This window comes from Pipistrellus kuhlii, unplaced genomic scaffold, assembly GCF_014108245.1.
Source record: "Pipistrellus kuhlii isolate mPipKuh1 unplaced genomic scaffold, mPipKuh1.p scaffold_m20_p_67, whole genome shotgun sequence".
In the NCBI taxonomy this organism is placed as follows: domain Eukaryota; kingdom Metazoa; phylum Chordata; class Mammalia; order Chiroptera; family Vespertilionidae; genus Pipistrellus; species Pipistrellus kuhlii.
The window spans coordinates 647,717-791,895 of record NW_023425570.1 but is presented as its reverse complement, the minus strand read 5'-3'; the positions used below and the strand labels follow the sequence as shown (position 1 = coordinate 791,895).

General features: G+C 42.7%; 1 protein-coding gene, 1 long non-coding RNA gene and 1 other non-coding gene across 10 annotated transcripts; all 3 read left to right on the top strand.

Moving 5' to 3' along the window:
• Positions 1-16,223: 16,223 nt before the first annotated feature.
• On the top strand, positions 16,224-16,386 carry LOC118708860. Its single transcript, XR_004984751.1, has one exon. It is a non-coding gene; the product is annotated as a U1 spliceosomal RNA (small nuclear RNA).
• A 6,696-nt stretch (positions 16,387-23,082) lies between these two features.
• On the top strand, positions 23,083-138,158 carry QKI (QKI, KH domain containing RNA binding). Of its 8 annotated transcripts, none has more exons than XR_006740426.1 (8): positions 23,083-23,565; positions 62,199-62,341; positions 75,045-75,161; positions 113,121-113,264; positions 126,904-126,991; positions 128,353-128,652; positions 130,569-131,417; positions 135,265-138,158. XR_006740426.1 is itself a non-coding variant. In XM_036420373.2 (8 exons), exons 1-8 carry the CDS (start codon positions 23,424-23,426, stop codon positions 135,279-135,281), a joined length of 1,026 nt encoding a protein of 341 aa, XP_036276266.1. In that variant the 5' UTR covers positions 23,083-23,423; the 3' UTR covers positions 135,282-138,158. The 8 variants fall into 8 exon arrangements, 7 of the variants coding, with proteins under 7 accessions (XP_036276266.1, XP_036276267.1, XP_036276265.1 ...); XM_036420373.2 differs by having other exon boundaries at positions 131,343-131,417; XM_036420369.2 differs by having other exon boundaries at positions 23,302-23,565; positions 128,377-128,652; positions 131,343-131,417.
• Positions 30,371-31,403, top strand: LOC123651606. Its single transcript, XR_006740427.1, has 2 exons — positions 30,371-30,911; positions 31,158-31,403. It is a non-coding gene; the product is annotated as an uncharacterized LOC123651606 (long non-coding RNA).
• Positions 138,159-144,179: the final 6,021 nt, after the last annotated feature.

The following is a 144,179-nucleotide window of genomic DNA, read 5'->3' as shown; positions in this document are numbered from 1 at the left end:
ACTCCCGGGGGGGGGGGGGGGGGGGGGCAGGCCGGGTGTCTAGAGGGTACGTGCAACCCGGGCTAAAGGGCAGGACGGACACCTGCACCCAGGGAGGCAGCACCCACCGAGCCTGTGCAGAGGGGTCCAGGGCCGCCAACGTGACTGAAGTCTGGGGTGCAGGCCGCCATCACCCAGAACCAGGGCCCCTCACGGGCAGGAGCCCTCCCAGGAAATGGTTCCAGCCTGGACCGGCTCTGCAGAGACCCCACAGGAAGGGGTGGGACGTGGAAACCGGGGCGTCCTCTCAGCATCCATGCTGGTGGTTTCTGCATGGGACCCTCTCAGACAGAGCCGACTGTGTGTACGCTATAAATGATGCAGTCTGGAATGTGCGTTTTTCTAATTGAAAAAAAAAAAAAATGTCCACAAGGTCCCAAGTCCATCGCATGCATGATCGAACAGGAGGAGAATAAAGTTTTCACTGCGGGAAATGCCTCTGAAATAACGCGGGTTCCTAGCGAGGCAGGCGAGAGCGTGCTGTAACCCTGGCTCTGTGCTCGGATGCAATCGCATGGAGGAGGCGGCCTCCATGCGGACAGAGACGTGGAGTAACCGGGCCCACCTCTCGTGGCGGCTCCTTAAACGGAGGCACCTCCACACGAACACAGTGGTTTGTCCTCACGCCCACCCCGGAGCAGGAGGGGTGGTTTGTCCACGTCACGGAGGTCCGGGAGGGGGGAGAGGCAGGAAGGCCGCGGCTGGGCCGCCCCCTCCGCCTCCACGTGAGTGTCTATCGCCCGCCCCGCCTCGCACCCTCCCGTGTCCGGGGACACCGCCTCTCTTCTCGGGAAAAGCTGCTTCTCTCCCACTCCCACCGTCCGGTGTGAGGGGGTCTGCCTGAGACACGCCACCAGGACCCTGGCCCCCCCGAGACTGCCGGACCCTTTCCCGGACCCTTTCCCGGGACTGGAGCCGCCTCAGACTGGGTGAGGGGGGGACGACGTCAGTCAGGTTTTCCCTTCTTATAGCAAAACCATGAGATGTGCTGCCGGGGTGTGTCCAGCCAGGCCGGGAAGCCTGAGGAAACAACAGCCCTCTGCAGAGCGAGGAGAGAAGTCTCCTTGGCATTCCACGCTCTGGCTCCAGTGTTTGAGGCTCAGCTGCTGTTTTGCCATGGTTACTGGAGACTCTCAAGAAACACTATTTTTTTTTTCTTAAACTATTTCCAGTTGAGTTTATGTTCCTTAAAAAAAAAAAAAAAAAAAAAAAAGGAGCCTAGCTATTATCTTCCCTCAATGTCCCACTCCCACCCCCGTGAACCCATGACGGCCACTCTCGCGTTGGAAGACAGGCTCAGGAACGTCGGAGAGTTGCCCCAAATCCTCTGCTGAGTTATAGGTGTTGTGACGCCACCACCAGCCCACGCTCTTAGGATACCACCTGGTTCATTAATAACGTCCCACATCCTCTACCTCCTCTGCTGGCTGGGACACGCCTTCGCAGCACACCGAACCAGCAGCGTGAGCCCTCACTTCTGACAAAACGGGGGTTCAGGTACGACAGGTGACTCCCTCCTGTCGGACAAGCAGCGAGGGGTGGGGTGGGCCTGGAGAGCATCTCAGTGAGAACCGAATTCAGCAACATGCCTGTTGTCTCAGGGTTGGTTGGTTGTAAGCAGGATTTTCAGGTCTTGCTGCCCATGTTGGTCTGTGTTTTGTTTCCTGCCGGAACACTGGTTCTCTGCAGATCCAATGGTGATAAAATATTTCCCATTGTCCTGAGGACCGATAAAATACCAATGAGCTCATAGGTTGTCTCTCTCGGTTTTGCTACCCCAGGAAACGGGAAAAGCGAGATGACACATGAAAGAAAAGCCGATCGCCAAGACAGGTTCCTCGGGGAAGCTCCCCGTTAGATCGAGGGGTTCGTTCACACTTTAGAAGCCTTCGGTGGAGTCAGATTCACGCAAAGTCCGTCCACGCAGCTTCGGAGGACCGGCAGGCTTTATCGGCGAGCTGTGTACTTAAAACGGAGGATTCCGTCGGCCTCCTTCCTCCTGTCCTCTCCGATGCCGCTGGCTTTCTGACAAAAAGCAGGCCTGGAGCGGGCCCACACCGCTCCCTGAGCCGTCCACGGCGGACGCCGAGCTGGTGCGCGATGGCGGCCACCAGCCGCTCTTTGGAAAGGTCACACACACTCCCCGCGGGCACGTGGCCAGGCCGTGGCCTCCACGTTTGATCTGCCGTGGCTTTCGCATCTTTGTGTAACTCTGTACAGGGGTGAAGTCGGTCAGAGGCTAGGCTGGATCCCTGGCTCTTAGGTCCTATTTTTATTGCTGTTGTTTCTGGACATTCAACACTCAAGACAGTCAAAGGTGAAGCTGCCGGCCTGGCGGGGTCGGGGCAGGACACGGAGGCCCGGGGCTCTCAGGCCGCCTCTGGCTGAGGCATGCTCTTGGCGTGGTTCCCATCGGCACACGTCTGACTGCATTTTAGCGGCCTTCCCCCTGGGCTGAGACAGGTCACAGCCAGAGGGTCATAACTTAGAAAACACTGCCCTGACGAAACAGGTTTGGCTCAGTGGATAGAGCGTCAGTCTGGGGACTGAAGGGTCCTGGGTTCGATTCCAGTCGGGGGCATGTACCTTGGTTGGGGGCACATCTCCAGCGGGAGGTGTGCAGGAAGCAGCTGATCCATGATTCTCTCTCATCAATGTTTCTAACTCTCTATCCCTCTCTTGTTATCTCTGTAAAAAAATCAATAAAATATAGTTTTTTAAAAAGAATTTGAAAAAGGAAAAGAAAAAACTGCCCCCTGGGAATGTCCCTGCATGGTGGAAACGCCGGCTGAAGGGTCAGTTACGTAGGAAACTCCACAGCTAACGAATACGCAAGAAAAACGCAGGCAGCTGAGTCCACTCCTCACGTATTGAAAAGAAAATGTTTGCTCTTTTTTCCGTCGGATTGACGGGCCGTGTGATTACACAGACAAAGCGGGACGGCTCTTTCTCTGTGCGAACACGTCCCCGTGGCTACTCCAGACGAGCGGGCACAGCCTGTCGGACTGGGGAAGACTGTTCAGGAGCGCTGGCTTCGGCGCGGAGCCGGGAACTTCTCCGTTCCCTGTGGACTCGGGTGTTGCCGGTGGGACGGTGGAAGTGTCCCGTTGGAGAAATACCCGAGCCGTGCCCGGGCCCGCGTTGCCGGGGCAGGCTGGCCGGCCCGCCGAGGGGAGCGGGTGTGAGAGGCGGGCAGACGCTGTGGCGGCCGCATTCTCCAGCTGCTGCGCTGGGTGAGGGGTCAGGACCAAATATTTGAGGATGTTTGAGAAACACAAATCAGACCCGGCTAAGCCTGCAGGAAAGAGGAGACGGCGCACAAGGCTGTTGTTTTCAACGTGTCGGTTCTGAGTTAGCACTCCGTACAGACGGTTTCATTTCTTCCTTGCCGTTGCAGTGCACATCCCGGGCAGCGCTGGTGTGGGAAAAGATGGGTCCTGCCACGCTGCCTCTGGGCCCGGAGCTGAGCGGGAGGGAAGCTGCCCGGGAGAAGCCGAGCTCGGAGGAGAGGGCATCTCCAGGGTGCAGGGAGTGGGAATGCCAGCCGGGGCCTGTGTGTCATGTGCATTTGGTGGCATTTTAAGAAGCAGATGAGAAGGTGTGAGCCGCCTTCAGAAATACCTGCATGGAGTTAATTCAGTGTTCCACAGTTTGTCCACATTTCTCCAAACATGCCCACGTCACCGGCGGTTTGCGCGTCTGTCTTGCCATCCAGAGAGGCCGCGGGTGGGCATCCGCAGGGGCGCCCCTGAGGCTGCAGCTGAGCAGCACTCCCACCCGGAGCAGCTCCCGTCCAGGAGGGCCTCTCGGTCAACAGCCACAACGGGTGCGCTGACCACAACCCAACCTGCTTCTGAACAAATCTTACTGCTGATTTCATATTGCATCATTAATTTTAGTATAGAAAACATAGCTCGGCAATCATAATAATAAAATTGACATGTCTTCCAAACTAGAAATAATAATATTGCTATGTCTTTGCAAATGTTATTATTTATGCAAAATAAATGTTCAGAATGAAAATTATAGCCCAAAGGCACACACCTTTCTAAATCTTTTGTTATGCATCGCCAAATGTGTAGTATTATCATCAGAGAATGAGGATGTGTGTTTTCTCCATTTAAAAGTGGATTATGTCATGAAGACATATTTTTCAATTTTGTAGATAAAAAAATAGTTTTTATATTTGGAAGCAAACTTCTACAGTCCTCAGCTTTCTTGACCCTTCTAGAGGCCTCCTGTATATCCAGACAGCTGCCAAAGCGTGTCCCAGGTTCCCAGGGTGCCCTGTTCTAGTGCATTCTAGTGCATTCTCGTATGTTCCTCTCTTGTTCCAAAGACCTGAGCTTTTCCTCCTTTAGTGTATTCTGTGTCTTAAAATTTTATCAAAGCCATGCAACATTCATCTAAAAACATTTATGGGGGGGAGCAGGCGGGAGGTCATGGGGGAAAAAGAAGACATGTGCTACTATTTGTAATGCTTTAAATAATAATAGAAAAAACATTTTATTGGTAGCAAAATGCCCTTCTGAAAAACCTTCCAAGATTTTATATATAATTTTATATATAATTATATATAATTTCCATTCTGAACATATATTTATATATAATATTTTTTTTCCTTTTTTTCTGGGAGAATTTGAGACAACTGCGTGAACCCTTCACTACATTTTTCTTTCAACACTTAGAGACAGTTTCTTTCCACTTCAGTCTGGACAAGTGCCCATTCACCCAGGCGAGGAAGTAGAAAACGGCCGCGGAATAGTGCTGAGCTCAGACAGTGCTTTGTCAGCGTGGCTGGCGAGAGACTTAAGAATGTCCGTGTGCACCCTGTGTCTGCTTTGCACTGGTGACACTGATTCGTAGACACCCTGTGTGTAAGCTGAGCATATGGAGCGTTTAGATTAGATTTTAACCACAGCTACACGGTCAGGCTCCAGTCCGTTATTAGCGGGACTTTCAATGACTGAGAATCCAGAGAGCAGATTTTATTGGGGGGCGGGAGGGGGGGGGGAAGGTAGGAGAGAGGGTCTGTAGTTTGCTCTGATGTGAAAAAACAAATCATGGTAACGACCAACAACTCATGGTCAGCGTGTCGCCCAGCCGTGTCGGGAGGCCTCGCTGTGTTCACAGGGATGTTGGAGGCTCCTCCTCTCGGCGGAAGGGGCCACAGACCGAGCATGTCAAGCCCGGGAGGCCCGCATGGGGGCCTCACAGACTCAGAGGCCGAAGGTGACCACACGGGGCAGGCTGACCCAAACATTCCTCCCGGGAGGGGGTCCCGGCAGGGGGTCATGTCCGAGGCCCGCAGCCTCCTTGGTGAGGGTCAGCTCGGACCCTGCGTGGGCCTGCCTGCCGGGGGTCCCTGCGCCCCTCAGAGAACACGCCCTCCCCCGGAGCACAGACCGCAGAGCCCCTCCTAGGATCTTTAAACACACACACACATTATTACTGATTTCAGAGAGGAAGGGAGAGGGGGAGAGAGAGAGAGGGGAACATCAGTGCTGAGAGAGAATCATGGATCGGCTGCCTCCTGCACACCCTACCCCGGGGATGGAGCCCACAACCCAGGCGTGTGCCCTGACTGGGAATGGAGCCATGACCTCCTGGTTCAGAGGTCGATGCTCAACCCCGGAGCCACGCCGGGTGGGCCCCCAATGCCATCTGCATGTGCTGTAATGTTCACCGTCAGCCACCGGACCCCGCCTTGTCAGAGCAGTGTGCGTCTCCCCCTTCACCCTGGATCCAACCTCAGAGGTTTCCCCACTCGGCTGCCTCCGCCTCCCTAATCCTCACCAATGGCCTCCTGTACCCTCCCTCCTTCCGTCCCCCGGGGCTAATGGATAAATAAGCTGACCGGCGGCCATTCTCAAACCCTCGAGGGTGTTGCTTCTTGGCAAACTGCTGTCAGTTTGGCTCAGGTGAACTCACAGAAACTCTCCCCGGTGTGCACGCTCCTTCCGCGGACGTGCTCTCCCGCCGTGAGGGCCGGAGGCAGGCCCCTCCGTCCTGGTGGCGCCCTGTGGGCACAGGGCAGGCGCGCAGGCCTCCGGGGTTCTTGCATCTGGCAAGAATCCGCCAGGATGACACGCACAGCCCTGATCTCTTTGTAAATTACTACCTGCCAATGAGCACTGCCCACCCTGCCATCCTGCCACACGGACAGACAGACAGACAGACAGACAGAATGGTCACTGCAGAGCCCGCCTCCTCGCGCTGTGTAAGGGCATCGAGGGACACGGTGGGGGCTGGAAAGGGGACTCCCGGTGGCGTGATATGCAGGCCGTGACCATGTCTGCACTTCCCGGGTAGGGTGCGAATATGGTACTCTGTCTGTTAAAATGCCCCAAAGACGGCCTAAATAACGATGATGGGCAGCCCCAGCCATAACCAGGTGTAACTTCAGGCAACACATTTAGGGTAAACTCACTCCTTAGCCCCCCTGACTGCACGCGGGACACACAAGGCCCGGAAAAGACGGGAAGGCAGGAGGGCAATCGGACCCGTGGATTCGGACCTGGACACGCTCTGCGGCAGGAGCATGTGTGCGGCGCTGTGGGGAGGACGGCTGCTCTTTGTGTCCTGAAGGCTGACTCCCCGCCCTGGGAGAGCCGGGCGGCCAGGCCCCGCGGCCAGCCCCCATGTCTCCTCTCCCATTTGTGCCCCTGGAACAAGGCCGCCGTTGCCACTCCAGAAGCCAAAGATGCAACTTTGTTCCCGCTTTTGTGCGGGGCTGTACAATTTCTTCCCTCCTGGCAACAGACTTTCACTTCCTCCCCCTCCCTTTCTTCCTTCCCCTGGGAACGGTGTGGGGGAGCCCACAGAGCGCGGGGCGTGCCCCTGCAGGAGCGCATTCATCAGCGCCATCCTCCACCTCCGAGGCGCGGCAGCCCCGAGAGAAAGCCTCATCCGCCCTCCCCTCCACAGGGAGAACCCAGGGTCTGCAGCTGAGCGGCTCCGGCTCATCTGCGTGTGAATCGGGGCAGGACAAAGGGGATGGGAACTGGAACACAAACCCGGGGGCTCCGGGGGCCCTCCATCTCCTCCCCTCGGTGCCAGGCGGCCTGGCTGGCCTCTGCGCATGGGCACACGGCTTTCCCAGAGGCCGCTGGCAGGGGCTGGGAGCGCTTTGTCCCGGCGCGTTTGGTGCTAAAGGAACAAAATTGCTTTGCACTTGGCGTTGGATGGGCTCCCTCGTTCTCCTCTGTTGCTGCTCTCCCTGGACGGGGCATGTGCATCAGGGATGTGCACACACCGGACAGGGAGCGGGCGCGCGCCCCGGCTCACCATGGTGACCAGTTCTAAGGGGACAATTCAGGGGGGTTCACGCCATCCACCGGGTTGGGTAACCCTCACCACATCCCATCTCTAGAACCTTCTCGTGGTCCCAAACAGAAGTCCTGCAGAGGGGAAACGGTACCCCCCCTCCCCTCCCCCAGCACCCACTGGACTTGGTAAACTTCCATTCCTACAGACTCCCCATGCAGCCCACTCCCCACACTGGGTTTTGGAGGGGTGGGGGGTGCAGAGCAAGTCCCAGCGCCCAGGGGCAGAGAGAGAAGTGAGGCAGGGCCATCTGGCCCCCGAGCGCGGCCGCCCCGGGCTCACGGCTCAGAGCCGGAGAGAACGTGGGCAAGGAACCCCCATGCCAATCAGTTCTGAGCATTTAAAAAAAATTGTCCATTCCCGTGAGAGTTTTAAAATAAAGTTCCAAGATGCAGCTTTGCGATGCTGGTGTTAGCTGAGACAGAACAAGTGGGTACCGTTTTATGGAACATTTCCACCAAGGCCTCAGGGGATCGCCTCCGTGGCCAGAGGCCGGGGGGACCGGCGGAGGGCGGGGGCGAGCCGTGCACCTGTGAGCAGCCGGCTACAGGGTTACCTCCCAAGGGCAAACCTCTGGGGTTGCCCCCCTGTTGCTTTAAATGAAGGAGTCCCATCACGCAGCAGCAGGAGACGGAGCAAGGGTGCAACCCCAACCCCCACGCTCCCCGTGACCTTCAGAGGCCCGTAAGGAGACACGCACAGCGCGTGGGGGCTGGGGAGGCGGCCCTCTGGCCCCCGGAGTGCTGGCCGGCCCAGCCTCTAGGCAACACGCCGCCAGTTCAGTAGAGCTGCAATACGTGTGCATGGGGAATTCGCCTGGAAAATTCCAAAGCCAGTGAGGCAACAGGCGTCTGACGTTGTGGGCAGAGAAAAAAGGGGACAGGGCCTTAGATTTCGGAAGTGAGAAGGGTCGGTGTACTGGCGGTTGTAGAGGAGGGGGTACACCTGGCAGGCCACCCAGGGGGGCAGCTCAGAAACCATGGGCCCAGGCACCCGGGATGCCTGGGGGGGTGCGAGAGGTGCCTGTGCAGAGCCCCCCCCCCCCCCCAAGCAGGTCTTTCCATGGAAACGCTAAGGAGTGGGAGGGGAGCCTGTCCCTGAGTCTGCAGGGCTCCCCCGGGTTCCAGTTTGAAATACCTCGCAGGCCAGGCCGGCGCCTTCGGGGGACGCTCTCCGCCAGCCCCGCAGGTGGGCATTCTCCGGAGCGTGTGCCCACGGACCTCGATTGTGGCCCATGCTGCCAGGCCCCTGCCTGCAGGAGGCCATTATCAGTGGAGACCGCGCCTGGTGGCTCAGACCCGCTCCCTCCATGGATGGCATGCCTGTTACTGTCCCTGGTTGTTCAGGAAATGGTAAGCCCCGGCCGGCTTGGCTCAGCGGAGAGAGCATTGGCCCTTGGACGGAAGGTCCCTGGTTAGAATCGGGCCCAGGGCATGTACCTCAGTTGCAGCTCCATCCCAGGCTCTGGTGATTGGTGTGCGTGCCGGAGGCGACCAATTACGGTGTCTCCCTCACATCGATGTCTCTCTCTCTCTCTCTCTCTCTCTCTCTCTCTCTCTCTCTCTCTCTCTCTCTCTCTCTCTCTCTGTCTCTCCCCGTCCCTTCCACTGTCTCCAAAAATCAGTGGAAAAATATCCTCAGGTGAGCATGAACAAAACAAAACAAAGAGACCTGTAAACAGTTTAAATCGTGGGAAGATGGGATTACGGCCTCTGGGGCAGGTGCTGGCGGAGGAGGAAGAGGAGGGGGAGGAGGAGGAGGGAGAAGCCAGAGGCCCCGAGGAACTGGGGCAAGGGGTGCAGCTGGGAACCAGGCAGCTTGCTGTCCCAAATAAAGGGAAAGCGGCTCTAAGCAGCCTCACCAGAAAGGAGGCTCGCTGGCCAAGGCGGTTTCGAAACAGGAATCAGACGTTAGCAAACAGCCTTCCAACGACATCCCACGTCCATGCCTGCCGCCTGAGAAGCCCTTCCACCGTGACGCTGCTCTCCCGGTGCTGGTTCTCCGGCGTCGTCATTGCCCGCCCAGGTGTCCTCAGCACAGCTCTGTGCTCTCACACCAGCCGCTCATAAAAGAGGGAGAGAGCCTATGAGCCAGGAGGTCACAGTTTGGTTCCCAATCAGGGCACAGGCCTGGGTTGTGGGCTCGATCCCCAGTGTGGGGCGTGCAGGAGGCAGCCGACCAATGAGTCTCTGTCATCATCGATGTTTCCATCTCTTTCTCCCTCTCCCTTCCTCTCTCAGATCAATAAAAATATATGGGGGGGGGGCACTGTTTTGCTGGGTGTCAGTGGAGTGGAAGCAGGATGGTCGGGTGGCGTCGAGGAGGGCCCTTAGCCGGCTCCCTGCCTGCAGGTGAGGCGCAGGCGTTGGCCGCACCAGGTCACGCAGATTTCACACCGAACAGGAGAGGGTCAAGCAGAGGGGGAGGAGGGGGGAGGCTCTGGGTGGGCCGCTGTAGCTCGCACAGTTCACCAGGGAATGGATCCTTCCCAGAGCTCCTGCACATGAGCGGCAGGGGTGAGGGCGGCCAGTCAGCTAGCCGAGTGCAGACGAGCCCAAACGCAATGGAAGCTGCTGCTTCGTTAGTGGGAGCGGTCAGCAGTGACCTCCGCCCCGCCAGGCCTTGAGGGACCCGCTCCTCAGCAAGGCCCGTTCCCTGGGCCTCCGGGCAGGCTGGCGGGGGACCGGAGGCTTTTCGGGGCGGCCTGGAGGGGGTGTGTCCCTCTCTCATGTTCCGAGGACGGGATCCAGCCACATGGCCAAGCCCGGCTTCCGAGAGGGGACGTGAAGGTCGCTGATGGCGGGAAGAGGAGGAAGTGCCTTCTGGGAGCCGCTGGCAGGCCTTGCTCCTCCGCCTTCTGCAGCCGGGGAGGCCCAGGCTCCGGGGGGCATAACCCCAGCAGAGACTGCGTCCCAGGTCCGGGGCCTGTCCCAGGGCGTTGGTGTGCCAGCTCACAGCTCCTCTCACTGCCCGTGGTGGTGGGGGGGAAGGGGGGAGAGGGCAGGGAGAGGTCACTGCGCTTGCCCACAGCTGCAGAGCCAGCCATCGCTGGAGTCAGGCTTCGGTATGAGGCCCGGGCTCTCAGGGCTGTGAGGGAGCACCGGAGACGCTTGTCAGGCGGACGGTGCGGCCTTCGGGGTGGGGGGGTGTCATCCCCTGTTCCGCAGGGAAGCTGAGTCCCGGGAAGCTTCTTTCGGGCCCGGCTGGAGACTGAGGGGTGCGGGGTGTGTGTGGGGGGGGTCCCCACAGAGGCAGCCTCCGGGACGCTCCTTCACTGGAGGCCGCTGGGGAGCCGGGAGCGGGGAGCCGGGAGCGGGGAGCGGGGAGCCGGGAGCAGGGAGCGGGGAGCCGGGAGCGGGGAGTGGGGAGCCGGGAGCGGGGAGCGGGGAGCCGGGAGCCGGGAGCCGGGGAGCCGGGAGCCGGGAGCCGGGAGCCGGGAGCCGCTCACACCGCAGGAGAGCGGGTGCTGAAGGCGGTCGTGCTCGGGCAGGACAGCCGCATGCCGCACGCACCCCGCAGGTGCTCCCTCCGCGAGTAGGAGCACGTCCCGCCCGGAGACACCCTGCCCTGCGCCCGCCCGCATTCCACAGCGACGGGACATGCCGTGCCGTCAGAGGCCTCCCCTGCCTGTCCTCTGGGGCGGCTGGCCTTCTCTGCCAGAGACGGTGACTCACTGTGTATTCCTGGGCCCCACCGTGTGCCCGGCGCACAGTAGGCCGTCTCCGAGCGGCACAGGGAGGCCGGGACCCACGCCAGTGCTGGCTGAGCGGGTGGCCACCACATTCCGGGGAGTCCGGCTTCCTCCGCGGTGCCGGTGCCGGCAGCCCTCTGCCGCGGGATACGGAGCAGCCCCGTCCTGCAGCGGGAGCGCTGAGGGCTGCTGGGATCGAGCTGTCTGCCCGATGTCACGGCAGAGCCAGAGCCGCTCGTCGTCCGCTCACCTGGCTGGGCTGGCCGCTCTGCCACCCGGAGGCCCCACCCACCCCGTGCCAGGGGCATGGGCGCCTCCAGCTTTACAGAGAAGCACCTGCACGGTGAGTGCCGGGTGGCCTGGTGGGGCCGTGTCTGGCGTGAGAGGAGGGGCAGTGAGGTTCCATCCCCGAGCCCTCAGCCGGGCGCTGCCCCACGAGGGGCCACAGCGGCAAACCGAAGGTCAGAGCAAGAAGCCTGGGCCCCAGGGAGAGGCCGTGGAGGGGGCGGGAGGGGCTCCTTGGTCGAAGGTCAGAGGTTGGGCCTGGACGCCCCTCCTGAGCGAGGGCAGCACACCCCGGACAGAGAAGGTGCACCGGGACCTCGCATGACAATGTCGTCAGACCTGTGGGCAGTCTCTGAATGGCTGGCCGCCTTCACCGACATGTCAAAGAGGCCCCCCCTTGCGCCCTCCTGCCATTCCTTCTCCCCCCCCACCCCCCACCCCCACCCTGCGCTGGGTTTCTCAGTGGCTCCGCAGCCCGGCAATTCACCTGATGCTTGCCGTGTCAGAGACTGGCCTTGCGGACACAGCGGTCCATGGGGGCGGGGGAGGAGCGGGGAGGAGGCCGAGGAAGCTGTGTGCCCGCCGTGGGCCCTGGGCGGAGGGCGTGGGGCGAGGGAGACCTGGGCATCCCGGGAAGGGAGGTGTGGGCCGGGCGGAGTGCGGGCCCGGGGTGCAGGGGTGGAGAGCTTGACGCGGTTGGTTCTGGGGTGATTCTGGGACTTGACCCTCGGTGCCAGCCTTCGCGGGAGCCGGGCACCGCCCACCTCTTCGATACCAGAGCGGCTGGAAGAGAAGTAGGAGGGAAGGTGCGGCCTCGCAGATCCCTCTACAGGAATCTGGGGATCAGAGGCGGCTGGCGGCTGAGAGCACTGGGGCTCCGGAGCGGCGCGGGAGCCGCTGGGCCGTGGAAGCCCTGGCTGCTCGCAGGCCGGGCCCAGATGGAGCACACGGGGAGCTTAATTAGCAGGCAGGCTTCCTCCCGGATCGGAGGCTCCTTCCCACTGAGGAGGGAAATCAGGAGTGGATGACAGCGTTCTCTAGTTTTGTGAAGCTGACCACCAATTTAGTTCAATTCTAATAAAAAATAAATAAACGCCAAGTCCTAGGACTGTTTTTTTCTCCTCTGACAGGCTTTCTGATGCTTTCCTACAGTTACCATCTTACAGAAAGCAGGCTCTAGGCTGCAACGATGCAGATCTGATCTTGCGAACCATTTCAAGGAGGGCGCAGAGCCCTCCGGCTCCTCCGGGCCCGGGGCCACCTGAACCTCAGGACGTGGAGGAGGACGGAGCCACGGGGCACGGGGGCCCGGGCCAGGGCTGGGAGGCTGGGCCTGAGCCGCTGCCAGGAGTGTGCGTTCTGTGTTCGGGGACCTGAGAGAGAAAACGGCTTTTCTGCTCCCTTCCCAGGAGCGCAGCCCTGGGGGTGTGTTCCTGCTGTTCTTTCCCTCCCCTGTGTTCCCCTACACCAGTGGTCGGCAAACTGCGGCGAGCCACATGTGGCTCTTCGGCCCCTTGATCGTGGCTCTTCCACAACCTTTCACGGTCTATGTTGAAGAAGTGGCGTTAGAAGAAGTTTAAGTTTAAAAAATGTGGCTCTCCTAAGAAATGTCAGTCGTTGTCTTGTTGGTATTTGGCTCTGCTGGCTAATGAGTTTGCGGACCACTGCCCTAGACTTCCTCTGCAGAGGGCTGAGGGGAGGAATGGTGCACAAGCAGTCAGGATACAGCATCGAGGAAGGATCGATCGGTCCTCGGTAAATCTTGGGACGAGTCGTTTTTATAACGCTTTATTAGAACGCCAGCAAGGTGGGCCCCAGGACGGGGGTGATGGCCATCGGGACCCAGGCTGAGGAGGAGACTGTCATGGAGCCGGCGTGCCTGCGTGACGCTATGAAGAGACAGTGCTGTCACATCCCACCAGCCGGCGTCCAGGTCGCAATGGCTCCAGCGCAGGGGCTGCGGGGCTGCTGGGCCGGGACCCTGGGCCAGGATGACCGAGGAAAGGGGAATTGGCAGAGGCAGAGGAGAGCTGTTGAACTTGAGACCCGTGGGGGGAGGGGACCCCCAGAGGGAGGGCCGGGCCCTGAGCTCATGCTTGGGTCACTCACGTGACCACTGGGTGACATGACCGAGACGTTGCCTGGGGGAAACCTGGCCTAACAACAGGTGCTGTGTTGGGCTGTGACCTCTGCCGTGACCAGCATCCTGCGTCATCGTTGCAGGTGTGTTCGATAAGCCACTTTGATGGAAATAGATATCGAGAAGAAGATCCTTTCCAGGCCCTTACAACGTCAGGGGCTCAGACTGATGCACCCCCCGGTATCCGTGGTAACGAGCCCTGTTTGCGCAAGAAAACACGATGCCAGCAGAAATTGTGACCGGGTGTGAGGGTCACTATGAGGACATGCCCAGTGATAAACTGTTTATGACAGAGATCCTCTTCCCGTTCGCTGCCTCAGTTTCCCCGAGTGTTCCAGACTCGCTTTGACACGGGCTGGGAAGTGACCTGGAGCCCCGAGAGCCACCGAGACAGCATGGGCTCCGAGGTAGGTTTTCGGTGGCTGTGTGTGGCCTGGTGAGACGAGCCGGGGCACGCACAGCCTGTGGGACCGGGGAAGACGGCCGGGATTCGCTGGCTTAGGTGTGGAGCCAGGAAACTTTTCCGTTCCCTGTGGATTCAGGCTGCACTGGGCACAGGGTTGCGGCTGCCGCGGCGGGTAGCAGACGTCGGGGACACAGGGGGCTCGCCTCGCTGGAGGGCTCGGCTCTGGGGGCTCGGCCGGCTGCAGGGAACGGGGCTGTCGGTCTTCTGTTTGCTTCGTGTGGGATCCAGCGGAGCCGAACGGCAGAGGCCACCGTGCGGATGTGAGCGTGGTCCCCTCCCAGCCACTCTCCAACTCCCCATGCCTCACGGCAGACATGTTTCCTACGAGGCCACTGATCTAAAGGGGGAGGGGCTCTGCCCGTGGCCGCTGTCTGAAGAAAGCTCAGCGGTGTGTGTGGGGGGGCAGGTCCCTCACCTGTAGCTGCCTGTGCCAGGCGCTGGCATGATGCTGGGACATCCATCACACGGACAGTCCCTGCCGGTCAGAGTTGGAACACAAGGCTCCGTGCAGGTGGCCTGGCCACCCCGGTCCTGGTCCTCTCGGGAGGTGTGCTCCCCCAGGACCCCTCGCTCACCGCCAGCTAGGGTGTTTACGGGGCAGCGTGAGGAGGGCAGTCTCTCCTTCTCCCCCCTGCCACAGCTCTGAGCTGTCCTATTGTGCACAGCTGACTGCGGGCTCCCGAGGGAAGAGCCCGGCCAGCTGCTCGTCACCAGGCTGCCTGTCCTTCACTTCCCCGTGTCAGCAGTCCTGGGAACAGGAAATGGTTTGTGCAACAGGAAGTGGGGGAAACTGATGACTGGCTGCTTTTGAGCCTGTGGACACATTTCAGCCGGAGCGGAGACAGGCACACATCCCCACGCGCACACACGCACGCGCGCGCGCGCACTGGGAGTGTGCGCTGCTCCAGGCCTCGCTCTCTTGTTTTGAAAACAGTGGTGGGCCCTGGACCTGGGCTGTGTGGCAGGGCTGTCGCCAAGCACCTGGCGCCCACTCATGCCCGGGTCCTGCCCGCAGCCTTGGGTTGCTTGCCACCTTTCCCAGGTGAGAAGAGAGGCAGGAAGGTTTCATGGCGGGACTGGATCACACCCAGGACTTCTGAGCTGCCTCCCCAGAGCCTGTGCTCAGAGCCTCCCAGGACCAGCCAACCTTCAGGTGCACGTGTTAGGGTGTTGTTTCACCCCGTGGGGTTTAAGACAGTCTGTCCACAGCGTCGGTAAGAACAGCATTCTTCGGCCTGAGGAGTCACCCCTCCATCTTCTCCCGGCAGAAGGGAGCACGGAGACCAGGGGTCTGAGGCTCCTGCCCCCCAGGCTCGGGGCTCAGTGCCCGGACCCCAGACAGCGGGCAGTCCCACGGAGTAGACGCTCCTGCGCGGCGACAGGGCCTGGTGGCCGGGAGGCAGTGGGTGCGGGAGGGCACTGGGTGACGGCTGGCCTGCCCGCTGATGGGACAGTTCAGGGGCCTGTCTTTGATCTCTGTGACCCCAAATCTGTTTTCCTTCATTTCACAATTCAGCCCTGGACTGTGTCTGCTTCCCGGCTCTCGGTCTCGCTGCTTCTGTGAGCTTACCCGGACAGGGCCATCTCGCCGTCTGTCCCAGCGCGGGGTGCGGTGCCCCAGGCCTGCGCTATCAATAGAACTGCGAAACAGAAGCGTTACTCCCACCCACCCCGGGCGCGCTGACAGACATTTCATTCCCGTCTAAACAAGCGGTGCTTGCCCACAGTGGTCACCGAGGAGAACGGTGTGATTAGGGCCAGGGAGCCACGTCGGTGGCCCCGGGAGATCTGTGCAACGTGAGTCACCTCCTTGCCACGGGGCTGGGACGGAGGATGGGGAACAGGAGGTGCTGGCTCAGCAGTGTTGCTTCAGCAGAGGCAGAGGAGCGGGATGGTGTGCACGGGGGAGGAGCGGGCCTGGACTTATTTGGTGAGAGAGAAAGCGTTTCCTCAGGGGGAGGAGGAACCGTGCGCAGCTCTGGCAGCCACCGAGGAAAACTTTATTAAAATATAAAAGAGGCCAAAGCCGGTTTGGCTCAGTGGATAGAGCATCGGTCTGGGGACTAAAAGGTCCCAGGTTCGATTACAGTCAAGGGCATGTACATTGGTTGCGGGCACATCCCTCCCTGGTAGGGGGTGTGCAAGAGGCAGCTGGTCGATGTTTCTCTCTCATCGACATTTCTAGCTCTCTCTCTCTCTCCCTTCCTCTCTGTAAAAAAATCAATAAAATATATATTAAAAAAGTAAATAAATAAAATAAAATATAAAAGAGTGTAATACTTCCCTGGCAGGGGGGACACCATGGTCAGAAGGTGGCTTTCCCAGGGCGAGGCGTATCCATGGCACTCCGGATGTGCTGACCCCTGCGATTTTCCCAAATGTGGGAAACGCAACCGCATAATTTGTGGTAGTGGGGGACTGCGTTCAGGCTCTCCCTTTAAATATAGATAGATAGATAGATAGATAGATAGTGAAGCCGGGGAGTTGGCATTTTGCTGTAACCGGGTAAGCATGATTGGCAGAAATCTTTCTGAACTGGGTTACATGCTCAAAGAACCTGTGCCTATTTTAGACAAAATAACAGTAACAATAATAATAACCATGCTATAGTTGCCATCAGAAAGCACCAGTGCATTCAGGTTAACAGACATGAAGACCTGGAATAAACAGCTTCCTGAACGTGTGCCTGAGCTGCAGGCGCAGGGCACAGGCGGGTGGCTTCAGCTGGCGGCGGGGACTCGCAACCCACAGGGGCCGAGGCCCGGGGGGGCAGGCACGCACGCTGGTGCTGGGTCAGGCTCTATGTAGGGGTGTCGAACTCAATCAGAGAAGGGGCCAAAATCTAAAATCCAGCCTAAATCGCGGGCCGAATGGTTTACTGAACAGTCATAAACTGTCATTGTGATGGAAATGCAGCGGAGTGCAGTGATGACAGTGTGGTGCGGGCCACATTGCAAGGCCTGGCGGGACGGATTTGGCCCGCGGGCCTTGTGTTTGACACATGTGCTAGAGGTTGGAGGGAAGGGCTGGGCGTGTGGCTAAGGTGGTCACTGCACCGGGCGACCATTAAGCTAATGAGGCAGTGCCAGCTGAGCGCCAGGGCGGCCAGGAGTGCCTCTCCCTCTCAGGCCGAGGGGGTGCAGCCAGGGCGGGGGATCCACACTGCTGCTGGGGCAGTCCCTCGCTGTGAGCACAGAGCTCTGGCTTTCAGACCACTTCCACTTGGGAGGCCGGGTGCTCTGGGCCTGCTGCCCCGCACGGCGCGTCTCCCATGGATGGAGACCCATCTGGCATTCCAAGCATTTCTCAGGAATCACCGAATGGCCCTGCAGGCGGTTCCCAGGGACACCGGAGGCCCAGCCCACCCTCCTCCCCGCCCCCTCCTGCTCTGTCGCTGCCGGAGGCCAGGGTTCCAGAGGCCCTGTTTACCCAGCTCGGTGTCCGCCGGGAGCCGCTTGCACAGCTGCCGGCCCATCCTATGGCCCGGTGTGTCCATGGCTCCTCTCCTGGCTTCTGTCGCTCCTGCAAACATGGCATTATTGGAAGCCGTTGTTGACAAGGCCCCTGCGAAGCGTTTGAAAGTGAGAGCGGAGGGAGGGCCTGGGTGCTCCTCCAGGGATGTCTGCTCTCTGGTGGGAGGCTCCCCCAGAGGCCCTGTGAGTGCTCCACTTTTTATTAAGCTGCACTAGGGCGTGTGTTTTTAAGGATTTGGTTTAATCCTTTTGAAATTATAAAAATGCAACATCTTTCAGTCAACTTTATTTTTCAAGGGAAACAAAAGTGCATGAATAAATGTTTTATTTTAATAAGGAGTACAAAGTTGAACACCGACAATTTTCTAATACAGTTCTTATTGCCATTACATTGCCATATGTACACAGGGTTATCCTAGACACAGAAATTAAATCACAGCCAAGCCTACCTGCCGATATGAGAACATCTCACTCGAGTCACAGAACTGGGAACGGCTCCTGAGATCACCGGGTTATACCCTCAGAGACACCGAGCTGTGCGGCTCACCAGGGCAGGACTCTCTTAGCACAGGGGTCCGCAAACTCATTCGGCAAACTCCGTAGTCAACAGAGCCAGATACCAACAGGACAGCGACTGAAATTTCCTTTGAGAGCCAAATTTTTAAAACTTAAATTTCTTCTAACGCTACTGCTTCAACATAGACTGGCCCAGGCCATGATATGTTGTGGAAGAGCCACACTCAAGGGGCCAAAGAGCCGCATGTGGCTCTCGAGCTGCGGTTTGCTGACCACGGGGTTAGAGCCTGAAGGAGGAGGGACTCAGGGACCAGCTCATCGGGGCACAAAGGTCACTCACAGGAGGGCCAGCACTGTGCCATCATCACTGGGGGCTCGGACGGTCTGGTGTCCATCCGGTCCCCGGCATTTACTAGCTGTGTCACACGTCACGTCGCTTAGTTACCTCCCTGGACTGGTTACCGCTAAGTGGGGGTAATCATTAACTCAGAGCTGCTGTGCACGCGGTGGGGTAATTAATAACCGAAGTGCCTGCCGTTTGCAGGGACTCCAAAATGTCAGCCCTTTTCTGTCTCCCTGGCCCCACTCGGAAGGCTGTTAGGAAGCGAGACTATACAGAGATTCCTGGGAAAATGTAACATTCGGGCATACATTAAATTTCAGTGAGGGATAAAGGCACTTGATTAAACATCTAGGACATGAGTAGACAATTCCTTTGCTCCCAAAATGTTTCCCCACCTTACTTGTTTAAAACGAACACACAGACCATGAGCCAAGAGGTTTCTCTTTAGTCTGTGAAAAAAAATTGCAGCACAGATGCGCCCCGAAGGAGCCGGCCCCATCGGGGGAGCACGGGACACGGGCTGGCACTCACAGGACTGTGGTCACCTGCAAGGGGCTCAAAGCCAAACGCACTCTCAGTCCGCTCAGATCCCTACAGCGACAGGCCCTCATGCCCTGGCTAATGCTCCTGTGTGAGACGGGATGAGGCTGATCACCTGGCGCAGGGCCGGCCTGGCCGGGAAGCGTTTGCCTCTAACGTTTCATTTAGGGTCAAACGCGGGGAAACCCGAGCCGTGCAGTTAGCATGTAACTGCGGTGTGCGGTGTGAGCTCCGTGTCTTCCCAAGGCAGCACCGCTGGCATCCTGTGGCGGGGTTCTATCTGCACTTTCCGGCCTCAGTGTGCTCGCTCACGGCGCCCATCTGACTGATCTATTGGTTAATTTCCTTGTATCAAAGTGTTCTGTCTTCTCTCGATGATCTTTAGCTTGGCCTTCGAGGCCGAACAGACTCTGGCATCTACTACTCCGAGGAGACTCCTGCCCGAGCCCCACTTTCCTCTCCCCGCACTCTGCCACCCCGCCCGGGTCTCTGCCACTCTCCCTAGGCCCCTGTCACCCTCCCTGGGGACTTGGACTGTTTCTGGGCCTGAGATGGACCATGTCCAGGCGGTCCGGCCTTGGCTACCAGGCCTGGAATGCAGTGTTCATTTCCATTCCTACAGCATTTTGTCTTTGTCTTTTACCGTTACTAGGTAACTTTTTAAAAATGTACGTTTATATTATTGATGTTACAGATATCTCCCACTTGCCCCCTCCCCTCACTCCGTCCCCTAACTAGTTAACTTTTCATCTGTGTGGGACATTAATGCCCAAGTGCTGTGGGGTTAGTGACAGGCACTTAAATATCTCTTGAAGATATTCACACTTAAAATGTGACATTTCAGCTTTTTAAACGGGCCTCTGAGCCACATCGTAACTTGAAAGAAGCCTTCAGAAATCTAATAAGATAATAAACAAAGATTTACTTTACAAAGAGATTGGGAATGCCTTATTCCCTTTTAGAAAAAGCTAAGGATTGTGATTTTTTGAAAGAACATTTGAGACAAAAAGCCCTCAAACGTGGATTCTTAAGTCCAAGGAACACTGGAGTGCCTGTAAGACTGCACTGTCTGGGAGGACTGTCATGCCATGTTTTCAGTGACAAGAACAGCAATGAGCAGACAGAATCCGATGGCAGAGGACTGTGGTGGATTACTGACGTGAGGTATGGAGCCATTTTCAGGGTCAGCATATTAGATGACATCCTTCTTCACAAAAAACGTTGTAATAAGGATCTTCAACCGGAAGTTCACCCGTAGACATGTTCTGTGTACATTGTAACGTGTCAATATCATGATGATATTTGTACAATGTCATTCATCTTTCCACATGAATTTTTAGATTTTTGAGCTTTCTGAAGGCAAGTGTCGTATCCCAAAGTTTGTGAGTTCTCACTGCACGGACCCGTTGGGTGCCGAGAGGTGTGCTGTGAACCCTCAATGCCTGGGGCAGGAGGGGGGCAGGAAAGGGGGGGCTCTGGTGGTGCCCGGTCTCCAAGGCCAGGCCCATGTGTGCAGCACCGACGGGGAGAAGTGATGTGGGGAGGGTTCTGCGTGGCTCCTGGAGCACCACCAGTGCCCGATATCGTTTGGAGCATATTTCTACTGGTCCCTCCATGTGCCACACGCTGTCCTAGACACTGGGAACTCCAGATAGAACAAAATTAAGTCCTGACTCTCAGGGGGCTTACAGTGTGTGTGTGTGGTGGGGGGGGGGAGGGAGGGGGTTGACAGACACAATCACGCGTAGACAGAATGTGTCAGGAGGAAATGAATGTCATGAAAGGAATTAGGAGGACGTGTGTTCACTCCTGTGTGGCTCATTCTGGTTGTCAGACTCCCGGAGCGGGCTGCAGGCCTGTGGGCGAGTCTGCCAGGAGAGGAAGCACCAGTCAGAGCCCAGCTGACTCAGGGTGCTTACTTCCCCTTCTCCGGGAGGGTCGGGCAGAAAGCTGCTTTGGACGGGAAGCTTGGCATAGCTTGTGCACTGGCCATCCCGAGTCCCACTGCTCGGCCTGTTTACGGATGGGGGAGGGGGCGCCAGGGGCTTGCTGAGGTCACTGAGAGGGGGAACCAGAGAGCAGAGAGGTGAGGGGACCCCTCTGAATTTGAAAAGGGAACACACAATAACTCCTCAAACGCTATATCCGTCAGAGCTTTAATACACTGGAGGCGAATACCGCAGAACATGTCCTTTTACCTCTGATGGGTTCGCTTAGTAAACAGCGGGTGAGCTCCATGCTGTCCCAGTTTCCATGGGACACAAATGGTCCAACATCGTCAACAGTTCAATGTGACTTATTAGGCAGGGCGAGTAGAAGGGCGAAGAATGAGGGCTCTGAGTACAATATAAGTGGGTTTGAATCCCAGATCCAGGACTCATGAGCCTTCATTAATAGCCAGTTATTAACCTCCTTCTCCGGGGTCTCCTGTGGTATAAAACGGGGAGACAGCGTAACCCAAGCCACAAGGCTGAACTGGAGGTTAGATGAGTTATGCGTGTAAAGCATTTACACTAGCAGATCAAATCAACAGCTTACCACCTGCACCCTTAAAACTACTTACCATGCTGCTAGTTACTGAAGGAGCATGCTGACGCTAGAGACAACAGCTTCTAGATCAAATTATTATTTCTCACATCTACACAACCCGTCCTTCAAACAGGTAATTAGTGCGCGAGTGTTCTGTGGCTCTTAGCGACCGACAGATGTTGGACAACTTAAAATAGTTTGTCTTCAGTTTGTCTGCCAAGGCAATTCCATTTCCTCTATCAACCGGCCTAATTTAGAAACGGGCTCACCGAGTTTTCCAGACGAACAGGCCAGAAGTTACTGGCCTCTGCGAGCGGCTCAATGCAACTCAATCTGAAAAGTGCTCCTGAGAATGTGTTTGCAGCGAGCTCACGGCTAAACCCAGTGGCTATGGCTACGATGAACAGAGTCTCCGGGAGTTGTACCTCCCAGAGGGCCGCGTGATAGTAAATAATTTTGTCTGAGTTATTAATTGCACACGCCACACAGGGCTTGCGGAGAATGCGCTTCAGCAGCTGAAGGCATTCCAGCGCGATCTGGCTGGCTGCAGCTCGGAGTCTTTCCCAGACCAGCCTAGCAGTGGACACCCTCCCTCCTGCGCACCGGCGTGCAGAGGGAGCGGGGACTTTCGCTTTTCACACCGGGCACGGCCCTGCTCGCTTCCCCTCGCTGCGGCTGCACGTTAGTCACTGTGGCTCCGCGGCCGGCGCCATGCGGGGCGCTCAGGGCTTCGCGCTCGCGGATAACGGGCCGCGGGCACCGCGCACCCCGGGCCCCGCGCGCCCGCCGCCCGGCCGGGCCTGCACGCGCCCGCGACGCCGTCGGGGCAACCGGGCGCGCCCACGTGGGACCCGCCGCCGCTCAGGCTCCCTCCCGCCGCGCCGCCCGGGAACCGGAGGACGGGGAGGGGGGAAGGGGCCGTCGTGCGCTCCCACCCGCGACCGCGACCGCGGCCGCCCGCGCCCCCGGCCAGCGGAGGGACCAGGGCCGCAGACACGTCCCCGCCGCGAGCGGCCCGGGAGCGAGGACCCCGCCGCCTTCCGGCCCCAGTCCCGCCCCTCGGGGTCCCCCCGCCGCCCCTCCCGGCTCCGCACCCCCCGTTCCCCTCCCGGCGCCCCCTCCGGCCGCGGTCCGGCCCCTCCCGGCCCCACGCAGGCGCGCCAGCCCCTCCCCTCCCCCACCGCGCGGGCCGGCGGGGGCGGGGCGACCCTCGGAAGGGGCGTGGCCTCGGGCCCCGACGCGCGCACGCGCTCTCGCCCCTCACGGCTACGTGTCGGGCCACGTGACGACCACCCCTCAGGCCCCCCGCGAAGCAACAGGACGTTAGAAGCACAGCTTTCCTGGCGGGGCGGGCGGGGGCGGCGGGGCGGCCTCTCCTCAGGGCCGCGGGCCGAGCATGCGGCCGGGCGGCGGCGCCCGGGGGCGCGTCCTGCGGGGAGTCCCCGGCCGCTAGCGCCCGCCCGCGCCCTCCCTCCCTCCCGCCCGCCGCGGCGACCCCGGCGCGGCCCCAGGCCCACCCACCCGCGGGCGGAGCGGCCGGCGGGGCGGGGCGGGGCGGGGCGGGGCGGGGGGCGGAGCCAGCCGCCGGCCCCTAACGGCCGCCTCCTGCGCGGCCCCGCCCCGCCGCCCCCGCGCCTCCCCCCGCCGCGGGCAGCGCCGCCTGAACTGAGGCGAACTCCGCCGCCAAGTGAGTGAGGAGGCGGCGCGGAGGGCGCGGAGCGGCGCAGTCGGAGCGGCGGCGGCGGCAGCGGCGGCGGCGCCCGGAGAGACCCCGACCCGCGGCGCAGGCGGCGGCCGAGCGGGCGCGACCGGCCAGCGAGCGGCGGCGGCGGCGGCCGGGCTCTTCCTCGTCCGGCGCCCGCGGCCCGCGGAGACCCGCCTCCGCCGCTGAGGAGCCGCGCCGGGCGGGCGGCGGCGGGCGGGCGGCCCGGGCCGGCGGAGAGCGCTGCGGGCGGGGCGCGCGGCCGGCCGCCCGGCGCGGGAGCCGCGGAGCGGGACGCCGAGCGCCGAGCGGCGGCGGCGGGGCCCGCGCCCCTCCCTCCCTCCTCGCGGGCGGCGGCGGCGGAGCCTGGAACATGGTCGGGGAAATGGAAGCGAAGGAGAAGCCCAAGCCCACGCCGGATTACCTGATGCAGCTCATGAACGACAAGAAGCTCATGAGCAGCCTGCCCAACTTCTGCGGCCTCTTCAACCACCTGGAGCGGCTGCTGGACGAGGGTGAGCGCGGGGTGGCGCCGGGGCCGGCGGGCGGCGGGGCGCCCGGAGCCCGGCCCGGACCCGCGCCCCGCGGGCGCCCCGGCGAGCTCGGGGCCCGGAGGGGCGGCCCGCGCCCCGGGCGCCTGAAGGACACGGCGGGCTCCGGGCGGCGGCGCGCGGCGGGAGTTGAGCCGCTCGAGGGGCCGCGCGGGCGGGCGGAGGGGGCGGCGGGCGCGGCGCCGGCCGCAGTTGGGGCCTTTGTTTGGGCGGCGGCCCCGCGGGAGCCTCCCCGCCCGGCCGCGCGGCTCCCGAGTTTCGGGCAACTTCGCGGGGCCGCTCGGGACGCGCCGGGGCCGCGGGACGGGAGCCGGCGGCGCGGGGGGAGGGCCGGGCGGCCCGGAGCGGGGCGGGGAGCGGGGCAGCCCGCCCGGCCCGCCCGGCCCGGCCACGAGCCCCCGCAGCCGCGCCGCGGGCCGGGCTCGGGCGCCGTGCGCTGGGGCTCGGGCGGCCGGGCGGCCGGGGCTCCTCCGCCCGGGCTCCCGGCGGCCCCGGAGAGCGGGGCTGTTTGGGGGGAAACGGTGGTGTTAGGCTCCCCCGGTCTCGGGGTGGCTCCAGCGGGGCCGGGCGGGGAACGCGGACCGCAGGGCCGGGCAGCCCAGAACAAAAGGCGGAAACGCCGCGGTAACAGGCTGGACGGGCCGGGGGCCGGGGCCGGCACCGCTGCCGAGTGCGAACAGGTCCCGGGGCGCCCGCCAGGGCCCGGCGGCGGCCGCGTCCGCTCGGGCTTCCCGGGCCCGGCCGCCTCCCTCCCGCCGCCCCGGAAAGCCTCGCTGGCCCTTTAAGGGGGCTCTGCCGCTCCTGCTCGCCCTGGCATTTGAAAGATTGTGGAGGCAGAAAACTTTCTGGAATGTCAAAAAAAAAAAAAAAAAAAAAAAACCCACAAAAAAAGCTGGAACTCGCCAGCTGGCGGTTCCCGACGTGAGCGCTAAGGGGCGCCAGTTAGTGCGTTTTAACCGGAGGAACGTTCCCAGCGAAATGGAAACAGCCTGACCTGTGTTACATGTCCCTGGAGCCTGAATCCCAGCGGGCCACTTCCTCTGTCACTGCGTGTTTGTACATTATTCACGCACACTGGACACACTCTCTCCAAACTGCAACAATTCTATCGCACAGACATAACCTGCTGTTTTTCTACTGGCATGTTCTGGTGACGTTAGAGTTTTAGTAGGGTTAGTAAAATTTTCTGTTAAGGCTTTTTTCTTCCGTAGAACAGTTGTTTAGAAGGGATCCTTTATGGACGATCAAATGAAAACAGGCCTTGGCGATATTTAGGATTAAAGTTAAATTGCACTCGGAATTAAAACCTTGAATTCAATCAAATGGCATGAGCTTATTTTTTAAACACTAGGAAATATTTTCACCTTATGCATATTATATTAAAAAGTAAGTAACGTGAGTTTCTCTGGTTAGTTCTAAAATGCTTCCATGTTAACTTACGTTGATCTAAAACGTCCGATAATTTGGGGTATGTTCTCTGTTAGAAAGTTTCTAACCTTTGACTTTGATAATTTGAATCTCCTAAATCTAAAATTCCAACTATGTCGTCATCTCTAACAAATGTTTGTTCATTTCTCTGTGGCTGGAAATAGTAACCATTTGAGTTCTAAATGCCGGACAAGTCGTTGAGGGTGATACGTTGTAAACAGTCTGTTTTGCTTTGTTTGTTTTTAATGTGGTTAACTCCATTAGCCCGGCCTGCGAGGGCCTTTTCAGCTCCGCAGCAGAAAGATGGCCTCTGTACAGTAGCGAGGATCTATAAAATGGACAGCATAACCTGAGAAGGAAGTTTTGCTTTTTATCAGTACAAACATGCAGGAAAAGGGGCTATTCTTCAGTGTGGGATAAGCTGCTTCCTGCGATTGTTAGCCTTATTATAAACCTAATTTGACCGAAGAAAAACACTGGTTTCTGAAGTGCATCACTTTTGTTTTCGTGCCGATTATTTAGTTCTGAAATTTGGCAAGTTGTGTTTTATTCCTTTGTGGCCTGTCATTGTCCAAAAGAAAATGAATCATGACTTCCATTTGTGATTGGGGATTACATTTTCCTTTGGCCCATAGGATTGGCTGAAAAATTCTTCCTAAATTTAGATACAACTCTGAATTTTACTTTAGTGATTATTTTAATCACGATATTATACTTAGTTGCAGTAGGTGTATTTTTTGATAATTAGACATTTAGAGTATTTTGTATATTTGAAGTTACATTTTAAAACATTTTCCAAAACTAAGCTTTAAATTTTTTGCTTGTCTGTTTGAGAATTTTTATTTGGTAGTTACAAATTTGAGATTGAGGTGTTCTGGGTTTTCTTAGTTGATTCGTACTTGAATGCTTTTGAATGCTTTAGACGAGTATTTTAATTCCAGCCGACCGAGTTCACCTTTGGCTGCCTGTGGACTGTCTTTCGGGGAGGTGTGGGGTTGTCAGACTTTCCTCTCCTCCTCCCCAGTCTCTTCATCATGGTTGCTTTTTAAAGTTGTGAGTACACTCTTAAGTTGGAACCGTCATATAAATGTCACATAAATATAAAGAATATAACTTTAGTTGATAATTCTAGTACTTAAGAATCTTTTATTGAAGATAGAGATGATTGCAGATAAAACCCAGGTCTTAAAATCTAAACTACTCCCTCTTTTGGGAGTTTCAACTGAACTTTGGGACTAGCCATGGGAAAGAGCAGTTATTATGAGGTGGGTTTTTTTATTTTTTGTTTTTTTAAACCTTTGTCATGAAAATGAAACTTAAGCAGCAACAGTATTTGAATGAAAATTTGGTTTTTATAAACTGTTGCAATTTAGAATTGTGAAGAATTTTATTGAAAAATTAAATTGATTTCACTTAAAATTTGCAAATAGGGAAAATGGAGAGCTAGGGATTTTAAAATCAGATCTTGAGTTTTATTTTTTAGGCAGAGGGAATGTTAAAGCTGTTGGTAATGAAAATTAACATGCATGATATGGTTTATAAGGAAGGCCAACCTAAATTTTTTTACTGTGAATATCTGAAAAATTAGTGTGTGGCTTAGAAAAAGAGCAAGTGTGTTAGATTAGATTCTGCCATTACTGGTTTGAAAAATGCATTTTCATTTTCTCAATGCTCTTTTTTTGGTGGGGGGTTTGCAAAATATTTTAAATTAAAACCTGCTTTGCTAGTTAATATTTTTCAATGGTGTTTATTTCCACGTATTATGCATTCATTGTGGAGTGTATCAAACCCTTAGTTTTCTAACAGTTAAGGTTTGTTTTTTTTTGTTTGTTTTTTAAATCTTGTTTGTCTATAAAAATTTTAGTTTAAAATTTAAGTGGCTAATTGTTAGCATTGGGAGGCCTCTCGCTATATGCATTTACTACAGTTTTAGGGTTTTCTTTCCAGACGGATTGTTGACAGTAATCAATATCTGTGACAGATTTTACTTAAAGTAATTAACGTATATTCTTTAATCAGTCTGTTTTTTAGGAGCAAAGCCTGTGTGTTTGGACTCAGTCCTTCAAACTGGTAGTAATAAGAAGGAAGCCAATATTTATAATCAGACCTTCCAGTATCCCTTTTTCTCCTCACCCAGGAGATGTCACCAAATGTATAAAATAATGGAGTAATTTCTACCATAGACCATTTATTCCACGTTCATTCTGTATTTCACTCCCCCTCAGGCAGAATATGTATTCAAATACAGTGAGGCAGAAGGTGACTCCTTTTTAAAACTTCATCCAGCTTACATGTTTTGTAGCAAAAGCTAGACTCCCAAGGATATCATGTGATGGAGTACATAGAAATAGGTCTCTTTGCTAATTGCATTTGCAAGTATGTTTGGTATGAGCACTTTGCTAAAATGGTTTTGGGAGTATCAGTGAAAGCAAGTTGACTTTTTAAATATTTTTCTCACGTATTTCTGTTATTAGCTCCTCACTAAATCATGGTCCTGAAGCTGATTGAAGTGCATCATTTTTCCATAAGGACAAACGGTTTTGATTTGCTTCTTAAGGGAAGAAAGATTGCTGCAACAAAAGACACGAGTATAATAACCCAGCCCTATGCTATGACCTTGCCTTCATTGAGGCACTATACTCCTTTTTTGAGGCCAGTGTGCTTACGTCTGTAAGGTTTTTGTTTTGCTTTTTTGTTGGTTTTATTTTTGAGAATTACACCACTTTGATCATAGGGACAGTTTTTAATAATCTGGAATGGAACTACATTTTAATTTACTTGAGAAGTTCCATGTAGTTAATATAATTTGTTTAATTTATGGTGTACTTACAAGTAAAACTTGTTTTTCTCTGTGGGAGATGGAAAATGCTGTGTGCCATTGTTGGCTATATTTGTTGATAACATAAAAACAGCCCACTGAGCAACTTTCTGTTGCTGGTATGCCAACTATTATAAAGATATCCAAGGCCTAGTTTATGGCCAACAGGTAGGGTTAGTGCCTGTGCCTGTGTAAGAAGTAAAAAATGGAATTATATGTCAATTTTTTGTTTTCATGGTGACAGGACTTAATTATTCTTGGACCCCTCTATTTTTTTTTACATTGAGACAGTTCATTGTGAATTTTAAGTGCAATAAGTTATTTTCCCCTTAATGAGAACTTTTAGAGCTCATTCTTTTAATGAGAATGCTTACACACTTTTTAAAAATTGACATTTCAGTTTTGGGGCCCAAAATAGCTACATTGTTTGATGTCCAAGTAAGATTTTTATAGCTTTATTTTCATTTGTCAGCAAAAATAGCATCATACTTTACAGTGTGAGTACTGCTTGTTAATTTTATGAAAGCTGACTGGGGCGGTGCTAAATATATTAATACTTTTCCTGTCACGTTCTAAGTTCTAGCTGGGCAAATCAAGCTAAGAGGCATTACTAGGAGACAATCAGATTTTAAATACACGTGTATGGGGAATTCACAGGAGCATGAACATTCCAGAGACGGGAGGCAGCACTGGGTACATATTTGGACATGGGGAGACATTCTGGACAAAGAAAAGGGGAAGACGGGGTGTTAGGTTTCACAGTGAGAACGGCCATGTAGAGGGAGTGGAGGGAGAGCTGAGCACATGCAGGGGAATTCTTGCAGGCGCCTCGGAAACCATGGCACCAGGGCCTGCCCAGCTAACGGTTCCTGCCTGGAGCCCCTCCATGGTCCGCACCTGACTTAAAGGAGGCTCAGGCTGCACCCTACGATTCCCTCCCTGGAGCAGGTTTTTATATCGGAGTCTCGTGGGCAGGCAGGAAGGGAGGGCAAAGGTCCTTTCTGAGTCTGGTTTCTTAATAACCAGCTTCAAATCAATATCCCCAAAGGCAGCTGCGGGGGGCAAAACGTTGGTTCCTTTCAGCTATAGATACAACCCAAGCCTGTGTTGAGTATTACTCTCTATGTGGTTATCATGCTGAACATTGTGATCTTACCTTTCTTTGTCTACCCTATTAAAATTAGTTTCTTGAGGGTGCTCACCTCAGCCTGTGACATGTACACTCTCAGATGTTTGTTGAATTAATAAATTAGGTTGACAATATATATATATATATATATATATATATATTTCTAGTTTTTCTAAAAATATGGGACTAAGCAAATTCTATAACAATTGGTGATGATTTTGGCAATTAGAAAAAATGACTTTTTTTCCCTTAGAAATGACATATTTTAGAAATCTTAATACTTTCAGTACTTGACCTCAAGGAACTTAATCTTCATTTTACTTTGCTACCATTGGTGTGAATGAGAGTTGGAAAGATAAAATCACTTAAGTAGTAGTTTCTAGCCAGTCCTTATATAAAATATGTCTAAGTGCCCATTTCACTTCTTGAAAGTTTTGTCATTTATGGAATTATATAGATAAGTGTTTTCCCTAAACAGTTGCCTACAAATGTCAACGTTCATCCGATATGTAAGTCTTATATCTGTGCAAAGCACAATAAATAGGAAAGGTGCCCGTCTGTAAGTGCTGCTTTGATGTATTCAGGATAAAAAAGGACTATCTGGTTTTAGTTAGAAGAAAGCTGAGTTTAAACTCATGTGGCAGTTACAGTAATTAAGCACAATAGCAATTTTTTAAAGCATAGGTGTTCCAAGCTAATTTGAAACAGTGCTATTAGAAAATAAATTGAAAATTTTAGTTAACTGAAACTTAACCCTTTTAAAAGGAGTATATTTTTCTGCTTTAGACTTAACAGTGTTTTAAATAAATATCACAAGTGTTTAACAATATTGTACTAGTTAAGTGATTTGTGCAGAATTCTTATAATTAACAACTTAATGTTTTCACCATTTCTTTAGTTTCCTGAAGCAGAAAGTCTAATTTGAAAATCTATCCATCCTGTCAAGTCTAACAAAATAAAATTTTATGTTTGTAATGCTGCTTCATATGGTGATTCTAAACTAGTTTTATTTAACTAAATTTGGTGAGTTGAATCAACTTGCTGTACCATTTCTATTACTTTATTTATGATAAAGCAGAATTTGTCAGTTTGGATGCTATTCAAGGGTATTGAAGTGTCAGGAAACTGTTATATGGCAGTGGTAATAAAGAAGGAAGGGTGTGTGCAAGCGAACATGTGTGCAATGGGGAACGCGCAGTGGGTGTGCACTCACACTGGCCTTGAAATCTTTGGGAGTGGGTGCTGAAAATGGCCAAGTGTCAAAACAAGGTAGGCTTTGGAAGTTATGAATTATCTGCATGGCCCCAGGATTGAGATGATTATACACTGAGAGGCCAGATTATTATGATCTCTGAACACATAGTAACCTGGGCCACTCAACACACACTCATGAATTCATGCATGGGTGGGGTCCGGCCAGCCTGGCCAGGGGGAGGGGATATGGACGGTTGGCTGGCCTTCCTGTTGGTCAAAGGGACAATTTGCATATTAGCCTTTTATTATATAGGATATACACTGAGTGGCAAGATTACTGTGCATTCAGAGATCATCGTAATCTGGCCACTCAGTGAATATCAACAGTGAAAAGGGGAATGGGTCTTAAGTAAACAACTTGCGTTTTGCTTTAGTGCAGGACAAGTTGTTATAAGGGCATGATCCCTGGTCAGTTACAAATTATTGGGGGAGCCCTTGACTTTTGAGCTAAATTAACAGATTAAAATATATTGGAAAGTTGAATGTAAAAATATGTAAGTTATAAATATATTTATACTGCATTTAAGAGAAGTGGGGAAATGCATGGTAAGAGCAAACTCATCTTTTTATTTGTAACCTTTCATTACCTCTTAATGTCATAATATTTTATGTGTCCTCAACAGATTTATAAAGAGTATATGAAGAGATGTATATTTGAAAAACTGAAAAGTAATAGGAAAGGTAACTTATTTTTTTTATTTTTATTTTTTTAAAATATATTTTATTGATTTTGTACAGAGAGAAAGGGAGAGAGTGAGTTAGAAACATCGATGAGAGAGAGTCATCGATCAGCTGCCTCTTGCACACCCCCTACTGGGGATATGCCCGCAACCAAGGATATGCCCTTGACTGGAATCTAACCCGGGACCCTTCAGTCCCCAAGCTGACACTCTATTCATTGAGCCAAACTGGTTTTGGCTAGGAAAGATAACTTTTTAAAGGAAAATTAAAATCATGGAAGATCATGGAATTTCAGAACTGCAAGGAACCTGAGCATCCTGGGATGCTATTCTCATTTCACAGGTGCAGGACCGAGGTCTAAAGAGGTTGTGACTTGTGCAGGTCACAAGGCCAGGTAGTCAGAGCTGGAGCTCGATGCTCATGCTGCCTTCTGCTCTGTTTGTGAGTGTGCCTGGTGAAACGAGAAGAAACACCCGGAGGAGTTCCCTGTGCGAACACTGCTGAGGCCTCAGGTTGTGAACACGAAGAAATGGCAAAGGGGGTTTTTCTTAATTCTGTGATCTGTGGGACTTGAGCAAATGCTGATCAGATTCTTGGATTAGAATGCAGGTTTTTTTAATGGTAAATTTTTTATTGTTAAGAGGCTAAAAGTGAAAGTAAAGGCATTTTTAGAGAGTTAAACTCATTCACTTAAAAGTTCTTGGTAACCAAAGGATAGAGGTTTAGCTCTTTAAATAATATGGTACAAATAAATTTAGTATTGTCGCTGTTGTTACTACTACAATAACTACTTAATTAACTATGTGAGGGGAAATTTAACTTTCTAACTGGAAGATCTAATGTAGAGATTTAACATTGCTAGGTGATTTAAGTCATAAGGTGTTATACTTGCATCAGGTTAGATTATGTGGGGTGGAAATAGCCCAGTGACTTATCAGGCAGCAGCTTGGAAGAGTGACCGCTAGGAGGTGGATGGTGCTGAATTGAGTAGAAATGGGAGCTGCCCTAAGTAGCCACTGCATCCATTCCTGATGCCTGCGTCTGAAGCATGGACCTTTCTTTCAAGTGTGTTCAAAACAAATATAAAGTACAGTTCTTTGCATGCAATGACTCACTCAGTCCTTGTATCCCTCTGATATAGTCGATGCTATGTAGTGGCAGATGAATAAAATTTTTAAGAAGAAATAAAAATGTCAAATCAAGGCCAAATACAGTTGCTCTGTAATAAACTATACCTAATCCTCTTATTGCTGTTGCAACTACAATTATTGCAGTTACGCTCCCATTGTGATGACAGGCATTCAGGTGTCAATTCTGTCGATGTGTACATAAGTGAGCCAGCAGATAGATGAAAATGATTTGTGTTTGCTTACATGTAGCAAAGTGGTAAGAGGTTGTTTTTTTGTTTTGTTTTTTTGTTTGTTTTTTGTGACTAGCAAACCTGGGTTCTAATCATGACTTCGCAGTTTGCTAATTAGTTGGTGACCTTAGACAAGATATCTAACCTCAGTTGCCCTGCTAACCTCAAAGTACTCAGAGGCTATAGAGCACATGTGTCAAACACAAGGCCCGCGGGCCAAATCCATCCTGCCAGGCCTTGCAATGTGGCCCGCCCCGCGCTGTCATCACTGCACTCCGCTGCGTTTCCATCACAATGACAGTTTATGACTGTTCAGTAAACCATTCGGCCCGCGATTTAGGCTGGATTTTAGATTTTGGCCCCTTCTCTGATTGAGTTCGACACCCCTACTATAGAGTATCATATGCATAAGAGTTTCTAACTATAAGGTAGCATGTTTTTGATAGGACTGATAATCAGATAAAGGAATTTGTAGGGAATAAGAAGAAAAAAGAGAGGTTAGTTTTCCATATGTGCAGGAGACTCACTCACTACAGACATTCACATAGTCCAGAAGTCACTTTGAGCTAAAGTTTCTATTTCTAGTAAGGTTTTTGAGAAGTGGAACCTGAGTTGGTATTAACACGTGGTAGGATTTAATGAGTGAATGGGAGGGTGGAAGGAAAAAGTGCAGTAGTGTCAAACATGGTAATGGAATGGCAAATGCACATGGAAAAGTAGAGCCAAAAGACGTGGTGAGAGCTATATTGTAGTGGACCTTGAGTGCCAGGATGAATAGTGTACATTTTATTCTGAGTTTGGAAAGGAACTAACGAAGGCTGAGATTATATGGCTCTGGGGCAAACTAACCACAGTGGAGAGAGTAGCTCCCGAGGTGGCTCTCTCATCCCATACAATGAAAGGTCACAGGTTTGATTTCCAATCAGGGCAGCTACTACCCAGGTTGCAGGTTCAATCCCTGTTCTGTGCCTATGGGAGGCAACCGATCGAAGTTTCCCTCTCACATTGATGTTCTTTGCTCTCTCCCTCTCCCATTTTCTAAAATTAATAAAAGCATGTCCTTTGTGAGGATTTTGAAATAAAAAGTTACTTAGAAAAAAAGAGTGTAGAATATATGGTTTCAGGGAAGTAGAAATTGGACACTGAAGAGCTAAGATAAAATGTTAATAAAAATATTTATATTTTAGGTTTAAACTCAATAGGTTTTTAAGAGATGTACTTTAAGTAAAAATAAACACACACACATTGTTTCTTATCCACAGATTCTGTATTCATACTTCAGTATTAAGGATGTGGGGCTCCTTTAGCTGCCAGCTCAATTTTTGATGACGTAGATTTGAGCTTTCATTTCTCTGAATTAAAGAGAATTGATGAAATTCTTGGTTTGAGGGGATTTTAGGAATTCGTAAATTAGTTTGACTTGAAGAAAATTTTGTCCCACCTCACTTACCTATTGTGAAATCTGTTATTAAGTACAATGTAGACTTTCTGAGAACTTTATACTTCACTCACCCATTTTACTTTAATCATATTTATCTTTTTAATTTATTTTTTAGCACTTAAAAATGACTTAATTGTATTTCTACTGAAATGTAAGGGGTTTGAAGGACCTTTGCTCCCCTGCTGCAGTAGATCCAGTCTTGCCAGACCTGGATCCATCTGTAAAAGTGCTTAATTCCTGAGTATAACATCTCTTTCAATGTGGCAGCTAATACCATTCCCTGAGTTAGGAATAAAGCAAGCCCCCCCAAATCAGGGGTCCTTGTAGAACACAAAACATCAAACATTTTAACTTCTATGCAGGAGGGTGCGCACACATGGTCTGAAAGCGCGTACACACCGACTTTTGCCCTTGGTCCTGGGCAACCTGCAGTGACACACAGTTGCTGCCGGCTAGCATGGCAAGGCATCTTCACCGTCTTTTATTTCTGGACGGTTTCTCCCCGGTTCTTGGGGGCCACTGCTTTTTCCGTGGCTGGAGCAGTGCTGTCAAATTCCTCTCTGGGATCTGTTGTTGCAGGAATTCACAGGGATTTGGAGATTTCTGAAAATAAACAAACATAGTCTCCACCAAAGATTAATAAAGGAATCTTCCTGTAAATTAGACTTGGGATCCTTTTGCTTTTTGTCCAAACGATTTTTCATTGGCTTATTTTGACACCGTAAGTCAGCATTATAAATGAAAAATAACTTTTAAAGTAAAAAATTTTAAAGCAAAGGCTTGATGTAATTTCCTTACAGGATATTTCTTACAGGATATTCTACAAACCCTCTTTTTTATTTTATGAGGCTTTTGTAAAATTTTTTAATGCAGTCTTGATAACTTTTTCTTTTTGCACAGAAATATGACTGCTTTGGATTCGTTGCATGTTAAGCAATTTTACTATGAGATGAACTATCAGTAAAAGATTTTAGTTAATACTTCAGGAATAGTTTTTGTCCAGTGCAATTAAGTTTTTATTTTTGAGTATTAATTTATTTCAGTTGCCCAATTTAAATTAATCTGGAATAAAGCTTATTTTTTAACTTCACTTGTCCTAGATTATGAACAATAAATGATATTAATCAAACTCCTGCAACTAGTCTTTAACTTAACATAAGCTTTGTCAGGCAGGCAAAAACACAAATTTTTTACTTCAGTTTATGAGGCCAAATATATTTACTTTTCATTACAGTCCTTAAGATGTTTGAAGGAAAACTTTTTATTTCATTCCAAAATAATTTTCAGGCAAAAGAGACATTTATTTAAAAATCTTTTTTTTTTTTTTTTTTTACATCAAACTATCTCTAGCACTGTTGCTTAATGCAGAGTGAGCCATATGGCTGAATAGCCTTATCACAAGAAATCTCATTACAGTAAGGTTGACTTCTGTTTTACTATCAAATTTAATATTTTAACAGTCTTAGTTTACACTGTAAATGTTAGTGGAGGAGATTTCAAAATTTTCAAATTTCTCCTTTTTATTAAATTTAGAATTTTATTTTTAAAGAGTATCCCCCTTACGCTTATTCCTATACAGAAGGATCATGGGAGGTCTCAGTAACTTTCTTAGAAGGCTTAAATTGCTTACAAAGACATTGGCTTATTCAAAGGAAGGGGTTGGCCTTTGCTGTTTCAAGATGGCAGCCCTCATGGGAGCAGCAAACCATGAGGCCAACATGGCCACTGCCAAGTCAGATAGTCATGGTGGCTTCTGAACTGTTCTTTCAAAGAAAAGATAGTTTGCTTCTTCTCAATAAACAAGGGAAAAGCAAACCAAAATCACTAAAAGATACTGTTAAAATTATATCACAAATTTTATTAGCTGTTGCTGGTGGCTTTATTAGAATTTAATTGTTTATAAAAATATTGGCTTATTATATAACAATTTATATGAGACCTTGATTTTATTTTAAAAAGCTAATTTATAATTTTAGCCGAAACCGGTTTGGCTCAGCGAATAGAGCGTCTGTCTGCGGACCGAAAGGTCCCAGGTTCGATTCTGGTCAAGGGCATGTACCTTGGTTGCGGGTGCATCCCAGTAGGAGGTGTGCAGGAGGCAGCTGGTCGATGTATCTCTCTCATCCATGTTTCTAGCTCTCTATCTCTCTCCCTTCCTCTCTGTGAAAAATCAATAAAATATATTCAAAAAAATAAAATCTTAAAAAAAAGTAATTTTAGTAGGTGTTTATATTAAAAAAACAAAGCAAGCAAATTTAGTAAACTTATAGGTCTGATTCACAAAGCACAAACGCTGCCCCACCACCAGCCCATTCAAAACACAGGCTGCTTGTCTTTCTTGAAATTCTGCTGTTGAAAAATTTGGCTGTATTTAAGAAATATATTGTTACTTTATTTTGCCCTTTTTAGAGGCCAAAGCCTTCATAACATTTAATATATTTATGTAAGTAAAATACAATTATCAATTTTTATTTGATAAAGCTTTCCATGCAATTTCAAGTATCAATTGGTTTAATTAAAAATATTTGAGAACGGACTTGAGAAATGTTTCATCAACAAAACTTAAGAAATCAAGAATCTGACTATGCTTAACAGAGCATCCTTGAGCTTTGAGAGTAGTTTTAAGCATTTGAGAGTAGAGATACACTGAGTTACCCATGTTTTACACCCAGTTAATACAATTTGCAACAGTCTGCTCCTTACCTTACTCCTTTTAATCTGTGACTGGTACACTTCTTGAAGTGATCCCCTTGCCTAATTTGAAGTTGCCTCTGTAATCGGCCTGACCACATTGGGCACCAGATATGATGGGGTCTCTCTTTTCTGAGTCCAGCGCGGAAAGGGAGATGATCGGTTCTTTGAGTGGAGGGGCTGGGGATTGAGAAAAGAAAGAGACAAGACACAGATAGAAAAAAACTGGGGCCTGGTGGACCGCTGCCCTCTTCTGATGGAGAGACAGTGACCCAGAGCCCATGCAACATGTTTATTTTATCCCCCAAATACCTGGAAGTCTCACCAAAAGTCAAGACAAAGGAGATTATTTGCATTCTTGAGTAGGCCCAAGTCCTATTCGTTCCTGGCGCTTGACTGGATTTATACATCAAAACCCACCCCCCACACCTGGGCAAAGAAAAGTCAGTGCTGAGAACACCCTTGGCAAAGCGTGTTCCCAGGGGCATGGCTTTGCCAATGCCACTGGGTTCAGCTGACAGTGATTAGAGAACGCGCTGTGCCTTCCGGGCGCGCTCCACAGGTCATCATTAGGGGCTCATAGACTTCCGATGCTCAGGTCAACCACAGTTACTCTTTTTGATGTTAATTGTCAGAACTTTGGCCAGCTGTAATCTAACTGGGTCCTGTGTCTTTTGAAATCTTACTTTGTGCAACAGCTTGATATGCCAACCTCATTTGTACCTTCCCTGCCCGCAGCTAGAATTGGCCATTTTTCCACGGTTCTTTTTATCGGGAATGTTGTTAGAGATGGGAGTGTAAGCACTAAACATCTCCCTTGCTGTCAGGGGAGGTTTACTTTTAGGCTATTTTCTGTGGGTGGAGCTAGACAGTATTGATTTTAAAATTCATGTTTATATTTTCAATTCAATTTTAGCATTTTATTTTGTAATCCTATCTTTTTTCTACCACCATAACAACATGATTTCTGACAGTGACAGTATTACTTAATAAGCTTTACCATACAATATGAGGAAAGTACTTTCAAAATAATATTAATAGCCCAGCAGCTGTGGCTCAGTGGTTGTGTTGACCCATGAACCAGGAGGTCATGGTTTAATTACTGGTCAGGACACTTGCTTGGATTTTGGACTCCATTCCCAGTATGGGGCATACAGGAGGCAGCCAATCAGTGATTCTCTTTCATATTCTCTCTCTCTCTCTCTCTCTCTCTCTCTCTCTCTCTCTCTCTCTCTCTCTCTCTCATAAAATGTATTTTAAAGTAATAACAATAACAGTAAAATACTGAATATTTAAACTTTTAAAATACTGTTTAGACATGTTACAAATTATAGATACAGTCAGTGACTTCTTGTTCTTCTCATTTGGTGACAGTTTCCTTTTTTTGGCCTTACTCTGTAGTAAGTGTTTATTTTTTATCAAAAAATATTTTTACCTTGTGATGTCACTTATTGGCAGAGCTCTTTTGTTGTACTGATTGTTTTTACCCATGCCCAGCAGAAATTAGAGGAAATATGTACATATATTTTAAAATCGGGAGTTTGTGTGTGTTTTTAATGGAGATAAAAAAGTTTTGTGTAGACTAGTACTTTGTATCTTAAGCATGAGAATTGGGGAAAAAAGAATATAATAGGCAAATTGTTTCAATTTGGTGAATTCTTCTGCAGAATATTGGTTAAAAAAAAAAGTATAGCTATATACGCTTTTAAGTCTGATAAGTTAAGAGAAAATCCCTAGGTAGAAATTTAGTATTAACATTTTATTTCTAAGTAGTTGCAAAATTTCTACTCCAAAGTTTTTATCCTTATGTATAGTAAGGAAGTTATGTTCCAGCAGATGGTGATATTAGTACACAAAAGACAGTGTTTAGTGATTAAAATGTATTCAGAAATAGCCCTTTGGCTATAATAGGATTGTTTTTCTCCTTTGAACTGTAAGGAGAAGAGTTGACTAGGAATATCACTATATTCCTAATAATAATAACTGATAGCTATTACTGAATTTAGTATTTGGGTTGATATTTCCCTAAAGAACTTGTCTTTTTAAGAGACCATATGTGAGTACATTGACTTTATAAAATATAACTGGTTTAGGATATCAAGTTGATTACAGCATTTTTTTTTTAAATACTCTTGTCTTTACAGCTTTGGAGGGTGTGTGTTTGTTTTGGCAGGGGACTGAGCCTAAAGGTATTCTATTTGTATATTATCTTTGCAGTTTTAAAGTCTTCAATAGATGATTGATTCCTGTTTAATAATAAAAGTCAGGAAATAATGTGTGCCATAGTTTACTATTATATGTTATTTGAAGAGTTATCTCTTTGGGGGATTATAGTTTTATTGTAGTAATAAAAATTATCAACAGTGTAGAGGTTATCTTATCTCACTTTATTATAGTTTACCGCGTTCCTTGTCAGTTGTTTTAGTTAGGTAAATATTATATATTTTGCTTTAAAGTATGCTTTAACAATTGTTGAAGAAATTGCTTACTCAAGTTTCTTCTTAAGATTTAGAAGTATGTGTTTTTGTTAATAACATTTAAGTTATATTTTTAAGTTTTTGAGCTTTTTTAAAAATTGCCAAGTCAGTTGTTAAATGCCCCCCTTTCCCTCAGTTACGTGGAATTGAATTCAGGCATGGGAGAATGTATATGTATGTCCTCTTCGTTCATATGTCGAGGACCAGGGGTGAAGAGGTTCCTTGGGTCCCTTTGTAGGACCACTGCCCCCCCCCCCCCCCCCCCACACACACACACACAGTTCTTTTTCTCTTTAATTATTACTAAAATGTGAAGAATTGGAGATGCAGACATTTTCAGTTGACTTTTGGCAGTAACATGATTTGTGGTCTCCGAATTCTGGGAAATATGGTGAAAGTAGAGAGGTATATTGTCTTTGAACCTTTAATTTTTTTTAAAGGCTAAGTTCTATTTTGTGTATACATTTTTAAGTTTGTTTTTCAAAGTCTTTAGAGTTTATAAGAAGTTTAATTACTCAGAGTAATCATTAAAAAATGTGTTGTAATAAAGAGCCACACACATTTGTTTTATTGTTATCCTTAAGTATTCTTAATGGGAAAACTGTAAGATTTATTATTAAAAATGAAAGTCACCCCATAATTCACTGATCACACTTAACATTGTGATGGAATTTTTCTAGTTGCTTTCCCCCCCTCTACTTGGGTATATAATAAAATTTGGATTCTATTGTACTACTATCTTTGTATTTCAGTGGTGCCTCACACAACGAACTTAATTCGTTCCAGGAGCAAGTTTGTTATGCGAAAAGTTCGTTCTGTGAAACGCGTTTTCCCATAACAATGCATGTTAAAAAAAATAATTCGTTCTGTAGCATAAAATATGCTAAGATGACATAAAAAAGATAAATTTTTTGTTATTTTTATTTAGATACATCATGATATAAAAAAAATATTGAGTTTAACTTAAAAGGACGACTGCCGTGATACGTGCGTGATTTAATTCGTAATGAAGAACGATTGCCGCGATACGTGCTTAAGTTAAGCGCAGTGACTAACGACTGCCTGCAGTGCCTGCGCGGAAGGATGCAATACATCGGCAGCGATCGTGGAAGCTCGGGCGACTTCGTTGTGTGAAACGAAGTTCGTTGTATGAATCATGAAATGAAGTTCGTTGTGTGCAGCGTTCGCTGTGCGAGGCGTTCTTTATGCGAGGCACCACTGTTCTTGGAAAAATAAATTGCATCATGAGCATTCCCCTCTGCCATTTCATATTCTTTGGCTATATTTTTATGATAGAATAGTTCATCTTAGAGTAGTAATTTATTTAACCGTTCTCTGTTGGACATACCACTTTGCTTTCAGGAAGCTTGTGTGATATGAAATGGTTTCAGAAGATTATTACTCAATGTTTGTAAAGCCTGAAGTCACTAAGTATTTTAACTAGGTTCTGTGACTACCAAGCTCTTTTACTTTGGCAATATGATTAATTGGGAATTAGCATTCCATGCTGCATTCCAATGGTGATTATTATTATATAACGTTTAACTTTTTTATTAATGTCAGTTGCATATCTTACATTAATTTTTAATATCAACATATATTTTTGAAATTTTTTATTCTATTTGAAAACGTTTGCATGCTGTATGTAAGGTGGAAGAAATACAACAAAGTTCAGATTCTTGTCCTGCCTTCCAGTGTCTGAGTAGTAGAGTAAATAGTACAAAAAGAAAAGTAATAGAAGATAACACAACATTCCAAGAGAGGGCTGGAGACTGATGCCAGAGGTCACTGCAAGCTGGAGCAGTTATGGCATGTTTCAGAAAAGGGGAAGTTCCCCCTGGCTCTGGAGGCAGGGAGATGGGGTTGAAGTGGAGAAGAGGGGAAGGAAGCAGTGTTCTAACTCAGGGAGTAGGGTCCTTGGAGGTGAGAGCATTTCAAGTAGGAGGCAGAAAGGGGCCTCTGCTGAGGAAAGCTTGGAATGCCTGTAAAGCGAACTACTTACATTGGTTAGATGGCAGTGGTTTACAGCTGTTAGTCATTGTAAATTCCCTGTTTCTGTTTGGTGTGCATAAATGTGATAGATTGTTAATTGTTCTTGATCTTGACTTCGAACTCCCTGTATTTTACTACCTAATTTCTATTTTAACTGTTTTTAAAAAAAATCTGTGTATACTTAGGACTTTCTATTCTGTTTCAGTACTACCTTTGGACTTACTTGATGCCATTTTAGTTTTTTTCTCTGTGTGTATGTTGGTGATGTGTTGGAGTCAGGTGTATGGAAGAAGTGTACATCTGAACTAGTGAATGTATGAGTTGCTGCATATTTTGGTCCATGGGGTATGGCCTGAGTCCTAGCCCTATGCCTGCCTTTCATCATCCTCTGTTGCTTTTCCTCTAATGGTTTGCAAGACTGCGATTTTAGGTTGGATGGGAGGTTGAAGGCTAGCTCATGTAACTCGAAGTTGAGGGAGGCTGTAGGGACATGTCTGCAAGTGTGCTCCATGCAGTGCTGGCCTCCTGAGGTGGGCTGGGGGCCAGGGTGCTGCAGTCACCTTTTGTGGAACCAGCATGTGTTGACAGGCGAAATACCCAGGATCTGCAGTAAAGAAAGTGAAATTGATTTAACTGGTTTTTTTTCCTGAAGTTACTTGGTAAAAAGGATTTTTTTTTTTTTTTTTTTTAAGCTGGTCTAAGGATACATTATGGGAAATATTAGGAAGATTTTGAAGAACTGTGGATCCTAGGGTAGGAGGCTTTAAATAATAATTGTTTGGGAATCCTATTTTTTAATGAGGATGCTGGTTTAAGTCAGATGAAAGCACCCTTTGAAAAAAGAAGTTAAATATCATTTAGTTGGGAATTATTTCAAATTTTATCTGAAAGGAAGCAAGAAAAATTGGCCTTTTTGGTTTTAATTATGTAACAATTTAGGCAAGTGGTTTCAGTAGTAACTTTTGTTTTAATTCAATGTATTGTTACTTAGGTAAAAATTTGAACTTGCTGTTTTAAAACACATGATTTTCCAAATGAAAAAAAGTTAATGTAGAATCCCAACAATGTAAACATGAAATTGAAAACACTTTGAGATAGAAATGCATAGAAAAAATATGTGCGTATTCTAACGTATGCCTGACTTAAGCCTAAATTTTTTTAAAATTGGGAACTGTTAGATGAAGAGGAATTGTTAAATTTTGAAAAGAGAACTATTTACATTTGTTAGATTACAGCTGTTACTTAGTCATAATAAAATGATGTTTTGATGAGATTTAGTTTACAGCAGCCTTTACAAAGCAGGAAGTACAAGGTAGAATAACATTTGACCTGAAAGGTGCAGAGGATTTTTATAAAAAATTTGTGTCCTTGTTCAAAGAAAAAAAAACTATAATTTTGAGATTTTACATCTGGAATGGATCTTAGAGATCACATTTCCATTCTTTCATTGTAAATGTCAATGCTATTTACTTACAAAGGCTATAAAGAAGTCTTACATATTAGAAACGGCTGGTTTGAGGAATGGTTGCTCATTTGGCTCTTGTGACAGAAATTTACTAGTATGTGATATTAGTCAGTCAGAATATTTCTGGGTCTGATCCCCTCTATGGAGAATTACATCGTGACTGATAATATATGTGATGTGACTGCTTTCTGATGTGAGTAGCTTTAACTGTTTATGTTTTATTTCATTGCTTGAAATACCTAGCCCAGGGTATTTTTAACTTTTCTTCTAGATAAGAAATAAGTATGGAATGCACAGAGTTATATTGTCATTAAATTGATAAAAGTCAAAGGCAAAAGGCTCTCCAGGTTCATGGTACTCTCCCTTAGCATTTTCCACCAGGCTGACCCTAGGTCTAGGAGCAGCTTAGTGCACATTACATAAGAACTTTGTCCATATTTTGCACAACAAATATTTTAAAACAATTTGTTAGCATAAGCTATTCATTTTCCCCACTTCTTCGTAGCTTTAGGTAATTTGCGCTAGAATAAACTGATAAAGGACTAAGACAAAGATAAGGGAAAGTGAGGCCTCTTGTTTTCTAAATACTCAGTTTAGATCCTCAGTGGAAGACTAGTAGGTGTTTGATGTTCCAAACAGGTTGTAGTTTCATTGGCTGGTGTAGGTCTATCTACATTTTGAAGGGTGATTGATTCAGTGGAGATGCCTCTAAAAAAATGCTTGGTTCTTCTTTTATAAATCTTGAGTACACGGAAATATAAAAGGGAGCATGTAATAGAGAAATGGATTCTGTAAAAGAATGATAGTCATTTAGGAAAGATGAAAGTAAGGTATGAGTTAGAACATCCTAGGTTTGTTTTTAGGTTATCGGAAAACTTATTTTACACGGTAGTAGGGATATAAGAGTCTTATTTTCTAGGTTTCATTATTTGATGACTAACACCCTTAATTTTCTTATTGAAATATATTAACTGAACATGAGAAGTATATCATAGTAGTAGTTCTATTTTGTTGCATGGTAGCTGCCAGATGTGTCTCAGTTGTCCAGATTTGTCCCTAGTTGTCCAAATTTTTAGTTACTTTATTTATGATGCTTAAAGATGGATGGCTTGGGGCCTGAGTAAAAGGATTGAAGCAAGTAGTGATAATTAAGAGGATTCTCAAAGTGGAAGTCTTTGATTTTGAGAACCAGGAGTCTCTTTGACAATTTTATATATTGAATATCAGGTACATATATCCTGACAGTATAAATATAAACTAGAAAAGTGTTGTGTGCATATGATCTGGAAAAGGTATGCATCTTAAACGCTACCTAAAAAGAGTTATATATTTTGTACATGCGCATATATTTATACTAGAGGCCTGATGCGTGGATTCATGCATCGGGGTCCCTCGGCCTGGCCTGAGCCCTCTCACAATCGGGAATCCCTCGAGGCATGTTGGACTGCTGGTTTTGGCCTGATCCCCAAAGGCCAGGCTGAGGGCCTCTAGAATGCATATAAGATCTTTGGTTAATCTCTTCTCACCTTCTCCCCTTCCCTATAGATATATCAGTCTATTCCATGTTTCCATGCCTGTCTGTCAAGTGTCTGCCCCCTGGTGGTCAGTGCAAGTCATAGGTACCGGATGAACAGTTGGACACTTAGCATATTAGCTAATTGATTTTATTAGCTAATGAAACAACTGAAGTGGAAGTTTCATGAAATAATATTTGTATTACCTATGATGTAATCTAGTATTTTCTCATTCTATTCCATTTAAAAAAATGCTGGTTGTGAATAGTACTTTAGATTTAATAGGTTGTGACCTATGTAGTTTTAGCAAAACTGATATTTACCTCTGCTGTAATTTAGGTTTCAACAAGCATTAAAAAAAAAAAATCCATCACTTTGCCAGGCACTGAGATGCAAAGACGAATAGCTTTAGTTCAATCCTTAAGGGGCCAGGCAGTTTTGGAGTGAAATGAAATAAGAAATCTCTACAGTGCTTTTAACTGCTCTGGCAGGTTAAGGTGAAAGGGAACATCTGTAGTGCTCTTGGTCAAGATGCAGTTAGCGCCAGAAAATGCCAGCGTTGGTTTGAGAAATTTCGCGAGGGAAATTTTTCGTTAGATGACAAGAGTGGTCGAGGCCGTGTGTCCAATTTTGATCAAGAAGCTCTTCAAGCTCTTTTGGTGCAAAATCCTCAAATTACCCAACAAGAGCTTGCGACAACTTTAAATTGTTCACAAAAAACAATTTCCAATCAATTGGTGCACTTGGCAAAGTCCAAAAGTTTGGAAAATGGGTTCCTCATGAGTTGACCGACAACAACCGTAATCAAAGAGTCACAAATTTGCAGTTCGCTCCTCTCTCGTCAAAACCGTTTGCCGTTTTTAGAGCAAATTGTTACCGGAGATGAACAATGGGTGCTGTATGTTAATTTGAAAAGGCGGCCTCAAATGTTGGACAAAAATGAGGCTCCGCAGCCCATGCCAAAACCTGACTTGCATGCGAAAAAAGTGATGTTGTGTGTTTGGTGGAATTTTAAAGGAACTCTTCATTATGAACTTTTGCCATCTAACCAAACCATTACAAGTGCAGTGTATAGTGCCCAATTGGAAAGGTTAGCCCAAGCTTTAAGAGAAAAAGAACCCGCGCTGATTAATCAGAAGGGCGTAATTCTTCACCATGATAACGCACGACGGCATACTGCAAGAATCACTGCTGAAAAACTGCGCCAGTTGGAATGGGAAGTTCTCCCTCAACCTGCATATTCTCCTGATATTGCCCCTTCCGATTACCATTTGTTTTGTTCTTTGCAAAACTTTCTTCTTGGAAAAAAATTTAATAATGAAGAATGCCTCGAAAATGCATTGACCGAATTTTTTGCATCAAAATCACAAGAATTTTACAACAGAGGGATTAAAATGCTTCCTGAGTGTTGGGCACAAGTAGTAGAAAACAACGGCAACTATATTGTTGATTAAATTTTGTTGTATTGTTTAAATAAATTTGATTAAAAAAGTATTAGAAAACGACATTAATTATTACTAGACCTAATAACTAGTGGCCTGGTGCGTAGGGTCCCCTGGGCGGCCTTCAGTATCAGGCTGAAACCAGCTCTCTGACATCTCCCGAGTGGTCCCGGATTATGAGAGGCACATACCAGGCCGAGGGTCCCCCACCAGTGCATGATCGGTGCTGCGGAGGGATGTAGGAGGTTGACTGTGGGGAGACGGTGGGAGGGCTTAAGGGTATGTCCAGTCTGTCTCACACAGTCCCAATTGGCCAGATCTCAGCAGCAAGCTAACCTACTGGTCAGAGCATCTGCCCCCGGTGGTCACTGTACGTCATACTGACTGGTCAACTGGTTGACTGCCTGCCCCCTGGTGGTCAGTGCATGTCATAGTGAGCAGTTGAGTGGCTTTAGCATGTTATTAGCATATTACGGTTTGATTGGTTGAATGGATTACCAGACACTTAGCATATTAGGTTTTTATTATATAGGATTACCTTTTACCATTGGCTGTTTGTCCAGATAGTGAAAGATAAGCTGCAAAACAAACCATGAACTTTAAAATAATGGAATAAAAAGAGAGATACTTAATTATCCAACATCCAAAAATTATTTTGTCATCTTACTGATATTTGGAAATATTCTGTATATTCACCTCTTTTATCTTGTGGTTCATTCACAATAACAATGAATATAAAAACTATGAGTTTGGTTTCATTTTCTCCAAAAAACTGAAAGTTCACATGGCATTTCTATAGAATCTAGTTTCTCTGGGTTACACGATTGTTACTGGTTTTCCCTGTGAGTGATAGGCCACTCCATCAGGTTGAGGGAGCTAATGTCTGAGTGGATGTGGTGGTTGCCCTAGAATGATTTTGCCGTTAGCAATGAAAAATGTTTTCCTTATAGTTCTTGTGCAGTAGGCCATGGAGTAAAGCACATTTTTATAATAAAGGTGATGAATTTAATCGCAAACTGGCAGCCAAATGGAAATTGCAGACCTTGATACTGGGAGAAAATTGCCTATAAAGCAACTCCTGAGAGAACAGGCTTTAAATTTATCCACCCATTTCGACATTGAGGAGAAGAACATAGGAATCACAGGATATTTTGCTTGGCCTGCTTAGTTCAGATGAATGACACTTACTTTTCTATTTAAGAGCTACAGATAGTTGGTTTAAAATTGCTTATGCTTTGTATATAAAGCCTTTAGGACATACATTTTTGTATTTTGCTGCCTTTTATATTTTAGTACATAATACACATGAAGAATTGACATCCACTTAATACATGCATGGTCATATGTTATGTAATTCTCCTGCCATTTATACCGTGGACTACCATCTTAAAGGATGCAAAATACTCTGGGTTTATAAGGAGCATTCAGTTGATAGAATACCCGCCATAAACTACCAGTCTTTATTGTTTTACATTATATTTATGCAATTTAAAAAACTTAGATACTGAATGATAGAACTTCTATTATGGGAAATCTGGACTTTTTTATTCAAAGTGACTAGTGCTTGTCACTTCCAGAAATAACCTAATCCTTGATCCAATATACAGACTTGAGTGCTTAATTCTGAATCTTTGTATATTGTAGTTGTATTTGGAAGTGCACCTCCCCCCATGAAACACATCCTTGTTAACAGTTATCTATGTTCAAGTTGAGGCTATTTGTGACTGTTGGAAAGTGAGACCTATCTGAGGGAGGTAAATGTTTAAAATGTAAAAATACTACTGTAAATGTAAAAATAATCTTCCTTAATATACTTATAGCAACTACTGGGTTCTGAAGGGAAATAAGGATTACTTCTAGGAGATTATTAGGCTTTGGTTAGTCACACAACCCTGCTGTGATAGTTTATATTTTTGGGCTGTATGGTACATCTATATCATAAAAGGCCTGTGGTCATGACACCATAATGGTGTCACTGGCTCTCATGGGTGGGGGGTGAGCTATGATGGGTGGGGTGGCCAGCTGAGGTAGGCGGAAGCAGTCTACTTGTGCACAATTTCGTGCGTGCTGGGCCTCTACTTGCATAGTAAGAATGTAGCTGTGCTAAGTCTGTGTTCTTAAATATAGAATTATTGAAGCATTTAATTTTAAAGTAAATGTGGGAATTTAATATTTGATGGCTGAGAAAGCAAGAGTGGAAGGAAAAAAACTTTTACAAATTCTCTGTATTTAGGAAAAATTTATTGAGATATATATGCATGAGATTGCAGGTATGAAAACCAAGAAAAACTAGGAGTATGATATTTTTGTTAAAATATGTATAAGTAACTATCTTTGTCATTAAAAGTTTCATTTAAATTACTTTAAGTGGATTATAGGTTAAGTAAGCTTGTAGTATATTAGAGGCCCAGTGCATGAAATTCATGCACGGGGATGTGTATCCCTCAGCCCAGCCTGCACCCTCTCCAATCTGGGACCCCACGAGGGATGTCCGACTGCCCTTTTAGGCCAGATCCTAGTTTGCCCCTAACTGTTCTCTTCTGCTGGCCTGTTCACCCCTAACTGCCCTCTCCCCTGCTGGCTTGATTGCCCCCAACTGCCCTCCCTTGAGGGCCTGGCCCCTCCCATTTGCCCTCCCCTGCTGGCCATCTTGTGTCCACATGGGGGCAGCCATGTTTGACCACATGGCGACAGCTATCTTGTGTGTTGGAGTGGTCAATTTGCATGTTACTCTTTTATTAGTTAGGATAATGTTCTAGGTAAATTAAAATGTTTAGCCACCTCTGAAATTCATAGTTGAAAATAAATCAACTTTTATTCCCATGTCAGTGATTAGCTGCTTGGTCATTGGTTTATTTGGCATAGATAAGCTGTGGCAAGTTTAGCATTCAAAGATAGAGCCCAAATGCTAAGCTTTCCCAAGAGAATAAAGTATACTAATATTTTAACTCTAATGCTTCTTGTTCAGTAAGTCAAAACGCTGAAAGCTTTATTTTCAATTAAAGAAAAAAGCCCCCAAATTTTAAAATCTATTTTAACAGGTAAGATGAAGCTAGAAAAAGTGTACTGCGGGGTTCTAATGTACAGCTTTTTCTTCTGTTGCTTAGAAATTATTCAACTAAGGATGGTAGATCTTGCTATCCTTAGTCTTCCTAGAAATGTTTGGTTTTAAACCACTGTTGAGAGATTGGGTGTGATTGACTGGCTTTCGTTCATTTTCCAAGGTGAAGTACTGTGTGAAATAAGGTGGTGTTTTTTCTTAGATTTTATTTAAATTAGTAATACTCTACTTGTTCCTATCAATTCAGGCCTTGTTGCAGACAGAACTTTGTTTTTATAAATTCTCTTCATTATGAACTTTCTACTGGGAATATGTAGTGGTTTCAAGGAACAGATACCTAAGTTGAATGGTAATGTGCGGATCTTTAAACCTTAGTCTGGCTACTCTAAAATACACAGCTGTTCATTGGCCTTTGCTTTTGAGTAAATGGAGGAAGTACCTTGTTCAAGGAAAACAGTACCACTTTCCTGGATAACTGTAGGCATTGCTAAATGTATCAGTGTAGTACAGAGATGGGATTACGTAGGCATTGCTAAATGTATCAGTGTAGTACAGAGATGGGATTAGGAGTCTAAAAGGTAAGGTTTTGGGGGAAAATTTTGAACCACCAGCAGTATATATTATATTTTAAGCTTTTTTTAATGTATCAATTCTGCCAACACAGTCACATGTCGTCAGATTGATATATAACACATTTATGTTTTTTCCACTCTTATTCTTCTTTCTTTCATAATAATTAAAATGAGGGTTTACATCTCAATCCAGTTTTCCCTAGCATAGTCTTTCTTGCTCTGTCTAGTGTTCAGGTCCAGGTATTCATATTCCACTATCCTCGGCCTCATCTATCAATCACTTTAGCCTTCTGTCTAGGCTCCTGCTGCTACAGGAGTTGTGAGGACAGAGACCATCTTGCCTGCTAACTCCTCCCAGGCACCAGCACCATACCTCACACCCTAGAAATCCAGGATTAGCAGGCTGCTAATGCGCCAGTCTATAAATATTTGTTATTCAGTGAAATGCTTTCTTTTTTTTTTTTTTTTTAAAATATATTTTATTGATTTTTTACAGAGAGGAAGGGAGAGAGAGAGAGAGAGCTAGAAATGTTGATGAAAGAGAAACATCGACCAGCTGCCTCCTGCACACCCCCCACCAGGGATGTGCCCACAACCAATGTACATGCCCTTGACCGGAATTGAACCCGGGACCCTTCAGTCCGCAGACGGACGCTCTACTGCTGAGCCAAACCGGTTTCGGCGAAATGCTTTATTTCTATCAGACTCAGAAGTTTAGGTCTAGAGTTATATTAGATGTCCTTATAGATGAAAGTAAACATAGGCCTGAAAACGTAAATGACTTGTTGAAGGATGCACAGCAAGTTCCTGATAGATGTTAAATGAGAATCTCATCTGACTTTTCAGTCTAGGTTTAGTTTGGATTATACTCTTTTTACTTTTTCCTCTTTTTGTTTTTCCTATCTTTAATTTATACTCTCTTCCCCATCTTTTTTCACTTCTCTTTTGTTGTCTGCCGTCATTGCTTTTCTCACTAGTAAGACCACTTTAACAGCAACCAGATTTAATTTGGGGAGGTGGAGAAGTCATGTTGCCGAGGCAGTGGTTTGAGTAAACAGATCCAGCTCTGGAGTCGGAGCTAGGCCTGGACCCTGACTCACAAATTATATGATCTTTGGTAAAGTGCATAATCCCCAAAACCCCAATTTCCTAACTATAAAATGGAAATACGAAAAGTACTTATGTGTAAGGAAATCCATTTAACCAGACCATGATTATAAAGTGCTGACCTTCAGGGAAGACTTTGAAGAGACTCTTCACTTGGAAAGATGCTAGACGCCATTACTCTAAATTCTGAGTTAAAAGGTGCTCCTCTAACTAATTACTCCCCCAGTCTGCCAGCTCTTGTTTCATTTCCAGTAATGGGATGCTGTGGCATTTAAGTCAGCTCTGGGAAAGGGTAGCAGGAGAATAGAGCTGAATATTTGTTGATCGGAGAGAATTCATTTTAAACTGTGTCCTATAGAGATGCCTCCTTGTGTTGGCGTGGTCTCCGAGGGGTTCTGCCAGACAATCTACTCTTAGGAACTCAGTCTTAAGCAGGAATGTGAAGTCTAGAGCAGTGGTTACCAACCAGTGGTCTGCAGACTGCTGGTGATTTGCAAGGTTGGCAACTGCTGGTCTAGAGGAATCAGGAGCTCTTCTTGACTTCCTGTCTGAGGACTCAGTTTTCCCCTAATAATTACTTCTTAGATGTCTATATCCTCATCATATAGACAATATGACCACTGAATTTTCGTAGATCATGTTATAGGATAACTAGAGGCCCAGTGCACAAAATTCGAATTTTCATAGATCATGTTATAGGATAACTAGAGGCCCAGTGCACGAATTTTGTGCACATGGCCTTTGTGTGTGTGTGTGTGGGGGGGGGAGGGTTGGGGGGGTTGTCCCTCAGCCCAGCCTGCACCCTCTCTCAATCAGGGAACCCTTGGGTAGGGACCCTAGGCCTGGCTGGTGATCAGGGTCTATTAGGTCTGTCTTTTCCCTGTTGCCGGCAGCTGGCCCCGCCCCCACCACTGCCACTGCTTGCCATCTGTGTGGTGCTGCCCCCTCACCCCCAATCCCTCTGCAGGTGACAGACGTGTGCTGCCATTGCTGGCCAGTGGCTGGGCCTCCCTCTGCAGGGTGATTTTTCATGGGGCTTTGCAATCAATGGCTCCATGATCAGTGGCTTCGCAATGGAGAGACTGCCCACCTGCTGCAGTGCCCGCTGGGTAGCCTGGATCTCTCTCTTTAGGGCAATCTACCCACCCATCAGAGGGAGATGCCACCCACCCACCCAGCTGGGGCTCTGCGATCATGGGGTGATGGTGGGGTGTGTGTGTGTGTGTGTGTGTGTGTGTGTGTGTGCAACAATTGCATCACACCCGCCTTGGCTGGCCTGGAGCCATTGCGTGTCATAGCATGGCCATCGGGATGGTCATTCTGCTGTTCAGTCCGTTTAGTCGATTTTCATATTATGCTTTTATTATTACAGATAGTGAGAATAGAAATTCCATATAAGTTAAAATTGTCACCGCTTTGCTATATGAAGTATTGTGAGATGTTCTTCTTGGGGGCTATACCCGAATACTCTGCTTCAACTATTATTTTTGCTTACTTGGTTTCTAAAAGAGCAAGGACCATGTCTGTTTTTGCACATGACAATATCCTTAGGGCCTCCGTCAGTGTCTAGCTCATAGTAGATATACAATACAAAGTTGTTGAATGTGTGTATTTTTGAAAAATCATGTTGTATGGATTATTGACAGTTTTTAGAAAAACTCAGATTATACTTTATTCAGGTCAACCTATTTTATAAACAGTTTGTACATTAGGGAATGAAAACTTACTCTTAATTTTTACTAAATATGCTTTAAATAAAGAGTTGAACTGTGCAGACTGGAAATAAAGGTTATAAAAGACTGTAAGGAATAACCCTTTCGGTGCTATTCTGGCAGGATCAGGGCAGTCTTTTCCTTAAGATTAGTTTGTTGTTGTTTTTCTTAAAGCCAAGACCAGTCATATTGAGATGCTTGTGCATTTGATCTAAAATATATTAGAGGGTTTAGCATTGATGTAATGAACATATATTATTGACCAAGTATTTCAGAGTTTCACAAATCCAGAATAAAGAAGCCAAACCATTTTGAGGAGGAAGGATTCATTTCTGATTCTTTTCAAGGAAAAAGGAATTAGGATAGAAACAGAATCCCGGAAGAGCCGGACAGATTTCAGAGGGAAGGCTGGGTGGGAGGGTAGGGGCATTTGTGGGGAGAGGAGGAGAGCGAGATGGGAATTTATATGCATAGAAGTGTAGTCCATGGACACTGAGCAGTGTGGTGAAGGCTTGGGAGGGGCGGGGTGGGGTGGAGGGGTCAACGGGGGAAAACAAAGACGGCATTTGTAATATTTTCAACAATAAAGATATATTTTATTTTGCTTTTTAAAAATATATATTAACATAAAAGGATTGAGGAATCAAACAAATAAACCTATTGATGCTTAAGTAAGGTTTTTAAGAATGCTTTGTAGCTTTGCATATTTTTGTGGTAATAGTCCTAATAAGGTTTAAGCGGTATTTTTCCCCCCAAGGATCTAGATTTGGGAATATAGCAAAAGACAAAAGCAAAGCTATCTGCCATCAGGATTTTATTGTACATTCTCATGTAAGAGACAGGGCGATAAGCAAGAAATACATTCTGTGCCCTGTTAGACAATGGGAATTATGGGAATACATTGAGCAGGATAAAGGGGATCGGAATAGATTGGGGCAAGGTGCAGTTATTAAACGGGGGTCTGAGATGGCCTTTTTGAGAAATTGATTGACATTGGGGCAGAAATTTGAAGGAGGTAATGGAGGGAGCCATACAAATAGAGGGAATAGTTAATGCAAAACTGAGAACAGGGCCAGTAATTCCTTGTGTGGGTGTAGCTGTGAATGCTCAGGGGAGCAGTGGGGATGGGGAGGGGGAGATTGGTTAGAAGAGGGGGTCAGAAAGAGAAGAGCTGCCTGGTAAGAAGGAGCCTCTGGACCTGGTGGGTCCTTGCAGAGCTTTGTGAGGACCTGGGCATTTACATACGGAAAGCATTGGAGCAGGCTCTTACACATGGTCCAGCACCCTTTTAGGGACTCTGAGGTCAAGTGTTTTCATCATAAGGGCACAGCGTTTTTACTCATTCTCACACGAGTGTACAATGCAGTGTTCCTAGAAGCTCTGTGCTGCGCGATATTGCAACAAATTGAATTTAGAGGGAAAACAGATTGAATTCTTTAAGGAAGACAGTTAAAAGATTTACAAAAAAGTGCAAATATAAAACATTGTTGGAAAATAACCTATTTTCTATAAATTATTCTGTTAGCATGTAATGGGGTTCACTTTTATAAAGTGATTCAAAAGTACCGTATTTTTCGGACCATAAGACGCACCAGTTTTTAGAGAAGGGAAATGAAGAAAAAAAGATTCTGAAACAAATAGTGTCCTAAAATATTTTATGTGCATTAAAACCCAACATCACAGTCATAAACACATGTAATCAACCCTGTAAAGTAAACAGCAGCATTTAGAACCATTTTAGAGCCGGGCAAGCACACAGAGACCACACAGAGCTGGGCAAGTAAAAAAACCTTTTTTTTTTTTTAAAGTATATGTGTAGGCTATATTTGGATCATAAGACTCAGGGACTTTTTCCCCCCACTTCTGGGGGGAAAAAAGTGCGTCTTATGGTCCGAAAAATACGGTAATTTAAAGTTTTAATTTCTAGTACAATAAATATTAGTACATATAATTCTGACCAATGTAAGCTTTTTAAGCTTCCTTGTAGTAATTTTTATGTGTTTCAGAAAGGAAGGAAGAGGGGGAGAGAGAGACAAACATCAGTGATGAGAGAGAATCATTGATCTGCTGGCTGCCTCCTGCACACCCCCACGCTGGGGATCCAGTCTTCAGCCTCCTGGTTCATAGGTCAATACAGTGCTCAGGAGCAAAGAAATTTTAGTAACCACCAGAGGCTCACCCTGATGATAGCTACTGGTGCCCCACCTTGGTCTGGCGCCCCCACTCACCTGCTCTACCATCATCCCACCATGGCCAACACCTGCCATGTTCTGCACACGCCCCCTGGTGGTCAGTGCACGTCATAATGACCGGTTGTTTGGTTCTGCTGTTCTATTTGCATATTAGACTTTTATTATATAGGATGTCTGAAGCACACCCCATTATGTATTTGTACTACTACTTTATACATTCGTCTAGTGATGGACACCTAGGTTGTTTTATATCTTAGCTATTATAAATAATAGCTGCAGTGAACATAGGAGTGCCTGTCTTTTTTAATTAGTGTTTTGGGTTTCTTCAGATATATACCCAGACATGGAATTGCTGGGTGTTCTACTTTTAGTTTTTTGAGGTGTAATATCTTCGTTTATTTTGTTAACCGTCATCCTAGGACCGTGGTCAGCAAACTATGCCTTGCAAGCTACGTGCGGCTCTTTGGCCCCTTGAGTGTGGCTCTTCCACAAAATACCACAGCCTGGACGAGCCTATTTTGAAGAAGTGGCATTAGACGAAGTTTAAGTTTAAAAAATTTGGCTCTCAAAAGAAATTTTAATTGTTTGATATTTGACACTGTTGACGAATGAGTTTGCCTACTACAGACCTAGGCTACTTTTTCCATTGGTTTTTAGAGAGATTGGAAGGGAGAGGATTGGGTGTGTGTGTGAGAGAGAGAGAGAGGAAGAGAGGTGGGGAGGGAAGGAGAGGGAGAGAAAGAGGGAGAAATAGAGAGGAAGAGAGGTGGGGAGGGAAGGAGAGGGAGAGAAAGAGGGAGAAATAGAGAGGTCAGTTGGTTGCCTCCTGCACTCATTGGGGATCGAACTGCAACCCATGTGTTTTGGTTCATGTTCTAACCACTGAGCATACCAGCTAGGGCGAAGTGTGATATCTTTTTTTACTTCTATGTGTCTATATAAAAATACACATACTTAGTATACATTGGATTATACATTAGACGTTCTTTTCTGTAACTTGAAAGTTTTTTTTTTGTTTTTGTTTTAGTTTTTCAGGAAAATGCAGCTACTGTTGCATAACTTTCAAAAAACAAAAAGACAGCTCCTGAGAACAGTCATGGAAATAGGATGGACATTTTTATAAGACTTGCTGTTTCACATTTTTTATGTGAAATATGTCAACAGTTTTGCACTAATGTTGATTTTGACAATTTAAAGGAGGGCTATGAAGTTGAATTTAACTTTAGTTTTTCTTTTTGTGCTTATAGTTCTGAAGTGCAAACACAGTTTAACATAAAAATAAGGTTCCATATAGAGAATTATTGATAGCTTTTTTTCCTTGCCACTTTTAAAAAGTAGTTACCTCAAAGTTAAATCAGATTTAATGTATTCTTTTGTTTGAGTAAGCAAAACATACTCCACTAAGTAGTGCATATTCTCTAATAATCAACTTTTTAATGCATTTGCCATCTGTACCTTGTGAATATGGCTTTTTAAAACGAGCACAGTGAAGTTCTGTTTTCTATGGGTTTGCTATGCTCAAAGCATCTTTAAAGCTTTTTCCGGTGCTCAGTAAATCTGGTTAGAGGTTTGACAGAGAGAGCTGTGTTGATTAAGAGCATATGACAGCCACCTCTATGGAGTGGCAATTGTTCTGTGGTAATCAACACACCCTATATTTTTATGTTAGTATTTAATGAATATCACGGAAATAGAGACTAATACAACTAAAATAACTAAAATCTCACTTTGCTCTTTGTGGAATTGTGCCAGCTTAGTGTCCAGCGAGAGATGAATTGCAATAGTGAGGAAATAATAGAGCTCATTTAAATTTCAGTGAAAATGGTGAAAGCTGCATTTTAACTTAGTTTATAAAATTTATACTATGTACATCAAAGAGTAGATATTTTTATAAATAGTTGGCTCTTATTTTACTGCAGAAATTAATGGAAAATGTGAAGTTTAAAAATGCATTAATGGTCAAATGATACCATAACTTTTTCATTGTAGCCCCATCCGTATTACAGTGATAAGGTATTTTTTTTTTTAATGCATTTAAGTGTAAGGCACAAAGAAATCAGATAGATGCCCAATATAATGTCTATAGCATCAGAATAGCCAGTTGAGCAATTAGAGTTAGCTGCTGTAACATTGAGTACATGACATGTTTTGTATGAAAATGTTTTCATCGTTCAATTTGGAATGTTGCAAATCCTAAAAATGGTACTTTAATGCATTTTATTTGTATGTATGTCATTGATAGTTTTTTTTTACTTATTACTGAGATAGTTAATATTTTTAATATTTCTCAATTCTTATTTTCTTGATTTAAATTTGTTGAAAAAGTCTAAGCCAGAAAGTGAAATAAGGCAGTGTTTTATTTTTTTACCTAGTCTTCCAACATTGCAGTATTGAACTTATGCACAGGTATTATCTCTGTGGAAAATGACAACTTATCATAATTTTATCAGTTAGATTTCTTATATTTTTCTATTCTGTATTATTCATGTTATCTTAAATTGTGACATTGTACTTTTCCATGGGTCTGGTAGTTAATCCAATAGTTCATATTTCGCATTGATGTGCAAAATTTTAAGGTAGCAAAAGGTAGCATGCACATGCAACAATTCAGAAACAATGGAGTGGTGGTAGTAGAAAAGCCAAAGGCAGAAATGAGCTTGAGGCTTATGAAATGCAAGAATGATTTTGAAACAAAGCTTTTACTTAAATTCTTAGTTATGTGAATTAAGGGGAAGGAAAAAGGCTTACGGCAGATGATGTGTATTATCAGGTCAAAACAGAACTATGCAGTGACTGTTTTCCTTCCTATGAACAGAATTTATTTACTGATAATTGAGCTTTAGTTTGCAAAAGGACAAACATCAAGATAATTAAAGCAGAGAAATATGAATAGACAGTATAAGTAGCATAAGTGAAACAGATTTTTAGTCCTAAACAAAAATTTAGTTTTCAGGACATTGAGATTTGAAAAAAAATGTGATGACTATTCAAGAAAACATGGAAAAATTAGAGGAGCTGAATGGTAGAAAGGTGACTTCCCCCAAACTGAAAAATTTATATTATAAACTTGATGATACACCTGTAGGTTCTAAAACAGATTATTTCCTGTTTAAACTGGTAGATCCCAAGGAAGGTTCAGGTCCTAGTGTGGCTTGGGATTTTTGTCAGGTAACTGACAAGTTGTGCCTGCATTTTAGCATCAGGCTAGAGAAGTGTATGTTCTACGAAATTGCAGTTAGTTGGATCCTAGACTCATATACAGTCATTCCTAAAGAATGTCAACTGATAGATTAACAAGCCTGAAGGGCCATGTCTAGTAGAAAAGAACCGCAAATAATTTTTTAATTGACTCAGTAGGTATGCATCTGTGGAGACAAAATAGTATCGATGGTGGAGGTTGGATTGGGACCACCACCAGCATGTCAGCAGTGTGATGTGCTCAGCAAAGTGGATGGGTATTCTTGAACACGCTGGAAGGTGGGATATTTGAGACTGGAAGGGGGCAGCCTCAGTCTTTATACTTACCAGTTGTTAGGGAAGGGTGTATGACATAGGATTTTCTATATTAAAAGGGACAAAGACAAATTAACCATCTATTGTAGATATCTAACCATTTATTAGTATGAAAATTTTTATGAAATTAATATGAAAAACTCTTCAAATTAGTATGAAAAACTCTTCAAATATTGTAGGGCTGTCTTCATTTGAAAGAGGCATTTGGCCTACTTTATGAGCTTTGGAGTATTGGGGTGGAAGAAAGTTTAGGAAAGATTTTGGCTCGGGAAAATAAATTTGTAACATTTAAGAACTTCAGAGATGCCTAAAACAAAATTGTCTTGATCTTAGGGATATTTTTGGGTTAAGGTGGTGGGAATGTTTACTTACCTATTTTTAAACATTGGAAAATGCTGATTTATCTGGTAAATTTTTTATTTTTTATTTTTTATTTTTTTTATCTAAAATGTATTGGGATGACGTTGGTTAATAGGATCGTACAGGTTTCAGTTGTAGATTTCTATGATACAAGATTTGTATGTTGCACTGTGTGCGCTCCACTCACCGTAAAGTCTTCAGTCACCATGTATTAGGCCCCTTCAGCACCCAGCCCCTTCCCTCTGCCACTCACCACACTGCTGTTTGTGTTCACGAGGTTCAGTTTTAATGTCTCAAGTGAAGTCGTATGGTTTGTAGCTTTTTCTGACTGGCTTATTTCACTTGGCATAATGTTCTCAAGGTCCATTCATGTTGTCACAAATGGCAGAATTTTCATACTAGGTGAGTAAACAAAAGTTTCTGAACTTTTATAGTTCTCTGAACCACAGCTGTGGTTTGAAGTAGGTAATGAGTGTGGAGATGAGGGAACATTAGAGCATTGTCATGTAATGTTTGATGTAACAGAAGAACATATGAAACATACTAGTTTTGAAGTACTTCTTTGTTTCATAAAGAAGCATCTGTGAATCCACCATGTATGAAGGAACTAGAACGTCACCCATACTTATAACATGCCTCTTTGGCTGTGATTATATCACTTGATATCAACATAAACCAAAGCTCTGCTCACCAGGATTTATAGAATGAAAAATTTTGGAGGCAGAACTTTTTAAAACATGAGGGAAAATAAATGGAGTCCTTGTGCACTGAGGTTGGAAACCAATGGATTCAACTGAGTCCCTCAGAAAACAGCCTCTAATTACTAGTATATGAGGTACAGGCACATAAAGGCTAAATAAGAAACTGGTCTAAAATCCCACAAGCAATTGCTGTTAGAACTCAAACCAAAACCTATTTTAACTTGAGTGTTACAAATAACATGCCAAGAAGTGCTAATTATTTTCTGGCTAGAAAGTTGTTGTTAATAAAGGGTAGTACTCATTCTCAGCTGGTGAGATCTACCGTGCATTAGATTGTAAGTCCCTTGAGAACTAGCACTATCTTAGTCATCTTTTGTTCTTATGTGCACTGTTTCATACAGAATTTGTGTTCTATTATTGAGTGGTATATTACAGGGACTGAAAGAAACATGGTAAAAAGACTTTTTATCTTGAGAAAATGGAATGTTAAGTATACCGAGTGTGCTTTTGCTTTACCTGGCTCCTTGTCACTGGAACACTATCTGACTTTCTCTCCTCTTGACTTCCTTCTTGACCCTGCTCCCTGCACTAGCTGATGATGCCTGTTTGTGCTCCCACTTTCTGTGCCCTCACTGCTCATAGGCCTTAGCTTATCTGCTTGTCTATATGCCTTTCACAGTAGACTAAGCTCTTTGAGAGCTGCAATCATGATTTGTTTAACTTGAATGCCCTAGAACCTAGCTCATTCCTCCCTTCATTCACCCACCTACCCACCCAATCTACCGAGGAGTAATTGAGGACCCTGCCCAGTATGTTCCAGGTGGGATTTTAGAAGCTGGGAAGACAGAGGATAACAGATTCTCACGGAACTTTCAGTTATTAATAAAGGAATCACACAAATGTTTGTAGAATTACCAGCGGCCTGGCGCACGGAATTCGTGCATAGGGGGTGGGTGTGTCCCTCAGCCTGGCCTTGTGCACTCTCCAGCTGCTGGCTCCCAACTGCCTGCCTGCCTGCCTTTCTGATTACTGCTAACCACTTCTGCCTGCCAGCCTGATCACCTCCTAACCAATATCTTGCCAGCCTGATTGATGTCTAACTGCTCCCCTGCCAGCAGTTGAGGAAGCCCCCAGCTTCCCTCCTCTGCGGCCTGGTCACCCTTAACTGCCCTCCCCTGCAGAGTTGATCAACCCCAACTGGCCAGGTCCCTTCCAACTGCCTTCCCCTGATGGCCATCTTGTAGTGGCCATCTTGTGTTCACATGGGAGCAGGATCTTTGATCACATATAGGCAGCTATCTTGATCTTGCGTGTTGGAGTGATGGTCAATCTGCACATTACTCTTTTATTAGATAGGATAGAGGCCTGTATCTGGGGTTTATCTTCTAAAATTGAAACTTTGTAGCCTAGAGCGAAGCCAAGCCTTCTGGTGGCTCTGTGGCAGCCGCCATTTCTATTGGAATTTATGTATCTTCTATAATTGAAACTTTGTAGCCTGGAGTGGAGGCCGAGGCCATCCAGGGCAGGTGGAAAGCTTGGCTTCCTCCATAGCCGGGGGCAACCCTAGCCTACTTTCTACAGCTCTGTGCCTGCTGCCATTTTTCTTGGGTTTTATCTTCTATAATGAAACTTTGGTATTCTTGAGTGTAGGCCTGAGCCTGCCAGGGTGTGTGGAAAGCTTGGCTTCCTCCATTGCCAGAGAAACTGTGGTGACAGCCATCTTGGTTGGGGTTAATTTGCATACTCTGGCTGTGGGCATGGCTTGTGAGTGTAGCATAGCTATGGTTAATTTGCATATTACTCTTTTATTAGGTAGGATAGTTTAAGTTGTAAATATGTCTTCCATTATATCATCTAGTTGGATATGTGAAGGTTATTGGGTTTATGTTTTTTGAAAAAATATGCATTTTTATTGATTTTAGAGAGGAAGGGAGAGGGAGAAATAGAAATATCAGTGATGAGAATCATTGATTGGCTGCCTCCTGCACACCCCCTACTAGGGGTTGAACTGGAAACCCAGGCATGTGCCCTGACCAAACTTTGACCTCCTGGTTCATAGGTCAACACTCAACTATTGAGCCACACCAGCTGGGCTCTATGTGTTTCTTAATCTAGGCATCTGAATTTTCTCATTTATAATTGATTTTCGTGTGTGTGTGTGTGTGTGTGTGTGTGTGTGTGTTTTAATTTGATAAAATGTTTACCTGGAAAATCACACCTCTCCCCCCAACTATTGTATTATTGTGAGAAGTTCAAAGAATATTTAAATGTAATAAACTAATACTGAAGGTGCTTTTGTATAGAGACTAGGACCAAAGGATATATGTGTACTTTTAATTAGATTAAAAATTTCTAATTCCCTTTGGCTCATTACTTGTTGTAATTACCTAAACAATATTTATGTTTCAGATGTTACTTGTTTGTTGAAAACTTGATTTGAGAATTACTGTCATATGCTAATTTAAGAAAAATACTAACTTGATACTGGCCATCTTTAGGAAAGATTATATTATGAAACTGGAAATACATAAAATAAAAGAGATCTTGTCCTTATAGTTCAATTCAGGATACCTTCTTTTGATTTTTTGAAAATTTCATTTGCTTTCAGAAACAAATATTTGTTTAGCTCCGATAGGCAAATTGTTTTTTAAGAGAAAATTTTGTTATAAAATGGATATTGCCATCATTGAAGCAGAAACTGTATTAGAATATAGTGTTTTCACTGATTAAGATTTAATGACTAACTAAGAACACTTTTGATGCATTTTTGCTGTGTTGGATTTTATTTAGCTGAAAGTGATTTAAATAAAATTAAAGTGATATTTGATAGTTCCTTAATAACAATAATATATTGAAATTCCATGTTTGGAAAACAAGTACATTTTAAAAATAAAAACATTTAATTTTTAAATCCTACTGGACACAAACTCTTTCCCCAAGGAGGTTACATTCTATAATATGGAGAAATGATGACAGCTAATTTAATAATGGCAATCCTTATTACCGTGTTGTATTTATAATTGAGGTGTAATAATAACCACCTATTATTACACCCAAAGTATAGTAATAGTCGTTTCTTAGTTCTTTGACACTTCTTCTCTACTTCTATCTAGTTCCTTTCTTCTTGGTTTCCATCTTCTCCTCCGCACCCTGTAAATGTTGCTTTTCCGAAGGTTCATTCAGTCCTGCCTTCTCTCTATACCCTTCTAACGTACCTCTTTTATGCCTAAAGCTTTAAACACTGAATTTGAATACCAAATTCAGTCTTCTGCTGAACTTAAAATCTGTGTATCCGAAGTAGAAGGCAGCCTTTGGTGTTAAGTTTTGTCTGATAGGCATTCTTATGATACTTATTTGAATGAAGCTTTCATTTGGAATTTCTGGTCGCACGTATGCATGGAGAATTAGATAAAATAACAGATCTATATCACAGTGGATAAGCACTTGGGCTCTGAGGTTAGTTTTAATAAAATGTGTTATTTGGTCTTTAAATTTGATTTCTAATAGAAATAAACTTGAGGCTTTAGTCCTGTTAAACATACTTAATACAGAGAATGGTAGAATAGGTCAACAATTCTTTACTTCTTTGAATTTTAATACTTTACCAATGAAATCCCTCTACCTCCTTTTGTTTCCTGGACTAGCAAGAATATTTTTGTCTAACTCATTTAAAAATTTTTTTCACAGAAATTAGCAGAGTACGGAAAGACATGTACAACGATACATTGAATGGCAGTGCAGAGAAGAGGAGTGCAGAATTGCCTGATGCTGTGGGACCTATTGTTCAGTTACAAGAGAAACTTTATGTGCCTGTAAAGGAATACCCAGATGTAAGTATATTTTGTTTTATTCAATAGTTTTTCTGCTGTACATATTTTGGAATACTGTATATTTGATGGTAAACACTTTAGCATTGTCATCCATTTTGAAATAATTTCATGAGAGGCCTAGAGGTGTGAATAATTTGGCCTGGATAACTAAAAAATTCTAAGAATGTTTTCATCTGAATGCTGCTATGTCACTTGGAAATGTACATGGTAAAGACTTAGTTTTAGATTCAGATCAAGACGAGAGTTACGCAGAGAGCTTTGGCCTGAATGTTTGAGAGCACTAAGTACAACTCTTAGCTCTTCTGTGACCTGACCTCAAAGAAGCCACAGCCTGGGCCACATTGTCTTGTTAGTAAAATGAGAGTTTGGACCACGTGACAGCTAAGAGTCTGTTCGGCTCTAAAATTTCTGTGATAACTATTCACAACTTATTTTTTGTTACTTTTAATCCCTGCTCAACTGTTCTGTAGAAGCATTTTGTTGCAGGTAGCCTCCTTGTTCTGCACAGTTCATGTATAAATACCTCCAAACTCTGCCTTCTGTCACACAGCCCTACTTGGTCCTTTCTGGCTCTGTGACTTGTTGTAAATGACTTTCTCTTTCTCAATACACTGACTCTTAGAATAAGCTGAGACTGTTCACAGCCTAACACCTATGTGTTAGCTATACACTGATGTCTATTGGCTGGCGTCTTGTCATTAACGTTTTAGCTTACATGTCACTTCAGAGAGGCCTCTCCTGGCCATCCTATCTAAAAGCAACCTGGACACTCATTGTTTCACATAAGCTTATTTCTCTGCAATAGCTTTTATTACCTGATATTTTTCTTTCTCTACTCAGCAAGGTATTTAAAGGCACTTAACTCAAGAACCTGTTTTTGTTATTAATTGCTATTGCAGGTGTGCATGGTTGGACGTAATAGGCATCAACTACCTATTGATTAATAAAGGCATATTGGTGGCTTTTGGCTAGGTTTTAAAGACTTTTCTGAAATATGAGAAAGAGTTGGCATTATTACAAGGTCAGAAATTATTATGTGTAATGTACTCTTAAAATTCAATGATTATATTTACAATATACTAATCTAGAGAAGGGAAATGAATGTCTTAAGTTGGAATAATGGGAAAAAAGCTTTGATATTTCACAATTTGCTTTTCTAATACAATTTCTTATAAATCTAACACATTTAGTGTTTTTATAAGTAATTTTGATTGCAAATGTACAAAAATTATTGTTAACATAGGCAAAGAAAGAATTTGGTGGAAGATAATTGGGTGCAGTGAAAAGGGTTTGGGCCGGAGTCAGGGCAGCTGTGAGACTTAGGAAGGCTTTGGACCTTCTCTGTTGCAAGCCTTGCTCTTAACACAATTTGGAATCAGTGCCTTTCAGACTTTATCTTAACTTCAGATTCTGAGAGAATGTGTTTTAGACGAAGCTGCCGTGACTGGGGACATGCCCTGGTTATTGGGATGATTCCTGGAGATGAGAAACTGTGGTTTGGCAGCTGTCTCAGCTGAAGTCAGCTTTGTTTGGTATTCTATTATCTCCTAAAAGGGGTCAGCCTTCTCATCTGATTGTTTAAACTCCAGAGGGTAAAGTTTCAGCCTTAGTCATTAACATAGGATTCTTTTAAGACCTTGTTAGAGTATATAACCTTGATCTGCTTGGTCCTCATTTTTCTTTTAAAAACAAAAGGGGTGAGTGGTCATAACATTGTCTAGATGAGTGGTTCTTAAAATGTGGCTCTAGGACTCTGATATCTAGTTGAATCAGAACCCTGGGTGGTGGAACCCCAGCAGTCTGCCTTCCAGCCCCACAGGATTGTGATGCGTTTCAGTGTGAGCAGCACTGCTCTCATTCTATGTCATCAGGAATTGGCTAAGCCAAGCAGACAGGTGAAGACAGTCCTTTTGCGGGGCTTTTTTCCAGGAGGCAGGTAAAATGCAAACGGAACATGTCTCTGCTTTTGTGAAACAGGCATTGCATTCACAGAGACAGGCAGTAAGCACATGGATACTTACTTCAGGTGCAGTCAGTGCTGTGGAGGAAAATAAAGTGGGGTAAGCAGACCCATGGTGAGGATGTGTTTATTGTAAAAAACAGGGAAGTGGGCATGAACATCACCTTGGGAGAGAGCATTCCAGGCAGAGTGAGCAAGCGCAGCGACTCTGACAATAGCATGTGGGGAAGGGTGGTAAGATAATGAGGTTAGAGTGTGCAGAGGGGCCATACATACTACGTTGGGGCTGTGGGCTCCAGTAGGGATGTCAGCTACTCTCCTAAGGCATTCAGATATTTTGAGCCAGAGTAAATGAGCTTGGTTGGGTTTTAATAGATTCATTCTGGCTGCTGTGTGGTAGCAAAGAGACCACCTAGCCCTCGTGGTCGGCAAACTCATTAGTCAACAGAGCCAAATATCAACAGTATAACAATTAAAGTTTCTTTTGAGAACCAAAATTTTTAAACTTAAACTTCTTCTAACGCCACTTCTTCAAAATAGACGAGCCCAGTCCGTGGTATTTTGTGGAAGAGCCACACTCCAGGGCCAAAGTGCCGCATGTGGCTCGTGAGACCACTGACCTAGGGAACAGCAGGGAAATTGAACAAGAGGACCTAGAAATACTTGGATCCTACATAGATTGTTCGCTTACAGCCAAAAGGATTTGTTGGTTGAATAATGGGGTGTGAAGGAAAGTCATGAGTAGCTCAGAGGTTTTGGTCAGTTGGATTTACAGGAATCGCCAGTTCCTGAGCTAGGAAAGACCAGAAAGGAACAGGCTAAGGAGGGGGGTGTTCAGCAGTTCTGACTTAGAGGTGTTGAGTTTGAAGTCAGACATCCAGGTACAAGCATGTCAAATAGGTGGCTTTATGAGTTGTAGACAACTCTTAGAACCTCAAAATACCTATTTAAAAAAATATATTTTATTGATTTTTTACAGTGAAGAAGGGAGAGGGATAGAGAGTTAGAAACATCAATGAGAGAGAAACATGGATCAGCTGCCTCCTGCACACTCCCCACTGGGGATTTGCTTGCAAGCCAGATACATGCCCTTGGCCAGAACCGAACCCGGGATCTTCAGTCCACAGGCCGACATTCTATCCACTGAGCTAAACCAGTTAGGGCTCAAAGTACCCATTTTAACAAAACTATTTAAATGGGAAACTTAGTTATAATTTATAGGAGGAAAAGTTTGTTAATATAAAACTATTTTGGTTTTCCAGGTAATTTTTTCTAATGCCTTGACTTTAAATTTGTTAAAAGAATTTGAGTTGGGCTCTGGCCAGTGTGGCTCAGTTGGTTGGGCATCGTCCAGTGCACCGGAAGGTAGCTTGGTCAGATTCCCAGTCTGGGCACATGCCCCGTAGTGGCTCCATACCCTCTGCTCCATACCCTGTGCAGGAGGCAGCCTATCACTGTTACCCTTTCACATCAGTGTTTCTCACTTATCTTCCCCTCTCTCTAGAAATCAATAAACTAGTCTTGAAAAAAAAAAAAAAAATTTGAGTTTGGGGATCTGCATGTAATTTTTGAGTTTTCTTCTTTGAGGTTATCAATACACACCAATAGAGTAGTACTGTTTTATGACATATGTTAAGAACTTTATCTCACCTCTAAAAAATTTAAATATGAAATTTAATATCAAGGGAGTCTGTAGATTTTGGCAGTATGGAAAAAGATTTCAGAATTATGTATTAGATATTGGCCACTTAAATCTTAGAAGTCATTACATATGTCCCCCCATTTGTATATAAGCTGGACTTTGTGAGTGAGTTCATTCCACTTGATTAAAAAACGCTTGTATTATTAATATTAAAGTTTCAAAGGGGCAGTGCTGCCCAAGTATGGACTCAGACCAAGACCTCTGGCTGGCTCTGCTATTTGTTTTCTGAATTTGGGCAAATTACTTAGCATTTCTGGTCCTCCGTTTCCTCACCTCTGTAATGGAGATGGTAATAGGGTTCCTGTTCCATGGGATTATGAGAAGCTATAGTGAGTTTATGCATGCAAGGCATGTAGAAGATTCCTCTTCACTGTGTAAGTGTCACCGGAATGTGAGCTCCGTGGTGGTGGGGGTTTTGTATATTTTCATGTCTCCACTTAACCACATGGTAATGTTAGATGGACAATAAATATCTTTGTGTGTATCTCTGTGAAAGGCTCATTCTTTGAAATATTAGTAAACCTTTAAAAAAAACATACACACCTTTGCATCTGCACATAACAACTTATTTATACAAGTGTTCCTTCGGAGCTCTTGTTTTGGGCTTGGCTGTGTACAGCTCTGGGATGATAGGAGGAGAAAGTCTCAGACTCAGTGTTTCAGAAAGGAGGCAGTACTGTACATTGTTGTCCTGCACAATGTGTTTTAATCAGTGGCCTGATGTGGGAAGGAGAAGGTAGTGTCAATAGCTCATTGAAAATGTACTCTAGTGTGTACCAATCACATCCTGGGGGTGAGGATATTAATTCCATTGAGAAAGCTTAACATAGTGGAGATAATAGTGGGGTTTTGAGCTAGACAGGCCTAGATTTAGAATCCTGACTTACCTTACCCCCTTACTGGTGTTGTCAACAGGTGCCACAATAAAGCTCCATAGCAGGCTATCCTAAAACACAGTGCCCTAGAATAACAGATTGGCTTCTGTGCTCTGGAGTCTATACTGTTTGTTGGCTAAGGTTCTGCTGATTGGGCTGAGCCGAGGTTATCTAAGCCTCAGTCTAGGCTGGTTGCCAGTGGTTGTTCCTGTTGAATTCAGCTCAAAGCGGCAGCAGCTACTTGGAGCTTCTCTGTTCATGGCAGGCTACTGAAGTGCCAGAGACAGGCCAAATTGCTAAAGCACATGTAAGGCTTCTGCTCTTGACCCATCCATTAACATTCTGTTAGCTCAGCAATTGTCAGCTAGGGGGGTTTGGCCCCTCTGGAACATCTGGCAATGTCTGGGAATATTTTTGTTTGGCAAAACTTGGAGGGGTTACTAGTGGCATCTAGTGGGTAGAGGCTAATTATGCTGCTAAACATCCTACAATTCACAGAACAGCCTCCCACAACAAAGAATTAGCCCCCTAAAATGTCTGAGGTGAGATGAGAGGAGAAACAGTATTATCAGGTCACCCTGTCCACAGTGAGAAGGAAATGGGGATACATTTTGTGAAAATAATCGAGACTGTCCCATTGGCTTTGAGCACATGTTTCTTTCCTAGAGTCTGTTTTCTTATCTTTGAAATTATAAGGTGTACCTCAGAATTGTTTGGAGGTATCAAGATATCAACTATATGGCATCTGACAGAGCACTCAGTACGGCTCCTGTGAGTGAAGAAGAGAAGAAATCCTCCCCTTGAAAGAGCCCACAGTCTTATATGAAAGATAAAAGATGGTGCATTAGACCATTTAATACCTTTTAAGTTTGTCATACATTCATAAAATGACAGACATGAGTGAAGATAAAAGCTATACATAGGCTATCGAATGGTAGTGTGGCCCCTTAAGTTATTAAGGACTTGTTTGTGTCCAGGGAGAGCTTATAAACTGTGTGTGAATGGATTTAACTCTGACTGATATAAGATGTTACCTTTCAATGAGTCAGTAATAATTCTGTCATTAAATGTTCCTAGTTATCAATTTTGAATTATTGAGTAATTGTTTTATAAGGTCTACCAGAGTGGTAGATAGTTTTAAATATGGCAAGGTCTAGCTATTAGATATTAGTTGTCCTGTATATACATGAACAGATTAGATTGCTAAACTGTTGGCTTGGGATATGATGAAATTGTAGTGAGACTTTTCTCAGAATTTATATGAAGATACCTGTCTTTCTGGTGTTGTAAAATGGGTTTTAATTTTGAATGATTATAGCCTTGAAAGGTATGTGTTGGATCTATACTACCCTGTTTCCCCGAAAATAAGACAGTGTCTAATATTAATTTTTTCTCCCAAAGTTGCACTAGGTCTTATTTTCAGGGGATGTCTTATCTTTCCATGCGCTAGGTCTTATTTTCGGAGGATGTCTTATTTTCGGGGAAACACGGTATCATGATGACATGCATTGTCGAAGATTTCTCAGTTGGATAAATGCCTTTTCAAGTCTTTTTCAAGCTTATAGGATCCAAGCCTGGCAACAGTAGTAATATAGATTTACAATGTTATTCATAGTACTATTGTCTCATAATAACACTCTTTGTTACTAGTAGAGCAAGAGTTTTATGTTCCCTTTCAAAGGGTTTTCCTGGGTTTGCAGAGAAAATTTGGCTAGTTATAGCTTCTGAATTAGTATAAGGTATTGCTGTTTGTTTTTAAAGGTTGTCACCTGCAAATTGGCAGATTACTTTAGTGAAGGTCATTTTCATTACTTTTGGTGTTTGGGATTTGAAGTTTATTTTTTATATCACTGAAAGAGTGTATTGGGGGCCTTCAAAGTTTAATAATGTTAAGAATAATAAGCCTTCTCAGAGTCTTAAATGTTGATACTTTTTTGTAAAATAACATTTTAATATTTAAAAAGCTAGCAATTCAGAAGGACAAATTAAAAGATGGGGTTAGTTATTAAGGAAGAACTATTGCTTATAAGCAAGTGTTTTCAGCCTCAGTTGAGATACAATTATGTCTATGATTTTTCCATCCAAAAAGTTTGTTAAGATCTGCTCTGTTAAAATTACTGTTGGAAAAGATTTATAAATCAGTTTGATACCTAGTCCAGGTATCTAACACCCATATCTTTCAGATTCTCACTGAAAAAAATAAAAGTAATATAAATACAAAATTGGAGAGAAGCTTGTTTCTCAGTGGTATTTACATTTTGGAAACATTGAGGTGTTTGTTTGCTATTAATGGGAAGGGAGATGTGCTGATTTGCTCTTGGCTTGGCCCTTCTTGAAAGAGCAATGTTGGTAGTCAGTAACAGCCTTTCTACTCTAGTCCCCGCCCTCCAGCATGGGCAAGTGGCACAGGCTGTGGAGTAGTGGAAGGTTATACCGCTCTTAAGTTGACCACCCATCTTAGTTCCGGCTTATATTAGGTGACCTACATTTACTTTGTGAGTGAAAAACTCAGCATTTACGCCTTTTCGTGGTTTGAATTTGGTGAGCAGACAGCTCGCATAGTTTTTGATAGAACTAGGGACACTGAAATCAAACTTCTACAGGAGGTTCTTTGAGCTGGATAGAGCTACTTATTTCATTTGGGAAGCATATTGTATGTCTTCAGAACAAAACTCTTCAGAACAAAACAGTTTGTATATAAAGTAGGTACTTCTGAAATCTAGTTTGACTACTGTAGAAAATTGCTTTTCCCAAGTCTGAGAACATTATTAAACAGGCTACCCAGCAGAAATTTGTTCATCTCTGTGTTTCACATTGGTATGATAATTTTTTTCTTCATTAATTGATAAGGAATTTATTGAGCTTAAAATGTGTCTATGTTTTATTGTTTGATATTATAGAAGTGATCATTTTGATTAGTATGGCTATTTAAAGAAGTATAAATTTGCAATTTTTAAGGATAGATTAAAACAAAAGAAAAATAAATTTGCAAATTTATTAGGAGCATGAGGCTAAAGAAGAGATTTGAGTTAAATCAGTAAAATTTGGTATCATTCTTCCAGAACGTTGTGTGTGGCCTGTGATAGGCACCTGACACCAGAATAAGAGGTATAATCCTTACTCTCACGGTACTGTTACAGATACAGGGCCTAATCTAAGGCAGCTGAAATTGAAGAAAAGGGGACAGAATAATGAAAATCTTAAGATTTCTTAGTCTGTTACCTGTGGGAGGCTAAGAATGAGAGAGGGCCTTACTGGTGGTGCTATTCATTGAGAATAGAGAATAGAGAAGGAGTCGGTTTTATCATTAGCATTGTATAGGAATCAAGAGGAAGAGATGATAAGCATACCATGGTGACAGAAGGTCGTTTAGTTATAAGCCACCGAAAGCTGAGTTGTATTGAACGAGGGTAACACAAGATAATGATCAAGAGGTCAGGTGGGACTAAAATTTGTGCTCCAGACCTGTCACTTTCAGAGCTGAATTAATAATTTTGTAACAGTGTGTGAGGCAGGTAATAGTTATGCAGCAAAACTTAGGAAATCCATTTTAGAGAGCTTATGCACTATTTAATGAATGGTCAGAACACACATTTCATCATCATGTCTTACATTCTGGTCTGAGGTGTCACTTGTAAGCTCAATCTTGAATTCAATAATCACATTCTCTTTCTCTTTTTTGAACTTTTACATATGTGTCATTGAAATATTCATATAAATAGTTCAATTAAGATGAAAAGGATGTATATGATGCTTATGAAGACAGTGGTCCCAATCCATAAAGACAGATGAAAATACCGAGAAGGTTCGGTGTGGTTACGTAGAAATAGTGAAATGATACATTATGGGATGTAGGTGAAGAAGACATTGCAAAAATAATAACTTTGACTCTGAAGAGAATTGTGTTTTTTTCTTGTTCTTCTTTCTAAGAGAAATAGCAACATCAGTGATGAGAGTTTTTATAAACTTCCTACTAAACATTTTGAATGAGCAACAAGAATGAGAAAATTGAATGTGAGTTCTGATGTGACCAGGGCATATGTTTAAGGTCTTGAGGAGAAAGGCATTATACTATGTTGATTAATCTAGGTGTTCTAGGGTTTGGGCTACTTTTGTCATCTGTCATGTATTAAATATAGACTGCAGAGGTAACTGCCTTCCAGGTTACCCTCTTAAGGGACTTAGTACATGTAGTGTTGCCAAGCAGTAGAAGCTGGCTCATATGGGAGCACTCAGTAATAAAACATACTTCTACATATTCAACACGGATGCCATAGGGAGTGACATAGTCTTTGCACTCATGATATTTCTGTATTGAAATGGAAAGTGGATATCACAGTTTTCTTTTTATGACATGGTCTGTCATTTGGAATTTATCCAGAGATCAGTCAGCCCGGCTTAACTATTTGAGAAATTTCTGAACTGTATTAAGATTTCTTGTGCTGCATATGACTTAGTGATTGATTTATTACTAGTGAATGAAAAAAAATGTTATGATTTCTGTGGACATTTTTAAGTTGTATCATTCAACAGTTTGAACAAGTATTAGTTTCTTCTATGTGCTGTGTGTGTGTGAGGTACCATGAAGTGAAAAAACAAAAATCAGGAACTGGTTCCTGACTTGGGAATGGCCTGCAAGAGACAGCTGATCATGGCATCCCGTGTGCTAGGCTCTTTGAGGCTGGACACAAAGCACCCTGAGATGTCACTGTGGAGGAGGAAACGGACAGCTGCTAGAGCAGCCGTCACCAACTGGTGGTCCATGGGGTCCGAAAGGTTGGCGACCGCTGGCCTAGAGATGATGATAAGGAAATCACAGAAGAAACGTGAGCTCAGTGTGTGTCATGAGAGGCATTTGACATGGTTGTTGAGAAGGAAGGACGGAAAAAGGTGTGACGGAAAATTTTAAAGTACCTGCCCTTTTCAGAGAACATGAATTACTTATATGTGTGAACAGCAAGGTGGTAGCAAAATAAAGGTTTGAAAAGTAAGTGGAATCTTTTAAAGGGTTTTGTGCGTAATAAGAGTTTGTATCTTGAGCTGTCATATTTTATCATATACTTATATCATAAAACTGTTGTTGGCTTTAATGCCTCGTATTTTTATTTTAGTTGTCTAGGTAATTTCCCCCAAAACACTTGTTATATAGCTTCTGGAGGATATTTTCTTATTCACTTGATTTTTAAAAAATGGTTTTAGACTCTTTCCCAAGTATATCTATACTCAAAAGGTGATTTGCCATAAATTAGGATATCTAAATTCATATGCCACAGAGGTCAGATTTCGGTTATTACTGGTTACTGTTTTTCCCCTTTAAAAAGCTGCTGGTAAAAGTGCCTCTTCCTGCATAGCCATTAGAAGATGTGTATAAAGTTCACATATGTGAGAAGTTTTTCAAAAATGATTCCTATACTAATTATTAGGTAACATAGAAGACATGTTGCTTATCTAGAATTAATTTGAAGATAGAAAAGTAATAAGCCATTTGTCTCCCCAGATGAAGACATTTTTATATATTCATTCTGGTCCTTTTAATTAAAAACAGTTGAACTTAATGTTATCCATAGGTTCTGTGACTTTAAGCAAAATAAAGAATAATGAAACCAATTTTTACCATAAGTTAATTGACATAAAAAAGAGTTAAGTTCCTAGGGTATCTCATCAGCGTTACACAGAAACAGCATTGAACGAGATGATGTTATTTGAGGACCTGCAGTACTGCTAAATAGTCATAATTCTCTCATCTTACACACTTCCATAAGATAGCTCACTGGTGTTGATTACACTTGAGGTAGTTCATTATTTTATTTTATTTTTTTGTCATTTGCTAAGTAAAGGCTTCATCAACAAATATATGTGTGTGTGTTTCATACCTATTATGTCACTTAAGTGATATAATGTAAGTTTGTAAGGTATCTAATTAAAATTCACTTTAGAAATAGTAGACGCACTATTTTAAAACATTATTAATCTGTGTAGAAAATAATCCAAAGAAATGCATACTTTACAGAATATTCCAAAGTTTTAAGCAGAAGTTACTATTTAACATTTCTTAGAAGTGATTCACTGAAATGCTTTTGGTGATCCATTTTTTTTATTAGTTACCTCTTTTGACAGCATGTCACAGGAAGTTTTATCTTATTTGTAGATATCTTAAAAGGTTAATGGAAAAACTTACCATAATTCTTTGTATATTGTCATTGGTAGAAATCTATTCTGTTTAAAATGAAGTGAGCATCAGTGAATAACATTAGACATAATTGTTGTTAACCTCTTCTTTAGAAAATAACTTGCCACTTGGCATAAGTGTAGGTGAGCCATGGAGAAGGTCTGTACTTAAAACAGTAGGGTGAACGAATTCTTTTTTCTTTCTTTCTTGCTCTTTGGGAATTTCAAGTTGCAGTTAGCTCAGGCTGTTTGAAATTATTATTTTTGAATATGTTGTGACATTGTTTTAATTGCACGAAGCTGCAGAACTAGCATGATAAATCAACACAATGAATTTTAATGCAAGGCAAATGATATTAAATTGGCTGCAGTAGACAAAGCAGCTGCTATGATTAATTTTTTCATTCTCCACTTACAATATTCTGAGAAGGATGACCTTGACAGTTTCTACTGAATTAGAATTCCAGTGGTATGCACTTTAACAGACTTGAGCTTTGTTGGTTCTTGGGTAATAAAGCTTGGTTCATTTTTAAGGTCATGAAAATTTTGTGTTATAGATTTAATATGTTGGTTTTGACTGCTTTTAAAACATTGCTCATTGATAAATAGTAACTGTAAGGATGACTTAGCTGTGGTGAAGTCTTTCTCTGTATAGTTCTAATGCCATGGTTCCAGCAGAAGAGGAAATCTTAAAAGCAGCAGGAAGTGCAGGGCCCCGGGTTGGGTAAAGAGGCGAAGAACGAGGCAGGGATAAGGGGTGTGTACAGAGATGTTCAGGCAAATTTCAGAATGGGGGACCCTGGAGAGCTAGATCAGGTGCTTAGAGGACAGTCTCAGCTTTGGATGGGAAAAGTTGTATCAAAATCTGAGGGAGAGGACTTTCTTCCAGCAATCCTCATGCACCACCCATCTTTCGTTTGTGAGTCTCCGAAACTGTACTGCTGGTCAGCAGCTTAGTGAGACAGTCAGAGCCATGGAGGCACAGAAGACTGGAGAAGTGCTGCCCTAGCTTAAGCCTTGAGAGTAGTGAATTCTAGCTTCTGACTTTTACGGAATAACATGCTAGCAGTGGCTCATGTGCATGGAAAAAATAGGAAGCTGTATGCATGAGAATCATTACTTTTGGATTTTTGTGGAAGTGATAGTATTTTATCTCATGTGAGTGAGGAAATTTACTTTTCAGTGTTCAGAGTTAATCTATGTCTTGCTCCCCACCTCCCCTTGAAAGATAAACTTCTCTATATGAAGGCTAAAAGTTTCTGTTGAGGGATGCTAATTCTTTATTTATGCAATTGTTTTTATCACTCCCCTGTTCACAAAAAGAGTTAAGCCTCCTTGCAAAAATAGTATAAGTTAAAGGTAGAAATGAGGGGGGAAATAAGCGTACAGGCATAAAACTTGTAAGGAATGTGATGAAAAAGCATTTACTTTCAAGACTTAAATGTTTAGTTTAGTACAGGGTGGAATCCACATTTGGCCACCAGAGTAGAGTTCTGACAGGCAGCCCAAAAGTATGGTCTCTGAACAGTTGCTTAAGAGAAAGTATAGCTTGTTAGATAAGTAATAGGAATTTCACCCAAGGATTTTAGTTAAAAACAGCAATAAATATTATTTAACATTAAGAACAGTTCCCTGAACACCATCATTAAAGAGTTTTGTAAAAGACATTCGCATTTTTATATGGTATCTTAAGATTTTGTTATATGCTTTGGTTTAGATTACATGTTAATGGACAGTTCAGTATTGTACCTTTTTCAGGCAGATGTTCTTAATTTATAATTTGTACTAATACATATGAAAATTTCATGCTAAACAATGAGTTATTATAACACCCCTCCCCCAAACTTGGCAAGACATTTATAAGGACTCTTAATTTTATTTCAACTTATTATTAAAAAGTATTTCATTTGAGCAAGTGAATATATATTTTAAAATAATTTTAATAGCTATAAATTCAAGCAAGAGAATAATATATGCTGACTTTTTTTCCCCCCCCAGTTTAATTTTGTTGGGAGAATCCTTGGACCTAGAGGACTTACAGCTAAACAGCTTGAAGCAGAAACGGGATGTAAAATTATGGTCCGGGGAAAAGGCTCAATGAGGGATAAGAAGAAGGTAAGTTTTTAAAAATGGAGGCAAGTCTTTCTATGAATAATTTGATTAAACTTTTGCATTCTAATAAAATATTCAGGTCTTTTGTGTATAAAGCACATACACATTATTTCATGTCAGAAGCATGAACATTTTAAAGGTGAAGTCATGATTTTGCCCTGCTAATTATCATTTTTCATTTAGCCAACTATATTAACACTCAGTACATCTTTTTAACTTTGGTCTTTATAATCGAGGAACTTCCAGTTTGGGAATTAGCCAAACTATAATGTGTATATAAAAGTATGTAACTAAAAGTTTGGGAAATCTAAAATGTTTGAGATTTGTATGAGAACAGTCACATAAATAAGTTTGCATGTATGTCAAATCATTTGGAGAGTTAGTCAACAGAAAAGGAAGGCTTTTAATTAGCCTCAGTTTGGTTTCATCAACATTCTGTGTTGATCACAAGTTTTCTAGACATTTTACTTTAAAGTATATTGTTTCTGGTTTTCATTTTTCTTGCTACCTCTTGTTTTTCTATTTAAATTAATAAAGGTCTAACTATATACTTTAAATATTGTTTTTAGAAGGTTTTATTTGCCTATTTTCCTTTTGTCGAGTAAATACTTTTGACTTTCTATTTGTGTAAAAAATGTTTGACTTCCTTTTTTTTTTTTTTTTTTTTTTTTTTTTTTTTTTTTTTTTTTTTTTTTAGTAACTACATTTCATTGACAATTGATTAAACTTATTGTTAGGAAGGGTTGTTGTTTTAATTTTTTAAACACATTGCCTTGAGAGGGCTAGCAAATGATAGCATATGCTTCAGTCATGTTGCAGCATGTACATTGAACTGCTTTGTGGAGCTCATGGAACCAACAGCAGACCTGAAAGGTATTCCCACTGGATGCTGATGGGCTGCTTTTCTGAGCTTCCCACCTCCTTGTGTAAGCTCTCTCATTTACCAAATCTCAGGCACTCTTTCTCCCTGTAGATAAAGAGTCGCTAAGAAGTTGAGGGTAAAAAATCCTCACTGATATTATCTTTTAATCTTACCACGTTTTCTTGTCATCTGAGTTTAAATATACTTGGAGGCAAGCTTGTGAGTTCCCCTTCAGCTTATTTAGGTATATTTAAAACATTTTATTAGGATCTTAAATATTAGATTCTAGATTCTGATTCAACTAAGTGACATGCATTTTTGTGTTGCCATCAGTTTTGGTTCCCATGCTTGCACTTACGGTTGCATTGGCATTAAATAGTGCAATTTCATAGCCTGGTCACAAGGAGGAGGAATCTTGACAACCGAGGACAAATGAATCTTCACCAAAAGATTATTGTATCTATTAGTTTAAAAAGCTACTGTTATCAGGCAGTTAACAAAGCATGCTTTTTTCCTCTTCTCAGCGTCTCTTAATTCTGTACAGTGGCCTGCGCTTGTGTCACTGGTGCACGAGGCATTGTGGACAAGAGCTTGCAGGTGTGTAGTGAGACGCCATGAGTCTGTGTGGTTAGGGTGGACTTGCAGCCTGAAGACCACATTCTGCTCTTGGCAGAAGAACAGAATGGTTAGAGAGTGAGTTCTGCAGTCACATTGCTTTGCTGTGCATCTTGGTTCTGTCACTCAGCAGATTAGCTTGTCTCTGCCTGGAATGTAGAGTGGGACCAGTAATGTCACTCATCTCTTCTGGTGGCTGGGAGGGTTCAGTTAGTGCTAAAACACTAGGAACTGTGTTTTAATGTATATTAAGTGATCAGTTAATGTTAATAATGGTTCTTAATAAGTTTAGCCAATACTGTTTGATAGTACACTTTGTGTTTAAACTCATAGGTGCAGTTTTTTAAACTCTGGAAATGAGTCCTGTGACCTTTGAAAGTCCCAGATTCTCATGGCTTTCCTATGCTGTGTGTCTGGTTGTTGGTGTGTCCATATCCTGCCTGTCTATTTTGTTCTTAGCCTCAAGTAGAAGCAGTTTATACATTTTACTTATTTTTGTTTGTAATATTGTCTGCTGAAATTTAAAAGAGCTTACAGAATGAATGTACATGCAAGATAATATAGGACACCAAAAATTGGCTATAGATTGCATTTTTAATTTTATTAAAAGCTACAGGTGAACATACCTTGGGCATATCAAGTTAATTAGAATGGCTTCCATATATATGTTTGATATTAGGGTGTGTGAATTTTGTGAAGAATTTATAGACTTAGAATACTAGGAATGCTTTCTGTAATCTTAATTTAAATGGATTACACATAATAAATTAACTAAATCATCTTGGGTTATGCTGTAATGTTAATAAAGTCAAAATGGAAAGTACTGTTGTTTGTTGGCTGTTTTGAAAAAAGACAATGACAAACAGATGGAGACAAAAAGAGGTATTGATGTAAAGAAGAAGCCTGGTTGAGGTATATTTCTGGTGTTTCTACTTTTTTTCCCCCTGTAGAGTTGTCAATTTATGCCAAGTGAAGAAAGCTAGAGATTAATATCATTTTACTTCTGATGATTGAATAGTTGTTTATTGATCTGAGTCACAAGGAGATGAAATCCTTTACTTGTCTGGTAAACTCAGTGCTTATGGAGCATTGCTCTGTGCTTGATGAATCCCTGCCACGTGGTAGGATCTGGGAAGGAACACATGGTTTATTTAGGTAATACACGAAGGCATAGATGCCCTCCTGCCCCGACTCTCCAGACTCCATAAAAGATTTTGTAAATAGAGAAAACCATAAACCCTATGTGCTTTAATTTTGTTGGGAAGATAGCTGCTGGTTTGCAGCAATGGAGTGAATATGCCACTTCAAACTTTATTCTCTTGGATTGATATTACTTTTAACATTATTGATGGCTACGATAGCATTGATTTTGAATAACACGGAACCTAAGAGCAGGAGCTGCAGGCAGTCAGACTTCATGAGAGGCGGGGAAGCTTGTCTGTGCCAGCCAGCATAGGGCGCTGCTCATCTCCAGTGAGTGGCCTGGGCCTGTCTCCGGTAGTCGGTGGTCAGTAGATGGTAACGGGTCCACAAGTGGAAGCCAGTGCTTATGGATAGTCCTTGTGAATTTAGTATAGTCTGTATCATGAATCATTCTAAGTGCTTTCTTCACATTTAGTTCATCTGAGTTTTACTATTTCCATTATGTAGGTGAGGAAACTGAGGCTCAAGGTGGTTGAGTAATTTGCCATAGGTCAGCTGCCAAAAAGGCAGCAAAGTTTGAACCTAATCTTCTAATTATACACCATCCCTAAGAGTGACATCAGCCTCAGGAATATTAGAAGAACTTGACTACTGAGTACTCTAAACTTTTGCTATGAAGGCAGTGTGGTTGGTTCCTCTAAGCTTTTTGTTCAGTTCCTCAGTGATAATATATTTTGAAATTTTTCTATGCATCATCCTTTTTATTTTCAGAAATTCTCCTTTAGACAGGATTTAATCCCTTGTTTCCTGTTGGGAAACAAATACTCGAACAGATTAGAGATGCTAGAGAAATAATATTGAGGAAAGAATACGGTTGATTTTTTTTATTTTTTATTTTTTGTAGGAGTTTTTTGGTTTGTTTGTTTTTGAAGTTTTTGCAGGGGCCACATGAAGGGCTGTGTGGAAATGTCTCCTGCTAGAAGGAATGGCCTCTCCGAAACACAGAATAGTGTAGCGGATGAAACAGGGAAGTCCTTAAAGGGAAGACTATTGTGTACGTAATTAGATACTTGGTAGATGATAGTGGAGACCAGTTACGGTGTTACAGTGGTAAGTGAAGTACACCTTTGGAAATCTTTAGGAATGGTCTTTGTAGGGAACACTCTTTGGAGACTTTTCTTATCCACATCCATTAGTTTATACACACACAACACCCCCTGTCATTAACAGGAGGAGCTAAGAAGCCACGCCTATGTTTCCCAACAGTGTTGATGGGTGAAATGTGTTCAGTTTGATTAAAGCCAGCTCAGTCAAATGTTGTGTCTTCTGGAAACATCCAGTGAGACTCCGCAATTGTAGTTAGAGCTCTGTGCTTGGAGTGAAGGAATGTGTGCTCAGAGGGTCAGGTGGCCCTTCTGGGGCTGCTGATCACAATGCCGATGGGAGCTGCTGCTTCACCTGTAGTGTCTCATTCAGACCAGCAGCAGCCTCAGAAGATGGTTTTACGCTTCCAGCTATTATCCAGTCCCTTATTTCTGAATGACAACTGCACCAAATTCAAACACATCATGAGACATTCAAACTCTACAAATTGTCCTTATGAGATTATGGGCTTTGAATTTAAAATCAGATACGTCTGATTTTAAAGTTTTAATTCTGTTTTTAACTTTACATTTGTTTCCCAAATATATTTACCCATAGAATCTTTTTTAAGAGATGTTTCTATAACTTCTTGAAAAAACTACATTCTTTTGTGAATATGATTTATAAAATGTTATTAGAGAAGGCATATTTTATAATTGTAAACATAAGTAGACCTTAATATCATTTTACGGGCTATTTTTCATATATGTACATTACACATTTTCTCATTTCTATTTTTATGGTTAATATATATTTTAATACGTGATATTTTTAGGAAAGTTTAAAAGTACAGATGGTCTGAAAAAAATACTAAATTGTACCTGATTCTTTCTCTCTAGATCAGTGGTCCCCAACCTGCTTTTAGCCACGACCCACCTAAGCATCTCTAAAATCCTGATCCTCCCTCCATATAACATATAATTCTTACTCAAAAAGTGAGCTCCTGTTCTTGTGGGGGAAGCCTAAAAGGCCACGAACTTGGTCTAAATAAGCTTCCGAAGAACATGGCATCCATGAAAGAGAAAAAGAAAAGAACAGAACAGTTGAAGTACTGAGGAAGAAATTGATAAAAATATAGTGATATGAAAAAATAGGAAATAGTTTCAAAACATAGAGAACTGAAATGCATAAATGTGTCACAATATATATTTACATACCGTATATGAGACTCCTAGAACCATAAGAAATGCAAAACATTCACTGAGTAACTCATTCTCAAATTGCCCCCTTAAATCACATGGCCCCCCGGTGGGGCGTGTGCCCGTGTTGGGAGCCACTGCTCCAGATGCCACTCTTGTTGACAGTTCGGTACCATGTCTTCTTGTAGATTGTGCTTCATGAAGTTATATGCATGTTCACATGAGCTGTCGGACATGATGCTTCATCATTAACATTTTCTCCTGCAGCTCTGTTCTGTCCTGTGTCAATTCGCCAGATGGTTGAGCATTAGAATGTTTTAGACTTTGTGCTGGGTGATGGGAAGCACCAGTTTTCGGTGGACATACTAAAGTGGCTGTGGTCAATATGACATACCAGCAAGTACAAGCATGTTTCCCAATAGCCTGTTGTGTTACGTAGCTTTCTTTTAGCATAGGTCTAATTTGTTTTAAAACCTTTCATCATGGTGAATTTTAAATAGTCTTTATTCACACCCAGTGTCAGTGTTGCCTGTCTCCTTCCACATGTGCCCTCACCCCCCCTGCTGTTCCCGCAGATGATTTGGGGAGTAAATTCCAAACATAATTTCGCTTGTAAATGCTTTATTAGTTTCTAAAATAGAAAGGCTCTTTGTTATTGTGTTTATTTTTTTTATCACATTTTCTTTATGTCATCAAATACCTCGTCAGTGTTCAGTTTCTCCCCTGTCCCATAAATGTACATTTAAAAGTTTGTCTGAATAGCATCCAAATGAAGGCTATATACGTAGCAGTTGATTGATCGGGCTCTTCGTGTCACTCTCCCCCTCTGCCCATTTCTCTCGGCTGGCAGTGTGTTTGTAGAGGAGCTGAGCTGTTTGTCCTGAGGAATTCCTGTGGATGTAGCTGATTGCATGTTCATGGTGGTGGTTAACTCTGTTCCTGTGTTTGTTGTAAATAGTAACAAAGTTTTCACCACATTCAGATCGCCTGCCTTCCCTTCCTCATTTTCTTCCTTTCTGAAGACTATTTCACAAGCACTGTTATGGTGGGGGCACAGAAAATCCAGTTTCCTCTCTCTGATTTTAGCAGTCATTGGTGATTGTTTCTTAGGTTCTTTTTTCAGAAGGAGTTACAAAATAGCTATATCCTGTTTTCTTCATTACTACCAGCAAGATTTACTTTTATAGGAAAAGCTGAATAAACACTCAGTTCCTTATTCACTAGTTTTAAAATAGACAGTTGACTCCTAGGAACCCTGCAAAGGTGAAAAGAGTGTTTGTTTTCTTTTGAGTATCATTCTGAATGCTGCATTGACACCGTTTCGATGTTTCAGTTCTTTGCAGTTAATGCTTCTAACTAATTACTATGTTTGGCCTGTGGGTATCTCTTCAAGGTCCTTTTGACACAGTTGTAGTTTTGTGACTAGTAACTTTGCTTTTGCTTTCTGGTGGAGTACATAGTCCATGCTCATCTTTTAGTATTTCTTCTCCAGAATTAGAATCAGCCGTTCTTTAAGAGACCTTGGTTACTGTTAGTGGAAATAATATTTAGGGATTGCAGTCTGGGTTGCAGCTATGCTCATTATTTGTAGACCTTTTCAGCACAGAGATAGGATACACAATCAAACACACACACAAATATAGATATGTTTGTACATGTTCATTCTTATTCAAAACCAAGTTTACAGGGTTTTATTTAAGTGATCTTTTTATCTGTATTGTCTTTCTATCACACTGAAAATCCTGGTTTCTAAAGATTCATTTACTATATTCTAAAATACACAACACATGCCAGAATTACAATAAGGACACTAGCCAACAACACTGTCCAGGGGAAATTTTCTGCAGTTCTTGTCACTTTCTTTGGTCTTTGGTTGTTTTTCTTTAATTGAATTGAGGGGAAGGAGGAAGGGAAGAAAGAGGAGAGGAGAGGGACACATCAATAGGGACTGAACCTGCAAACCGGGTATGTGCCCCGACCAGAAATCAAACCCAGGATCTTTATGTGTATGGAAGCCCAGCCAGCCAAGCCGCACCAGCCAGGGCAGCAGTTCTTATTACTTTAGGGTATATTTCACCTGAGAAACAAATTACTGTTTTAAAACAAGAGTTTTTTATTGTGTAAGTTATACCATCATATGGATATACAGTTAAGCTCATTTGGTTTTCAGTTTTAAGAATTGCTTAAATTATTTTTCTATTACTTGCAACATTTCCAATGGTTTCAAAGTCAAATGTATAATGTAGGAAATTTTCAGAGAAGTCTAGCTTTTATTTCTGGTTCCTTTATTTATTTCCCCCTTTGCCGTTTGTGTAAATTTTTAATTTAGTTTTTGGTTTAGCTTTCTATTTCCTTTTTTTTTTTAATGTAAATTTACAGAAGTATGACAATTGTGTATTGTGTGTAATTTCTCTTTTTTCATAGATCGTTATGCAGTCTACACTTTTCTATACCTTGCTGAGTATATATTTACTTAATGGTATATTGTTGAGTATATAAAAATAGTTCTATTCCTTTTAATAACTTTACCATATCCCATTGTGTGGATATACTATGAATTATTTCAACATTCCCCTGTTAATGGACATTTGAATTGATCCTAGGCTTTGTTGTTAAACGTAGGCAGAGAGTGCTGCTTTGAATAGCAGCATCTTTATTATGTACATCTTTACATGTATTTGCTAGTTTATATTTTGGTTAGAATTCTAGAAGTGCTATTACAATATGTAATTTTGCTAGGTAGGTCTAAGTTCCTATTTCTAGGGATGCTTATTTTGCATTACCATGAGCAATCAATTTCTTAATAGATTCTCCAATAGATTTAAACTTTTATATTTTATGAGGAGATGTTAAAGACATTTTTAAACAAGCTATTCCATAAGTAAATGTGTGTGGGGGGGGGGGGGGAGGGGGAGTGTTAACAACGTCATTGCTCTTGTGAACATTGCAGCCATCTCTGGTTTCCCAGTTAGTCATTTTACTTGCAATATATTGCTATTTTCCCATCAAGCCCATTTAAAATAATGGTTAGACATAGCTGAAGTGGTATTATTGTAACAGGACTTGAGGTATATTATAATTGTAATAAATTTCTAGTTGGGCCAAGATGCTAATTACTATTTAAAATGTTTTCAAGAGAAAAAGTTAATATGATTTTCTATTAGATTACATGCCCTTTTTTCAGCTAGGATTCCTCATATGAAACACAGAACTTAGAAATTCTTCAGTTTTACTGGAAGTGCTTCATAATGAGTATCATTATAGATGTGTAGGAGAGAAGTTAGTCATCCATAATTTATGCCTTGGGCCAGGCATTAAGACTTCATTCTCTTGTAACCCTATGAGGAATGGTTTTTTTCCTACACTTTATTATTATTTTTTAGAATTTATTTCAGATAGAGGATGGGAGAGGGAGAGAGAGAGATAGAAACATCAGTGATGAGAGAGAATTGTTAATCAACTATCTCCTGCACGCCCCCTACCAGCAATCCAGCCCGAAACCCAGGCATGCACTCTGACCAGGAATGGGGAGCTATAACCTCCTGGTTCATAGGTCGATGCCCTACCTCTGAGCCAAATCTGTGGGCTTTCCCTCTACTTTCCATTTCTACCTTGCATCCCCTCTTTGCAGTCAGAAGAGACTGAATAAAGGCCGCAGGCAAATGACCAGCCTTAGCTTTGTCTAGAAAGTCCTTTCTTGAGTTGAGATAAAATCTTTATCTTGGAAACTTAAGTTCTTTGATCTTAACTTTACTTCGAATTCAAAACAAATATATTCTTTTAAACCTTAGAGCCTCTGACATATTGATTACAGTACTTATGTATTGAATACATCCTACTTGAGCTATGAACTAATTCTCAAGCAGCGTGAGACTTTTTTTCAGTGTAACGGCACATGACATTTCATTCAACCTCAAGTGATTGTTTTTGTTTTTTTGTTTTGTTTTCAAGGGAAAGGAAGGCCTACTTTTCTGGAATAGTTTAAATCAGTGTTTTTCAAATGATGTGAAATAAAAGACCATCTCAAAAAAAGTAAAATCTAATGTTTCTTATCAGAGAAATTTCTAAAATATGTAAACTTAAACCTATTTAGAACTTTTTATGTCACAGGCAAAATTATCCAGTTAGAATGCTGTGAATGTTTCTTAAACACCTTTGATTTCTATCCTTGCAAGCTACACTGCCAAGCAGCACTGGTTGGAATGGTTGTAATACCAGCTTGTCGCATGATCTGCTGGGTTCTCAGGACTGTAAACTGGCCCCCAGGTCCACTCTTGCTCCTCTCCACACTTCTCACCCTCTTGTTTTTGCTGTGCATGTTTTTAAAATAATTTTGTTAGAATATTGACATTTTTGTTCATTTGGTTACATGTTCATTACGGCCTCAGGTGGCTTAGCCTTATTTTAACATAGAAGAGGATAAAGGAGTGCAATAAAAATTCAGTGCTTTTTTCCAGATTGGATAGTATTTCCCTACACTTAGAGTCGCTTTGCCCACATTGATTAACAAACATGAAGGATTAGAAATAAACACTTTACTATTATTTATTTTAAAGTGCAGTTATTAAATTTTGTGAAAAACTCTTTGAAGGGTAAAAAGATGTACCCAGTGAAAATAAACCTTTGTTTTCATTAAAGTAACCATTTAAGTAGCTTGTAAAACTTAAGCTAATTACTCTGCCATAGACCTAATACCAAGAAGAGTTAATTACCCATGCCTAATGAAATGAGACATGAGTTTCAGTGAAAAGGGAGAGTCCCTTTTATCACTAGATGCTGCTAATGATTCTTTTAAAATTAAGACTTGATTGGATTGCAGTCAGTTTGGTTAAGGAACATGTGAGCACCTTACAGCTGTGTAGTCTTAACAAATGTTCTTTTTAGAAGGCTCAGTTCTCTGTTGACAGAATTGCTAGTAGAATCTTGCTTATGTTATATTATTCTGCATCAATTGATCAAGGAACTTCAATTGGAAAGTTTTTCAGTCATAAATATTTTTTGGCATTTATCTTTATTGTTAAGTATTACAGATGACCCTTTTTCCACCAATTCCCCTCCTGTACCCCACTTCCACTCCCACTTCAGGCCTTTACCTTCATTAATATGACTGAACTGTCTTATCCATTTCAGTCATATTAATGAAAAATTACTAGGCTGTTTCATAAGCCTAGTGACCCATTCTATTCTATGTTTATTTTTATATTTACTCCTTTTGTTATCACTGTTTAAAGATCACTGTTTAAAGATATTATATTGTTCTTTTTATTTTAAAACGTTACTTTTTAAAATATATTTTTACTGATTTCAGAGAGGAAGGGAGAGGGAGAGAGAGAAACATCAATGATGAGAGAGAATTATTGATCGGCTGCCTCCTGCACGCCCTCAACTGGGGATCAAGTCCGCAACCTGGGCCTGTGCTCTAACCTGGAATTGGACTAACAACCTTTCTGTGCACAACTGTGCCCATTGGCCATGCTTCCGGTACCTTTAATTCCTCATTGTAGGCTATCCTCTCCCTAAAGAAGACAAGGGTCTTAGTGCACTCTACCTATCAAATGCTCCCTCTCCTTCTATTAAAGACTAGAGGCCCAGTGCCCAGTGCCCAGTGCATGAATTTGTGCACCATTAGGGTCCCTCAGCCTGGTCTGCAGGATTGGGCTGAAACTGTGCTCCAAAATCGCCCAAGGAGTCCCAGATTCCAAGGGACCACTAGGGCACGATTGTGGCTGGGGAGGATCACAGGAGGTTGGCCAGCCCAGGAGGGACCTCAGGAGGGCTTCAGGGCATGTCTGGCCCATCTTGCTCAGTCCCCAGCAGGAAGCTAACCTACTGGTCAGAGCGTCTGGCCCCTGGTGGTCAGTGCACGTCATAGCTAGCGGTTGAGCTGCCTTAGCATATGTTGATTGGTTGAATGGACGACCGGACACTTAGCATATTAGGCTTTCATTATATAGGAATTTATAGGATTTTATTTCTCTGAGGGAACAATTAGTCCACAACTTATAAGCTCTGTGTAGCCAAAATAGGTGATATCGCAGTTCAGTTTAGTTCTTTTGGTCAAATGTACCCATTTCTGTACCCACCCTAATTAGTACAGTAATTAGGAATTTATATATATGGGTGGGACAAGTCATCTCACCTCATTATTCTTCTCTAGGAACGCCTTAGCATTATTGACCATTTGTAATTCTTTATTTTTAAGTCACAGATTGTCATAGGACCAGGATGAAAGCACTGCCTGTGGGTCCAAAAATATTACTACTTTGAGTATCACGTTATTGAAGCGATTCGTTTTGTGAGTGATTTGATACTTAGAAAAGAGTAAAAAGAAATAATAGTTAAAAATGTTTCAAAGAGGACTTCATAAGTTTTTCTTTTAACTTAAATGTTTTGTCAAATTCAAATACCTGTATTCTAAACATAGAAGACTAATCATTTTGCATAGAAAATATTATTTGTAAGAATCTAATGTAAATAAAGTTTTGTATAATTTCACCTTTGTAAATAAGATTAATTTCTAGTAACTTGTATTCGTTTAAATTATAGGATTATTAACTAAAATAAGAAACCAGTGAGTAATTGGAAATACAAGGGCAGTCACAGCAAAGTATCATATTTTAAAGTGGTCACAGTAGTAAAAACAAATGATCTCTTACAAAATCAAAATTCTTAATTTAGAAAGCCTTTCAGGTTTAGTGTAGAAACAATATAAATACTGGGATTTATTTTTTATTTTATTTTATTTTATTTTATTTTTTAAAATAAATATTTTTATTGATTTTTTTACAGAGAGATAGAGAGTTAGAAACATCAATGAGAGACAATCATCGACCAGCTGCCTCTTGCCCCCTACTGGGGATGTGCTCAGAACCAAGGTACATACATGCCCTTGCCCGGAATCGAACCTGGGACCTTTCAGTCCGCAGGCTGACACTCTATCCACTGGGATTTATTTTAAAAATATAATCATTTAGAGGTGTTACATATATGTTGATTTATATTTTGAGACGAATGTGTTTGTGACCTGATTTATTTTATTTATGGGTATTTTATCTGTCTATGTCCATAGAAAATCATAAACACTTTTAAAATTAATTGTTTTTTGATTTTTAAAAAATATATTTTATTGATTTTTTACAGAGAGGTAGGGAGAGAGATAGAGAGCCAGAAACGTCGATGAGAGAAAAACATCGACCAGCTGCCTCCTGTACACACCCTACCAGGGATGTGTCTGCAACCAATGTACATGCCCTTGCCCGGAATCGAACCTGGGACCTTTTCAGTCTGCAGACTGACGCTCTACCACTGAGCCAAACCGGTTTCGGCTAAAGTTAATTGTTTTTATTATGAAAATGTGAACAATATCTGCACATATATTATTATTAGGATAAATTTATAGGAGTGTAATTTGTTGTTTGAAAAAGTGTTACCAAAATGGCTAATTAAAGCCACTCTTTAAAATTAAAAGCTCACTCAGTGGAAATGAAAATGTTTGTATATGAATCGCCTCTAAAATTGGGGATGTCATTTTTTTAAGGGGACAAAAACATACTTTTCCAAGTATTTTTGATTAGCAAGGGTAAATCTATTAATATATGTTTGGATATTAATGTTCACTTTTGTATCATGTGGCTTACCATTGCTATTACCCCAAGCCTTTGCTCTTGTCTTTTCATTTAATTATTTTGAAAAAAATAACTACACCTATAGACAAAATTGTAAGAGGGCTACCATGAATTCTTGTATACCTTCACCTAGATTTGCCATTTTAAAAGCATTTGTACAATTCTGAACCCTGTATGTGTTCTGTCTCTGTCTATACACGTATATGTATATACATACACTTACACACACTGGCAGATTTCATGTTTACAAATTCGCCTACTTGCTAAAGTTTACTAGTAATTCCTAAATTAAGAAGTGTGGCTCGTGATTTCACAGTCATGTATGGACATGTTCAGATTGGCAGAATGATTTGACTCCCCTAACACTCTTGTTCTCAGCTGAGGTTGAATAAGGCAACACCAGTTCACTAATTGTGAATAAGAGTTCTTTTCATCATGCATTTTGTGCTATATTTTGGCAGTTCTGGTGTTAAAATGCCCCCTCAGTCCCTCCCCAGCACAGTGGGTCGCTGTCCAGTGTTTCTAAGCACAAGAACGCTCCGTGCATGCGCTGGAGAAGCTTCCTTTGGGAGTGGCTTTCCTGCCATGACTCGGCCGGGCGGGCTGAATAGGATCTCTTGAAACATAAGCACACAGGCAGGGCTATGTTGATTGGCTGATGAAAATGTGACTCGAGGCTGGTCTGAGCATAACTTTGTATTTCTTCTAGGAGCAAACCCTGTATTTTCTCAGGAACAGTGGGTCAGTATTCTCTAATTCGGTGTTTGCACTGACTTTATAGAACATCATTAAGGAGAATTGACGAGTGTGTGTGTGTAAGAGAGATTGATTGATTGATTCTGTCCCAGAATTCTGACCAGATCACACATTTCACTGGTATCTGATTTGGAATAGTTCCTCAGCTTATAGTCCTTCATGATTTACACGTTTCTTTCTCAGGATTAGATACAGACTATGCATTTTTGGTAAGAATATTTTTAAAAAGGGATGTTGTGTCCTCAGCACATCATATTAGCAGATATGTTGGTCCCATTTTTATGTTAACTTGGATCATTTGGTTAAAATGGTATCAGTCATATTTTTTCACTGTAGAAGTAACTCCCCTTTTAAATTAATAATCAAGGGGGGGTACTTTACAACTTTGTAAATATCCCCTTCCCAACAAAATGTTGGCTAGTGGTTTTAGCTTTGATTAATGACTCTTGCTCAAACCTGTCATTACCGTAACACAGGTGTTTGCAAAACAGTTGTTTTTCTAACTTCGTTATTTCTGATAGGTTAAGATCTCTTTCTATATTATATATGTACTAGAAGGTCAATGCAGGAAGATGCGTGCAAGAATGGCCTGCCTTTCCCTGGCTGCTGGCACTGCTTTTGTGCTCTGGCCTCAGAGCTGCCTCTTTCCACTCAGACCCTGGAGCCACCTCTTCCTGCTCCAGCCCCGCCTTCCCATACTTCCCAGAGGCCTCCAGTGGCTGGGGTGGTGTGGAATGCCTGTGTCGTTGCCATGCATATGCAAATTAACCTGTCATCTTTGTTGGGTTGATTTGTATACTCGCTCCTGAATGGCTGGTGGGTGTCACAAAGATATGGTTAATTTGGATCTTTTTCTTTTATTAGTGTAGATTCCTCCTGCCTCTCCCCAACCCACCCTTGTTGATTTTATTTTTATTTTTTTAAAATATATTTTATTGATTTTTTTTACAGAGAGGAAGGAGAGGAATAGAGAGCTAGAAACATCAATGAGAGAGAAACATTGACCAGTTGCCTCCTGCACACCCCCTGCTGGGGTTGTGCCTGCAACCAATGTACATGCTCTTGACCAGAATCGAACCTGGGACCATTCAGTCCACAGGCCAATGCTCTATCCATTGAGCCAAACCGGTTTTGGCTTGATTTTAGAATTTCTATTCCCTGACTGGAATCTGTGAATTCCAGACTGCATTCGTACTGGGACTGTGGAGTGGGGGTAGGGAATGGTAAGGACAGCAGTTACCATTGTGTTGTGTTGGTGGTGGTAAGGCTGCCGCACACTGAGCACTTACTGTGATTAAGGTGCTGCTTTGTCAGCCCATGTGAATTAACCCATTTAATCCTCAGACAGCCCTGTGAGGTAGCTGCTGTTGCTATTCTAGTTTTACCCATGAGGAAATGGAGGCCTAGGGAGCTTACCCAACTTGTGATAAACTGGCTTGTGAGCTCTCTAATATGATTTGAACTCAGCCTGGCTTGAGTGTGTGAGTTTAATCACTGCATTGTGCTTTTCCTCGGTAGTCTTCTGTTTTCCTTATTTCTAGTCTTTCTGTTTTTCTCCAGCAGCCAGAGTGAATTTCCCAGTAATCGTTCATTTATTTCCATGTCTTCAGTAAGAGCCGCTCTGTGTGGTGGCTCTACAAGGCTTCTCTTCCTTTGTCCACTCTGTGCCTGGGCTCCTGCCTTTGTTTTGAATGCACTGATGTTGTCAGTGCAGGGCTTTGGTCTCACTAGGCCCTTTGCCTGGAGTACTCTTGTCCTGGTAGCTGTGACTTGATCCCTACATTATTCTCCTCCTCATAGTGTTCCTAGAGACCCGGTGCACGCCATTTATGCACTTGGGGGGGAGGGTCCCTCATCCAGGTCTGCACCCTTTAGTCGGACATCCTTAGCGCTGCCAAGGAGGGAGGAGAGGCGTGGCTGAGCCGTGCTCCCTCTGTGGGAGCGCAATGACCACCAGGGGGTAGCTCCTGCGTTGAGCATCTGCCCCCTGGTGGTCAGTGCACATCATAGAGACCGGTCGGTTGCCGTTTGGTTGATTTTCATATTACCCTTTTATTATATAGGATTTTCAAATATCTTCCATATTGTCAATCCCATCTTATTACCCTTACACGTTTTATTCACAAGTTATTTGCCATGTAGAATATTTCTTCTACCTTACAAATTTATTAAGTAATTTATTAAGTTGTGTGGTTTTTTAAAAAACTTTCTTTACTCTGGATCAGACAGGAAACTGGGAGGTTGTTGTTCTTGTGGAGCTTAACTTAGAAAGGAAGCCAGGAAATAAACAGGTAAGGAAATGATCAGGGCAGTTTTAGTAGTGATATAATTAAGTGTGGCCATTGTGGGTAGCTGACACGGGCAGGTTTCTGGGTGAGATGAAAACAAGTGCAAAGGCACTGAGACAGGAATGAGAACTCTAAGGAATGACAAGGGCCGGCTGGGTGGGGAGAATGGGAAGAAAGGTTGGAGAGGGGTCTGGACAGACGGCCTCTCTGTACACTTGGGAAGGAGTTTGACTTTCCCTGGAAGAGCAGTTGGAAGGCATGGGGGGTAGGTTTAAGCAGGAGTGGCCTGACCTGACACTGTTTAAAAGAATTGTCTCAAGACACTCAGTAGTTATACCCTGGTATAACTACATGGGTAAGAAGTGAAGTGGTGGGATTCGCAGTTACTGAGGTGGGACGGAGCATGGTCGGATCTGGGAGCTTCTCCAGGTGTGTTTCACTTCAGCACTGTTGGAGTCCTTCACTCAACGTCTGCTAGTCTTCCTGCCCAAATTCCCAAAGCCACTGTTCCCTAGACGCACAGTTCAATCTCTAGTTACATGGTTGCTTCCAGTTTCCGTACCAGGTGCAGAAAACTGTACTTAAATATAAACGACTGATGCATATTTAAATTACAAAAAAGAGAAAGACAATAGGTGCATTTTCAGTTGGTGATTAAATTTGAGGTTGAAATTTAAAGCCTAAAAGTAAAATTAATTGTCAGGGTATAGAGACAGGACATCAGTGGCCATCGCAGTTTTTCAGGTCACACCTATGCATCTTCCTGAGCGGCCTCCCTCCGGAACATACATGGTTCTTCACACCGATGCCAGGGAGAAGCTTGTAAAGCAAACCCATAAAGTAAGATGAAGGAGTTTCTCAAAAAATGGTCGGAACATTTAGAAGTGATATTTTATTTTCTGGTAATAGGTGTCATTTAGCAGACAGTTTTAAATTGTATATTTAAACTTTTCAACACTTCTGGAAGTAACCCTAATGATAGGAGTTTAGGTGTGTCCTTTCTGCCTCCCACCCTGCAAACATGTACTAGGTTGACGAGAGATTTATTCTAAGGATGTGTTTGGAAAGTTTTAACATTTAACAAAACCCAAGGCATTTGAGGCAGAGATGTTTTTTAGACAATAGTTGTTTAATGAGCTGCTTGTATATACAAGAGAGGAGAATGGGCCTGATTGCTCACAATCTGATGTTTCAAAGTCTTTTTCCGGATCTTATGCATTTGCTATCTAATTGCTATGTAATCAAAACTAAGTGAACTGTAACTACTGGAAACTCTAAAATGAAAGGCAATCATCTGTACTGGGAGGAGGGGAAATCCCTCTCCATGCCAGCGAGCTGAATATTAGCATGATCATCTCCTCGTTAATTATAGGTGTCTGACTGCAGTAACTGTATGCTTGAGGAGTGAGGAGGTGGCTGTGACCCTGAACCGCCAGCTCTGCTTTGTCCTAGCCTAGCACTGGCTGTGCGAGAAGTCAGCATTCATTGTGTGTTTCGGTGATAGAGGGATTGTGCCAGAGTGGCTGTTAATTATTTGCTTTGTTTGATATGGAAAGTAGTGGTTCCACATTTTTCTTCCTACCAGTGACACACTCAATTAAAAGGTGTATTAAGCAGCTGGAATGCCCTCCTTTATCTGTTGGGGGGACATGAGGTGAAGAAAATTAACTTGACTTTTTCCAGCTGTTTGTTGGCAGTTTTGTTTTGGTAAATCGTTTTGAGAATAGAAAACTTTTCTAAGATGTGTCCTTTATGTCTTTGTAGATTTTAAAAAATGTTATTCTTGCTGTTTTGTAAAAAAGGTTATTAATTTGAAAGAGATATTCTTAATATTCTTAAATGTCCTTTGAAGTTTTGTAGCCATTAATTAGCAGAGCTTCAAGTTAGCTAAAGGTTTTTTTTATATTTTACTCTTTGGAACTTCTATATCTAACAAAGGCTTAAAATTCTGGTTTGTTTTTTATTTTAGTTTTCTTATCATCAGTAAATTACTCATTTGTTTGCTATCAATTCACCTTCCTAATTTGGGTCTTCATTGTGTGATGTGGGTAATGGAATAATAATATCTGAGAAGTGCTGTAGGGAGACTACAGGTAAAATGTGTAACGGGTGGAAAAGCATAAACACCCCTCTGTTCTATGCAGTGCTTTACTCAGTGCCAATTCTTTCCATGTGTGTCTCTGCAACATTTTTTTTTAAGTATAAGTATATTACAGCACAATGCCAATATGTATGTTTTCTCATGCTCTGCCTGCTGTCATACATTCTCAGCCAATGACAGTTACTGTGCATATAATGGGAAACACCTGCACCCGTGTTTCTCAGGGAGCATATTGCCTCATGTCACAGTTCTCCCAGCTAGTGGAGTGTTCTGCTCAGTGTGGTGTGCTCTGCTCTCTCTCTCTCTGCCATTTGTGTGTTGTTGTGAAATTAGTTGTGACCTACAGTATTGAAGTGGGACAGCCAACAGCTCCAGGCTTCCTGTCACTGCTTGAGCCACTTCAGCAGAAAAGGGTTGAATCCTCTATGAGCGTTTATTCCAGGAATGCTGGCAGCATGGGAGAGCAGCAGGTCATCCACCAAAATCTGCTCTAGTCCCTCCTGCCCCCCTATAAGCCAAGATTACATGGCAAGGTAGGCCGAAGGAATAAGAATGTGTGCAGTGTTTACAGGTTACAGGCAGTGCTGGCAAGCACCTCTGGGACCAGATTGTTTCAGCAACAAGGTGGTTAATCTTTCCATGAAGAGAGGCAGTTCTTCAAAACCATAATGGACTGTATTCCATGTCCTGGGGCTTACAATTATCAGCCAGGCTAGAATGTGCTTTCTCTAATCAGAACAGAACAATGACAGTTAACAGAGCATGATTAATATTTCCTATAATAATAGCTAGTCCCACTATTCTATTTCTGCCCCTAACAATATGCTGATAAAAGATGTGTAAGTTACAGTTTGGATAGTATACTGAATGAGAAAATGGATTTTAAGAAGAATTCTGGATATCTTCAGAGGTGGGGGGAGTACGCAAAGGCTGTCAGCAGGAATAAGGATATGGCCTACAAGAACTGACCGAAGATAGTTGGAAGATAGAATTTGGACAGTACTGAATCATTTTATTGGGAGAGGTAGAGAAACATTTTCAGTGTTTTAGTAAATACAGTGTATAAATGTATTTTGCTTCACAGTTAGCCTACGTAGAATTTAGGGGACAGAGAAGATTTTTTTTTGAATTAAAGAAATTGGACATTAAGCTTCTAAATTTTTAAAGAAAATAATTTTTGCAGTCATTCTCAAAATGAGAATGTAAAGTACTCAAAATGAGTAAGTAAAAATGAGAATCCTTACTGTAAAGACATGGGAGTAGGGTAGACATTGGTTTATAGCTCTTTAAGTTTTAATTGCAAAAGTTAAGTTTGGAATATTTAATGGAACATCAATCTTTAAAAATTTTAGAGGCAATTGGAATTTTTGTACGTTACTAAGCATAAGTATATAAATCTAAAGTTGCTTCTTGATCATTTAAACTCTGAGGCAAGAGAACAAGTTCAGCTGGGGACTAAAGTTGAAAATAGGTATTCATAATTGGACAATATAAAATATTAAGCACTTTGGTAAAACTTTATGATTTCTTTAATAACTTCCAATGTTTGTGCTTGGCTTGAAGTTTTTGTGATTAAAAAAGAAGTTCACTGTATTTTGAATTTAATAGAAAAACATGTTCTGTTTAGGGTGAACTTTTAAACTTATATTGTCATTTGTCATTTGAAATGTAACTTCTATAAAAAAATTACATATTTTTCCTCTCTTTTAAAACATTATTTCTGAATATAAACATTTTCTAGCTTCATTTTTTAAAATGCTGCTTATTCTTCTTGGCCTTCTGAAAATTCTGTTTCCTAACAATTTGGGAAAAAATATTTATATTTTAATAAACTTCATTAATTGAGAAAAAGTTATTACAAAGAATTCAGATTTTCTTGTGAGGTTTTCCTAATTGGGTTCACATTTCTGTTGGTTTCATTATGTAATTAATATACTTGAAGCATCTTATCTTATAAAAGAGTAATATGCAAATTGACCATACTTCTGCTACACCCACAAGCCGTGCCCACCAGCCACACCCACTAGCCAATCAGAGCAAGTTTGCAAATTAACCCCAACCAAGATTGCTGTGGTCACAGAGAGCAGGAGGGAGGCTTGGATTACCAGACAATGGAAGAAGCCAAGCTTCCTGCCTGTCCTAGCCAGCCTGAGCCTCCACTCCAGGCTACTAAGTTCCAATTATAGAAGGTAAACAAATCCAAACAGAAATGGCCGCAGCCACAGAGCAAGCAGAAGGCTTGGATCTGCTCCAGGCTACAAAGTTTCAATTGTAGAAGGTAAATAAATTCCAGATACTAGGGCCTTCGCTTGGGTCGCTGGGGCCGTGGCTAGTTTGCAAACCACCACAGGCCCCTTACCCAGGCCACCCCACACCCCTAGGAAACCCCACCCTGAATGGGGACACCCTTCAGGGCAAACCAGTGGGCCCCCACCCATGTACCAGCCCTCTATCCTATCTAATAAAAGAGTAATATGCAGTTTGACCATCACTGCAACACACAAGATCAAGATAGCTGCCCCCATGTGGACACAAGATGGCTACCACAAGATGACCAGCAAGGGAGGGCAGTTGGGGTTGGTCAACCCTGCAGGGAAGGGCAGTTAGGGGTGACTAGGCTGGCAGAGGAGGGAAGTTGGGGGCAAACAGGCTGGCAGGGGAGCAGTTAAGACATCAATCAGGCTGGCAGGTAGAAGCGGTTAGGCGCAATCAGGAAGGCAGACTGGTGAACAGTTGGAAGCCAGCAGTCCTAGATTGTGAGAGGGATGTCCCAGATTGGAGGGGGTTCAGGCTGGATTGAGACACACACACACACACCCCTGCACAAATTTCATGCACCGGGCCTCTAGTTATCTTAGAAAACTGAGTAATATGGTTTCACTCATATGTGGCATTTTATGAATAAACTGACCTACCAAGCAAAATAGAGACAGACTCATAGATAAAGAGCATCCAGACAGCTCTGGTAGGGATAGGGGTATGTTGGGTGTAGGGTGGGGGAATTGTGCAAAAAAAGAAGAAAGAGGATCATGGACTTGGACAATAGTGTGTTTAGTGATTGTGGATGGAGGTGAAAGAGGGCATAGAGGAGATAAATGTTGATGGAAAAATAAAATAAATTAAAAAAACAACAACTGTGTAAAAGGGTCTGAGACTGTGAGAGGGCGTAGGCTGGGCTGAGGGGCCCCACCCCCAATGCACGAATTTCGTGCACTGGGCTTCTAGAAATAAATAAAAAGGAAAGTAAATACTAAATAGGGTGTATCTTGGTGCTGTGCAAGTTTAGTTTAACATCTGGGAATTAGTATAATTCAGTATATCATAATAAAGGTTAAAAAAACTATGGTTATTTTAATAGATGCATCAAAAAGGAATGGACACTTTCATAATAAATGAAACCAGAAAACTAAAGAATAGAAGGAAACATTCTCAATTTGATAAAGTTCATCTGTGAAAAAATAGTCATGCATCATTTAATGACATGGCTAGGTCTGAGGAATGTTTCCTTAAGCGATTTTGTTGACATGGCACATCACAGAGTGCACGTACACAAACCTACATGGTATGGTCCACTGCACATCTAGGCTAAACCATCTCCCACTGTCTGTGTTCAGTCTGCCACTGACTGAAACGTCCTTCTGCAGCATGTGATTGTGTAACAACATCAGTGCGTTTCTCATAAGAGCAAGGATGTTTGCAGCCACCATTTTTAGTCCAGTTTATATTCAAAGTCTTAACAAGTGCAATAAGGTTAGAAAAAAGAAATTGGCATACAGGTTGGAAAGGAACAAGTAAACGTCTATTTTCAAAATTTCTGATTAATATAGAAAATTCTAAGTTATGTAAAAGGTCAGTACATTAAGAAGAGATTATGACCTTAAATTTGTATATACCAAATGCCATAGCTTTTAAATATGTGTAAAGTAAAACTTTCCAGAACTTACAAATTCACAATCATAATTTTAAGATAACTCTAAATAACTAGTTCAGTAAGTAGACAAAACTCAAGAATATAGAGGATCTGCCAAAACCGGTGTGGCTCAGTGGATAGAGCCCCAGCCTGCGGACTGAAAGGTCCCAGGTTCGATTCTGGTCAAGGGCATGTACCTTGGTTGCGGGTACACCCCCAGTGAGGGTGTGCAAGAGGCAGCTGGTCGTTGATTCTCTCTCATCAATGTTTCTAACTCTCTATCCCTCTCTCTTCCTCTTGTAAAAAAAAAAAAAAAAAAATCAATAATAATAATAAAAAGAATATAGAGATCTGAATACAACTAGCAGACTTGACCTAATTTCCCAAAGCAGTACATTGTGTCCAACAGTGGTATAATTTACTCTTCAAGTACATGTGGAACATTTGTCAGATTGACTGAGTGTTGGGCCAGTAACGCTTCAGTGGAGTCCAGAAGTCTGAAACTATTCAGTGTTCTTCAATCACAGAGGAACTGACTGAAAATCAACTAGCCATTAAAAATTAAGAGTAATAAATAGGTATATATCTCTATCTCGGGTCTAGTACTAATTAATGTCGTTTTTAAACATTCGTTTAAAATCTTGCTTGGTGTTGACTTGTATTGACATAACTTTCAAACACGTGGTATCTACAGAACGTGTGAAGTGCAATTAACAAGTTTTGCTTGAAAAAGTTTGTGTTTGGTGTGGTTTTAGTTGCAAAACTAGGGCTAAGAAGATGGCGGATGAAGAGCATATTCGGCACTGCATGCTTTACGAGTTCCGATTAGGAAGAAAAGCAAGTGAGGCTGCAAAAAACATCTGTAGTGCTCTTGGTCAAGATGCAGTTAGCGCCAGAAAATGCCAGCGTTGGTTTGAGAAATTTCGCGAGGGAAATTTTTCGTTAGATGACAAGAGTGGTCGAGGCCGTGTGTCCAATTTTGATCAAGAAGCTCTTCAAGCTCTTTTGGTGCAAAATCCTCAAATTACCCAACAAGAGCTTGCGACAACTTTAAATTGTTCACAAAAAACAATTTCCAATCAATTGCGTGCACTTGGCAAAGTCCAAAAGTTTGGAAAATGGGTTCCTCATGAGTTGACCAACAACAACCGTAATCAAAGAGACACAATTTGCAGTTCGCTCCTCTCTCGTCAAAACCGTTTGCCGTTTTTAGAGCAAATTGTTACCGGAGATGAAAAATGGGTGCCGTATGTTAATTTGAAAAGGCGGCCTCAATGGTTGGATAAAAATGAGGCTCTGCAGCCCATGCCAAAACCTAACTTGCATGCGAAAAAAGTGATGTTGTGTGTTTGGTGGAATTTTAAAGGAATTCTTCATTATGAACTTTTACCATCTAACCAAACCATTACAAGTGCAGTGTATAGTGCCCAATTGGAAAGGTTAGCCCAAGCTTTAAGAGAAAAAGAACCCGCGCTGATTAATTGGAAGGGCGTAATTCTTCATGATAACGCACGACCGCATACTGCAAGAATCACTGCTGAAAAACTGCGCCAGTTGGAATGGGAAGTTCTCCCTCAACCTGCATATTCTCCTGATATTGCCCCTTCCGATTACCATTTGTTTCGTTCTTTGCAAAACTTTCTTCTTGGAAAAAAATTTAATAATGAAGAATGCCTCGAAAATGCATTGACTGAATTTTTTGCATCAAAATCACAAGAATTTTACAACAGAGGGATTAAAATGCTTCCTGAGCGTTGAGCACAAGTAGTAGAAAACAACGGCAACTATATTGTTGATTAAATTTTGTTGTATTGTTTAAATAAATTCGATTTAAAAAAGTATTAGAAAACGACATTAATTATTACTAGACCTAAATATATATATATATATATATATATATATATATGAATTTCATGCACTGGCCTCTAGTTTTAACAGAAGGATCTAAATCAGTGGTTCTCAGCCCTTCTAATGCTGTAACCTTTTAATGCAGTTCCTCAAGTCGTGGTGACCCCCAAGCATAAAATTTTTATTGCTACTTCATAACTGTAATTTTGCTACTGTTATGAATCATAATGTAAATATCTGTGTTTTCCGACGGTTTTAGGCGACCCTGCTAGCGGTTCTCAACCTGTGGGTCACGACTTATTTCTATCTTTATTATATTGTGTGACACATGTTAAGGGGAAAGATAAGTGACATTAACAAATTCCTAAGACTTTCTCAGAGTTTTTTATACCTTTTTACTTTGTTGTGCTTTTTTTATGGCACATAACAGCCCATGGTCGCAGGCATGTTGGTGATGTAGCATTTTTAAAGGAGAATCTGTTATTCTTCCATAGAGTTTCGCCCCCAGCCATCGGAAGTTTTAATACACATTGTTGTTAAGTACAGTAAAAGTCTGATTTATCCTGTTTCTAAGCCTAACATGTTAACTGCCACCTGTTGTCAAGATGCTGGTGGAAGACCTGAGACTTGTGTTTTTGAGACCAGACTTAATTTCTCACAGCAAAAGCAGTAACAGAATGTGGGACGTATTTTCCCTGATCCCTGGACGCCAGCTCCCAGTTAACTAAACTGTCATTGCACTGCATTGCTGAGGACCATCTCTGGCAGAGGTCGCCAACAGGTGGCCATGCTGATCTAGGGCCAATGTCTAGTCCCCCTGAGAAAGCAGCAGACACACAGTCTCCTCCCTCAGGAGGCCTGCTTCGTTCCCTGTGGCTGCGGCAGGGCTGTGAGCTGGCAGGGACGCTGGCTGCTGCTGCCTGCCTCGCCGCGTCAGGGAGGCACATCAGGTGGTCGAGGAGGCATGTTCTGCTGAAAGTGTCTTAGAGTAGGTGACACTGTAAGGAGACAGTAAGAATGGAAATGGGGCCAAGTTAGAAATACTGGACAAATTTTTTAAATAATGAAAAATGCCATCTAAATTCTGTATTTTAAAGCTATAATTTGTTTGTGAATCTCTATAGTCAGTAAGATCTAATTCCTTTTATTAGAAAATAATAAAATTTATTGCGTGTGGAACTGAATCGATTTCAGAATTCTTACAATAGTGAAACTTTCCATTAATAATTGAAACCATTCTAAAAGAAAAACACAGAGGAATGACTTGAGTGCATTTAATTAATATTCATAATTTTATAATTGTTTATATTACTGAGGGACAGCAATTAGATCAATGGGATAAATAAATTAGAGTGATTTCATATAATTATGTGTGTGTTGTGGAAAGAAGGGGTAGACATGGTGGAATGACAAATGAAACATGACTTACTCAGTAAGAGGAAATTAGGATATTTGGGTTTGCCATGTGCAAAAAGAAGTTCCAGATGAATTAATTGCCTTACAAGCAGAAAAATTTAACCATTAGAAGAAACTGTAGGAGAAGGTATTTGTGACTTTAGGGTAAGTAAGGATTACTTACATAAAAGAACATGGATAGATATATAGGCTACATTAGGGAAAAAACTTGTTATGCAAAAACACCATAAATTATTAAAGGGTAAGCCACCTAAATGTTTGTATTCAGAAAATGTAAAAAGTCATTCAAAAGAAAAAAACAAGTCACAGATCTAGGAGTGTCTAGGCAACTCACAGCACAGCAAACCAAAATGAACAGTGAACACAAGAAAGCTGCTTCACTTTAATACTCAGACACATCACTGTTCAGGGGCATGACATGACACACAGCGAGAGTAAGGTACCATTGGATACCCATTGACTTGTCGGAAACTAAACATGCTACCCATGTCTAGAATGTGAGGGAACATCGACTCCCATACATTAAATTGGGGGGAAAAAATAAAATTAAAAAGTGTAAATTGGTACAGCCACCTATTAATAGTAAATTTTAAAGATATTTTATCTATGCAAATTCCACTATTTGTCAGTTTCCTAAGAAACCCTTACCTATGTGTTTTGGAAGATGGATATAAGCAATTTCCCTGCAGTGCTGTTTATAAGTGATAAATAAAAAAATTGAAATAGCATAAATAGTCATGGAATTTTGGCTTCTCATGTAAGAGAATATTATGTAGTAACTAGAGGCCCAGTACATGAAATTTGTGCTACCAGACGGTCAGCTGGTTCCAGACGGTCAGCTGGTTCCTTAGGCTTTTACATATAGAGATTAAGCATTATAAATATTGAATACTTGCATCTATGGGGGGGTGGGGGGGCACATAGGTAATTAGCTACTGTTTTCTCTTTAAAGTACAAATTTAGTCCAGCAACTGATAGTTAATAAATGACCAAAGTTTTTCACTTTTTTTCTTTCTCAAATGTGTCACCTCATTGTGATGTAATCTCTTCCTTGATGTAGAAAATTGTTTTCAAAAGACTGTCCTCTCCTGATTGCATATTGGAAACTAAATAGATGCAGTTCTACTCCGGTAGTTAAAGTGAGAATGCTGCCCTAGCCGGGAGGCTCCGGCTGAGCCGCAGCCTCTGCGTCCACAGCACAAGGTGGCTCTTGGCTCTTGGTCAGGCAGGGCCAGGTTTCAGGCAGGCTTTCCCGCTGGGCGTGTGGAGAACCACCACTCTGATGTTTCCTCGTCTCCCGCTTCCTCTCCCTCCCCTCGCCCCCTCTCAAATCAACAGAAACATTTTTTAAAGTAAAACTGGAAATACTATCTTTTTATGGGTTATTAATGCAACTATAGAAAGTTAAAAATATGTATGCGCACATTGAGCACACAATACTTTCTCTTGAGGGTTCATCTATAGCTTGCAACTTGTTGATATGGAGAATCTCTTGGCTAAGGCAGAACATTTATAAAATTAATATTAAATTACTTGTTATATGTAGTTAAATTTGAGGTTTATGGTCCTTTCGGTATGCCTTTGTGTTCTTAATGACATTTTAAGGAAATATTTTCCCATCTTAATTACTTTCTGTCATGTTTGTTGAATAAGGGTTAATCTGACATTTATTAAAGAAGTTGTTTTTCACACCAAAATGAGTACCTCTTTCCTAGGTCCAAATTATTACACATTCTGGAATAGCTTTTAATTTGTTTAGCCTAAAAATACTCCTAAACATATTATGACTACTTCTGAACACGCATTAACCAAGGCATAGGCTATAATTGTGGCTTTAGTCACTTAATGAGATACTTTGCATTTTATTTTATAATTTGTATGATGGTGGAACTTTAATGGAAGAGTTCAACCGGAGGAGCAGCAGGAGGGTGTCTTAAGAGGCATCGATCTGGCTTTCACTGTTGGATCTGTGCCCACTCAAGGGTCCCGAGCAGGCAGGCAGGCAGGCGGGGAGATTGTGGGGGGAGGGGAGAGGAGCTGGAGTCCAGGGAAAAGCCTGGTTCCTCCTTCAAGGCTGCCATTTGCATCAGTCAGGCCCCCCAGGGTCCTTACCCTTTTGACTAAAGTCACTGGTCAGTGAGTGCAGGGACACCTCCCAGACCTTTCATAGGGGCACTGGCTTTGGTTTGATTCCCAGTGGAGAGATGGTGTGCGTCCTACAGGACAAGCTCTGTCTCCTTTGTCTCCGCCTCTCGGGAAGGAATGACTTCCTGCTCCTCTAACAAGGCATGCTGGGATAGAATTCTGGCGCTGTGTTGAGTTCAGCTTAAATCGCCATACCCTGATAACGAACTTTTCTCATGTAGAAGTTTGCATTTTATGAGCTGCAGACTTTGAGAGTTAGGATTTAATGTATTGTATAATAGTTTCTACTAACTATTTAAAAATCAGTTCTTTTAGCATGGAAAATTTCGAGTAAAATGTTCTATTTTTCTAAGACTAGTTAATTCCATTTATGAATGCATTTTTTTTTCTCTTAGAAAGTCAGTTTTGTATTTTGGCACGATCCTGTGGGTAAACCTAGGAAGGACCCAGTAATTCACCTGTTTCCAGTTTTCCCAATGCCGCAGGCATTTACGGAGGCTGCCATGTTTTTAATGACTGCATGAATTTGCTGAGTATCTCCTCTTGTTAGAGCAGCATGGAAGTAGTTATCGGGCTTTCTGCCCACTGAGGACTTACTGGCACCTGTCCTGCTCTCTCTGTAAAACGGGGAGCCTAATTAGGTATAGAGATGGTTTTCATTGAACATGTTACTTTCTCTCCCATTACCCATGAGATTCTTTTCATTTCACTAAATATCTGAGTGCGAAGAATATTCTTAAAAGGGTTGGGCAGGAATCCTAACTTTAAGTAGCCTATAGCAGAAATGAAAAGATGAGATTTAGGGTTATATAGAGTTACTTTATACAAATGTGTCATTAATAAGAATCAGATGAGGTAGGATTGCTGGAGAAATTCTGGAAGAAAGAGCTCTTGAGATGACATGACAATAGGGGAGCTGAGAGGTTTCAGGTCTCACATGGACCTGAGGAAGGAATGGGTTCAGTTATGATGCTTCTGTTGTGTCAGTGGAGAGAGGACATGCGAGATTCAGATTTGCTTTTAGTTTCTGGGTCAAGTACTTAGTGGTTGACAGACTTAAGACAAGTTGGTTTCTCTAAATCTCCTCATCTGTAAAACAAGATTAATGCTATCTGCCATCAAGGACTACTAAATAAGTCTTCAGTATTTCATACATTTATTGTTTTAGAATATAGGCAATGATAGATCTTTAAGTATCACATCTGTGGCCATTTTAAAAAAGATGTTTTCTCCAATTATGATTACTATTAACATTATTTCAATTGAACCTCATCCTTAAAATTAACCACATTAATTGTTAATGGTAGCTTAATTCATAAGCATTATGATTCCATATGGTTTTCATAAAGTTTGTTTTAGACCTCAAGAAATAGTTTTCATTGCACTCATATTTCAGTTGGATGGTGAATAGCTTCTGTTACATCATTTTTTTTTTGTTAATTAAGAGGAAGTGGAGCCTAGGGTACTGTGGAAGAGTCCTGTCCATGCATATCTCTGTGTGTAAGGAAGTGCCTTCAATCGCTAGTGGACGAGGAGTGCACTATTGTCCTTGAGTGTTGCAAACATTACCTTGGCCTCTGTGGAAACATTTTAAAGCGCTTCTCAAGACTTGTAAGAAACAACTTTTTAGTTATACAGCTAAATGGATGTCAGTTGATAAGGAAAGGAATTGAAAATAATTTTACTTTAGTCAATATTTCTGAAACTTGACCATGCTTGAAAAAATTTCTAATAAATGGAACAAAACATGGATTCTGTGAACTTTTATTTCTTATTCTGAGAGAGTACTCTTCTTGGCTGATATAGTTGAATTAGATAGTTACAGTAAAATGTAAAAATAATAAATGGTTTAATATTTAATTTGAACATCAGTTATATAACATTGGATAGTGCATAAAACAAAGTGACCATTTGTAGAAGTAAGAAGTCATTAGTGTAACAGGCCAGGTTTTAGTTAGCAAATATTATAGGAATTTCTTAAAAATTGTTTTTAAGGGAAATTATAAATGTTGGATGATTCATTTTATAAAGGCATTATGCACCCTATCTGGATTGGCTCGATGGATGGAACGTCAGTCTGCGGACTGAAGGGTCCCAGGTTCAGTTCCGGCCAAGGGCACATGCCTGGGCTGCAGGCTTGATCCCCAGTTGAGGGTGTACGGGAGGCAGCCAGTCAATGATTCTCCCTCTCTCTTCCTCTCTGAAATCAATAAAATATCTTTTCTTAATAAAAAGATAAATAACAAAATAAAAATGGCATTATGCAACTATCTTGTTTTTACCTATTAAAACTTCTCCCCATTGAGGGGGAAAAAAAGATAAGAGGCTATTCTAAAAATTACCACTTTTATCCATTAGATGCAGACGTTGGAAGGGTACTGCTGTGAGCTGTGCTCGTGCTCCTGCTCATGCTAGCTTCTATTCACACTGTGTGGAAACTCACTTAAGTCATGCGAGCATCATCCCTGAAGAATAATTTTTTTAATGTTTTCCATTTATTAGCATCTTTGATTGCACTTATCAGAGTTAAATCTGGGTTGGTTGTTTTTCAGAAGTACCCACAAGAAATGAAAGTAGTTTAGCATCTTTAAGAGAAAAGGAAAACTGCATTATATAATATATGCTGCATTAACTACATCACTTTTATGGTTATGTTTTGCTTATCAAATTATAGTGAAGGGTTATAAAAAAGATATCACTTTAGTTAACTCAGTCACAGGTCACTTAACGACACGGGTAGGTTTTGGGAAATGCATCCTTAGGCCATTCCACCATGAAGCCAAGAGCACTTGCACATGCCTGGCTTCCTGGCCTCGCCTGTTGCTCCTGGGTGCTCCAGCCGTCAGCACAGTGGCGAGCGTTTTGTGTATGCACACATGGACAGGGCGCAGTGAGAATGGAGAGTAGAAGCTGACAGCCTGTGTGCGGTAAAGGCAGCTTGCCATGGACGGAGCTCATAGGACTGGAGGCTGCTCTGGGGGAGACTGGCTGGTGGATGAATGTAGAGACCTAGGACATAGCTGTGCCCTGCTGTAAACTCTGTAAGTACTTTAAGCTTAGGCTACACTAAGTCAGAAAAACAATTTTTCAATGATTCAACCTTAGCTTACTATAATTGTCGTACAACTTTATAAATGTTTTAATTTTTTGAAACGTTTCATTTTTCCAACATCTAAAAGCAACACACCACTGCACAAAAATATTTTCTTTATATCTTAATAATAAGCTTTTTTCCTATATAATTTTTGGGGCTTTTTTGTTTTTACTTCAGAACCGTTTTTCTTAAAAAACTAAAGACACACAGCCACACACTAGCTTGTACTAATTGTATACAGGGTTAAGGACATCAGTGCCTGTGTCCCCTACTTCCACAGCTGGGCCCCAGGAGGGCTGCAGGGGCATCTGCTTGGAGCTGTGTCTCCTGGGCTGACAGCTTCTCTAGAAACCCCGCCCCCCCCGCCAGAGGCTCTTCTTGACAGCTGTGTCCCTGGTGGTTTGTTGGTTGGTTTCTTTTTTTCATCAGAGATTTGCTTGTGAACAGATAATGCACCATGAACATCCCCCTATTAATGAAAACCTTTTAATGTTGTTACTCATGTTTTTAAAATTTATAAGGAACTTGTAACGGTCTGCAAAAACTTATGCTAACCCTTTCATGGTGAATTTTTTTGTGATTCTTTTTCTTCTGCATTTTCTCCCTTGCCCCGATTGTAAATCAAACCTGCAACCTTTTGGTTCACGGTATGACAAGACACTCCAACTAATTGAGTCACCTGGGAAGGGCTGTATCAAACTCTTATTTAGGCATATTTCATTTCCCGTGAGTAATAGAAAAAAAAAAAAAAGTAAAGGAACCGTCTTGCTCTTTAGTAACTAGTAACTTACTAGTAATTCTGTGTACGGGAGGCAGAAACTCAGTACAATACTAAGTTTTATTAGAGTCATAAAATCCTGTGGAAAGAACATGGGAAAGATGAATTCTGATAGAGGGAGTGACTTGGGGAAAATATTGTGGAATTAGTAGTATTTGAATTCATTCTCCAGTTTCATTAATGTTTTATAAATTCCTTTTATTGCTCTGTTAGTCTGTTTTGTGTAGAGCTCCTGAAAGAATCATGGTTTATTCCTGTTTCTGGGAAACTACTTGTCCTCCTTTGTTCTTTGTTTCGGATCCGAACCCTGGGGGAAGTGGGGTCATTCCGTCCAGTGCTTTGATCTGCTGAGCTCTCTTCCAGTCCACAGCCACAAAGATGACAGGGGATCTTTGTTAAGCTTCTTTCTACTAGAAATTATATTTAAAAAGAATGTTTTGTTTTTATTTCATATATTTTATTGGCTTCGTTAATTAACAAATAGGTTATCTTAATTGTAACAGTCCTCTTCCCTACAGTACTTTTTCAACTTTATTTTTGTAAATTATAACCTCTAGTCATGTTAGTTTATTTGTTGAATTTGTTATCCCTTCTCTATGTTTATGCTTATGTCATTTCCTGCAGTCATTTATTCCTCTTTGATTTCAGACAGCAGTCAGTTCAAACCATGTGAACATCAATTGCACAGCTCCTAGGATGTTTTTATTAGTGTTGGGAGCACAAGGGGGGAAAGGGAAGGAGGGAAAAATGGAGGGAAAGGGGGAGAGAGAAACATTGATCGGTTGCCTCCTGAATGTGCCCCTGACTAGGAATCAAACCTGCAGCCTTTTGGTGTATGGGAGAATGCTGTAATCAACCAACCACACAGCCTGGGCTAGTCTCACTCTATGCATGCCACATCCAACATTGTTTCCACTAAGGTGCTCTGATCTAGAGAAGGCTGAATTTTGGTCATTATTGTGACAGACCACTGGTATTTGTCCAGAAGTGGGGCAAATATAAGTTTAGTTTGGATGTGGAATTAATATGTGAAAATTATGAGGAGGTCATTACCTGGCAGTTTTTTAGTATTGTGATCATAGGAGAGAGATATTTCTTGGGAAGGAAAAGTATTGAGGATAGTCCTTTTGTTTTTAGCTTGGAAAGTTATTGACATAAAACAATAACAGTCTTTGAATTTAGCAAATTGTTCCATTGTGCTTTTTGTTACCTATAAAGACTTTTCTAGGTAATAATTTCAACAACCTGGATATAAAATTATTCTAATCTTCATATATTATTAGAAAATAATTTGCTTTGAGAACATAATTGTTTGCTGTACTTACTAAGTTCAAGTTAAAAATTTTTGAGGTCAACTTTTTATATAACTAGAGTCAGTGAACAATTATGTAAAATCATTTTATGTCCAGTTTCTCAGTGAACATTTCCTAAACACCAGATACTGTTATATGTGGAAGCTTTATCATTTGGCTTAAATGTATATATTTGTAGAAATGTTATTGGAACCTTGCTTTACTCAAATTTATAACACTTGAATTCCTGTCTGGGAGGTTCTGGCATGTGAACTTTCACATTAAGAGCTCAGTAGGGGAGAAGTCTTGTGCTCATTTGCTTGACTACAAATCTATAATTAAAAGAGTCTCTCAGCAGGGGTGGGGACAGTTATTGAGTTCTGATGCTTCATGTTATAGAATTACTTTGTTGTTCAAACAGATACTGTAATTAGCATAATTTAAAGCTTCATAGGGGAGTGACTCATCAAGTGTTTTTTGTTTTTAATCAAAAAACAAAAAATAATAGTTTCTTAAACATTGAGAATGATTTTTTTTTAATTCTATATAATAAAATGATAATATACAAATAGACCGAACAGCAAGATGCCTGTGTTCCTTCACCCTGGCCAGCCCCGACCCGATTGGCTCCCCACCCCAGCCAGCCCGCTATCGTTGGGGAAGGCCGGCTGGACCTCACCAGTGCACTAATTTTATGCATTGGGCCACTAGTATTTTCATATTCTGTAAACAGCAGCGTCAAAAAATGAAATGGTTGGAAACAAAGATGGCAACATAGGTAAACACCTAAACTGCTGCCTACCCCAAATTTTAAAACTACAACTAAAAGACAAAATGGACATCATCCAGAACCACAGGAAGGCTGGCTGAGTAGAAATTATACAACTATTATAGAAGGAAAGAGAAAAGCACACTGAGACTCAGAGGAGGTGCAGGAGGCAGAGGTACTGGGACGCACACGGAGAGGACTGGCAACTGAGTGTGTGACTGGCTTTCTCAAGCGGGATGGAGACAAAAGCTCCTGACTGCACTGAACTCCAGTTCCGGGCAAGACTCTGGGGACCCAGACTCATTCGGGGAGAAACGGGACTGTCTGCAGTGGGTGGAACTCGAGGGCGTCTTTTTCTCAAAGGTGCTTGCAGCGATTACCACAAGACACTGAGACACTGGCCTGTTTACTGTATGTACGACTTGGCAAGTCATATCTGCCTCACCCTCCTCATTAACATGTTAGGAAGAAGAATAGTATTGCCTCATGACGTGATTAAATGATTAAATGAAGGGGTGTGTCTATATTTCTTAGCATTCAATGTGTTTAATAAAAGTTGCTATCGTTATCGCTTTCATTTTTTTCGTGTGTGTGTGTGTGTGTGTGTGTGTGTGTGTGTGTTAATCCTCACCTGAGGATATTTTTGCATTGATTTTTAGAGAAAATAGAAAGAATAGGCAAGAGACAGAGAGATGGGAGTGGGGCATTTATGTGAGAGACACATTAATTAGTTTCCTCTCGCACACACCTGACCGGGCCAGGGATCAAGCCTTTGACCGGAATTGAATCCTAGATCCTTCAGTCTGTGGGCAGATGCTCTGCACTGAACCAAACCAGCTAGGGTACCATTTTTTATATTTGTCAGTTTATGTTTTATCATCACCAGCAAGACTAAGAGTTATTTGAAATTTCTTTCTTTATAGTATACTTGTCAAAAATGTAGACCTGAACAAAGTATCATAGGTAATAGTGTCTAACTTTTCTAATCAGGTATGGGTGGTATTATAAGGTTGTTTTAATATATTATTAAACTTTAATTTACTATATAAATAAAGCTATATTCCATTTCTTTGAATGCTGTCTTGTCATTTCAGCTTCCCTTAAATCAAAAAAGGGTTAGCGGTTTTGTGCTTTGAAAATATTTATACACATAGTAATTGTATATATTTGTTTTTGTTGTCATTTTGCTCTGTTATGTGTAACTTTAGTCTTTTAGTTTATAAAAGAATTTAACCCTTATATTCCTACTGATACATTGAAACAAGTTATAGTATAGAGGTGATAAAGGAAAAGCAGTATCTTTGATGGGATATGAAAAGCAGACCTCATCAGAATTGTAGAAAATCTAAGAGAGTTGACTAGAAATAAGAGAACAATAATAAAAGATAGGGCTAAACATTGTCAAATGTAACCTGCCATTTACACAGAGTCAGGCCCAGAAACCACACAAATGATCTGGGGAGACAGTGAGGAGTCTGATGGTACAGGCATGCACAGTAGCTTGGAGTGTAGCAGAGGGCTGTGGGGAAAGCTGCAGGATTTTAATGACACTTGATTTTAATGATGCTCCTCAATAATAAAAGCTCAGCTGTTGAATTCAGTAGATACTTGTTTAAAGCTACGTATGTGTAAAACCAGTGTATAAATACTGTTAAGAATTAAAAAAACTGCCTGGCTGGTATGGCTCAGTTGTTGAGCGTTGACCTATGAACTAGGAGGCCACAGTTCAACTCCTGACCAGGGCACATGCATGGGTTATGGTCTCAATCCCCAGTGTGGGATATGCAGAAATAGATGATCAATGATTCCCTTTCATCATTGATGCTTCTATCTCCCTCTCTCTCCCTTCCTCTCTGAAATAAATAAAAACATATTTTTTAAATAGAAAAATCAGTGAGACATGCATCATTCTGATATTTAACTGAAATCAAACTTTTGAATAGCAAGAATAAGACAAACACAACCATAAATTATAGTATGATTTTTAGAGCAAAGAGTAAAATATTAAGGGAGGAGAGCATTCTGGTCATGGGTGGTAACTTGCCTAGAGTCATGGGTATCACGTCCATGTTTGGGAACAGGTAGTTTGTTTGCAGTGCGGAGCGGGCAGCTACTGTGGGACAGAGCAGGATGGCACCTGAAGGCAGTGTGGATTGCAGTGAGGCTGAAGGGAGAGCTGCCCCTCCCTCTCTCAAGGCACAGGTAATCTTATGGTTACAGTTCAAGTATTTTTCTACAAACTCAATTGGTCCTTGTCCGCAAGTTCTAAAAATCCACAGGTCTTTTAAAAAACCTCAGGATGAATAATAGCTGAGACATAATTGTGGCCGTTTGGAGGAGGGATATGTAATGAGCTGCAGTCTGGACATCCGGGGTCATGATAGACAGTCCACTTGGCAGTCTGAGTTGGAAGACTGCTGAAAATGGAAACCTGATGTGCTGCATTGCTGAAGATTCAGAGGCACAAAATCTGAAATGACATTGTTTTGGGAACCATAAGACAGACGTTGTAATAATGAGTAATAATGAGCTGTTTTCCTACATTAGTATCTCAGTTGACTCCTGAATACAACTAAATGTAACTAAAAGAAATTGATGCCTCATAGACCCCTGTTTCTAAGGGGAAACCATGTGTATCTTATTTGTTATTCCTCTTCTTTGCTTCCTTTCCACTTTTGTCCCAAATCATTTTTTGAAGTGAGAAATTTGGGGGGTGGATTCTTAATGTAGATATTTTGGAATACAGAAGTATGTACCGCATAGTCTTATTCTAATTCTCGTTTGTGACTCAAATAGAACCTTTAGTGCTTTTCTTCGTTAGTATAGTGGTGAGTATCCCGCCTGTCAAATGGAACCTTTATAGGGATAAACATAGACTTCTAGAGTATTTGCCAACTAAAGATTTCCTGTATTATCTGTTTAAGAAACAGAAAGAGAACACACGGAGAAATTATATTTGTTTTGAATAATTACTGGGCTTAAAACTCAATGTTGGAGGAATTTACTTATCCATAACTCTTGAGTTAGAATGGATTACAATTGGATAAATGTAACTTCTGGGCAGAATTATCTTAAAACCTTTTTTTTTTTTTTTTTTTTAAAACCAAGTCTGATATGGCTATAGATTAAATATAGGAAATTCTGTAAGAATTTATGTGGAATACATGGTTTTTCCCCCTCCTTTGCTGCCCATGTCCCCCAATTTCCTACTCTTGAAGAGAGTCTTGGTGTTTATTGCTGTTACTGCCCTGTGTACTTACTGTGCTCTCGGTGACTGGTTGCTTTTAGTTCCCGTGTCATGTAGTCCTTGTGGTGAAGAGGGTATGCATTTGGAAGCTCTCTGTGGTTTTAAAGGTGTGTGTCATGCTGAGGAACTTGCACTCCTGGGCTGCTTTTTCTTGGTGAGACATTAATCATTGGGTTCCTGAACCTCTTGGACTAGACCTGCAATTCTTGTGCTTTTCTACCATTTCCTCTGTCTTCGCTTCCAATTGGAGGGAGAAATCCTCAAATTTTATCCTCTAACCTCTCTATTGCTTTTTTCATTTATACTATCATATTTTTAGTGTCATTCTTTTTTATGTTTCTGTTTTTGTTTTTTTAATGTTTTGAATTATTTTAATAGCATTCTCTACTTGTTTTGTTAATCCTCAGATGACATTTTTTGGATTGATTTTCAGAGAAAGTGAAAGGGAGGGCGAAGTGGTGAGGGAGAGAGAGACACATCAACTGGTGCCTCCCGCACTCGCCCCCACGTAGGATGAGGAGCAAACCCGCAGCCCAGGTACTTGCCCTTGACCGGGAATCGAACCTGAGACCTTTCCATGTTCCAGCCTACGCTCTAACCACTGACTACACAGGCCAGGACTCTGCTTGTTTTAAGGATGTATCTTCTCTTAACTGCAGATTTTTTTAGTTTTTTTGTCCTTGCTCTGGGGTTACTTTCTTGGTTCGGGTTGTTTTGTGTGTGTGTGTTTGGCTGGTTAGATTCCACACAGAAAGGTCTTCCAATCACCTGCCCCCAGCTTATGGCTGGCAGCCTTCCCTGGGCGGAGCACAGAGAACTGGGCACCTCAGACTTCCTGTATAAAGGGGCTCATCAGCTGCCCGCACACCTCCTTCCGGAAAGCGGCCTGTGCAGGGGTGCGTTTCTAGTGTTTGGCCGGGAGCTAGGGGTTCCGACCACCAGCTGTTTGGGGGCAGCGATGTAGAGATTCACCATCTTGTCTGTACGTAAGTGTTCTTTCAACAGCTTTGAAAAACTATAAGCAAAGCTTTCTTTTGAAGCAAGCATTAGGATAAGTATTTTAATCGGCACTTAAACTATTGAATTGTTCACATTTACCTAGGTGTTTTACAACTCATAAATGTATTTCTGTAATAAAGCACAATGTAAAGTTAGACTGCAACTTTGTTCTCTGTTCCTGTCATGTAAGTCCTTCTCTTTTTAAATCCTCCGGCTTTTGTCTGTCCTCCCCACCCCCTTCTCTCTCTCTCTGTCTCTCTCTCTGTCTCTCTCTCTCTCTCTCTCTCTCTCTCATCCTCTGGCTTTTGTCTGTCCTCCCCACCCCCTTCTCTCTCTCTCTCTCTCTCTCTCTCTCTCTCTCTCTCTCTCTCTCTCTCACACACACACACACACACACACACACACACACAACCTTTTAGTGTCTCTGTTTCTGTTAATTACAATATCTGTGTCTGTTCGAGATTGGTTTTGATTGATTTTTTTTTTTTTTCATCAGATGTTACAATTTTCTGCTTCTCTGTCTGCCTATTAATTTCTGACTAGGTGCCAGATTGTGTGAATATTACTTTTGGGGGCAGTTATTTGTATTTCTAAGTGCTCTTGATCTTTATTCTGGGACACTGACTATTGCTGTGGCCTGTGAAATACCTCCATGTTTTTTGCCAGGAAAATAAAACGTCATCATAGAAAAATATGTAATGTATCTTAAATAGTTGCCAACAGATTAGTATTATGAAAAGTATGTTTTCTTTTTTGAAAAACGTGTAATATTTTACTTTGTAAATTTTTTAGGAGGAGCAAAATAGAGGCAAGCCCAATTGGGAGCACCTCAACGAAGACTTGCACGTGCTGATTACTGTGGAAGATGCTCAAAACAGGGCAGAGATCAAACTGAAGAGAGCCGTGGAAGAGGTGAAGAAATTACTGGTCCCTGCAGTAAGTAATGATTTCCAAGTCTTAGATTTGGGTTCCAACCCCCTTTCCAGTTTAATTTTAAATTATTGTAAGATTATATAATAAACAGGTATTGTTAGAAATCTTATTTAAATAAAAATACAAGAATTATTTATAACTCCTTTACTATAATACAGTAGACAACAGACAGAGTCAGTTCTGTAAGTGCAAAAGCCTGTTCATTAGAGTTGTGAAGGGAGCAAGGTGAATCAGGAGACTGCTTTTCAGAAGTTCTTCACCTTGTGTCGCTGCCATGGTGCAGCGTGAGGAGGGAGAGGAGAGCTCTCTTGTGGAGGGGACAGTCTCCTGTCCGGTGTGAGCGCCAGGCACCCACAGTGGCGCCTCGTTGGGGAGCTGTGTTGGGGGGCACATATTAGACTTGCCCGTGGGTCCCACGCACTCTCCCGGCACATCGTTGTCACAGAGAGAGGTGGTCCCACACCGGGCTAGACTAACTCCCTTTTAGAAAAAGAGCTCCCGCCTCCTAGTGCACAGGCACCTAGGTGTTCTTTCTCACCCTCCCTCCCTCTCCCGATCACCTTCCCCATCTACTTCCCTCCCCTCCCTTCTCCCTCTTGGCATTTCCTCATTGTTACAGAAACCTATAGACACTTTATAATTTTTAAAAATCTTTATTGCTGACAGTATTACATATGTCCCTCTTTTTCCCATTGGCCCATTTCTAGTTCGCCCCAGGCATTCACCACCCTATATGCTTTTAATTCTTTTATTTGTCTTCATTGTTGAAAGTATTATAGATGTCCCCTTTTCTGTTTCCTCCCCCTCCACACTCCCTCCACTCTGCACCCACCCCTCCCAGGCCTTCACCAGATTATCAACTCTTTCCATGGACCTGTAGGAACTTTGGCAGTGATGGTACTACCAGAGTATCATCTTTTTCAGTGGAAAATAAATAATAAATTATGGGTTTTCTAAGACATTATTAACATTTTTATATTAGTAAAATATATGGAAATGTGGTCCTAACTTGCTATTGAAAAAACGAGGAATAATGTTAGTATTCTGTCGAACAGAAATTTGTTGACATTTACATAAATGAGTAAGAATGCTGGTTGTTCTCTATTCCCCAGGTAGTTTCTTCTACAAGTAAACTCACAAAACATAAACATTTTTATCTACTTAAGAAAATTATCTCCTTAAAAGAAAAGAATTCCATGTAAATTCTGTTTGATAGGTTTTATAAAGAATATAAACTAAAATCTGTAATTGTATACTGTTATGCCATATAATTTCTCTCCTTTTAAAAAATAATTGTGCAATACTGAAAAAATTTATAGAAAAGAGTTTTCTTCCCCTAGGCATATTGGTCTGTTAGTTCTATGATCAGAACAAGTTACTTAACATTAGGCCTGTTTTTGTGACGTATAACTGAAAATAGTTAGCTCATATCATATACTAAACAAATGATTTCACCTAATATATCAAGTAGACCACCCTATTACATTATTCTAATCATGCTGTAAGCTACTTTAATTCTAAATAATATTAACGTGGGAAAGAACATTCAGTTAGAAGTCTGTTATTGTTATGTGTCTTTCAGAAAGTAAGTAAACTTCTCTGTATGTTTTCTTATTTATAAAATGAGAATTGGAGCAAATGTCTTAAACATTTTGGTTTTAAAATTATTTGTCTTTGAATATTAAATGATGTACAAAAGCTTTTTAAAAAAACTCATACAATTTATATTTTTAAATGGCACTTTATTTTGAAATTCAGATTCCATTGTTCATGAACAAACGATATTGAAACCCAGCCATGCTTTTCATTTACACATTGTGTGCGGCTGTCTGTGCGTTTCCATGGAGGAGCTGAGTAACTGCACCACAAGCCATATGCCCAGAAAAGCCATCTACTGTCTGGCTCGTTACAAAGTTTGCCTGTTTCTGGACTGTTCATTAATCCGGATGACAGATGATAATGAGTGGGACCAGCGTAGCCATTGTGGTGAAGGTGTGAAGCATGGTCTGATGCTAAGTACATTTTTAAAGTGAATCAGGCCTGTGAAAAGGCATTAGGGGTGAGTTAATTAAATGTTTGATCAAATAGAGCAGGCTAATTTTTAATTTGATAACTTTGTATGGCCCACAAATGATGTTATAAATATCCACATGGCCCTTAGCGGGGGAAAAAAGGTTACCACCCTGGACAACTGGATCTCAGACAGCATGGAGTCCAGAATGACGCCAGGGTTTTCAGCCCGAACAGCTGGGAGGATGTAATGCTGCAATCTTGTGGAAGATGATGTTAGTAGGAACAGACTTGGAAGGAATTATCAGGAGTTGAGTTTTGGACCTAAACCATTTGAGATGTTGTTTCCTGTCCCAAGTGTAGCTATTCAGGGTTGACAGTGTTTTAGATTGATAGAGTTCAGAAAATTATTTAAGGTAAGATTCTTAGAGCAGTTGGCATTTCCCTAACTGTTCTATGAGGCACTTTTCATAGGGATTCTGGGTAAAGAAAGTTTTAATATGCTAGTAAGTATTGCGAACAATTTCCACATTTAATTGGCCATCAAAATTTATGGGAATACATTCACATTAGTGTTCTAAAGATGATTTGAGAAATAATATAGAAACTCGTAGGTCTGATTAAAATACAATTTGAGCTAAATTTCTAAAAAATGCTAATGGAGCGATTTTGAAGATGTGAAGAAAGAAAATTCTTCTTGTGGTTTTTCCCATTCCTTTTTAAACATACAATGGATCACATTCATTTTAAGTATACAGATTGAGTTTGAAGCTGTATGCACTTATAATCATTACCTCAATCAAGGTTTCTATTACCTGTTTTCTTATTCTACCATCAATTAACCACCTTTTTCCCACTGTCCCCAGACAGATAATGGGGTTAATTTTGTCTCAAAACTCTTTCTCTATGTATATATATTTTTTCAGTTTCATTGACATATAATAGACAGAAATTGTACACATGATGGTTTGACATACATAGCAATTGTGAAATTATCACAGTTAGGTTAACCATGTCCATTATCTCACAATTTACCAATTTTTAAGATCTCATAGCATTTCAAGAATACACCACAGTATGATTAACTGTTCCCACACGCTGTACATGGATTGACTGATAGCTCCGCATTCCCCTTTCTCTCCCTCCCAGCCACTACCTTTCTGCTTTCTCAGGTGGTTCAGCTCTTTTATATATTTACTTCTTCTAAATTCATGTGGATCAAAATTATTTTCTGCCTGTCTTGGAATAAGCCTGGATTTTTGGGAAGTTCCTCCATTCTGTTGCATGTCCCTTTTTGTTGACCATTAATGATCCATAGAATAAAAAGGCATATTGATCCTTCTACCTGCTGTGCTTTCATTTTCCATTCCTCTGCAGATAAATCATGTTGTATCTTCCCAAGTCCTTTTTAGCAATTCGTGTGTCTTCTTTAATGAAGTATCTGTTTAAATCTACTTTATTGTTTTCTCTCATACTGAGTTATAACAGTTCTTTGTAGATTTGGGTAATAAATAAATATTCTAATCTGTGGCTTTTGGGGGAAAGGCTTTTAATTACAAATTCAATTTATTTGTAAAATATAGAACTCTCAAAAATTTTTTCTGTTTTTTTATTTTTTCAAAGCACTTATTCATGTCATCTAAGTTGATGAGATTTCTGCTATGAAATTGTTCTAACGTTATCTTTTCATCTTTAAGATCTTTAGGATCTATAGAAGTGAAGTATCAACTTTCGTTTCTGTTGATATTCTCTATTTGTCCTTTTATGTTTTATTGATTTCTCCTTTTACACTTTCCTTCTACCTGATTTGGTTTCATATTATTTTCACTCATCTTTTTTTTTTTTTTTTTTTTAATATATTTTATTGATTTTGTACAGAGAGGAAGGGAGAGAGATAGAGAGTTAGAAACATCGATGAGAGAGAGTCATCGATCAGCTGCCTCTTGCACACCCCCCACTGGGGACATGCCCGCAACCAAGGTATGTGCCCTTGACCGGAATCGAACCCGGGACCCTTCAGTCCCCAAGCCGACGCTCTATCCATTGAGCCAAACCGGTTTAGGCAATTTTCACTCATCTTAAAGGTGGAAAATTAGTGATCTGAAACCTTTCTTTTCTACTTTTGAGAACTATCCTTATAAAGGCATAATTTTTTATTTGAAAACTGCTTTAACTGCATCACCAAAATAATGTTATATTGTAATTTCATTACCATCTAGTTCAAAATATTTTCTAATTTCTATGATTTTTTTCTTTGACCCATGGGTTTTTTCCAAATATTTGGGACTTAGCTGTTTATCTTACTATGACTGATTACTAATTTAATTTTGTTCTGCTCAGAATTTTTTTCATTTTTTTATTAAGGTATTATATGTGTGTATACCTTACCATTGCCCTCCCCCCCCCCCATACCTACCCTCACCCCCAGAGTTTTGCGTACATTGGTTATGCTTTGCTCAGAAATTATAATCTGTAATGTTTCAGTCTTTTAATCTATTTAGGACTTTTTTATCTAGCATATGGTCTGTTTTGTGAACTGTCTCATGTACATTTAAAAGCATGTGCATTCTGTGGTAGTTGGCTCTGTGCTGTGTAGATGTCAATTAGGTGAAGATTGAAAATGTTATTCAGGTCTTCTTTTCTTCTTACCTTTTTCCCCTCCTAGCTTTGTTAATTACTGAAAGAGTCTAAAGATCTCCATTCATTCATTCATTGTAAAAACACACACACACTAGTAGTGTGTTCTCCTTAATCTCACTGAAATGGCAACCTAATTTGGTATACTCACACTCATTCCCAATATCAGGTTGTGTATATATAGTTTACACAACCTACATGGCCAGGGTTTGGCATCATTAAAAGACTTCACTTGTTTTTTTATATAATGGTAACTTTGATGAGACTTGAACTGGACGATTACTATACAGATTCATAGAGATAAGTTTAGTATATATGCATTTTAGGGTTGGCGAGTTGTGCATTTCAGGTTATTAAAAGCGATGAGAAATACAGTAGGATTATATAAATCCTGGTCAGAGACTCACTGTCCTTATTTGTAAAAGTGAGTTATTACTGCTTACTTGCCTTTGCAGTCCTTGGGAAGGCCATAATAACTTGTGTGGAAGTACAGGACACATATTTCATCTTTTCTCCTCTTGGACATGGACTGGTTGCCTCAACTACATCATTGACCATATCAATGACCACCTCAGCTCCTGGTCACAGATGCACCACACCAAAAGAAATTCTTTTCCCTACATACAAAAACCCTCATTGCTAACCCCGATCTCAGAATAGGCTTTTGTTTACAGTAGCATAATAAGCAAGAAAATTATGAAACTATTGATGTTACTAAAACACATTGTAAGTTGCAACACACACACACACACACACACACACACACACACAGATTCCCTCTTAATTACTATAGGTGTGCACCTCCCATCTCAGGTATTGGTACCATCCCTCTTTCAATTCTCATCTCAATGAGTTTGGAAATAAGACCTGCTGCTACCCTGTTTTCCCAAAAATAAAACAGTGTCTTATATTAATTTTTGCTCCCAAAGTTGTGCTAGGTCTTATTTTCAGGGGATGTCTTATCTTTCTATGCGCTAGGTCTTATTTTTGGAGGATGTCTTATTTTCGGGGAAACACGGTAGTTGTAGTCATTAGCTAAGACCTTATGGAGATGTATTCTGTGATGTTTTCTAATCTCCAGAGAACCTATAGACACTAGAAGTGGAAGTAGGGGAATATTGTGCTGGACTCTGACGTGAAGACTGAGCAAGTAGAGGTGAGGGTACTGGCTGAGTCTCCTCTTCCTGCTGTAATGTTTCCTCCCTTTCAGGAGGAATGAGGTCAAGGTTTCTGTTGAGGAGATAGAATACTAACCTGTGGAGACTGAATGAGTAGCACTAACCTGTCTCAGAGAAATTAAGTGGTTTCAGGCCCTGAAGTTTATGTGGTCTCATAATTCACAACGGGCCTGGACACACAGGTGCCACCAGACCCCGAGAATTCCGAAGTGCTCATTTCAGGCTTTTTACTTTGCAGTGGGTGTAATTGTTTCTCTTCTCCTTGGTCTTTCACTTTCTCTTTATATTTATTTATAGATGTTTGAGAACTTGAACATGAGTCAGTTTTAAATATATAGCTGATCTCCTTGTGAAAGCATTTATAAACATAGAGTTCAGTAATATTAAAGTAACTGATCTAGTAGATTCTGACAAATTTCTACCTGGAGATTTTGAAATTTAAAGTTGTTGCCAGTTATTTCAAGAAATATTATGAAAATTGAGGATATGTACTAAAACAAAAGTAATTTTAATTCACTTACTTAAAAACTGCAGATGTCATTAGGATTTGATAGAGTAGTAGAGAGAAGAGAGCATTACAAAATGCTTTTTTAGGTTTGCCTTTTAAGTTTCTCAAACATTCTTTTCTGTCTAAATGCCATATGCATTTGTCTTAGTTAAGTAAGTTTTTATTATAACCTAAAAATAGATATAGGTAAAGAGTAAGACAGGAAGAGACAGAATGACTCTAGAGATAGAGAAATCTTATTGTTAAAGTTCTTTTAACAGGATTGTTAATGAACTGGTAGCTCTGCATTTAGTTCTTGACTAAGTTGTCAATAATTAAAGTTTGTGGTATTATTGGCTTCCTTTTCATTTTATTGGGAAAGAAGGCAAGGTATTAAGAGACACCTAGCTATGATGCCCTGCTCCTTGTAGAGCTGTATTGTGAAGAGACCGTCTCTGTCACGTACAGAAAGGTGGTGGTGGTGGTGGTTTGCTGCCATGCACAGCCATTTTCATCTGAATGGGAATCTGTCTGGGGACCCAGAGAACAGTAATTAGCAGTCTCATCAGAGTGTCAGCGCAGAATTACCATTGTACTGGGTTAGCTGCGGGATAAAAGGATTGCATTGGGTTTGCCAGTCTGCCAAACTAAATGAGTTGCCATGAGAATTTTCAAATGTGAGAGGCGTCTACTTAAAGCAATTTGGCAGGTTTGAATAAATTCATAAATTAGGTTTGAAAGGACCAGTCCTGCTTTCTCTCCTAGAGGAGGGCAGGATGGCAGGCCACTCCATGCTCCCAGGCCCACAATTCCTGTGAAGGCTTGTCTTCCACTACATGCAGTGCACCACAAGCACATCCACGGAAAGGCATGTTGTTCCAAATCTCTGAGGGAAGAAGACACAACTCTACATGTGACATTTCCTTCCTAAATCACATCGTCTTCAAATGATGCTAGTAAAATGATTATTTTGTTTTAATAAACATTCATGTGATACTTTTTACTCAGTGCTTGCAATCTGTGTCTTCCCACTTGTCGTATTTGTGTCGCCAAGTAAGACGAACAGTTAGAGTTTCTGTGGAAAGCAGGTAGGGTCCTGAAGCGCATGACTGGGTTCTGCAGGCTGCACCGAACACGTGGGAGAGTCCCGCCTGCCGTGTCTGGGAGCTCCTGTCAGTGTGATGGCTCCCGGAGCAAAGGCTCCTTGGTGCCGAGGGGAACCAGCACTTCCGCTTGCATGACCTCGGGCCTCAGGACAGCGTTATGATCGCCTGCTTGCATTAGAGGTTTATAGCTGCCCTCCAGAAAAAGACTGACATTTAGTACTTAAAGCTCTGAGACTATAAAATGTTCTCTCATATTAAATAAAACAAGGTCTTTGGGAAGTCCATTAACATTTTCAAGCCACTAGATTACAGTTTCATAAGGAAAGTAATAATTTGTTGTTAATTTTGTGGCCTAAAAATATAGATGCATCTTTAATTTTTTAGGCCACAGAGGGGATGCAGGCCATAGGGAGTTGCAGGTATTCAGAATGAATGATTCAGAGAAGAAGGAATACAATATTCTTAAAAGTTCAGCATTTATATTTATAATCTTTACTCCTTAAAGTAAATTACACATCAAAATACATCTTATTAAAATCCTATAATAAATTAATAAAACAACACAATGACAAGATTTTCTGAAATATTTAAATTTGGAATACAACTCCTGGAATCAAAATGCCGTATGTGTTGTATTCTATGTGTTGGTATTCTGTTCACGGCCTTAGGAAACATGATGAGAGAAAAAGACGTACAGAAATTGGCATGTGCTGATTAATTTTTCTTGCAAAGAAGGACAATGCTAAAATTTAACCTGATTCTAAATCAATAACTTTTTATACGCCAATCCGTTTTGTGGCTTGTTTATTCTGCGTTAGGGCAGCCACAGGAGCATTGTGTCAACTAGAATTTTCACAAATAATTAAAAGTACTTTGCCTTTAGGCCTCAGTTCATATGGATATATGAAGAAGCTCAACAGGTGTAGTTTTTGAGACTTAATCACCGCCATAGCAGACCCGTGCGCCTCCCTGAGAGCTGCCAGAGCTCCGGCCATGCTGTTGTGTGGCAGGGAGGCAGGCTTCCCGCCTGCAGCTTCAGTTTGATGAGGCTCCTTGGTGGCCGTAATAAAATGTGCGTCGTCTAGGGTAAGTGATTAAACTCTCACAAGTATGGACTCGGTATAAGAAACAGCCTCCTTTTGATTCTCAGTAAAGATTCCTTGAGTAGCTTCTCCAAGCAGAACATTTTGTTGAGGTTGACATTTTAGATAGCATGCAACTAAAAAGAAAAGTTCTGGGCATAGAAAAATAGGGTTCTGTATATTTGTTTCCTTACCAATATTTTTGCAGTTCATATAGGAAGTCCTTCTATTTTAATCTATTTAATGTATTCCATGCCTCCATCAGAATTTGTATGTTGAATTTATCATAATGTAATGTTTCTATCCCTTAAGTAAATATGCTCCTCACTGGCCAGAATAATGCATTTTGGTTTTTAAATATATTCTTATTAAATATATGATATTATGCACAGATACTCAAATTAATTTTAGATATAAATTCATTAAAGAATTAAAAATTATTTAACAGGGAAAAATAAGTGATTCCTCATTGTATTTTCTTTAGTTCCGTTATTTTCATACATCCCTTTACTTTGTTTGCATGCCCTTCTCATGGTTGTTAAGTAGCATCACGTTCCTTATATATAGGCAAAGCATTTGTAACCCGTTCACTTTGTGTTAGTGAACATTGAAATGGAATTGATAACAGTTAAACCATATGCCCCTTTTTTATTTAATTTGCTTGTAATTTTAAACCTTATATTTAATTTTTCTTGACATTTCAAGTGTTGTGATATTTATTAGCAAAATTATTCAGATACTACCATTGTGAAATTCTAATAGTATATTAACAATCCAAATGAACATTCAGTATTATATTAAGATTGTTTCAGATAAACTTATTTGGTAGCTTATTTTATGACTTGATTTTCCTCTGTGTTTTGCATAACTAAATAAAATACTGAAAATTTAACTTCAAAAGCGACAATAATAGACTCCTCCTTTACTCTGAATCCTGTATTGCAGAATTATGTAAGTGTATATGTTATTGTTTTTTAATTCCCTCAACCCCTAATGGTTTGGGGAAAACATTTAATCTTTAATGTATATTTCAATTATAAAATGTAAATTAAAATGTTTTTAAAGTTCTGCCTTTAAACCAACATAGCATCAGTTTCTATTTTGTTAAACTGCTTTATAGAATACTAAATCTCTGAGCAAGCCAACAGATTTATGAATTAGTTTACTTTGTGATAATATCTTATGAATTCACCTGTGAATGATGGCAGTATACTCTTTTTAAACAAAATAATTTGATTTCTGAATTTGGATTCTATGGAATTATAACACCCTTCTGGAGATTTTTATGAAAGACTCATTTAATGACTTCCAAGCAACTCCACAAACTTCTATTGAGAAGCTGCTTTGGGGCAGCCTAGAAACCAAGACTACAGTGCATAGAAAGACCTAGACTTAATATCAGTGAGTTTAGGACAAAATCAATGAGTTTGCCAACTACTTGTTTGGTCACTTGATGCTCGCTCTTCAGAAATGTTAGGCACTCACCGGACTTTTCTAGTGGTCGTCTCTCCAGTGTGCTCTTCCTGAGCACGCCATCTGTGACCCTGTCTCAGGGCCCAATGCCTGTGTGATCATTCTTCAGTGCGCTTCCAGTCTTGCACTCCAGGTCACCAGTCCAATCCGTACCTCCCCTTGGGTGACTTAGTCCATTTCAGACATAACATTCTCAGCTCTACCTTTGCCTCCTCCAGGATCCTCCGTTGTTTTCTTCAGGAGAGGGGCTTCAGTTGCCCGGGAGTCCTATAGTGCTGGTTTTACCTGCTTGTTTCCCCGCCCCGCTCCTTACAGTCCAGTCTGCCCACCTTCTCTCCGGTCGCTCTGTCCTGTCAGCCTTCCCTGTTAGACTAAAGCCAGGGCGAGCTCTGGTCTAATGAGAGCCAGCGCTTCCTTGTTGGTGACAGGAGTGCCCTCACTGCTGGGCCAGGCTTCACTGCGTTCTGTCATGGTGGTCACAGCGCAAACTGGTCAGCAGGACCGTCCCAGCCTGTCTTTATCTCTTGTGTCCTCCTTTCCCAGCTGTCCCTGTAGCCCCTTACCTACCACTCCCCTCGTCTGAAGTCATTGGCAGCTTCAGGACACTCCTCGCTTATTGGGTGTGTTACAGCGACTTCTGGAATGGACGTGGAGGAAGTTGATAGTAGATTTCACAGTAGAAGCTAAGTTTCAGGAAAAACCATAAAAAAGATTAGTCTTAGTACTCCAGTGGTTTCAAAGCCACTTAAGACTTCTTCCAGTGAAAGATCAGCAAATAGAAACGTATTGCCTAAAAACGTTGCGCATTTTTTATCAAGTTTCTTAAATGGGTGCATATTAATATGCAATAGAAGTAGTCTTCACTTTGTTATTCATGACCTCTTAAAGGAAGAGTTCTATTTTTTTAATCTAACACAGTACTGTGTTGTTTAAAGCACCTGTTTAAATTTATTGACCAGTAGTTAATTGTATTACCAGGAACCTAATAGTGTAGTTTTATATGATTTGTTCACCAAATGGAGAGATGTGCTCCTATAATATGCAATCAGAACTTTGGTCCTAAAAAGTTTTCATGGGAAATTAGGAGAGTTCTGTAAACAAAGCTTTTGAAAGCACTCTAAATCTAATACTACAAAACAAATATATAACCGGAGAGATCCACGTAACACTGGAACCAGAGTGTAACCTTGGTTCTCAACATTAGCTAATTGTTTCTTAAATATTCATACCACATATTTAAAGCGCCAACCACCTTGGTACAAAGGCTGCTTCCCCTGTGGGAGATCAGTCAGATTTAACCACTGCTGCGGTAGCTAGCCATTGTGTATGTTCTCTAATGCACTGCTTCCTGATTTCATTTTTATCATGAAAACTCATCTGTTAGGAAAGGCACCAGTGCGGAAACCGGTGTGGCTCAGCAGTAGAGCATCGGCCTGCATACTGAAAGGTCCCAGGTTCGATTTCGGTCAAGGGCATGTACATTGGTTGCGGGCACATCCTTGGTGGGGGATGTGCAGGAGGCAGCTGGTCGATGTTTCTCTGTCATCGACGTTTCTAGCGCGCGCTCTCTCCCCCCCCCCCCCCTTCTCTCTGTAAAAAATCAATAAAACATATTTGGGGGGGAAAAAAGAAAGAAAGAAAGGCACCAGTGACTGTATATGATGCCTGTGGTAAGAATTGTGCCGCCTCTTGTAATAATGAGGAGCACTGAGGCCCTGTAGGTGTCACACCCAGGGAAGAGTGGCTCTCAGACTGGCTCCGTTGGAGGCACAGGCAGGAAGAGCATCTGTGACCCCACTCTGTGGTGTTCCTAAATGAGAGACATTGTCATGGCAGTTTCTGAGGCAGACGTCTGGTACATGAGTTCCATTTGTATAGATTCCAAGCATCTTTATAAAAATCTGTCCCTGGAAATATAACACATTTAAGAGTATATTAATTTTTATATGTCTGATGTTTTCCATGATAAAAAGAAAAAAATATAGAAGTGCAGGTATTGTTTAAAAGCTATGGATTGTGTATACATATGTATTCATAAACATACTGCACCTACACATGTATGTATTTAATACACACACACACAAGCACTTAAAGCTGAGTCCAAACACATCGATATTAGTCCTCTCTAATCTTTCCTGTGGCTCCCTGACCAGCTTGTCAGGTGAGTGCCACCCTCCCAAAGTGACCAGTTGATTTATAAGAAGATAGAGGGGGTTTTTTTGTTTTTCTTTAATATGTTTTATTGATTTTTTGCAGAGAGGAAGGGAGAGAGATAGAGAGCTAGCAAACGTCGATGAGAAAGAAACATCGACCAGCTGCCTCTTGCACACCCCCCACCGGGGATGGGCCCGCAACCAACGTACATGCCCTTGACCGGAATTGAACCTGGGACCTTTCAGTCTGCAGACCGACGCTCTTCCACTTAGCCAAACCGGTTTCGGCAAAGAAGATAGAGGTTTTTAAAAATATTAAGAAGATTAGTGAGTTTAACTTTGAACATAGTTTGGAGCCAGACTATAGGTAGCTTAAAGCTTTTGAGACACAAAAATTGTTAAGATGAAAGCTGCATTTGTGGCAGTTAATCTGGCCATTGTGTATAGATTGATGGGGAACAGACATCATTAACATAATTTTGTAGTGGTTTTGATAAGACCCAGATAATGACTAGGACAAGGGTGACATCGGTAATAGGAAAGCATGGGGTGAATCCAAGGTAAATAGGATGGCTAAACATTTTGATAATCAGATGGTCCTGGGTTATACCTGATATTAAGAGTACCCCTGCTGGCTTTCACATGCGTAGTGGCTTGGACATCAAATGATAACCCTAAATGTAGATTTGCTTTAGAGTTGATAGCACTTGCTAACAGCTAAATTTAGGGGATAGAGGGATGTTCGCAGTGTATACATGTATATATAACTGTCTGTGTGTGTGTGTGTGTGTGTGTGTGTGTGTGTGTGTATACACACATATATATATAATTTTTAGAAGTTCTTATGACTTAAATTTTTCTTTTTTGAGAATTAGACTGTTATCTGAATATCACAATCAAGACTTCCATGTTTAAAAGCCCCATTCCCCCCCTTTTTTTGGTCTTATTGTTAATCCTCACCCAAGGATATTTTTTCCATTGATTTTTAGAGAGAGTGGAAGGAGGGGAGGGAGAGAGAGAGAAACAGAAGCATCAATTGAGATGCTCTCATCTGGGCTAGAGATTGAACCTGCAACCCAGGTACATGCCCTTGACTGGGAATTGGACACTCAACCCTTTGGTGTGTGGGCTGATGTTGTCACCACACCAGTCAGAGCTGTTTTTGGTCTTAATGAATACATTTGAGCTTTGAAGTCTTTAACAAAATAATAGATGCTAAAGAGAACATAACATATTTAATCTCAAATAACATTTTCATGTATTCCTTTTAAAACCAAAGCCTTTTAGGAGAACTTTAGTAAATCAGTGCAGCTTATATTTAAAAATTCCAAGTAGAAGTGCAGCCAGTGGCAGCTGAGTGTTCCATGTGCCATGTGCCCTCAGTGAGGTTCCCCGTGGCCCCTGATCTTCCTCCTACTGGAAGCAGGTGGCTCTGGTCACGTGCTGTCAGGAGTGTGGATGTGGCGCCGATGTATGTGGACCACCCTAAGTGCTTCTTGCTCTGTTCCTTATACAGGCAGAGGGAGAAGACAGCCTGAAGAAGATGCAGCTGATGGAGCTTGCGATTCTGAATGGCACCTACAGAGATGCCAACATTAAATCACGTAAGAACGCGACTGGGGCCCGCACGACAGCATCTCGGCTGTTTGTCCGCAGAGCTTTCTCCTTCGGTGGCATAGCACCTGACCAGATGAAACAAAGAGTTGGGATGATTGTTCCTGGATATGGCCTCAAAGCCCGCTTTTACCACTTTAATGAGTTGTGGACGCTCTTCTTGGTTTTGTTTTGTTCCAGCATGTCCCTTAAGGTCTAAAAGGCTTATGAACTTTTATTCTTTTAATGAAAGTTCAACTTCTAAATGGAAGAGTTTAATGAAATTTTCTATGTTAACTACAGATTTAAGACTTCTAGTTTATTTTGTAACATTTATGAAAAGGACAAAAAATGCAGAGCTTTTTGAGAGCAGCGACCCTCCTGTTACACTCTGTCCCTTCGGCATGTCCCCTCGCGATGCTTTGGTTCACAGAGGGCAGTAGTGGGAACTTTTGTAGCCCCATTCCCCCTTTAGTTGTGTTTGCACATGCTCTCTTAAACCGTGTAAGAGGATTGCTTCTTTATATTTAAAATGAGATCCTGTAGAATTAGTATTTTGAGAAAATTAAAGGGTAAATTACTAAATTTTTTAAAGAAATTGAATGTTAAAGTTCTGGGCAATTTTCTAACATGTAGACAACCTGTTGGGTTTAGAAGTACCTGCTTCACAAACGGGTGGCTTCCATTTACTTAGGAGAATGGGTCTGTTATAAGTGTCCTATAGAGGGAGGGGACGTTCACTGTGCAAGGTGGGCACAAGTAGGTTCACGGGTATACTTGAAATAACTTATTCTTTACTGTTACTACCGTGCTGTTTTCCATACGAACAACCGTAAACCTACTTTGACCCACCCTGTATTGTTTTTCTATGAGAAGTTAATTCCTACATATGCAAGAACTTTACAAGTACTTGGCTTAATACAATAAAAACGATTCTTTAATTTGAAACTGAAGCTACTCTATTAGAAATTATAGCAAAACTGTTTCTGGGGACTCCAATCTCAGAATATTTTTTAAACATTTTTTAATGCAACTGTTTTGTGCTTCTGCATGCACCTTTTTAGCCTCATGAGATCTTAAAAACAGACATATCACACATATGAACTAAATATAACCTTTTTTAATGGCCTCTCTTTTTTTTAACAGTGGCTTTAGTTTTTGCACATTTGTTCTTAATCACATTGGGAAGGGGAAGCTGTTTGCAGTTGATTGGTGTGCTTGGGCGTCGTGTGTGACCAGCGCATGTACTAATGATTTCCTTTTATTTTTCTTCTTTCCTGCTTTTTTCTTTCTTTTTCCTACTTCCCTCTCCTTTCCTGTATTTTACACCGCTCTCTCTGTACTTCCTTCTAAATTTCTTTGCTTACTGTAGCAGCCCTTGCCTTTTCTCTTGCAGCAACTGCCCAGGCTGCTCCAAGGATTATTACTGGGCCTGCGCCTGTTCTCCCACCAGCTGCCCTGCGCACCCCGACGCCAGCTGGCCCTACCATAATGCCTTTGATCAGACAGATCCAGACCGCGGTCATGCCGAACGGGACTCCTCACCCCACTGCTGCAATAGTTCCTCCGGGGCCTGAAGCTGGGTTAATCTACACGCCCTACGAGTACCCCTACACGTTGGCACCAGCTACGTCGATCCTTGAGTACCCTATTGAGCCGAGCGGCGTATTAGGTAAGTTGTGGTCTCTGTGTGGTTAACACGTTTCTTCACAACCTTTTCTGCCCCAGACTTTGAAATTTTTGCATCAGTTTTAGAGACAAGTTTCCATTGGGAGAGACTGAAGGCTAAATTTTGTTTTATTTCAGCCCCTTGTAAGGGTTCTCCTTTTAAATAATTGCATCTTAAGATTTGGTCAGATTTGCGTTGGTATCTCAGATTTGCTCTGGACGGGTAAATTTGAGCATTTAAGATAGGAAATATTTTTCACATTTGACATCACTGACTCTATCCACTGGCGTATTCTCTCCTTCAGTTTTGCCAAAGTCAGATTCTTTTCTTCTCAAAGATTTCTTTAATTATTGGCTAAGTTTTAATTGTCCATGTGAAAATATTTTGAGATTTTTAAAACTGCAATAATTATATTTTCTAATATATGTGAGAACTTAAATAGGAAAGGTCCCAATGAGTAGTTGCATTCAGATTTTTGTAGTTCTTCTCTTTTGAAGTCCAGGTTAATATTAAACATAAGTGACTCCTCATTTCATAGCACGGTTGGAATTGATAAGTAAACACCAAATCACTGCGGTAGAATCACTCTTGAGGCAAAAATTAGGATCATACTATAAACGCTCAGTTTTACATGAACAAAAAGTGGTGTGCTTGCAAAAGACATTACTGACGCCTTTTCTTTATAGAGTGGATTGAAATGCCAGTCATGCCTGATATTTCAGCCCATTGACTTGCGGGATGGAGGACTAGAGAGCAGCAGCTGTTGTAACACGACCAGTCACTGTGGAGCAGCTGCTTCCGCGCTGCCTTTGTGTTACACACAGAATCTGAACCCTCTCCCCCGAATGGTGTATGACCTTGGTGCTGCTTGCATGCTCTTGACTTGTAGGACTTTGATCTCTTAAGGTGTTTTTTTCCAGCATTCATATTGACTTATAAAATTTGAAAGCCTTTAATGAACCCGGACAAGGATTTAAACTTGAAAATTCATTGTTCTATTAAAGAAAGCCACAACGCTCTGTATGTTATCTGTGTGTGTGCATGCACTCAAGTGCCTTCTGTTCCATGAGCAAATACACTTTATTGTATATGTCTTCGGTTATCTATAACATTGTATAAAGTATTCCAGGTCAGAATTATACCCTAGTACTGTTTATGAAAGGCTTGTTTCTGTTGCACATTTCTTGAAGCATTTTTAAAATAACATGTAACATATAACCTGTTTACGCCTTCTGTTCTGTTAACGCTCTGTCCTGCGGCCCCATGCCTGCTCCCTCCTCAGAGCTCCTCCCTGCTGCACGCACAGCGTCTGTGGAGGAGGTGGACTGTTGCTTCCTGCCGGGCTGGCACTCAGCCACCAGCTGCTGCTCCGGCCCCGGGCAGGGCTCCCTGAGCTGGCCTCGAGGCTTAGACTCCTAGCAGATCACTCGTCTGAAATGCCGAGGGATGACGGACCAGTTTACTGCTTAGAAACAACGAGGGCCACTGCAGAGTAGTCCTCGTTGTAAAGCAGTGTGTTTTTGGTTGTGTTGGGAAATTTTATTTGTAGTAATTATTAGACTGACAAAACCAGAACATACCTATTCCTAATTGGCAATCATAAGATGAATGATAATGAGTACTAAATGACAAAAATCCATTATGATCAATTTTATTTCTCACTTGCCACCTAAGCAGTAAAGCATGATATTGATTGACCATTTGGAGAATTGAGAAAATTATTTCAAATTGCTATTATAGTAAATTTGCACACAGATAACATGCATGCTCGATATCAAGTCTCACATCATATTATTTTAAAATAAGCAGTGCCCTTCAAAACAGATGCAGACATGTGTGTTGGTGGTAGTGAGGAGATTGGTAATAGCATCAAATCTTCATTGATGACTAATTTTTAATTCCCTTCCTTTTATCTTTAGGTATGGCTTTCCCAACGAAAGGCTAAGAATTCAAGAACGGTCTTAACTGAACCCTCATCAGATCTGAATTTAACAAACGCTTAGTCTCAGCAGCCGGGGGGGGGGAAGCTTAGCCTAGCAGTCAGTGGCTTACTTGCACTTTTTGCACACTGATAGAAAGTAAAAGTATGTTATTAATTTGGTTTAGTCTATGATCTTACAAAATAACGGTAATTTATAGAGTGTGTAGTAGTGTACTGACTGCTAAGTGTACTATACTGTTTGCTTTACTAATCACCTAATTCATTGCAGTTCATACTTATTGACTCAAAGTTTAAAACCACAATCTGTAGGCTTTAAGAATTGCTTATAAACCTTTTAAAGTGGTAAACTCTGGAAGTGGTCTTAAGGTTAGCAAGTACTTGTCAGTATTAAACATGGCATTATTTTTAATCCTGCTGCAAGAAAGGCACTTCAGTGAATATGTGACTAGTAAAGCTTGGCGGTGTGGAACTACTGGCGTTGGTGAAGTCCTGTGACTTGGGATTGTACACGAATGGATGACATGGGTTAAGGCCAAGATGTTTGAAGTGAATGCAATATTAATAGACGCATATATACGCAACATATGATGGTTAATTTTAAAACTACTGTGCCTTAACGTGTTTCATAAAATGAAATTTTTGTAGTAAATGAACGTTTGAAATCCGTTTTGATAAACCTGCTGTTAATGTTTGTTTTCTTTTCCCTTGTGAATGTTTTCTAACTTTGTCTTGGTAATTGCAATTTAACTAGGTGCGGTGGCTACTAAAGTTCGAAGGCACGATATGCGTGTCCATCCTTACCAAAGGATTGTGACCGCAGACCGAGGTTAGTTTAGTTCTGCAGTTCTTGTTTCTGAGAAATGCGTGGGGTGTCCATACCATTTGCAACACCACACCTGATGGGAAATGTGTACCTGCTTACTGCCCAGTGTTTCCTTTCCTTTCTAAATTAATTTATGACCATTGGCAGATTTAAGGGTTGGGTTGTTTGTTTTTTTCTCCCTTGATATTTTAACTTATTGAATTCTGTTAATATGTACTATGACTTATTCTTACTGAAACATAAATTAGTCCATTTGGGGAGCTATTAAATTTTGTTTTCACCTCATTTTCAGTAAAAAATTTTTCTAAAAGTTACCTTTTAATTATTTTGAAATTTTGGGTTGGTTTTGCAAAATGAACGGTGCAGATGGTGCTTTAATGAGAGAAGTAAAGGAATATATGCCTCCTGTGTTCTTTTGGAGAAAACTGAAGATTTAGTTTCCCATTTTCCTTTCTAATAAGATATTTGAGCCACTGTATAAACATGAGGTTATACATGTCAAGTACTAAGCTGAACTCAGCAAAGTAGGGACTGTGAAGATAACTTTGATGCAGTTGGGTCTTTTATAAGTCAGAAAATCAGTTCCCTTTTATTCTTATATTTTATTCCAAAATGGATCCTTTGATTTTTGTCATTTGCTGCTAAAATATATTATCTAAATGTAAACTCTCTTGAAGTTCTGTGGTGGCATGAACCCAGCTGTTTGAATACTTTCTTGACTAACCTGTGACTGGAAAATAAGTCTTCATTTTTCTCCTTTTCAACATTTGTAATTTTTGCCCTATTTATGCCCTTGGACCCTTTTATGAATTATTTATTTTTATTGAGGAGTGATATTTTCGGTTTATTGACATTGAATTATTTTTCTGAGTTTAAAATCACAAGCAAGAAATCTGAAGCAAAGTAGAAGAGGACTTTTACAAGCTTTATTTATGGCACATTTATTATCTACTGATTAAGTCACTCTATCGGATACCAGTGGGGAAAAGTGATGGATTACACTCCACTTTTACATCGTATGTGAACTGTGAGAGACCTGCAGCTTTGCCTGGCTATCTTGTATGCAGAAGATAGTATTGGACACAGCTGTTGTCCTCATCAGAATACAATACCTTTCCAGAGAACCGACCGTCTTTATTTAGCATCATATATGGTTAAAGAGCCTTGAAGACATTTAACTAATATGTCACTTGTAGTGATTGTTTAATGAACCAAGTCAATAGGCCCCAAGCTCAGTGATCCTCTGCAAGTGTGGCATGTACCCGTGTGTCCTGCTGGCGTCAGAGCAAGTCCCTTAGTGAAGGAGGACATTTTCAGAAAGCAAAAAAAATAAAATAAAAAATCTAGATTTAAAGAATCCAGATAATTTCATGAGTAATTTGAAGCTTTTTCCCATAGTTATTGTCTGAAATAGTTATGAGTATTTTAAAGTAGTTTGTCCTTTGTTAACTTTTCCTTGTATTCCCATTTGAGATTTTCATAATTTTGTTTTAACATAATAATTATTGGCCTACTCCGTACTCCAGTACCTTGAGATAGTTGAAAGTATTAGGAAGATTTTATTGTATTTCAAAACAAGAACACATTCCATGCATAGCTCTGTCGTAGTTATAAGTGTTTTGATTAGTCTCATCACTGTTTTTATTCAAAATGCAATGTCAGCAAACCGAAATGCTACCTTCTCCCCTTTCTAAAGAACAGAATCCTCTGTGTACTCTTGTTACTGTCACTGGGTGCACTCGGGTCTGAGGGAGGTGTCTGAAGTCCTTCACTTAAATTATTTTATGATACTACTGTTTTCTCTATTTTTGAGGTTTTTTATTACTTTTTTAATCTTTTGAAGGAAAGAGTAATATGTGTTCATTTAATACATGGAAATTCACCCTTGGGCCTGTGACCATGTGATTCTCTATGCACATGTAGAGTGTGGCATGGCTGACAAAGACCTAGTTCTTCACTAGAATAAGCCCACTCTCCACATTGCAGAACTGAGTTCGAAGCCTATAAAAGACCAACTGATTTCTCAGTTGGAATGAACCAGGCGTGTTTTTGCACAGCTGACACGCTGTGCGTACTGTTGAGGCCGGGACTGGGCAGAGGATGTACTGGTTACGGAAGCGGAGGTGTGCTTTGTCCATGGAGTCCCCATTCAAAACCCATGAGGATCTTTCTGAGTAATAATCTTTCAAAATCCATTATTGATACAATTTCTATAAGAAACATTACAGTTTTAAACAAAAATTTAGTTAATGTAAAAAATGCTTTAAGATTCTGTATTTCTTGAATACCAATGAAATCGTAGGACTTCATGTGAAATGGTTTTCTTCTTTGATTATGGAATAGCAGCTTTTATTTTAAATAAAATTCTATTTTTAAGAAATTGAGGGAAGATTTGGTCACAATGAAGATACAGTGTTTTTTGTAGTATTTATAGACTGCCCTACAATGATAGGCCATAGAAAGCACTTTTGTTACATGAGATAAACCTGTCAATGACGTAGATCATTGAACTCCGTGAAGCCGAGGCCCGCCCACTGGGTTTTGATTTACGAGGTGGCACAGACCCTGCCTCCGCACTGAAGTACTTCGTATCTCCTCTGCCACAGTCACAGCGCAACAGTACAGAACTGTCTGTGAAACCTCAGAATAGAGTAGAAATAACTAAGCTGTTGAATGAGTCTTAAAAATCATACTACTGTTAAGTGGACCAAGTTTGGTGAAGCAGAGTGTGACAGGTTGGCTAAGGAAGGAACAACTCCAGGACATTGGGGACGATAACTTTCCACTGAGAACTACTTTATGTTTTACTGTAATTTTAAAAAGTTTTTTGTTCTGTTTGTTATTTTGCAAAAGAAAATAGTATTTACAGGTGGCTTCTTTTAAAATATATAAAGCAGGAATGTATATGAAATGTCAGATTATATTGTATTTGCAGAGAATTAGCTTTGAAATCGAATAAAGAAAAGTTGTAGTTTTAAAAATGCCTTATTGGTATCAATTAGAAATTTCTTCTATTTTTTGATGTACTTAGAGCTTTTTGAGTATAGAATTTTAAATGGCAGGATTTTACAGTGTTTACATGCAAGTGCATTTTATAGTGTTCTATGTGTGTAAAATAGTATTTCCAACTGGAAAGTGTTGGCTAGCGCCGAAGGCCTGGCCTTTTTCTGGTTCCCATGATGCTGGCTGCACTGCTAGACTTCAGTTTAGTACTGCTTTGTATCATGAGGCCAAGAAATTCCATGTTGTTTGTAAATAGAACATTGAAAAAGCAATAAACATTTATTGAACAAAAGAAACCTTGTTTGGCCCAGAGTTTATGTTGAACCAAATTGTTCATAGAAATTTAAATTTCTTTAGATTCATTTCTGTTAATCATCAGTTATTAATAATCACATCCATCATTAATAGCTGCTTTAATGCTTGCATCTGAGAGAATACTAATGCTTAGTGGCAGTCAGATCCTGATAACGCACTGACTGTTCCAGAGTTCTGTATACAGACACTTTATTGTCGTCGTTCTCAGTTCCCTTCATCGAGCTACTAACTATTAGTTGTTAGTTATATTTTATTTCTATTTTTTCCTGTTAACAAGTTTTTTTGTGGGAGAGGGCTCTCCTTCATTTGTTCAAATCATGATGTGAAATTGTCATGATTTTCATTGTATTCGATAGATGGTGTCAATCAGTTTGTCAGAATTACACATGCTTTTTTTTTTTTATTAGTTGTGATTAGTTTTTCATGTTGTCATTAAGCCGTCACTAGCTGAGACTAATCTCTTCTCTATCTTTTCTTTTCTTTTTTTGTTTTGTTTTTTTTTTGTTTTGTTTTTTTGTTTCTAACCACCCAGCCGCCACCGGCAACTAACCTATGACCTTCTGACCTCTGAACTCTTCACCCAATGATGACCTGACCATGCCTGCCTGCTGATCAGTTAACTGGTAATCGCCTTTGCTTGCCTGTCGTCAGTGCAGCGAGCTGAGGCACTTGTCCGTTCGTCTTACCATCTAACCAAACAAAAGACAAAGAAATTGTTGTCCTCCAACTCAGCTTTTGGTTTTTGTTGTTATTTTTCCTGTTTGGGTGAAAATGGTTCTAGAACCTGCACTGAAGTAGTAAAGCAATAAGGCCCAATTCCTCCCGCAGCACTGATCATCTTCCCATCCCCGCCCTGAGCGAACGGTAAGAGGCCTCCCTCCGAGGCAGGCAGAGCCCGAGCTACTCAGTGACAGGCGGGTACTGTGAGGGACTCCGGAGCCTACTCCCGGGAGTCCAGCTCTGAATGTACTGTGTGCTGATGCATCATGCATGAACCTTCGGTCAGGGATGTCAGTGGTGAAGCGATCCACAAGTTTTCAAAATTTGATATGCTGTGTAGTCACTACAGTGCCCTCAAAGGGCAGCATCGCAGCCTTGTATGTTGCCTGCCAAATTGGAAGTATCGCGAGTGTGCCATGAGAGAAAAACTTAAGGAATTTTGAAAAGTAATACAAAGAACAAAACTGCAACACTATTTTTAAAAAGATAAATATCTGAGTTAAAATGACTGAACCTTTATTTTACAGCTCCTTAAAAACATACGAGAACAAGGTACATGCATTATGTGTCACATGACTGGGCAAACTGTTCAGATATTTTTTTTAAACCTCCCTGTATAGAAAAAAATCATTAAGGATGTAAAAGCCATGCTTGCCTATTTGCTGTATACATGTAATGAAATTGTAGATAAAGTGTAGTGCATTGAAACAAATGAACAAAAAGTAGATACTTTTACTATACAAGGGTGCTGGTGCAGAAAAAATATATATATTTTTGGAAATGTAGCATTTTATACTTTCAAGTGTTATAAAAAAAAGAAAAAGAACAAAGAAACCCTTTATTTCATTAAATGATTTTTTCTGGTGGTTGTCAAGAAACAAAAGACCAAAAGAGCCTTTTTGTCTTTCTTTTTTATTTTTTAAGTATTGGAATAAGTCTAAAGAAAAGGAAGTGCCTTATTTTTCTTCATGGTCATTTAGTCAAGTGTCTCGTAAGATCAGCTCCTCCCTCAGAACACAAGTTAATGCATGTTACTCAGTCGCCCAGTATGTGAAAGCAGATGTGAGGGAGACAGATGAGTTGATGGTTTAAATTTTATAATTTTTGCCACATTACCTTGATACAAATTTGCCAAATCTGATACTGTGAAAAAAATGGATAATTTTTCTAATGCCTGACATATAAGTTTTGAAACATTCTTTTAAAATCATAATTGATTGCTTTTAGTTATTGCAATATTTAATATTACCCCACGGGACTCTGAGATAAAAATTGTGTGATTTGAACATCAGTTTATAGACAAAATTAGAGCTCTTTTTTTTTATTCAGAGACGAGGGTGTTTAAATGGCCCAAACTTTACCAGACTTCTTTTTGCCATACAATCACTTGGGCAGCCTGTCCCCTCCCGGTTTTAATAACCTGGCCTGCCCCACACCCCTGCACACGTTGTTCTGACTTTAAAGGAATGTGAAAGCGAGCATCGCGCGCACATAAGGACTCCATCCAGCTGAGGTGAAGCTTCCAGTTCTCATGGAGCTCAGCTGGGGTAGCTGACGTGCATGGAGCCTACATGTGTCTGACCCTCACACATTCACTGCTCAGTACCAGGCGTGGCAAATGACAGGGCAGTGGGTCCCTCTTACGTACCTGCACAGTCAAGGTCAGCAGCAGCTCATTGAGCACCGCAGTGACCGGCACCCGCCCCTGGAACCGGTTCAGTTCATTACTATGCAATAGACTCTCGTTGTTTTGTAGCCGCCAGCTTGGGTGTCATGTGCCACTGCTCCGTCTTTCTGTTACACAGACCGTTGTTCGGATTTATTTACAATATGTGCTGTGCCATTTTGACTTTTATTTTGTTTGGTTGGTTGAATAAATTTGCGACACTCAAAACTTGAGGTGATAGTAGTTTAAAAACAATACCAGTATTTGATCCAGTTTCATCTCAGCTGTGTTATACCTGGACATTTTAGATGTTTATCAAAGGTCTTTCATGGGGAAGAAAGAACATGTATGAAATAGATGTGTGACATTTATGAGTAATGTTGGCTCTGAAAAAACTTTTGAAAACTTAGTTGAAACAATTTTGGATCAACTAAAAATAAGCATGACTTTTGAAATCTCTGAATGCCTTGGTTCTCAGTATTATCATTCTTTAGTGAATTTGTTTCTTATTAAAATATGTAGTTTTTAAGACTTTTTTTGACAGTATTATGTAATTTTCTAGCGTGGGTAGATGGGAGTGTCGCTTGTATGTTACCGTACAGCTGACATGTATTTTTGTCTATTCTTTATTATCTTAGTAGTTTCATGCTATGTATGTACCATAACCAACCTATTGCCTATGAGAAACATGTAAGATAATGTATTTACAGCCATTGTTACAAGTTTATAATGTATTTTTCTATCTTGTTTTATATGTATGTTATATAACATTCAAAAAGAATTTTTTTCTTGATTGAGAAAAGGATACAAAATGCAAAATTCACAATTTTGATAACTGAAAATTGCCAATTGTTTTGCAGTACTTTATTATATTGGGTGTCTTGTCTTTCTTGGGCTTTTTAGTTAGCTAATGAATGAATACATTAGATACTTTTGGGTTTTAGTTGGGATTTTACATAGCTTGCGTTTTAATTCTTTGGTTCTTTGCTGTTTCTATTAACCCATGGCATTATTTTAATAAATGTTATAATACCAACCTACTAACTCTGGACTTTGTTTATTAACCTTTACGTGTTTAATCAAAACAGACAAATAAAGACACAAGAATGTCAAGTCTTTAGTTACTGGACTAACCCTGAGGACTTTGAACAGATAACCTGGTGTGACTTGTGTTTGTGTTTGTCAGCTGACAGTTCGCACACTACAACAGCTTTGTTCTCTCACTTCCGGTGGGGGAGGTGCGGGGATGGGAACAGTAGCTTTGGGTGAGGCGGTCTTCTAGTCTTGCCACTTGCCTTTTGGCCTCTGCAGTACTAATTCCACCCTTAGCTTTTCTTCTCAAAGGAGTCACTGTCCGCTCCCAGCATTGAGAGCAAAGAGGCTCATAGTCAGGATTCTGTCCCAAGAAACCAGTTTGAGTTTTTGTTGAACCATTTCTTGGCATTTCTGCAAGTAGGTAGATGGTTCACAAAGCAAAGAATCTGCTGATGTCTTGTGGTTTTCACTGGACACTGGGGCTCCCAGCAGGGGTGAAGCCACAGGCGGCACAGCTGGGATGTCCCGAAGCTTGGCCCACCCCCCACTCAGTCCCCAGGGCTCCCTCCCCTGCTCTGGGGCACTGGGAACTGCTCATTGATACAGGAAGTGGGGTGGGGGGGGGAGACAGGGAATGCGTTGGAAAAACTATCCATGAACTTCTTGCATGCAAGTCAGCTTACAAAGATTTATTAAATGTCTTCATGCTCTTCCTGGCTGCAGCCCAGGTAACCCGGCCTCTGTTTATGAGCTCTTCAGTTCAACTCCAGGAGTGCATTTCTGTCCCACAGACACTGTTAATTTCCTTCTCAGTGAAACATCGGACAATAAAAAACTCTTAGGGTGAGTGCTGACATTCATAAACAACAGCTTAATTTTACAAATTACATTTTATTTATTGTAAAGTAAAATCGGAGGCTCAAACGTCCCGTGTTGCAGAAGACATGACTTCCCGTTCAGCTCCGCGGAGCATTCTGTGGCACTGCCACACGGGTCACAGGGAGCACAGAGGACGGTGAGGCCAGAGGGCTCGGGCAGAATCCGGGGCGTCCGGTCCAGGAAGCCCAGCGGCCTCGGGGGGCCTGTGGGTGGGCAGCTCGTGTCTGCTGCTGTGAGTCTGGCCGCACAGTCCGTCTCTCCAGGAATCGGTCGGCCTCTGCCCGGCCGCTCGTACATGTGACCGTGACCTTCCAGGCGGTTTACTCCGCCTCTGCAGCCTCATTTCATTCAAACACCAAGGCACTGCCGTGGGGCCGCCGCCTGGCACCGTCCACGCCGGAGAAGCTGTGCCAGGCTGTCCGTGCAGTGACGGGGCGCTGAGCCCCGTGTCCGACTGCACGTGTTCGTGTTTATCTTCATTGGCGCTTTGTGAAGCAGGACCTGGCCCTGGGGCTGTGGCAGCCTCCCGGAAGGTGCCGGGGTGCGGGCGGCCGTGTTCCGGCAACAGACTCCCACGCGTGCCCTGTGGGTGCGCACCCCACGCCGCTGCCAGCTCCAGCTGAGGAACAGACTGGCATGGGTTTAGATGCAGGCAAGGGCCCACCACACCATGGTGTCCGCCGTGGGGAGGGGTCTGAGCTCAGTGCTCTGCGGCCTCCGGGCCCCTCCTTCCCACACCCGGCCTTCCCTCCTCTCCGAGCCTCACTGGCAGCCCCTTCCCCTGGAGCAGGGCAGGCAGCCCCTCGCCTGTGCCTCAGGCCGTGTCCCCGTGGCTCCAGTGAGAGGCTTCGCCTCCTGCCCTTCACCTCCTGCCCTCCCCCACGCCCGGATCGCCCCAGGACTCCTCCCTCCTGTCCGGTGCAGCCTGCCCTCACTGCCTGCTCCCCACGCCTTTTGCTCACCCTCCTGGCCCACAGTGGCTCTTCTCACACCTGCCTGGCGTCTTAAAGGGTTTAATGGATTCCCCCTGCGAAACCAGATGAATATGGTTTCTCAAAAGTACCGTGCTTCCCCGAAAATAAGACCTAGCGCATGAAAAGATAAGACATCCCCTGAAAATAAGACCTAGCGCAACTTTGGGAGAAAAAATTAAAGACACTGTCTTATTTTCGGGAAAACAGGGTATTAAGTCTATCATGGCATATATATATATATATATATATATATATATATATATATATGAGGGGGGTCAGTGCACAAAATTCATGCAAGGGCCTTGGCCCCAGCCCCGCCCACCAGTACCTCTGCTGCAGCCCCTGCTGCTTTGGCAGGAAGGACATCCGGTCTAATTAGCTTATTACACTTTTATTTCAGATTTCATCTGAGTGGAGGCACTAGCTGACATTTTTTGGGTTTCCTTCCTAATGTAATTTTTATAATCGCCCTCCTTACCATAACTAGTTTTGTTAGAAAGCAATTAAATTAATTGAATACTTAGCACGTGTTAAAAAATATTCCACATCTAAAAGAAAACATTAGTGATAGTAAGTTTGGGATCAAACTTCCCTGAAATGAGATCATTTCGGTTAGCTGCTGCAGTGAGACCGCCCTAAAGGGGCCTATTTTTACGTGCCGCCCAGATTTAACCACTTCGGTGGTTTCCTTAGTGGACGCTCTGGTTACATAACCACACCAGTTAATGGAAGGTGCGGGGAGATGGTTAAAAGCAAAATGAAGGATATACAACTGAGTCCACAAGTATTGTCTTAAAACTAGCCCGCACTGACACGTTTCTGCCCCCGCGTTTAACTCGGAGCGCGTACCGGCTGGGAAGGCCGAGGCTGGAACCGGGTTTGAAGTTGCCCTCAGCGTGTTCAGACAGGTCAGTCTGTAAAGCTGACTCGGAGTGGCTCTGAATCTGTCCTAAATGATGCTCAGGAGCGACGCCTCTGCCGTTGTTTTCTCGCTGGGGTGAGCGGCACTGAGAAATGGTTCCAAGGCCGATGTGACTCTGGGCGGGACAATGCGGAGGAAGCCAGCGCGTGGAGCGCGTGCTGGGAGCCAGTCTGAGGCCCAGGCTGGCGTGAGGAGAACTGGGCCCACAAGCCCGTGTGCGAGGCCGGCCCGACCCAAACGTCCCGAGGCTGCAGGGCAGCAGCCGGCCAGCGGGGAGGACGGTGCCCGAAGGCCATCGCCCTTCCATGGGTTCTGCGGGCCCGGGTAAAGGGGGGCGCTCCAGGGCAGCGATGGGGGCTTTGTCAGCACCGGCCCCTCCTCTGAGGCCACCTGGGTGTCTCACCCGCTGCCCCAGTCCGAACCCCCCATGAGGTCCGCTCCGGGGCCCAGGTGGAGGGAGGCTGACCGGAAGGACTCGGCCTGCTTTCCGTTGCTGAGGTACTAGAGTAACATGTTTATAAAACCACATGTGAGGAAAGACCAGCAAGCTGTCAGCGCTTGAAGGGCTGTCATGGGAAGCTCATGCCTCCTCTCTGTCCTCTGTCTTCCACATGGCATTGGACAGAACTCAGGGAAAGGAAACAGGAAACACAAATTTAACGCTTCCCCTCTCTCTCCCTCCCCCCCCCCCCTCTCTCTCTCTCTCTCTCTCTCACACACTCACACACACACACACACACACACACACACACACGGCCAGAGGCTTGGAAAGCAGTTCCCCAGGAAGAACACATTCGGAAGGCTCCTTCCCCAAAAGGAGGGGTCATTTGGGTTCCCTGGAACAGGACTTCCAGAAGCTTCTCCGCCATAGCCCGTGTAGAAAACTGTTAAAGAGGAGGCTGCTCCCAGCCCGAACCCGACACCAGATGGGGTGAGCAGCGGAGGGGACGTGGCTGGAGTGATCACAGTCTGCAGCGCGGCGGGCACGGGGGTGGAAGCGGGGAAAGGTTTCGGGTCCAGCCCTCGCCCCCGCCCGCTGTCCCGCAGGAGCAGAGCCCGTTAGCGCTGGCGCCTGGCGCAGGGGCTGCAAACGCCTAATGAGATTCCGAGCTGATGTCTGTGCAGGCTCTGAGGAGGCCGGAGAGAGATTGGCTCCGGATCCAATGTGGTGTTTTAATTAAAGACGGTTTCTAATCAAGGCCATTAGCAACCTCAGTTCACCGTCCGAGCCGCCGCGGGAGGAGGCGGGCCAGGAGCCGTGGAGTCCCCGCTGCCCTGTGTGTGGGGGGTGGGGGGTGCCCTCATGCAGGGGCACAGGCTGGTCAGCGCCGGACAGCAGCCCTGGGTGAGCCCCAGCCAGAGCCCCAGGGGTGGGTGTGAGGCCCCCCCGGGCGGCCCTGCCTCCGAGGTCAGCCTGCCCAGCGTGGGGCAGGGGCGGGGGCGGGGGCAGGGGCAGGAGGAGGGGCAGGGGCAGGAGGAGGGGCGGGGGCGGGGGCAGGAGGAGGAGCGGGGACTGGAGGAGGGGCAGGGGCAGGGGCAGGAGGAGGGGCAGGGGCGGGGGCGGGGCAGGGGCAGGAGCCAAGCCCAGGGCCCGCACAGCAGGGCTGTGTCCTGGCGAAGCCCCGCGGGGTGGAGGCGGCAGGGAGAGTGATGTCAGGGTGGGGAGCCCGCGCGTGGGCTGCGGCTGGGGAAGACCACGCTTGTCACACCGGCTGCGTCCTCCCCGGTGGCCGTTCCGCTGCCCAGCGAGGCTCAGGGCCGGAGCGGGCTCCGCGGGCCTGCGGAGAGCTCTGAGGTCGGGCCTCTCCTCTGCGCTTCCCTCCCGCCACAGCGTCTCCGTGGCCTGGGCCGTTGCTGGGGCTCGGGCGGAGGGCCTGTGGGGTCCGGGCGCCTCTGCCAGGGGCTGGGCCTCCTGGGCCGCGGGAACCGGAGGGAGCACAGGGCCGTGCTGGGTGCAGACCAGGCAGCCACGGCGGCTCAGCAGCACGTGTCACTCTCACTCAGACACAAGGGCTCTGGGAGGCGGTGACAGCGGTGACACAGGGTGGCCTGCACCGCGCGCGCACTGCCATCATGGCCGTCACAGCCGGGCGGCACGGGCCTTGGCCATCGGCGGACTCTGGCCAGAGCCCACAGGCCCCCAGTGTGCTCTCCTCTGGCCTCTGACCCCTGACCCCGCTCCCTCCTGCTCCCCTCCCCAGGTCTCTCCCCAACAGCAGCCGAGCCTCTTCTGAAACAGATCAGGCAGGGAGTCTCCTGCCTCCTCTGCTGGCTTCCATGGCACTCGGAACAGCAAGCACCGAGTCAGGCCTCTCCCTGCCCCCCACCCCCACCCCCTGGGCCTCCCTGAACCTCACCTGGAGCCCACCTGGCCCCCACCTAGCCTTCATTCAGCCCCCGTCTGGGACGCCCTGGGACGCACTGGCCCACCTGGGGCCACTCTTCCTCGGGCTCACCAGGCTCTCGGCCCCGGCTCTCTCTGTGGCTGCAGGCGCCACGCTCGCTCCTCTGCAACCCAGGGCCTTGGCCCAGAACTTCCTCCCGGGGCCCCAGGGCCCCCTCCTTGCCAGGTAGGCCTCAGAGCCGCCGTCTCCTGCTCCCCGAGGCCAAGCAGCTTTTCCAGCCAGCCACCTCCTCCCCAGGCCGTCCATGAGCGCTCCGGGAGGAACTGTCTGCGTGCTCATTGCTAGCTCACGCCTGCTTCCGTCGACAGCGGCGTGTCAAACTGGGGCCACGGGCGGTGCCTCGTTCACTGGCCTTGCTCGCCTTTGAGTTTGACCAGCTTGGTCTGCGCATCATGAGAGCGGAGACCTTGCTCTGTCCCTTTGGGGGTCATGGCAGAGCCTGGTGGCCGCTGGCAGTCACCTTTCCTCGCAGGGACTTCCGGAGGCTGAGGGGCCCCTCCCTGCAGGAAGGCTGTGGAGAGGGGGTGCATGCTGGCAGCAGACATCCGGTGGTTTGCACGGGGCAAAGCACACCTGCTCTCCTGACCCCAGCCCCATGCCACACTCACATCCTGGGTTTCCGGTTCCTTAAGCTCTTGTCCAGGACACACTTGTAGGAGTGAAGCTATTTCCCTGGGAGAGGAGACTGTTAGTGCTTGTGGCTCAGTGAATAAGCTGGTCCCATTTTTCTTCAGAGCAGAGCTTGGAAGAGGAAACTGAGGTGCTGAGGCAGGGGCTGCTGTGCAGGGAGAGGCTGGTCCTCCCACACCTGCCCACTCCATGCCTTTGTCTAGCACGTCCTGATTC

What these genes read in the sequence shown, in the direction of transcription:
- QKI (XM_036420373.2), top strand. Translation starts at nt 23,424, where the DNA reads ATGGTCGGGGAAATGGAAGCGAAGGAGAAGCCCAAGCCCACGCCGGAT. An exon ending in GGAGCGGCTGCTGGACGAGG is followed by an intron (nt 23,566 to 62,198) that starts GTGAGCGCGGGG and finishes TTTTTTTCACAG; the next exon opens with AAATTAGCAGAGTACGGAAA. An exon ending in CAATGAGGGATAAGAAGAAG is followed by an intron (nt 75,162 to 113,120) that starts GTAAGTTTTTAA and finishes TAAATTTTTTAG; the next exon opens with GAGGAGCAAAATAGAGGCAA.